This window comes from Ovis canadensis, chromosome 6 (genome assembly GCF_042477335.2).
Source record: "Ovis canadensis isolate MfBH-ARS-UI-01 breed Bighorn chromosome 6, ARS-UI_OviCan_v2, whole genome shotgun sequence".
NCBI classification, from domain to species: Eukaryota; Metazoa; Chordata; class Mammalia; order Artiodactyla; family Bovidae; genus Ovis; species Ovis canadensis.
This window is the reverse complement of record NC_091250.1, coordinates 24,764,826-24,909,004: the sequence shown is the minus strand read 5'-3', so window position 1 is coordinate 24,909,004 and position 144,179 is coordinate 24,764,826. Positions and strand designations below refer to the sequence as shown.

General features: G+C 39.0%; 1 protein-coding gene across 1 annotated transcript; it reads left to right on the top strand.

Annotated features, from left to right (window-relative positions):
* Window positions 1-50,688: 50,688 nt before the first annotated feature.
* Window positions 50,689-140,527, top strand: LOC138442816 (GAS2-like protein 1). Its single transcript, XM_069594990.1, has 4 exons — window positions 50,689-50,766; window positions 50,997-51,612; window positions 53,632-53,733; window positions 140,453-140,527. The coding sequence occupies exons 1-3, from the start codon at window positions 50,689-50,691 to the stop codon at window positions 53,694-53,696; spliced, it is 759 nt and encodes a 252-aa protein (XP_069451091.1). The 3' UTR covers window positions 53,697-53,733; window positions 140,453-140,527.
* Window positions 140,528-144,179: the final 3,652 nt, after the last annotated feature.

Here is a 144,179-nt window from a genome sequence, read left to right as displayed (position 1 = left end):
TTTCTGGAACTCTCTTGCTTTTTCCATGATCCAGCAGATGTTGGCAATTTGATCTCTGGTTCCTCTGCCTTTTCTAAAACCAGCTTGAACATTTGGAAGTTCACGGTTCATGCATTGCTGAAGCCTGGCTTGGAGAATTTTGAACAATACTAGCATGTGAGATGAGTGCAATTGTGCGGTACTTTGAGTATTCTTTGGCACTGCCTTTCTTTGGGATTGGAATGAAAACTGACTTTTTCCCGTCCTGTGGCCACTGCTGAGTTTTCCAAATTTGCTGGCATATTAACTGCAGCACTTTCACAGAATCATCTTTCAGGATTTGAAATAGCTCAACTGGAATGCCATCACCTCCACTAGCTTTGTTCGTAGTGATGCTTTCTAAGGCCCACTTGACTTCACATTCCAGGATATCTGGCTCTAGGTGAGTGATCACACCACCATGATTATCTTGGTCGTGAAGATCTTTTTTGTACAGTTGTTCTGTGTATTCTTGCCACCTCTTCTTAATATCTTCTGCTTCTGTTAGGTCCATACCATTTCTGTCCTTTATTGAGCCCATCTTTGCATGAAATGTTCCCTTGGTATCTCTAATTTTCTTGAAGAGATCTCTAATCTTTCCCATTCTGTTGTCTTCCTCTATTTCTTTGCATGTGACTGTTAATAGAAGCAAGGTCTGATGCTGTAAAGAGCAATATTGTATAGGAACCTGGAATGTTAGGTCCATGAATCAAGGCAAATTGGAAGTGGTTAAACAGGAGATGACAAGAGTGAATGTCGACATTCTAGGAATCAGAGAACTAAAATGGACTGGAATGGGTGAATGTAACTCAGATGACCATTATATCTACTACTGTGGGCAGGAATCCTTTAGACGAAATGGAGTAGCCGTCATGGTCGACGAAAGAGTCCGAAATGCAGTACTTGGATGCAGTCTCAAAAACGACAGAATGATCTCTGTTCATTTCCAAGGCAAGCCATTCAATATCACAGTAATCCAAGTCTATGCCCCAACCAGTAACACTGAAGAAGCTGAAGTTGAACAGTTCTATGAAGACCTACAAGATCTTTTAGAACTAACACCCAAAAAAGATGTCCTTTTCATTATAGGGGACTGGAATGAAAAAGTAAGAAGTCAAGAAACACCTGGAGTTACAGGTAAATTTGGCCTTGGAATACGGAATGAAGTAAGGCAAAGGTTAATAGAGTTTTGCCAAGAGAACGCACTGGTCATAGCAAACACCCTCTTCCAACAACCCAAGAGAAGACTACACATGGACATCACCAGATGGTCAACACCAAAATTAGAATGATTATATTCTTTGCAGCCAAAGCTGGAGAAGCTCTATACAGTCAGCAAAAACAAGACTGGGAGCTGACTGTGGCTCAGATCATGAACTCCTTATTGCCAAATTCAAACTTAAATTTAAGAAAGTAAGAAAAACCACTAGTCCATTCAGATATGACCTAAATCAAATCCCTTATGATTATACAGTGGAAGTGAGAAATATATTTAATGGACTAGATCTGATACATAGAGTACCTGATGAACTATGGATGGAGGTTCATGACATTGTATAGGAGACAGGGATCAAGATAATTCCCATGGAAAAGAAATGCAAAAAAGCAAAATGGCTGTCTGGGGAGGCCTTACAAGTAGCTGTGAAAAGCAAAGGAGAAAAGGAAAGATATAAGTATCTGAATGCAGAGTTCCAAAGAATAGCAAGGAGAGATAAGAAAGCCTTTCTCAGTAAACCTCTACACCATAACAAAAAGGACTTTAAGAAATGTTAAAGCCCAGAAAATTGTTACATTATAGTGTTTTCATTTAATATCTTAAATTACAGAAGATTTTTAGTAAATTCAGATCATGTCCCAAAGTATTCTTTGGATGTGGGTAACTTTGGAACTTGAGATAATAGTAATAATAAAATAATAATAAACAATCAAACAATATTATTATCTAACATTTATTAAACACTTTCAATATGCCAAGTATTTGTTAAACATTTTATGTAAAGCATTCATAGTTAATAAATTCTGAGTAGTTAGAGGTAAATGCTGTTAATATTCATTTTCTGTACATGAGGCAACAGATTTAAGCATGTTCATTGTCTCATCTAAAGTTTCAAAGAGGACTTCCCTGGTGGCTCAGACTGTAAAGAGTCTGCCTACAATGGGAGACCTGGATTTGACCCCTGGGTCAAGAAGATCCCCTGGAGAAGGAAATGGCAACCCATTCCAGTACTCTTGCTTGGAAAATCCCCTGGATGTAGGCTCCTGATCGGCTATAGTCTGTGGGATTGCAAAAATTCGGACATGACTGAGCGACTTCACTTTCACTTTTCACTTTCAAAGTCTCAAAGCTAGTAAGTGCTGGTGTTTTATGACAACAGAAATACCAAGCACTACTGCCTGACTGTAGTGGTCATAACTCTTGTAGACAAACTGTAGCAGAACTGGACAGGTGTGTTTTTTAGACTGATGTATTGTTTAGCCAATTAATTCCTCGTAGTGGAAGAATTTATGATCTTTCTGTGTCAGTTTCTTTGGGAAAAGGAAAGACAGGGGGAAGGTTCAGTTAGCTATAAAATAATAGACATCCTGTAACCGATGAGAGTGAAAGAGGCCCCCTAGATTTAAAGATAATCAGGTAAACAGAATTTAGCAAAAGCTCCTAGAGAAGAAAATGGCAACCCACTCCAATAGTCTTGCATGGAAAAGTCCATGGACAGAGGAGCCCAGCAGGCTACAGTCAATGGAGTCACAAAGAGTCAGACACAACTGAGAAACTAAGCACAGCAAAGGCACCACTCTAGGCATAGGTAGTGTTAGTTTCTCAGTTGAGTTTGCTAGCTTTATTTCCCAATAGAAACAGCCACACATATTTAGTTTGGAAGAAAGGGAAATAAACTCAAAGCCTTAGATGACTTTTTTAAAAATATGCCTAGATTGTTCAAGTTAATTTTAGAGCCAGCGATTCCTTGCAATTTGATTTCAAAACAATTCTCCTAAACTAAGATAATTGAGATCAGTCAGGTTGTTTCCTAGACAATAAACTTTTCCAGAGATGTTTTCTAAAATATGAAAAAGACAGTCTGCATTCTTATTTTAGGTTACTTTTGAGCATGCAAACATCTAAATGGAAAAAAAAAAATTAGTGTTCCTGAAATTAAAATGTATTAAAAGAAATGACAAAACCAAAATCTCCCACTATAAGGAATTCTTCCTGCACTCATACATTAAAAAAACAAGGACATTTTGAGAATAGTAGAAGGTGGCCAATGACAACCATCCCATTGCTGCAAATATTGGTTGATATTTTATATTTGGTGGAGTCACAGCATTCTGCTATGAAATTAGAAGCAAAACTTCTCTTGGGAAAATATTTGAGTAATGAGTTTTGATTTCAAAATCACATTTGAGTGAGAAGGTGGACTTTTAATGAAACTTTGATAATGTACATGCATGTATTGTGTTTATCTGTATTTTGTGCAAAGATTTAATCAGAGATGCTTGACTCAAAGAACAGATGGAAACTTTATTTAAATTTAGAGAAAATGAATATGACATGCTGGGCTCAATAAAGCAATTTAAATGTTTTCCATCCTACATGCATTTTATTTAATGATATAGTCAACTTAGGAATTCTAAAATAGTAACAACACTAACTATAAAACTACTGACTCTATCTGTGTCTCGTGTATGCATAAGCCTAAAAATGTGTGCCAAGAAGATGGAAATTGTCATGATGTTGTCCAAAGGATTTTAAGTTTCATTATTGATTGATTAGGTTACTTTTTGTTGTTGTTGTTAAGTCTAACCTGTCCCACAATAGATGAATAAATCACTAATGAGTTCAGATAGAGGAAAGCGAAGGTGCAGGTTCAATGCAAAGATGAGAATGTATTTTCAACAAATCCCCAATGGAGTTTTCATGGGTTCTAGCAGCCTCAAGATGCCAAATTTCTCTTCCATTATTCACATTCTTTGCATTATTTGTTATTGCTATGTATTCCACTCCCTGGTTTAGTATCCAAAGTTAAACAGAAGTTATTTTTGCTTTGCCTCACTTTTAATACCATAAAGAGATGAAATATAAAAACATTTTTTCTTTCAGATACTTTATTTATTTATTTATTTATTTATTATGTCATAGCTCCATATGACATAATAGATGTGAAAGAATCTAAAATACTTATATAACTATAGAAAAATTAAAAATAAAGTATTATTATTTATTACTATTATTATTATTATTATTATTATTATTAATGGGCTTCTCAGATGGCCGTAATGGTGAAGAATCTACCTACCAATGCAGAAGACTCAAGAGATATAGATTCTATCCCTGGGTTGGGAAGATCTCTTGGAGCAGGAAATGGCAACCCACTCCAGTATTCTTGCTTAGGAAATCCCATGGACAGAGGAGTAGATGAAGTTGCAGAGTTGGACATAACCAAGCATACATACATACATAATGTTTATCCAAGTTAAAAACAGTATGTAAGGATCTTTGATAATAGTAGAGGGTTAGTATTAGACCAGCCTTTGCAGAAGAAACAATTATATACTCTGAACAATACTTGAAAAGCAATATTTAAAGGTACTCAGTTCAGTTCAGTTCAGTTCAGTCACTCAGTCATGTCCGACTCTTTGCAACCCCATGAATTGCAGCACGCCAGGACTCCCTGTCCATCAACAACTCCCAGAGTTCACTCAGACTCACGTCCATCGAGTCCATGATGCCATCCAGCAATCTCATCCTCTGCCATCCCCTTTCCCTCCTGCCCCCAATCCCTCCCAGCATCACAATCTTTTCTAATGAGTCAACTCTTTGCATGAGGTGGCCAAAGTACTGGAGTTTCAGCTTTAGCATCATTCCTTCCAAAAAAATCAAAGGGATAATCTCCTTCAGAATGAACTGGTTGGATCTCCTTGCAGTCCAAGGGACTCTCAAGAGTCTTCTCCAACACCACAGTTCAAAAGCATTAATTCTTTGGCGCTCAGCTTTCTTCACAGTCCAACTCTCACATCCATACATGTTCACTGGAAAAACCATAGCCTTGACTAGACGGACCTTTGTTGGCAAAGTAATGTCTCTGCTTTTGAATATGCTACCTAGGTTGGTCATAACTTTTCTTCCAAGGAGTAAGCGTCTTTTAATTTCATGGCTGCAATCACTATCTGGAGTGATTTTGGAGCCCCCCAAAAATAAAGTCTAACACTGTTTCCACTGTTTCTCCATCTATTTACCATGAAGTGATGGGACTTTATGCCATTATCTTTGTTTTCTGAATGTTGAGCTTTAAGCCAATTTTTTTCACTCTCCACTTTCACTTTCATCAAGAGGCTTTTTTATTTTTTTAATATTTATTTTATTTTTTATTTAATTTAATTTTAATTTTTACTTTATTTTACTTTATAATACTGTATTGGTTTAGCCATACATTGACATGAATCCACCACGGGTGTACATGAGTTCCGAATCCTGAACCCCCCTGCCACCTCCCTCCCCATAACATCTCTCTTGGTCATCCACGTGCACCAGCCCCAAGCATGATGTATCCTACATCGGACATAGACTGGCGGTTCGTTTCTTACATGATAGTATACATGTTTCAATGCCATTCTCACAAATCATCCCACCCTCTCCCTCTCCCTCTGAGTGCAAAAGTCCGCTCTACACACCTGTGTCTCTTTTGCTGTCTCACATACAGGGTCATCATTGCCATCTTTCTAAATTCCGTATATATGTGTTAGTATACTGTATTGGTGTTTTTCTTTCTGGCTTACTTCACTCTGTATAATTGGCTCCAGTTTCATCCACCTCATTAGAACTGATTCAAATGAATCCTTTTTAATGGCTGAGTAATACTCCATTGTGTATATGTACCACAGCTTTCTTATCCATTCATCTGCTGATGGACATCTAGGTTGTTTCCATGTCCTGGCTATTATAAACAGTGCTGTGATGAACACTGGGGTACACGTATCTCTTTCAATTCTGGTTTCCTCGGTGTGCATGCCCAGCAGTGGGATTGCTGGGTCATAAGGCAGTTCTATTTGCAATTTTTAAAGGAATCTCCACACTGTTCTCCATAGTGGCTGTACTAGTTTGCATTCCCACCAACAGTGTAGGAGGGTTCCCTTTTCTTCACACCCTCTCCAGCATTTATTGCTTGCAGACTTTTGGATCACAGCCATTCTGACTGGTGTGAAGTGGTACCTCATTGTGGTTTTGATTTGCATTTCTATAATAATGAGTGATGTCGAGCATCTTTTCATGTGTTTGTTAGCCATCCATATGTCTTCATTGGAAAAATGTCTATTTAGATTTTTAGTTCCTCTTCACTTTCTGCCATAAGGGTGGTGTCATTTGCATATCTGAGGTTATTGATATTTCTCCTGGCAATCTTGATTCCAGCTTGTGCTTCTTCCAGCCCAGCTTTTCTTATGATGTACTCTGCGTATAAGTTAAATAAGCAGGGTGACAGTATACAGCCTTGACGTTCTCCTTTTCCTATTTGGAACCAGTCTGTTCCATGTCCAATTCTAACTGTTGCTTCCTGACCTGCATATAGGTTTCTCAAGAGGCAGGTCAGGTGGTCTGATATTCCCAACTCTTCCAGAATTTTCCATAGTTTATTGTGATCCACACAGTCAAAGGCTTTGGCATAGTCAATAAAGCAGAAATAGATGTTTTTCTGGAACTCTCTTGCTTTTTCAATGATTCAGGAAATGTTGGCAGTTTGATCTCTTGTTCCTCTGCCTTTTCTAAAACTAGCTTGAACATCTGGAAGTTCACAGTTCACGTATTGCTGAAGCACGGCTTGGAGAACTTTAAGCATTACTTTACTAGCGTGTGGAATGAGTGCAATTGTGCAGTAGTTTGAGCATTCTAGAAAGTGACAAACAGAGAGAGATTTAAAGGTGTTTGACCAAAGGTAACTACACTGAGTGAGATCTACTATATGAAATCTTCTGAGGGCACTCTCACAGTCCATGTTGCTCAATGCACATAGAATTGAAGCAGAAAACATCAAACTTTGGTTTGAGATATCAGAAGATGATAGACTTAGAAGGCAACCAGAGTGGCAGTAAGTTGAGAAGAGAAATCCCATAAAGGAAGGAGGTGTAGCAGAAGGAGTCCCCAAATATACATTCAAGCCCTGCCCAAATCCTTAGACTACACCTAAACTGTGCATACAGAAGGGACGTTTCAAGATTCTCAGTAAAAATCACAGCAGAAGGCTAAAAGAAGAGAGAGCTACAATACAATGACAGTTTTAATTTTTGAGTTCAAGTAAGTTTTTAAATTACTAAACAAAGTTCAATACAATTAAGAGGAGCATAGAGTATTTTATATAGTGCTTAGTCACTTAGTCCTGTCCAACTCTTCCTGACCCAAGGAACAGGGAAAAGTCACCAATATTTAAAAGTAGTTGAGAGACTACAAACTTGAAGTTGACTTTATATATAAATATGATAATAAAATTGATTTAATGAGGAATCTATAAAACATAGAAATCATATATATGGAACTCTAAAACCAAAATTTACAATAATTAAAGTCAGAGTTTACCAGATAGGCTTATCACAGATCACAGAGGGAAGAAAAAAAGCTAAAATTCGAGGCAAACCTATGAAAATGATCCAGTCTGAAGAACATAAAGGGAAGAACCTGTGTGGTGACATGGCTTGAGATGTGGGAGCATGGGCCAGCTGAGGAAGGATCAACACAGGAGAGAGGACCAGTTAAAGTAGTCAAGCCTGAGCAGGGTAATGACGGTGCAGATGTATTTAGAAAGGAGTAACAGAAGTAGTCAATCGTGTATGTATTGTAGAAAGTGTTTGTATGGGAAAGCTGTCCAACAGGAGATATTAAGGCCCAAGTGAAGCATGATGGGCCTCATCTTTATGAAAAATGGCTGAAACAAGGTGTTGGAACCTGAGTGGGTGCTTCCACCTGGGAAGCAATCCAACATGAGTTGGTGGAGCCCTTGCAGATGTGGGAAACGCCCTTCCTCTGTTGAACGCATTTGCCTAGGACAGTGAAAAACAATTTTTAAATTTTGTTTTGGCCATACTCTGTGGATCATCTGCATATCTGACTGCATATCCTGAAGGAAATCAGTCCTGGATGTTCATTGGAAGGACTGATGCTGAAGCTCCAATACTTTAACCACCTGCTGTGAAGGACTGATTCATTGGAAAAGACCCTGATGCTGGGAAAGATTGAAGACAGGAGGAGAAGGGGACAATAGAGGATGAGATGGTTCAGTGGCATCACCAACTCGATGGACATGAGTTTGAGCAAGCTCCAGGAGTTGGTGATGAACAAGGAAGCCTGGCATGCTGCAGTCCATGGGGTCACAAAAAGCTGGACATAACTGAGTGACTGAACTGAACTGAACTGTGAATTATGCTTGTTTAGTGTCTTGGTTACATATATCCAGTTTACCAAATCTTTACATCACTATTTAAAGAAGTGAGAAAGATGTGTTTCAGAGATAACTTACCCTTGATAACACAGTAAGAAAGATAGGACTAGAACTTACTTCTTTTGAATTGTAGTGCAATGCCCTTCTCACTACTACCAAATTGTGCTTTAACATTAGCCCTCTAGTTACTAATTATAAAGTAACTGTGTTAATAAATAGTAAAATATGATTTTCTAAGTTTATCTGGATTATGTCAATTCATATTTTCAGCTCAAGGACTTCTCAGTTGCCCAGTGAAGATCAGAACAAAAATGTTCTTTTCTATGACGCTTTACAAATTCAAGACTTTTCATGCATTGCCAACTTTAATGAAAATTAACATAGACTAATTACATTTGTATTGCATTTTTATAAGAGAAATAGGTTATAATTAAAGTAGAAAAGAATTTATAAGATACATACTTCATGACATGTATACAAGAATATTCAGCTAGTTGAGAGGAACTTTTCAACAATTTAATAGATTAGGCTGTTCAAAATACGAGTAATACAGAGTGAAAAATATGGATCTATTTCTCCAAAGCTTTTGGACAATTTGGGAATACTAATTTACTAGCAATTAAAAGATGCTTACTCCTTGCAAGGAAAGTTATGACCAACTGAGACAGCATATTAAAAAGCAGAGACATTACTTTGTCAACAAAGGTCCATCTAGTCAAGGCTATGGTTTTTCTAGTGGTCATGTATGGATGTGAGAGTCGGACTATAAAAAATGCTGAGTGCAGAAGAATTGACGCTTTTGAACTGTGGAGTTGGAAGACTCTTGAGTGTCCCTTGGACTGCAAGGAGATCCAACCAGTCCATCCTAAAGGAGATCAGTCCTGGGTTTTCATTGGAAGACCTGATATTGAAGCTGAAACTCCAATACTTTAGCCACCTGATGCAAAGAGCTGACTCATTTAAAAAGACCCTGATGTTGGGAAAGATTGAAGGCATGAGGAGAAGGGGATGACAAAGGATAAGATGGTTGGATGGCATCACCGACTCAATGGACATGGGTTTGGTTGGACTCCGGGAGTTGGTGATGGACAGGGAGGCCTGGCATGCTGCAGTTCATAGGGTTGCAACAAGTTGGACATGACTGAACAACTAAACTGAAGTCACTGAATTTACTAGCTAAAATGAAGTTTGGGTTGTAAGTTGAATTACTGACTACTCCTCAGTCAGTTCCTCAAAAGAATTAAAAACAGTGTTCTAAATATTTTGACAGTTTCTTGAGAGGGATATTTAGGGGTAGGAACTTCTGCAACCTAAAAAGTGTCAGCAATTCTAAATATCTTCTCCCTAGAGATTCACTTTAACAGTGCTCCCTATCCACTTTTATAATATCCTTCTGTCTTAATCTTTATACACATTTCACAAATTTCCTGTTTTACTGTCTTATTCCCACCAAGTACTTTTTTTCTCAAGATTATTTTATGGCTTTATGATAAATTTTCAGGTATGTTCATATATCCATGTACTGGACAACCGACTCAGACCAATAAAAGTGGACTATTTTACTGTTCATCTTTATCATGCATCTGCCATGTACTCAGGACTCTTTTCCTGCTTTTGGACTATTCTGAAACTCTCAAATGGTAAATTTCATATATACTGTCCAATGGCACCCAACTCCAGTACTCTTGCCTGGAAAATCCCATGGATGGAGGAGCCTCATGGGCTGCAGTCCCTGGGATCGCTAAGAGTCGGACATGACTGAGCGACTTCACTTTCACTTTTCACTTTCACGCATTGGAGAAGGAACTGGCAACCCACTCCAGTGTTCCTGTCTGGAGAATCCCAGGGACGGGGGAGCCTGGTGGGCTGCCGTCGATGGGTTCGCATGGAGTCGAACACGACTGAAGCAACTTAGCAGCAGCAGCAGCAGTCCATATATACCAAGCTCAACTAAAACATTCTAAATGTATGACTAAAACACATTTCTCTCGTTTGAATTTATCTAACTCTTTAAGGAAATAACCATCTGTTTTGGTATTCAGTCACTCAGCTATGTCCAACTCTTTGCAACTGCATGAACTGCAGCATGCCAGGTTTCCCTGTCCTTCACTATTTTCCCAGATTTGCTCAAACTCATATCTGTTGAGCCGATGATGCCATCCAACTATCTCATCCTCTGCGGCCTCCTTCTCCTCTTGCCCTCTGTCTTGCCCAGCATCAGGGTCTTTTCCAATGAGTTGGCTCTTCACATCAGGTGACCAACGTATTGGAGCTTCAGCATCAGCCCTTCCAGTGAAGGGCTTCCAAAGCCCTTCAGGGTTAATTTCCTTTAGGATTGACTGGTTTGCTCTCCTTGCTGTCCAAGGGACTCTCAAGAGTCTTCTCCAGCACCACAGTTTGAAAGCATCAATTATCCGATGCCTCCTTTATTGTCCAGCTCTCACATCTGTACATGACTACTGGAAAAATCATAGCTTTGACTATACAGACTTAGTTGGCAAAGTGAAATCTCTGCTTTTAAAGTCATTGTCTAGGTTTGTCATAACTTTTCTTCCAATGAACAAACATCTTTTAATTTCATGGCAGCAGTCACCATCTGCAGTGATTTGGGAGCCAAAGAAAATAATATCTGTCACTGTTTCCACTTTTGTCCCCATCTACATGCTATGAAGTCATGCGACCAAATGCCATTATCTTCATTTTTTGAATGTTAGGTTTTAAGCCAGCTTCTTCACTCTCCTCTTTCACCTTCCTCAAGAGGCTCTTTACTTCCTCTTTGCTCTCTGCCATTAGGGTGGTATCATCTGCATATCTGAGGTTATTGATATTTCTCCCACAGTCTTGATTCCAGCTTGTGATTCATCCAAGCTGGAATTCATCAATAGTTCATATGATGTATTCTACATGTAAGTTAAATAAGCAGGGTGACAATATACAGCCTTGACATACTCCTTTCCAATTTTCAACCACTTTGTTGTTTCTTGTCCAGTTCTAACCGTTGCTTCCTGACCTGTATACAAATTTTTCAGGAAGCAGATAAGGTATTCTCATATTCCCATTTCTTGAAGGATTTTCCACATTTTGTCTTGATCCACAGAGTCAAAATCTTTAGTGCAGTCAATGAAGCAGAAGTACATTTTTTTCTAGAATTCTCTTGGCTTTTCTGCGATTCAATGTGCGTTGGCAATTTGATATCTTGTTCCTCTGTCTTTTCTAAATCCAGCTTGAGCATCTACAAGTTCTTGGTTCATGTACTATTGAACCCTAAGTTGAAGGATTTTGAGCATCACCTTTCTAGTATGTGAAATGAGTCCAATTTTGTGGCAGTTTGAACATTGTTTGGCATTGCCCTTCTTTGAGATTGAAACAAAAACTGACCTTTACAAATCCTGTGGTCACCACTGAGTTTTCCAAATTTGCCAACATATTGAGTGCAGCACTTTAACAGCATTATTTTTAGGGTTTGAAATATGATCAGTGCTAAATTGTGAGAAAATGAATTGTAACCTACCCCCAGCATATCATAATTATAAATGATGAGTATATTTGCTCACAATAAGTAGTTTGAAATGCCAAGATTTCATATAAGGTATTTGAAAAGGTGTCATCCTTCCTGGTTAAATTTTCAATTAGTAGCCACAATTATTCTAGGATTGGTTCTGATGGGGATAAGTATAGTTGTGAGCACATGTTAATTTTTTTTTAACAGACTCTAGTTGGAAGGACTAGCTTCTTTTTCCAGAGTAACTCAACATTGTTTCCATCAAATAAGTACTTCACTTGAGAAAAAGCATACATCCACTTCAGTGGAAATAAGGCCCATGAGGGAACAGAGTGAAAACAAATGAAGGTGGGAGAAGCATGTATATGACCTAGTGCTTCTCTTTATTTTTATATTAATGTACCCAGTTCTGATTATTTGCACTTGTTTGTCTATAATCATGATGCCTCAGGCTTGGAATACCTTCCTCCTTGAACTAACATACACAAGTATTATGGAGTCTTTACTTCTTTCCTGACAAACCATATTCATCCAAAAAACCTATGCTAATTACCTATTTATCCATCTGAATGCACCCCTTTATTTTTTCATGACCATGCTGCATAAATGAGACTGTAAACTTAAGAAATTCTACACCCTTTTATTTAGACTGCACAATCCATAGTGAACGGATGCTAAGATGCTATTAGAAATAAATTAATTGTTAGAAAATAGTGAAAACAGAGTAGTGCAATTTCATGTTTTAAAAAAATACACAGGAGTATATGTTTAGATTACAAGACATGTGCAATAGTTAATGTTTTCAGAAATACATTTTCTGCTTTTTTGGTCATGAATACGTAAATCAGCATTTTTAATCCATAAAAGAAAGGAATCTGAAAGCAAGCATGTGAACCCTTCCTTGCGATACCAGAGCCGAATCTGCAGAGAAGAAAGGAGGCTTGTAATGAGACATTAGTTGTGAGAAAAGACACGACGGGCAGTTTCCTGACAGAAGCCTGAGATTTAATCACCCGAAGCAGCTTCTGCAGCCACTGCCAAGGTGCGCTGGCTTCGCCATGAGGGAGCAGGATGCCTGTCAAGCCCGCAGTGAAGCAAACGAATTGGTGCCAAAGCGCTGCCTGCAGACAACGGATGACGCTCACGCACCATTTATATCCCTTACACACATTTTGATCGTGTGTTGTGTTATCTGCAGAAAATACCGAGCCTGTATATCACTACAAAGGGACATCTAGTGAAGGGAAAATTACTATTAAATCTATAGAAAGGAGGAAAATGCTTCAGGGTTTAAGCTGCAGGTCAGACCCGTGCCCCTAAGTAAAGCAAAGATCTATGTTGAGCATACATCAAGAACTTCTAAGCTTCAAAGGAATACAATTAAAACATTTTTATTTGATAATGGAGCAGCAATAGTAAGAAGTATATCATCTGTGTAATATTGTAATACCTTCAAATATTAGCAAGCCCTTAAGTCACACTGCTTGTGTGACCTTGAACAAGTAACAACCTCTTAGCTGGTTTCCTAGTTGGGAAAGCGGATAAAAGAACCTCTCTCACTGCCTATTAGAGAAATAAATTAGATCATCTATGTAAAGGCCCAGCATATGAATGGTGCTTAAGACAAATGAGCTCTCCTTTCATTTCATAGAATTAGAGTAAAATCCCAGATTATCCATTCTTATTCAGGGTCTCAACATCTATTTATTGTAATCTTCAGAGCTATTCAGTAAATACTTGCATGATTAATGTCATATAAGAACAAGTGTGTGTTCCAGTTCTCACCCTCTGCTGGGAAAATGTGGCTTTAGAATGGATGACAGAAGAGGGCAGAAGCAGGAGAGTATTTAGAGCATTGGAAATAAAACTGGTTAAACTTAGGGTTTTCACTAATATTTCAAATGATCTTGATAAATACAGAATTATGTGAACTTCTGAGTATCTAGAATTACCAGAATGTTATATTTTTTACTTTATAAGTTTATAAAATAAATAATATTCAAAATATTAGCTATCAGACATGAGAATTACAATGTGCTCTGTGTAATAGATACTTTAATATGCTTTAATATATTAGCTGACCTAATTTTCATAACCAAATGATATATCTTTCTCTATATGACATATATGCGTGTGTATATGTATGTGTGTATACAGTCTTATCACTTAAGACTATAAGAGATGTTTTATTAAGCCAGAGATTAAACTAGAGTATGTTTATCTTAAGAGGTGATGCCATTTCTTTATAATGTTCCTGTACTGCAGACACATTAAAGTTGGAACGAGGCTGGTGATTGAAAGCAGAATAGTGCATTAAGTGACTGCACTGAATTTGATACACTTACAGAATTAATTGAGACCCTCTCTTAGTTTAGTGTGAAAAATTGTCACTATATACTCATTTATCTTATCGTATACATAAGCACAAGAAAAATTCATATATGCATTACTAACCATGTATTAGGAACTTCCCAGGTGGCTGTAGTTGTAAAGAACCCACCTGCAAATGCAGGAGACACAAGAGATGTGAGTTCAATCCCTGGGTCAGGAAGATCCCCTGGAGGAGGAAATGATAACCCACTCCAGTATTCGTGCCTGGAGAATCCCATGGCCAGAGTATCCAAGGGGGCTACAGCCCATAACATTGCAAACAGTCAGACATGACTAAAGTGACTTAGCATGCACAATTATGTACTGCCCTAAAAATGACTTTTATTTACATTTATTACTTTTAAATTTAAATTTATTTATTTTATTGGAGGCTAATTACTTTACAATATTGTATTGGTTTTGCCATACATCAACATGAATCCACCACAGGTGTACATGTGTTTCTAATCCTGAACCCTCCTCCTACCTCCCTCCCCATACCATCCCTCTGGGTCATCCCAGTGCACCAGCCCCAAGCATCCTGTATCCTGCATTGAACTTAGATTGGCAATTCGGTTCTTATATGATATTATACATGTTTCAGTGCCATTCTCCCAAATCATCCCACCCTTTCCCTCTCCCTCTGAGTTCAAAAGACTGTTCTATACATCTGTGTCTCTTTTGCTATCTCGCATACAGGGTTATAGTTACCATTTTTCTAAATTCCATATATATACGTTAGTATACTGTATCGGTGTTTTTCTTTCTGGCTTACTTCACTCTGTATAATAGGCTCCAGTTCCATCCACCTCATTGAAACTGATTCAAATGTATTTTTGTAATGGCTTAGTAATACTCGATTGTGTATTTGTACCACAGCTTTCTTATGCATTCATCTGCTGATGGACATCTAGGTTGCTTCCATATCCTGGCTATTATAAACAGTGCTGCGATGAACATCAGGGAACACATGTCTCTTTAAATTCTGGTTTCCTCGGTGTGCATGCCCAGCAGTGGGATTGCTGGGTCATAAGGCAGTTCTATTTCCAGTTTTTTAAGGAGTCTCCACACTGTTCTCCAAGGTGGCTGTACTAGTTTGCATTCCCACCAACAGTGTAAGAGAGTTCCCTTTTCCCCACACCTTCTCTAGCATTTATTGCTTGTAGACCTTTGGATCACAGCCATTCTGACTGGTGTGAAATGGTACCTCATTGTGGTCTTGGTTTGCATTTCTCTGATAATGAGTGATGTTGAGCATCTTTTCATGTGTTTGTTAGCCATCTGTATGTCTTCTTTGGAGAAATGTCTATTTAGTTCTGTGGTCCATTTTTGATTGGGTCATTTATTTTTCTGGAATTGAGCTTCAGGAGTTGCTTGTATATTTTTAAGATTAGTTGTTTGTCAGTTGCTTCATTTGCTATTATTTTCTCCCTTTCTGAAGGCTGTCTTTTCACCTTGCTTATAGTTTATTTTGTTGTGCATAAATTTTTAATTTTAATTAGGTGCTATTTGTTTATTTTTGCTTTTATTTCCAATATTCTGGGAGGTGGATCATAGAGGATCCTGCTGTGATTTATGTTGGAGAGTGTTTTGCCTATATTCTCCTCTAAGAGTTTCATAGTTTCTGGTCTTACATTTAGATCTTTAATCCATTTTGAATTTATTTTTGTGTATGGAATTAGAAAGTGTTCTAGTTTCATTCTTTTACAAGTGGTTGACCAGTTTTCTCAGCACCACTTGTTAAAGAGTTTGTCTTTTCTCCATTGTATATTCTTGCCTCTTTTGTCAAAGATAAGTTGCCATAGGTGTGTGGGTTTATCTCTGGGCTTTCTATTTTGTTCCATTGATCTATATTTCTGTCGTTGTGCTGGTACAATACTGTCTTGATGACTGTAGCTTTGTTTTAGAGCCTGAAGTCGGGCAGGTTGATTCCTCCAGTTCCATTCTTCTTTCTCAAGGTTTTTTGTATTTCCATACAAATGGTGAATTTATTTGTTCTAGCTCTGTGAAAAATATCATTGGTAGCTTGATAGAGATTGTATTGAATCTACAGATTGCTTTGGGTAGTATAGTCATTTTCACTATATTGATTCTTCCAATCCATGAACATGGTATATTTCTCCATCTATTATTGTTCTCTTTGATTTCTTTCACCAGTGTTTTATAGTTTTCTATCTATAGGTCATAAGTTTCTTTAGGTAGACATATTCCTAAGTTTTTTATTCTTTTTGTTGCAATAGTGAATGGAATTGTTTCCTTAATTTCTCTTTTTTCTCATTATTAGTGTATAGGAATGCAAGCGATTTCTGTGTGTTGATTTCATATCCTGCAGCTTTACTATGTTCATTAATTATTTCTAGTAATTTTCTGGTGGAGTCTTTAGGGTTTTCTATATAGAGGATCATGTCATCTGCAAACAGTGAGAGTTTTACTTCTTCTTTTACAATTTGGATTCCCTTTATTTATTTTTCTCCTCTGACTGCTGTGGCCAAAACTTCCAAAACTATGTTGAATAGTAGCAGTGAAAGTGGGAACCCTTGTCTTGTTCCTGACTTTACGGGAAATGCTTTCAATATTTCACCATTGAGGATAATGTTTGCTGTGGGTTTGTCATATATAGCTTTTATTATGTTGAGGTATGTTCCTTCTATTCCTGCTTTCTGGAGAGTTTTTATCATAAATGAATGTTGAATTTTGTCAAAGGCTTTCTCTGCATCTAGAGAGAGTGCCTGAAGAACCATGGATGGAGGTTCATGACACTGTACAGGAGGCAATGATCAAGGCCATCCCCAAGAGAAAGAAATGCAAACAGGCAAAGTGGTTGTCTGAGGAGGCCTTACAAATAGCTGAGAAAAGAAGAGAAGCAAATGGCAAAAGAGAAAAGAAAGATATACCCATTTGAACGCAGAGTTCCTAAGAAGAGCTAGGAGAGATAAGAAAGCCTTCCTCAGTGATCAATGAAAAGAAATAGATGAAGACAATAGAATGGGAAAAACTAGAGATATCTTCAAGAAAATTAGAGATACCAAAGGAACATTTCATGCAAAGATGGTCTCAATAAAGGACAGAAATGGAATGGACCTAACAGAAGCAGAAGATATTAAGAAGAGGTGGCAAGAATACACAGAAGAACTACACAAAAAAGATCTTCACGACCCAGATAATCATGAAAATGTGATCACTCACACTCACCTAGACAGACATCCTAGCATGCAAAGTCAAATGGGCCTTAGGAAGCATCACTACTAACAAAGCCAGTGGAGGTGATGGAATTCCAGTTGAGCTATTTCAAATCCTAAAAGATGATGCTGTGAAAGTGCTGCACTTAATATGGCAGCAAATTTGGAAAACTCAGCAGTGGCCATAGGACTGGAAAAGATCAATTTTCATTCCAATCCCAAATAAAGGCAATGCCAAAGAATGCTCAAACTACAGCACAATTGCACTCATTTCACTTGCTAACAAAGTAATGTTCAAAATTCTCCAAGCCAGGCTTCAACAATACGTGAACTGTGGACTTCCAGATGTTCCAGGTGGTTTTAGAAAAGGCAGAGGAACCAGAGATTAAATTGCCAACAGCCGCTGGATCATGGAAAAAGCAAGAGAGTTCCAGAAAAACAACTATTTCTGCCTTATTGACTATGCCAAAGCCTTTGACTGTGTGGATCACAATAAACTGTGGAAATTCTAAAGTGATGGGAATACCAGACCACCTGACCTGCCTCTTTAGAAATCTGTATGCAGGTCAAGAAGCAGCAGTTAAAACTTGGCATCTAACAACAGACTGGTTCCAAATTGGGAAAGGGGTACATCAAGGCTGTATATTGTCACCATGATTACTTAACTTATATGCAAAGTACATCATGAAAAATGCTGGACAGGATGAACCACAGGCTGGAATCAAGATTGTTAGGAGAAATATCGATAACCTCAGATGATATGCAGATGACACTACCCTTATGGTAGAAAGCATATGGTAGAGCCTCTTGATGAAAATGAAAGAGGAGAGTGAAAAAGTTGGTTTAAAACTCAAAATTCAGTAAACTAAGATCATGGGATCTGGTCCCATCATTTCATGGCAAATAAATGGGGAAACAATGGAAACAGTGACAAACTTTATTTTTTTGCGTGTTCTAAAATCCCTGCAGATGGTGACTGCAGCCATGAAATTAAAAGATGATTACTTTTTGGAAGAGAAGTTATGACTATCCTAGACAGCATATTAAAAAGCAGAGACATTACTTTGCCAAAAATGTTCCGTCTAGTCAAAGCTACGGTTTTTCCAGTAGTCATGCTTGGATGTGAGAGATGGACTATAAAGAAAGCTGAGTGCCATAGTATTTGTGTTTTTGAGCTGCGGTGTTGGAGAAGACTCTTGAGAGTCCCTTGGACTGCAAAAAGATCCAACCAGTCCATCCTAAAGGAAATCAGTCCTGCATATTCATTGGAAAGACTGATGCTGAAGATGAAACTCCAATATTTTGGCCACCTGATGTGAAGAACTGACACATTGGAAAAGACCCTGATTCTGGGAAAGATTGAAGGTGGGAAGAGAAGTGATGACAGAGGATGCGATAGTTGGATGGCATCACAACTCAATGGACATGAGTTTTAGTAAGCTCCTGGTGTTGGTGATTGACTGGGAAGCCTAGATTGCTGCAGTCCATTGGGTCACAAAGAGTCAGACATGACTGAGTGACTGACTGACTGAAATATATCAAATAGGGCTATGAAAAACACCATGTTAAGATAGGTAGAAGTGGTGCCTATGGCAATAGTCTGCAACTTGCCCAAGAAAGTAAAACAATAATGATAATGCAGAAAGAAAACTTTTTGTATCCATAGCTGACTGACTTAGTCACATTTTATGTGGCCTGAGATTAAAGAAACAAACTAGAGTGAGAAATAAATTGTTTTTCTGCTAAACACATCATGAACAGGAACTGTAAAAGTTTGTTATCTGCCAAAATTATCCCTTTCCCTGAAGTATAATCCCAGATTTACAAGTCATTATGTAGTAACCTGCTCGCTCAAAACTGTCATAAATCTACAAAAGTGCATTCAGAGGCACAATGGTACATATGATAAAACTTAAGTCTTGCAGTAGCTCTGTGGTTGTCAAAAGCCACCCACAGGCAAGAGCAGTGCTAAATTAAGTACAGACTGAAAACTTCTGCAACTCCCCCTTGTACTGCTTCCTGTGACAGAATCAAAATCCCATCTTCAAGTAGAGGGTCTGTGAAAATGAAAAATGGTATTTATTTATAAGTCTTGCATGCATGCTCAGCCATGTCCGATTCTTTGTGACATCCCCTGAACTGTAGCCACCAGGCTCCTTTGTCCGTGGGATTTTACAGGCAAGAATACTGGAATGGGTTGCCACCCCCTTCTCCAAGGGATCTTCCTGACCCAGGGATCAAACCCACGTCTCCTGTGTCTTCTGAAATGGCAGGTAGATTCTTTACCACTGAGCCACCAGGGAAGCCCAGGCAAATGGGTAAAGTGTATTAACTATAGGGTGATGGATGGAAACTAGGTTTTTGGTGGTGAGTACACTGCAAGATATTCAGAAGTAGAAATGTAATGTACATGTGAAATTAACATAGTGTTATAAACCAACATTATCAATAAAACTGGATAAAATTGGTAAAGTAAATGAAGAATACCTCCTCACTCATCAAGGGGAGACAAGGAAGTCCTGGTGCAGAGATTCCTAACCTGGAACCTTGTTGGACAGGACTTGAGTCAATGAACATAAGAGAGGCCTTCAGACCTTAAAGTTCATCATTTTCATTTACAACAAACATGCTTTCCAACCCAACAAAAGTAAGTAGAGTCCTTTTTCCTCCACTCTCAGATTTTTGCAATAATACCATCTGCCCTTCAAACGGCCATTTCCCATAATCAACAGTGATTCATCCCACACTTCATTTTATTTAACTAAAAAACTAAGATGCTCGATAAATGATATGTAAAGTTATTCAATCTTATGACCCAGCTGCGTAGGTAACATAGCAGTTCACCAAATGGGAGAAGACCAGGCCTGAGGACACTGGGACCTTCCCCTCTCCCGAGGAAGCAGCAATGCTTAGGATGCTGACTCAGCCTCTTAGGGATAGCACATTATCCAAAGATGATTGTCTTTGGTGGGGGCCTAAATAAATCTTTAGGGCACATTGCACATGATAATTCTTGAGCTATTATATTGGGCTTCTGAACTGATTCCATATCTGGCCAACTGTCTCTTTCATGCTTCAACCTTAAAGTGTTTGCTTTGAATTATCTTTCAAAGGGGCTTCCCTTGTGGCTCAACTGGTAAAGAATCTGCCTGCAATGTTTGAGACCTAGGTTCAATCCCTGGGTTGGGAAGATCCCCTTGAGAAGGGAAAGGCTACCCACTCCAGTAGTCTGGCCTGGAAAATTCCATGGACTGTATAGTCCATGGGGTCACAAAGAGTCACAACTGAATGACTCTCACTCTTAGTTTCAAAGGAGTTTCCCCAGGTGCACTAGTAGTAAAGAACCCAACTGTCAATGCAGGAGACATAAGAGATACAAGTTCTATCCCTTGATTGGGAAGATTCCTTGGAGGAGGGCATGGTAACCCACTCCAGTATTCTTGCCTGGATAATCTCATGGACAGAGCAACCTGGCAGACTAAGATCATAAGGTTGCAAACAGCCAGCCACAGTGAAGTGACTTAGCACACACACACACACACACACACACACACACACACATTTCCAAAGATACCATAAATGACTGGGCTCTAAATACCAGACAGAAAGTAGTATAATATGATGAGTCCTAAATTTACAGAAAGATTCCTGTGTTTTCATGCCAGGGTGGCGATTTCACATGCCATAATGACAGTAGTGAAGACCCATCTTCCAGGGGGGGGGGAAAAAAAAAAAACAATCCAGAGGAGAACTTCATGGAGAATCACACTGGTCATGTTATCTTGTTTCTGACAGATGTTGGGCCCTTTCATATGATCTAGTCTTTTCACCTGTTGTGTTAAAGATGGCTGTACAGGGCTCATGCAGTCTCTGGTCAAGTGACAGAAGCTTTATGTGGAAACCAGGAGAACACTGGTGCCCAGAATGCCAGCACCCCCAGAAGGTTACCATTACTTCAACTCTACTGTGCCCACCCATGACATCTGTACCTGGGAATAGCTCTTGCTGCCTTTGTTCTGCTCTCATCCTCAGTCACCTTCACTTTTACTTGTTACCTTTCTTTAGTTTTCCTTTCTCTTGTCTCTTCTCTAAGTTTAGCTGGACCATAGGCTTAACTTTGTGACTGAAAATAAGAGGTATGAGTTTTAAAAAAGTTGTTGTGAAGGAAATATGCAAGAAGCAGGGGGGCAGTAGGTAGGTGGCCTGATATCCATGTGTTCAGAAGGCAGAGGTCTGGGGAGAAGGGAAGTCCAGGGAGCATGAGTGGAGCTCAATGGTCAATGTTTGACATTACAGAAAATGAAAAAAAAAAAGCTAAACTAAACTAAAGGGCTAGGCAAATTATGAAGACAGAAAGCACTCATTGTAATCACGGCATTCAAAGACAGCTATTCTTAGAAACAAGACAAAAGCTTTATTCCCTGTTGTGGGACACAGTAAGACTGGCAGAAAAAAAACACCTGAGTACTGAAGTAAGTCCCTGATTTATTGCAGAGCCTGGGGAAATGGCCAACCTAATCATAGAGATCTGAAGGACCCATCTATATAGGGTGAGCATCCAGAAGGAGAGATTAAAGGAAGTCTGTAAATCACAATCAACTGAACATGTAGCAATTGATTTATGTTTGTAATTGGATTCTACATTAGGATATGGAAAAAAACACTCACTTGTTTGTAAGAGTAAACATACAATATGACAAGGATATATAAGCGTCCTTATTTTTATTATTGACTCATAAAGTTCTGTTTTCAAAGTTCTACTTTGTCAAAATAGTTAGAAAAGAATTATTTAATTGCAGATCTTTACTTTCACTGATTTAAACAGGAAATATCCATCTCAAGTCAAAGGCCATACAAGATCTGAAATCTGATAGTTTTCCCAAAGAATAAGTCTTCAGAGAATTTGTGGGAGTTGTTCTATGCTCTTCTGATCAAAGGATGCAGTAAACTGAAGAAAAGTTTCATTAACATTGGGAGTTTCATTTTTGCTTAAGTCGGTCAATATTTCAACTCAGACAAGAAACAGCATGCTCCTTGGTCCCCACATGGAAAACTAATTGAGTTTTCTTTGAAAACTGACAGCAAAATTTATGTTATCTAATTTTTCCTAAGCCTGTATTTATTTTCAGTTCCAATAAAATAATAATTTTGAACACCAAGGGGACTCTATCATGTGGAACAGAATCTGCCTGTGAGAACATCTTCTGAGTCTCAGGGGATTTGTGTGTCTGTCAGATGGTAACACATCCCATCCTGACTCAGAGTTCACTCCTGATAGAACAGACTAAATTGTAGAGGTCAGAAACTACCAAAGTTAGCTTAGCAACACTGCTAAACACAGGGAAGCAATTTGGTGCACCTGAGAACTGAGGAACTGGAAAACAAACCCTACTCTTTTCATTTGTCATTTATCTCAAGAGGACACTGAAATATTATTTGTTTTTTTAAAGTCATAATTACTATTTGAAGGCTGAACACTGTCTTATAAAACATAAAACTCAAGTAATTAGATTGCATTGGAAAGGCACTAGACAAAACTTTTCTGAAATATGCATATATGTTTTAAAAATTAAAGAAGAGATGGGGAAATGTACAGTCATCAAGGTGAAAAACTTAAACAGGAATAACTAAAACTGAATCAATATTAATTGTATTCTCTAGATGCAAGGAACAGCAACAAGAATTTTGAAGGCTACTAGGACTATAAATGGGACATCCTGGGTAGCTCAGCTGGTAAAGAAGCTGCCTGCAATGCAGGTGACTCTGGTTTGATTCCTGGGTCTAGAAGTTCCCCTGGAGGAGGGATAGGCTGCTCACTCTAGTATTCTTGGGTTTCCCTGGTGGCTCAAGCGGTAAAGAATCTGCCTGCAATGCGGGAGACCTGGGTTTAATCCCTGGGTTGGGAAGATCCCCTGGAGGAGGGCATGGCAACCCACTCCAGTATTCTTGCCTGGAGAATCCCCATAGACAGAGGAGTTTGGTGAGCTTTAGTACACGGGGTCACAAAATGTCAGACATGACTGAGCAACTAAGCACAGGACTAAAAATCATAGTACGTGCTTTAGAAGCAGTTTATATTTTTCCTAGTAGAGACAGGATATAAACACATCAAACTAAAAATAACTATACATGCTAGAAATTATAAGTAATTTGTATATAAAATAAAAGAGAGAAAATGGGCAGATGATAATAAATTATGAACAAAAGGAACAGTCAATTCAGAAGTAAAGAAATTATTTGAATTGTGGTTATTTCAGGAAAAAAATGTGACAATGTAGAATTTGAATTAAGTCTCAGAAGATGGATGGTTGTAGATGGTATCTTACTTTACACACTACATGTCCAAAAAAAAGTGTATGATTGTTTTATTCAAATGAAATGTAGCCCATTAACTGCAGCCCATTATTGCTTCTACGTCAACTTTGCACCCAAAGATCTTTGCTTCTGGTCGAATTAGTACATAAGTTATCTCCTCTTTGAGGTTTCCAGAAATCAATTTATTACTGTCTGCTGTGTGACCACCTGTCGTGGGCACCACTAGGCCATAGTGTGTGTGCACTAAGTCACTTTAGTCATGTCCGACTCTTTGTGACCCCATGAACTGTAGCCCTCCAGGTTCCTCTGTCCATGGGATTCTCCAGGCAACAATATTTGAGTGGGTTGCCATGTCCTCCTCCAGGGGATCTTCCTGACCTAGGGATCGAAGCCTCATCTCATGTCTCCTGGATTGGCAGGTGGGGGTTCTTTATCTCTAGCGCTATCAGATTCTTTACCATCTGTGCCACATCTAGAAAGTTAGGCAGTGAGTAGTGCTCACCTATATTCTTGTTACCTGCTTATCTCCTTTCCCTCTAGACATAGACTTCCTTTCTCTCTTTTTCTTTCTACCCACTTTATTTTCCCTTCACTTCCTTTAGTAAGTAGAAAATCTTCAAGGTGTTTGGACTTCTGGAAAAACAAAGATACAAAACCTGTTCTATGACAATTTTCTCCTTTACCTCTGGAAAAATAAATTTTCCCTTAATCAAGGTTCCATATTCTTAAGAACCAACTTGGAATATTGAGGGGAAAATAGCAAAATGTAAACAATGTCTCAACAAATTATCCTGCCACTTGTGAGAAAAGGATGTGCTGGGAAGTCTATGTTGGGGAAACTAATACCCAAACCAGTGGCTTGGACAATACGGTTTGAGAGACAGGGAACAAACTAGTCTAAACACTACAAGGGTAAAGGATTTATGTATAGCACTTTAACTAATTAAAATCATCAGAATATTTTTTTAGTAGAAGAATGAGTTGATCAAAGCAATGCTTTGATTATTGAAAATAAGAAAGCAGACTAGATTGAGGAAGGGAAAGGCTGAAAGAAAGATGAGTAAATAGACAGGATACACAGGGTGATATATTTACTGTTGTAGCATACTTCATTTATGATAGTTGTGTGTCAAATGTGAAATCTTATTGTAAATTAAAGTGCCATTGATTTGGTTGGCAAAGTTAGTGGCAGTGGGTTAATGAGAAAAGGGAGTGAGAAATTAAAAGAGAAAACAACACTGTGAAGGAATTTAGAATGCAAGTGGTGTCTTGGGATTAGTATGAAGAATGTGACCAATTATTCATAAGAAAATTTAAAATATAAATGATATTTCAAATCATTTATTATTCTGAGAACTTCAAGAGACACGGAAGTCAACATATTGAAATCCCACTGCTTGGAGGAGACATTTGAAAAATGAGCAAGTCAGCACAAAAAGCTCTCTTTAAATAAATTATGCCTCTAATGCCAATGCTATTGGAATACTGAATGATGGCAAGGTTTCCACATTTCCATGCAAAATACGAATCAATTGAGCAAAATTAAATTCCATTTTGATTATAATTTTAATTTAAAAAACCCATTTGCTTTAATATTGGCAGAACAAATCACACTTTTTCTGTTGTTGGATCTTTCAGAAGAAAGTGGGCTTTAGAAGATTGTGTTTAAAAGGTAGTTTTAGAAGCCCAGTAGTAGAATTAGTATTTATTCAAAGAAAAAACAGTAATTTTTTTTTCTATATACCTAAATGTTAAGGGATATTAAAGGGTTTCTTATTAAAATATTATCTTAAAAATTATAACTTCACTTGGCCTTTAAACTTGGCTTAAAAAAGAATTCTTAATTAATAGACAATTATATGTATAGAAGTGAAATCCAGAAGCTTTAAGTACCATTGCATTTCTGTGGCTACTCTGCTTGTGATCTTAGCTTCTTAGAACTTACCCTCACTTCACAAACCTTATTTCTTAATTTCCAATATTCCAAATAAAAACATTTAATCTAGAGCCAAAGATCAAAAGCCAGATATGATGTATTTTAGAGTATGTTTGGTCTTTTATAACAAAATACCCAGACTGTGTATGTAGTTTATAAACAACAGAAATTTATTTCTTAGTTTTATGGAAGCTGAAAGTCCTAGATCAGGGTTAGTTCCAGCATGGTTGAGTGAGGAATTTCTTTCAGGTTATAGACTTCTTGTATCCTTCCACGGTTGAAAGGATGAGGAATCTCATTGAAGTCTTTTTCATAAGAACACTAATCCCATTCATTGCCCTCATAATCTAGTCACCTCCCAAGGGTCCCACCTCCTAATACTACTGCCCTTGGGGATTAGGGTGTAACATATGAATTAGGAGGGGTGATGCATTCAGATTATAAAACATGAAAAAGTGATTTGTAGTATTTTTTAAGAAATATTCCAATATCAAAAGACTGATCCTGAAGCTAAAGCTCCAATATTTTGGCCATCTGATATGAAGAGCCAACTCATTGGAAGGGACCCTGATGCTGGGAAAGACTAAAGGCAAAAGGAGAAGAAGCAACAGAAGACACGATGGTTGGATGGCATCACCAACTTAATTGACATGAATTTAAGCCAACTGGGGGAGATGGTGATGGACAGGGGGTACCCCATGCTGCAGCCCATGGGGTAGCAGAGTCAGACATGACTGAGCGACTGAACAACAGCAATATCAAATTTGACAAGAATAAAAGGAAATAGACACTCCAATATACTGTTAGAAAGGACATAAATTCAAGACAGTTTGACTACATCTCTCAAACTTTTGAACATATCTACTAAGTGAACTTGAAATTCAACTTGAACCTATCATACAGAACTTTTCATATGTTTTCATAAGTTCCAAAAAATATGTAGATGCTGTAACATTGTTATAGAAAAAAGTAGAAACAAATTTAAATGTCTACCAATAGAGGAAATATTTTAAAATCCTGCCATAATCTCTTCTGTAGAATATTAAAGAATGTTAAAGAAAACAATGTAGTGCTAATGAGACTAGCTCTATGATAATGTTGTGAATTGAAAAAGCAAGTCACAGAACAATAGAGAAAAGATGTTACTTATAAAAAGAAAATAACTGTCTATGTACTTATATATATGTAGCTACAAAGAAATAAAACTGGAATTGTGCTCACCGAAAAAAAAGAAAAGAAAGATTCCAATATCAAAGAAAAGTTTACTTTAAAATCTAGAGGCATAGCTCCTTGTTTTTACTGAAGTATAGTTGATTTACAATATTGTGTTAGTTTTAGGTGTACAGCACAGTGATTCAGTTATATAACTAAATGTGTGCGTATGTTAGTTAGTCGCTCAGTTGCTTCTGACTCTTTGCGATCCCATCTACTGAGGCTCCTCTGTCCATGGAATTCTCCAGACAAAAATACTGGAGTCAGTAGCCATTCCTTTCTCCAGGGGATCTTCCCAACGAAGGGACTGAACCTGGGTCTCCCATATTGCAGGCAGATTCTTTACAATCTGAGCCCCCAGGGAAGCCCATATCATTGAATATATTTATTTATGCTCTTTCAGATTCTTTTCTGCTATCAGTTCAGTTGCTCAGTTGTGTCCTACTCTCTGTGACCCCATAAATTGCAGCACGCCAGGGCTCCCTGTCCATCAACAACTCCCAGAGTTCACTCAGACTCATGTCCATTGAGTCAGTGATGCCATCCAGCCATCTCATCCTCTGTCGTCCCCTTCTCCTCCTGCCCTCAATCCCTCCAGCATCAGAGTCCTTTCCAATGAGCCAACTCTTCACATAAGGTGGCCAAACTACTGGAGTTTCAGCTTTAGCATCATTCCTTCCAAAGAAATCCCAGGGTTGATCTTCAGAACGGACTGGTTGGATCTCCTTACAGTCCAAGGGACTCTCAAGAGTCTTCTCCAACACGAGAGTTCAAAAGCATTAATTCTTCGGTGCTCAGCTTTCTTCACAGTCCAACTCTCACATCCATACATGACCACAGGAAAAACAATAGCCTTGACTAGACGGACCTTTGTTGGCAAAGTAATGTCTCTGCTTTTGAATATGCTATCTATGTTGGTCATAACTTTTCTTCCAAGGAGTAAGCTTCTTTTAATTTCATGGCTGCAATCACCATCTGCAGTGATTCTGAAGCCCCAAAAAATAAAGTCTGACACTGTTTCCACTGTTTCCCCATCTATTCCCCATGAAGTGATGATACTGGATGCCAGATCTTCAGTTTCTGAATGTTGAGCTTTAAGCCAACTCTTTCAATCTCTACTTTCACTTTCATCAAGAGGCTTTTTAGTTCCTCTTCACTTTCTGCCATAAGGGTGGTGTCATCTGTATATCTGAGGTTATCAATATTTCTCCAGGCAATCTTGATTCTAGCTTGTGTTTATTCCAGCCCAGCATTTCTCATGATGTACTCTGCATATAAGTTAAATAAGCAGGGTGACAATATACAGCCTTGACGTACTCCTTTTCCTATTTGGAACCAGTCTGTTGTTCCATGTCCAGTTCTAACTGTTGCTTCCTCACCTGCATACAGGTTTCTCAAGAGGTAGGTCAGATGGCCTGGTATTCCCATCTCTTCCAGAATTTTCCACAGTTTATTGTGATCCACACAGTCAAAGGCTTTGGCATAGTCAATAAAACAGAAATAGATGTTTTTCTGGAACTGTCTTGCTTTTTACATGATCCAGAAGATGTTGGCAGCTAAAACCAGCTTGAACATCTGGAAGTTCACAGTTCATGTATTGCTGAAGCCTGGCTTGGAGAATTTTGAGCATTACTTTACTAGCGTGTGAGATGAGTGCAATTGTGTGGTAGTTTGAGCATTCTTTGGCATTGCCTTTCTTTGGGATTGGAATGAAAACTGACCTTTTTCAGTCCTGTGGCCACTGCTGAGTTTTCCAGATTTGCTGGCATATTAAGTGCAGCACTTTCACAGCATCATCTTTCAGGATTTGAAATAGCTCAACTGGAATTCCATCACCTCCACTAGCTTTGTTCACAGTGATGCTTTCTAAGGCCCACTTTACTTCACATTCCAGGATATCTGGCTCTAGGTGAGTGATCACACCATTGTGATTATCTGCATTGTGAAGATCTTTTTTTTTTTTTTTTGTACACTTCTTCTGTGTATTCTTGCCACCTCTTCTTAATATCTTCTGCTTCTGTTAGGTCCATACCATTTCTGTCCTTTATCGAGCCCATCTTAGCATGAAATGTTCCCTTGGTATCTTTAATTTTCTTGAAAAGATGTCTAGTCTTTCCCATTCTACTATAGATAATTATAAATTACTGAGTATAAAATACTGTGCTATACGTAGGTCCCTGTTGCTAATCTATTTTATATATAGTAGTGTATATCGGAGAAGGCAATGGCACCCCACTCCAGTACTCTTGCCTGGAAAATCCCATGGATGGAGGAGCCTGGTAGGCTGCAGTCCATGAGGTCGCTAAGAGTTGGACATGACTGAGTGACTTCCCTTTGACTTTACACTTTCATGCATTGGAGAAGGAAATGGCAACCCACTCCAGTGTTCTTGCCTGGTGAATCCCAGGGAAGGGGGAGCCTGGTGGGCTGGCGTCTATGGGGTCACACAGAGTTGCACACGACTGAAGCGACATAGCAGCAATAGCAGCAGCAGCGGTGTGCATATTGTGTCAATCCCAAACTCCTAGTTTATCCCTCCTCTCACCTTTTCCCCTTTGGTAAAATGTTTGGTTCCTGTGTCTGCCATTCTCCTTCTGTTTTGTAAATAATTTGTATTTGTTTAGACTCCACTTATAACTGATATCATGTTATTTGGCTTAGTGTGACTTACTTCACTTAGTAAGATAACCTGTAAGTTTATCCATGTTTCTACAAAAGACATCATTTCATTCTTTTTACGGCTGAGGAATATCCCGTGGTATAAATATACCACATTCTCTTACTTTATTCATCAGTCAATGGACATTTAGGTTTCTTCCATGTCTTGGCTATTGTAGTTCTGCAATGAATATTGCAGTGCATGTATCTTTGCAAATTAGGTTTTCTCTGGATATATGCCCAAGAGTGGAATTTCAGGATCATATGTTAGCTCTATTTTTAGTTTTTTTAAGGAAACTCCATACTGTTCCATAGTGGCTGTACCAATTTACATTTCCAACAACAGTGTAGAAGGGTTCCTTTCTCTCCACACCAACTCCAGGATTTATTATTTTTAGATTTTTTGATGATAGCCATTCTGACCTGAGTGAGGCATTTAGTTTTGTTTTGCATTTTTCTAACAATTAGTGATGTTGAGCATCTTTTCATGTGTCTTTGCCCATTTGTATGTATTCTTGGAGAAATGTCTATTTAAATCTTCTGCTACTTTTTGATTGGGTTGTTTTGTTTTGTTTTTTTTTTTGGTACTGAGCTATATGAGTGGTTTGTATATTTTAGAAATAAATACCTTGTCAGTCACATCATTTGCAAATACTATTTCCCATTCTGTAGATTGTCTTTTTGTTCTCTTTATGGTTTCCTTTGCTGTGCAAAAGCTTTTCAATTTAATTAGGTCCCATTTGTTTATTTTTGTTTTAGTTTCCATTACTCTGGAAAAAGATCCAAAAAGTTACTGCTGTGATTTACTTCAAAGTGTGTTCTGAGTATGTTTTCCTCTAGGAGTTTTAGACTGTCTGGTTCTATATCTAGGCATTTAAGTTCTTGCCTGGAGAATCCCAGGGACGGGGGAGCCTGATGGGCTGCCGTCTCTGGGGTCGCACAGAGTCGGACACGACAGAAGCGACTTAGCAGCAGCAGCAGCAGCAAATCACTTTGAGTTTACTTTTGTTTATGGTATTAGAGAACGTTCTAATTTCATTCTTTTACATGGAGCTATCCAGTTTTCCCAGTGCCAATTATTGACAAGACTGTCTTCTCCATTGTATATTCTTGCCTCCTTTGTCATAGATTAATTGGCGATCAGTGCATGGGTTTATTTTGGGGCATTCTGTTCCATTGATCTCTATGACTGCTTTTTGCGTCTGTACCATACTGTTTTACCTTTGTGGTATAATCTGAAGTCAGGGAGGCTTATGCCTCAGGTTTCGTTTTTCTTTCTAAAAATTGTTTTGGATAGTAAGAGTTTTTGTATTTCTATGAAATTTTTTATATTTTTGTCTAGTTCTATGAAAAACACCATTGGTAATTTGATAAACACTGCATTGAATCTGTAGATTGCTTGGATAGTATAGTCATTTTGACATTATTGATTCACCCAGTCTAAGACATGGTATATCTCTCCATCTACTTCTGTCACCTTCAATTTCTTTCATCAGCATTTAAGAGTTTTCAGAGTACAGGTCTTTTGCCTCTTTGCATGTGTGCATGCTAAGTTGCTTCAGTCATGTCCAACTCTTTGTGACCCCATGGATTGTAGCCTGCCAGTCTCCTCTGTCCATGGGATTCTCCAGACAAGAATACTGGAGCGGGTTGCCATGCCCTCTTTCAGGGGACCTTCCCCACCCAGGGATTGAACCTGCGTCTCCTGCAACTCCTGCATTGAAGGTGTATTCTTTATCACTGAGCCACCTTCAATGCAGTCTAAATTTCATTGTTACTGTATAGAAATGTAACAGATTTCTGTGTATTCATTTTGTATCCTGCAACTTTACTGAATTCATTAATGAGCTCTAGTAGTTTTCTGGTAGCCTCTTTAGAATTTTCTATTTATAGTATCACAGCATCTATATACAATGAAAATTTTACATCTTTTCCAACATGGTTTCCTTTGTTTGTTTGTTTGTTTCTGTGATTGCTATGGCTAGGACTTCTAAAACTATGTAGTATAAAAGTGGCAACAATGGATATCTTGTTTTGTTTCTCATCTTGGAGGAAATGCTTTCAGCTTTTCACCATTGATTATGATATTAGCTGTGGTTTTATCATATATGGTCCTATTATGTTGAGTAGGTTCCCTCTATGTCCTTTTATGGAGAGTTTTTATCATAAATGGATATTGAATGTTGTTAAACACTTTCTGAATCTGTTGGGATGACCATATGGTTTTTTATTCTTCAATTTGTTAATATGGTGTGTCTTACTGATTGATTTGTGGATAATGAAAAATCTTTGTATACCTGGGGTAAATCCCACTTGATCATTATGTATAATCCTTTTAATATATTTTTGATTCAATTTTCTAGTATTTTGTTAAAGATTTTTCCATTTATGTTCAACCAGTTATATTGACCTGTAATTTTCTTTTCTGTGGTATTTTTGCTTGGTTTTAGCATCAGGGTAATGGTGGCCTCATAGAATCAATTTGGAAATGGTTCTACCTCTGCAATTTTTGGGATAGTTTCAGGAGGATAGGTTTAACTTTTCTCTAAATGTTTGATAAAGTTTGCATGTGAAACCATCTGGTCTTGGACTTTTGTTTTTCAGTCCTAGTTCCAATTTCAGTATTGCTAATTGGTTGGCTCATATTTCCTATTTCTTCCTGATTCAGGGTTTTGTTTCTTTCTCTCTCTGTCTCTTTCTCTCTCTTTTTTTTTTTTTTTTTTGATAGGTAAGAAGTGGATTTTCTTTTAGAGAGAAGCACGCTCCTCAGACAGAGTGTGGGTCATCTCTGAAGGGGAGAGTGGCCCTTCTTGGTATAGTTTTGTGAGATTATACCTTTCTAAGTATTTGTCCATTTCTTCTAGGTTGTCTGTTTTATTGTCATGCGGCTGTCTGGTGTATTCTCTTTTGATCCTTTTCTGTATAGATGATCTGTCCACTGATGTAAATTTGGTGCTGGTCTGCCACTATTAATATTATCGAGTTACTGTCAATGTCTCTTTCTATGCTTGTTATCATTTGCCTTTCATATTGAGGTACTCCAATGTTGCATGTATATAAATTTAAAATATCTAAATAATATGTAGATGTAATTGAACATTAATAGAAATTACACTGGTCATTTTAGAGCTTGAATAGTTATGAAATATTTGAACATTCCTGAGGAAAAATAATAGGCAAAGTAAATTAAATTTGTTTTGAAAAAAATGAAACAGGAAAGTTTTTTTTTACTGCATGTAAAACATGGTAAATGAAACAATGCTGTAGCGATACAAGAAAAGACAGGCAAAAAAAAAAAAAAAGACAGGCATATCAGACAAATCAGAAGCAGACCCTAATATGAGTAATTATTTCACATATAATAAAGGAAATATAACAAGCCATTAGGAAGGAGTGGCATTTTCAATAAATTATATGTGCTCATTGGCATTTGGAGGTCAGATATAAAAATAGAAAAGTATCTCATCTCCAATCACCTATCAAAATTACTTCAAAATAGATAAAAACAACATGAAAAAAAGATAAGGAGTACTAGTGTATATTTTGGGCTTCCAAAATGTAAGGGCTTCCAAAATTTGGGCTTCCAGTGGCTCATCAGTAAAGAATCCGCCTGCTCTGCAGGAACCACAGAAGATGCAGTGTAATCCCTGGGTTAGGAAGACTCCCTGGAGGAGGGCATGGCAACTCACTCTTGCCTGGAGAATCGCATGGACAGAGGAGCCTGGCAGGCTATAGTCCAAAGTCTCACCAAGAGTCAAATATGACTGAACTGACTTAGCTCATGTGCACAGTATACATTTTAGGACAACATTTGGATTGATTACAAATAATAACCTTAAACGAATTACATAAAAGTTTTAAAAAGGGAAAACTGTCACTTTATTAAAATGCACATAAGAAAACTCATAGTCACAGTATTAAAATAAAATCAGGAGTAAAATATAATAAAATATTGGTTGATAATTAAAATATGTAGAATACTTGTGAAATTTGTAAGAAAAATTTCAAAAAGAATAAAAGAAACTAATGTACAAGCAAAATCCATAGAAAACAAAGCACAAACTAATTATTTTTAATCATTAATAAAAAATACATAACATATTCTAAGATTAAAAGCCATCACATTCCTAGATGATATGAACAAGTAAAATGAACATTCGCTGAATATTAATTGATTGAACTAACTTCAAAAACAAGTTTTAATTTGTTGAGTAAACATTTAAAATATCCATACCATTTAATGCCACTGTTCTAGGCCTAGGAAATTATTCAAAGGAAGTAATTAGAAATATGAAAAACACTATATACACAGGTATGACGTTTTGCTTATTAGTTTATGATGGAAAAATATTGGAAATGATAAAAATATCCTAGTATAGCACAATTCAATTATATAAAAAATAAATATATTCAAATAGGAAAATATATGAATGAATTGCATCAAAATGTTTATATAACTTTTATAATGGAAGGGGCACTATTTCTAATATAGTTTAAAATATTGCAAATAGAGGTCTATAGCTGTCATGTATTATGGTATTATATAATTCAATATTTCTATTAAGATTATGAATTAGTTTTATCTCATAAAAAACAATAAAAGTTACTTAAACTTGAAATAAAATTTAAACTTAGGTATGTTCTCTTTATTCATTTTAGAAAAGGTGCATAATTAAATACAAAAATTGATCTCCTGTTTGTTCTAAACAATGAGAAAGCCAAATTTACAGAATATAAGAATTGTAGTTAGATTTTTTTTCTATTAAAAAGTATCTTTACATTTTGGATTATTTATAATTGCTTTTCACAATGTCTTCTTTAATTTAGAAAAATTTAAATGTTGTAATTTATATAACTCGTATATTTAGTAAGTTTGTTAATTTAGGTATTCTTTTGTTTCACTGTGTTTTGAATGAGGACAATAATTAACTAAGTGGCCTATGGGTAATTTATCATTTCCTTCCAATACACAGCTGGTAAAAAATAGACTAAATCTATTGACGCAGCAAAAATTCCAAAAGTCTATATTTTGGCCTATACCACTTTTGATCTGTGCATTTATCAAATCGTGTTCAGTTCAGTTCAGTCACTCAGTCGTGTCCGACTCTGCGATCCCATGAATCCAGCACGCCAGGCCTCCCTGTCCATCACCAACTCCCGGAGTTCACTCAGACTCACGTCCATTGAGTCAGTGATGCCATCCAGCCACCTCATACTCTGTCGTCTCTTCTACTCCTGTCCCCAATCCCTTCCAGCATCAGAGTCGTTTCCAATGAGTCAATTCTTCACATGAGTTGGCCAAACTACTGGAGTTTCAGCTTTAGCATCATTTCTTCCAAAGAAATCCCAGGGCTGATCTCCTTCAGAATGGATTCGTTGGATCTCCTTGCAGTCCGAGGGACTCTCAAGAGTCTTCTCCAACACCACAGTTCAAAAGCATCAATTCTTCGGTGCTCAGCGTTCTTCACAGTCCAACTACACATCCATACATGACCACAGGAAAAACCATAGCCTTACCAGATGGACTTTAGTTGGCAAAGTAATGTCTGTTTTTGAATATGCTATCTAGGTTGGTCAAAACTTTTCTTCCAAGGAGTAAATGTCTTTTAATTTCATGGCTGCAATCACAATCTACAGTGATTTTGGAGCCCCAAAAAATAAAGTCTGACACTGTTTCCACTGTTTCCCCATCTATTTCCCATGAAGTGATGGGACCGGATGCCATGATCTTCAGTTTCTGAATGTTGAGCTTTAAGCCAACTTTTTCACTCTTCTCTTTCACTCACTTTCATCAAGAGGCTTATTAGTTCCTCTTCACTTTCTGCCATAAGGGTGGTGTCATCTGCATATCGAAGGTTATTGATATTTCTCCCAGCAATCTTGATTCCAGGTTGTGTTTGTTCCAGTCCAGTATCTCTCATGATGTACTCTGCATAGAAGTTAAATAAGCAGGATGACAATATTCAGCCTTGAAGTACTCCTTTTCCTATTTGAAACCAGTCTGTTCTTCTATGTCCAGTTCTAAATGTTGCTTCCTGACCTGCATACAGATTTCTCAAGAGGCAGATCAGGTGGTCTGGAATTCTCTTTCAGAATTTTCCACAGTTTATTGTGATCCACACAGTCAAAGGCTTTGGCATAGTCAATAAAGCAGAAATAAATGTTTTTCTGGAACTCTCTTGCTTTTTCCATGATTCAGCAGATGTTGGCATTTTGATTTCTGGTTCCTCTGCCTTTTCTAAAACCAGCTTGAACATCTGGAAGTTGACAGTTCATGTATTGCTGAAGCCTGGCTTGGAGAATTTTGAGCATTACTTTACTAGCATGTGAGCTGAGTGCAATTGTGCAGTACTTTGAGCATTCTTTGGCATTGCCTTTCTTTGGGATTGGAATGAAAACTGACCTGTTCCAGTCCTGTGGCCACTGCTGAGTTTTTCAAATGTGCTGTCATATTGAGTGCAGCACTTTCACAGCATCATCTTCCAGGATTTGAGATAGCTCAACTGGAATGCCATCACCTCCACTAGCTTTGTTTGTAGTGATGCTTTCTAAGGCGCACTTGACTTCACATTCCAGGATATTGGGCTCTAGGTGAGTGATCACACCATCATGATTATCTGCGTCATGAAGATCTTTTTTGTACAGTTCTTCTGTGTATTCTTGCCACCTCTTCTTAATATCTTCTGCTTCTGTTAGATCGAGACCATTTCTGTCCTTTATCGAGCCCATTTTTGCATGAAATGTTCCCTTGGTAGCTCTAATTTTCTTGAAGAGATCTCTGGTCTTTCCCATTCTGTTCTTGTACTCTATTTCTTTGCATTGATAGCTAAAGAAGGCTTTCTTATCTCTTCTTGCAGTTCTTTGGAAATCTGCATTCAGATGCTTATATCTTTCCTTTTCTCCTTTGTTTTTTGCCTCTCTTCTTTTCACAGCTATTTGTAAGGCCTCCCCAGACAGCCATTTTGCTTTTCTGCATTTCTTTTCCATGGGGATAGTCTTGATCCCTGTCTCCTGTACAATGTCACAAACCTCATTCCATAGTTCATCAGGCACTCTATCTATCAGATCTAGGCCCTTACATCTATTTCTCACTTCCACTGTATAATCATAAGGGATTTGATTTAGGTCATACCTGAATGGTCTAGTGGTTTTCCCTACTTTCTTCAATTTAAGTCTGATTTGGCAATAAGGAGTTCATGATCTGAGCCATAGTCAGCTCCTGGTCTTGTTTTTGTTGACTGTATAGAGCTTCTACATCTTTGGCTACAAAGAATATAATCAGTCTGATTTCAGTGTTGACCATCTGGTGATGTCCATGTGTAGAGTCTTCTCTCGTGTTGTTGGAAGAGGGTGTTTGATACGACCAGTGCATTTTCTTGGCAAAACTCTATTATTCTTTTCCCTGGTTCATTCCACATTCCCAGGCCAAATTTGCCAGCTACTCCAGGTGTTTCTTGACTTACTACTTTTGCATTCCAGTCCCCCATAATGAAAAGGACATCTTTTTTGGGTGTTAGTTCTAAAAGGTCTTGTAAGTCTTCATAGAACCATTCAACTTCAGCTTCTTCAGCATTACTGGCTTGGGCATAGACTTGGATTACGGTGATATTGAATAGTTTGCCTTAGAAATGAACAGAGATCATTCTGTCGTTTTTCAGATTGCACCCAAGTACTGCATTTCAGACTCTCTTGTTGACCATGATGGCTACTCCATTTCTTCTGAGAGATTCCTGCCCACAGTAGTAGATATAATGGTTATCTGAGTTAAATTCACCCATTCCAGTCCATTTTAGTTTGCTGATTCCTAGAATGTCGATGCTCACTCTTGCCATCTCTTGTTTGACCACTTCTAATTTGCCTTGATTCATGGACCTGACATTCCAGGTTCCTGTGCAATAGTGCTGTTTACAGCATTGGACTTTGCTTCTATCGCCAGTCACATCCACAGCTGGGTATTGTTTTTGCTCTGGCTCCATCCCTTCATTCTTTCTGGAGTTATTTCTCCACTGATCTCCAGTAGCGTGTTGGGCACCTACTGACCTGGGGAGTTCCTCTTTCAGTATCCTATCATTTTGCCTTTTCATACAGTTCATGGGGTTCTCAAGACAAGAATACTGAAGTGGTTTGCCATTCCCTTCTCCAGTGGACCACATTCTGTCAGACCTCTCCACCATGACCCGCCCGTCTTGGGTTGCCCATGGGCATGTTTGAGTTAGACATGGCTGTGGTCCTAGTGTGATTAGATTGACTAGTATTCTGTGAGTATGGTTTCAGTGTGTCTGCCCTCTGATGCCCTCTTGCAACACCTACCGTCTTACTTGGGGTTCTCTTATCTTGGGCATGGGGTATCTCCTCACGGCTGCTCCAGCAAAGTGCAGCCACTGCTCCTTATCTTGGATGAAGGGTATCTCCTCACCACCGTCCTTCCTGACCTTCAATGTGGGATAGCTCCTCTACCCTCCTGCGCCCTCGCGGCCACCGCTACTTGGACGTGGGGTTGCTCCTCCCGGCCACCACCCTTGGCTTCAGACGTAGGGTAGCTCCTCCTGGCCACTGCCCCAACCTCGGACTTGGGTAGCTCCTCTTGGCCGTTCCTGCACCGTCACAGCCTGGCACTCTCGGTTTCTGCCTTTGACCTTGGTGTGGGGTAGCTCCTCTCGGCCGTGCTTAGTGCACCGGTTGCAGGCACCCATGCTTAGTGCCAAAATCGTGTTAATGGTATATAAAATTATTTAAATAAAATAAATTAATCATTCATTATCAAGGGCTTTCCTTGTGGCTCAGTGGTAAAGAATCCATCAGCCAATCCTGAGACACGGATTTGGTCCATGTATTAGGAAGATTCCCTGGAGAAGGAAATGGCAACACATTGCAGTATTCTTGTCTGGAAAAATCCCATGGACAGAGTAACCTGGCGGGGCTACAGTCCATGGGGTTGCAAAAGAGTCGGACATGATTTAGTGACTAAAACAGCAAACAACAGCATACACTATTACAGTCTTCTGTATTTATAATACAGTTTTATGTTTTCTTGTCCAAAGATAATTTTTGATGTAAATACTTTTCTACAAATGGAATAACTATTATTTAAATTTTGGAATAAGTAAGTCTTTAAGCATTCACATTATGAAACATTCATTACATATGACCTTCAACATGAAGAGAGGAGAAATTCAAAGGACATTCATAACCTTAAACTTCAAAGCATCAGGAAACAGATTTTACCCTCAAGTTTTCTTGGAGACTAAAGGGTGATATTCAATCTTTCTTTTGCTTCTTAGAAATGTTTAATTTTTCTTTATCATTTTTTTGATAAAATAGTAAGCTATGATTCTTACTTCAACTGCAAGAGAATAAGTCTTTTTGAAGTTATATGACAAGTATTCTGTTTATTTTTTATTCTGTTCTATTGATTATTATTATTGTGTATGTTAGTTCCTCACTCGTGTCTGACTCTTTAAGACTCTATGGACTGTTTCCATAAAGCTGCTCTGTCCATGGAATTCTCCAGGTAAGAATACTGGAATGGGTTGCCATTCTCTTCTCCAGGGAATCTTCCCAACTGAGGGATCAAACCCAGGTCTCCTGCACCACTGATTCTATAAAGCTATTCTCATTTCTAAAGTGCTTAACACAAAGTTCATTAATACATTCATTATCTGCCATATAGAATTTTATATTCAAGGAGAAATATACACTTGGCTAAGTTCAGGCACATATAGCATGAACTTGAAAATGAGATATGCTATTGGAAGTTGTATATAGATTCAACATATGAATAAGTAATATAAACCAGAGATCAAATTGCCAACATTTGCTGGATCATCAAAAAAGCAAGAGAGTTCCAGAAAAAAACATCTACTTCTGTTTTATTGACTATGACAAAGCCCTTGACTGTGTGGATCACAATAAACTGTGGAAAATTATGAAAGAGATAGGAATACCAGACTACCTAAACCTGCCTCTTGAGAAATCTGTATGCAAGTCAGGAAGTAAAGTTAGAAATGGACATGGAACAACAGACTGTTTCCAAATAGGAAAAGGAGTAAGTCAAGGCTATATATTGTCACCCTGCTTATTTAACTTCTCTGCAGATTACATCATGAGAAATACTGGGCTGGATGAAGCACAAGCTGAAATCAAGATTGCCAGGAGAAATCTCAATAACCTCAGATATGCAGATGACACCACCCTTATGGCAGAAAGCAAACAAGAACTAAAGAGCCTCTTGATAAAAATGAAAGAGGAGAGTGAAAAAGTTGGCTTAAAGATCAACATTCAGAAAACTAAGATCATGGCATCTGGTCCCATCACTTTATGGCAAATAGATGGGAAAACAGTGGAAACAGTGGTAGACTTTATTTTTTTAGGCTCCACATCACTGCATATGGTGACTGCAGCCATGAAATTAAAGGATGCTTACTCCTTGGAAGGAAAGTTATGACCAACCTAGACAGCATATTAAAAAGCAGAGATATTACTTTGCCAACAAAGGTCCATCTACTCAAGGCTATGGTTTTTCCAGTAGTCATCACGGATGTGAGAGTTGGAGTATAAAGAAAGCTGAGTACTGAAGAACTGATGCTTTTGAACTGTGGTGTTGGAGAAGACTCTTGAGAGTCCCTTGGACTGCAAGGAGATCCAACCAGTCCATCCCAAAGGAGATCAGTCCTGAGTGTTCATTGGAAGGAGTGATGTTGAAGTTGAAAGTCCAATACTTTGGCCACCTGATGCGAAGAGCTGACTCATTGGAAAAGACTGATGCTGGGAAATACTTAAGGCAGGGGAAGAAGGGAACATCAGAGGATGAGATGGTTGGATGGCATCAATGACTCAATGGACATGACTTTGAGTAAACTCCGGGAGCTAGTGATGGACAGGGAGGCTGGGCGTGCTGCAGTCCATGGTGTCACAGAGTTGGACACAACTGAGTGAATGAACTGAATTGAACTGATGAATAAGTAATATAAACAGAAGGTTAAAACCAAGAGTTACTGAATTCTATTGACAATCAAATCCTCCTGAAGTTTCCCCAGGGCTACTAAGATCATGAATTATAATTCAGATATCAGTCCATTGAAAAAAAGTGACAACATGTTAAAACAGATTTTCAGTGGTGATCCCTAGGGATCAACAAAGACTGATTTTAGGGTGATGAATGTGTCACTGTCAGAACACTGTAATCCTTCTTCAGCTAATAAGGTAAGGGGCATACTCAAGAGTGCATAAATCTCTTTTCGTCTGTTTCATTTTTATTATATCTCCTAGGATAGAAGTAACTTGGACAGTGTTTATGTCAACCAAAGTAAGTATTACAGTAATTAAATTATGAAAGGGAATATTTATTTGACAAAGGCAGGGTATTGACTTATAATAAACTATTAACAAATGCAAACTCCAAATGGTTATTGGAATTAGAAAAATCAATAAGATAGAAAATAACATTAAAATTTACTCATAATAAATGCCTAATATTGCTTACAATGTGGCTGAGTAAATATAGTAAAAGAAAATTGTTTCATATTCTAGCTGTTCTAAATGTTCCAAGAGTAATATTCTCATCAGATAATGTAATAGCATTGAGAAATTCATTTATTTTTTCTGGGGGAAAAGTTTAAATTATATTCTCTGAATTATATATGCAATCAAAGATTAAAAATTAATAGATTCCATGATAATTTATTTGGAACTATAAATTAGGTTTGCTTTCCTCTTTTATTTTTCTTTAATTATACTTCTTTCTTTTGGTTAACATACTCACTGGAGATTTGTTTTAAAACTGTTATGATAACTATTGAACAGAAACAGATTCACTGTAAAAAGTATCCTATGTCTGATAAAGAAGTCATGTAGATTGATTAGCACTTTAAAAAGGGCTTTTGGAAAATTTACTTTAAGTATGTTGATTATTTAATCTGTCCTGCATATTTACAAATACTTGGCATTATTTGTATAAATAATTCCATGATTCTTCAAAAAATAATTATTCCCCCTATCTGTTTACTTTTGACTATTGGTACTATACTCATTCTAGAATTATTTATATTCTTAAATATGTTTGATAAGTGTTTAATAAGCCAATATTTAATTAGTGAAAATTATACTTGGAAATATTGTAAGGAATCTTCTGTATTCAGATTTTAAAACTTTCTTATTTTAAAAAGAATTTTATCAGTTGATGGAAATAATTTTTACCTATATTCAAAATCAGGAAATAAAGTGCTTTTCTTTTGTACCAAAATTTTGTTAAAGAAAACCTGATTCTATACTTATTATAGTATTTTTTGCAATCTGTAAGTTAATTTGTGAGAACATATCCTTTATCTTCATTATACATCTTTTTCCAAGGCTAGATAGTAAGTGCAACATACTTTTATGGGAAGCTATTGTTGACATCATGTTTAAAAGCCAGGAGCAAGAAAAGTCACACAGCTCTAAATTATTCTGAAATGTTGTGTCAACAATGGTGCAATTAAATATACGTATAATATATGGTGGCTACATATCTTTTCCATAAACAGACTATTACTGTACATAAGTCCAGTTTCATTTCGGTTCAGCCACTCAGTGGTGTCTGACTCTATGACCCCATGGACTGCAGCATGCCAGGCTTCCCTGTCCATCACCAACCCCCCAGAGATTGCTCAAACTCATGTCCATCAAGTTAGTGATGTCATCCAACCATCTCATCCTCTGTCGTCCCCTTCTCCTCCTATCTTCCATCTTTCCTAACATCAGGGTCTTTTCCAATGAGTCACTCTTTGCATCAGGTGGCCAAAGTATTGGAGTTTCAGCTTCGACATCACTCCTTCCAACGAACACCCAGGACTGGTCTCCTTTAGGATGGACTGGTTGGATCTCCTTGCAGTCCAAGGGACTCTCAAGAGTCTTCTCCAACACCACAGTTCAAAAGCATCAATTCTTCTGCACTCAGCTTTCTTTATAGTCCTGGCCTATTTTTCTGTGGAGACCAGTGGGATTTGATTACAGGACTTCCACAGGACTGGGGAAACAGACTTTTGCAGGGCACAAACAAAACCTTGTGTGCACCAGGAGCTAGAAGAAAGGAGCAGTGACCCCACAAGAGACAGAGCCAGACTTGCCTGTGTGTCCAGGAGTGTCAGGTGGTATATATACCAGTATATGTGTGTATACTAATAAATGTATACACACATATTTAAATGTATCTATATCTCTGTATCTGTTAAAAATAAACATACATTTGTATTGACATGTCTGATTCTAACGCAGAACATTCATGTATATTCTAGCATTTTATGGTACTTTATTGTAAAAAAAGAAATCTGGCTGTCATCTGAAATATTGTTTTTAATATTATTTGAACCATAATATACATATAAAGTAGAATCAGAATTGACAAATGGTAGCCCTGTCATGAATAACTTTTCCAACTAGAGTACAAATTTTGTTCATAGTACTTTATGTTTTTAGCCTTATAATATCTGAGAAAACTTTCCCAGAGTTGTGTAGTTTAGCTTATTTATTCTCCATCCACTTCCGTAAGGTTATGTTGTATATTTGCAATAGGGTTAAATTTATTTGTAACAATCTGCATTCCATCCTGCCTTCCCTGCATCCTGATTTTTTTTCATTTTATATACTGTAAACGTCACTCTTTAAGGTTTCCCTGATGGCTCAACAGGTAAAGAATCCACCTGCAGTGCAAGAGAAACGCAAGAAACACAGGTTCGGTCTCTGGGTTGGGAAGATCCCCTGCAAAAGGAAATGGCAACCCACTCTAGCATTCTTGCCTGTAAAATCCCATGGACAGAGGAGCCTGGTGGGCTATGGTCAATGGGGTCACAAAGATTTGGACATGAATGAGCACCTAAGCATGCAGGGCTTCCCTGGTAGCTCAGTGGTAAAGAATTTGCCTGCCAATGCCGGAGACAGGATTTCAATCCCTGATTCAGGAAGATCCCACATGCCCTGGAACGACTAGGCCCATGTGCCATAACTACTAAGCCTGTGTTCCAGAACCTAGGAACCACAACTACTGAGCCCACATGCCCCAAGTGCCACACCTCCTGAAGCCCATGCCCTAGACCCTGTGCTCTGTGATGAGAGAAGCCACCACAATGAGAAGCCCACACATCACTAGAGTAGCTCCTGCTCTCTGTAACTGGAGAAAAGCCTGCACACCAAGGAAGACCCAATACAGCGGAAAAAAAAAAAAGTCACTGTTTGTAGTGTACAGTTCTATGGGTTTTGACTGAACAACCATCATACATCCATAGAGTAATATAATGGATACTCCCCAAACCCTACAAATTTCATTTCAAGCCCACCTTACATAGATATAATCGCTTTCCCCAACCCCTTGGAAACCCCTTATATATTTCTTTTTCCTGCAATTCTGCCTTTTCCAAAATGCCACATGAATGAAACAATATAATATGTAGTATTTGGGGTGTTTATAATTCTTATCTAAACTTGCAAAACTTAGGGAAGTTAGACAAAAAGTATGGAAAAGGCAACGGCACCCCACTTCAGTACTCTTGCCTGGAAAATCCCATGGACAGAGGAGCCTGGTGGGCTGCAGTCCATGGAGTCGCCAAGAGTCGGATATGACTGAGCGACTTCACTTTCACTTTTCACTTTCATGCATTGGAGAAGGAAATGGCAACCCACTCCAGCGTTCTTGTCTGGAGAATCCCAGGGACGGGGGAGCCTGGTGGGCTGCCTTCTGTGGGGTCGAACAGAGTCAGACACGACTAAAACGACTTAGCAGCAGACAAAATGCAAACTGAACTTCTAGGATGCTGTACATTCAGGACATCATCTTGCCTACACCATCTGTTTTTGAACAGATTTTTCTTTCTACTCTCATTCTACTATCTCTTCCTTTATCAAAAAACTTGCAATAGTCAGCATATCACAGGAAGATAAGTTTCTGTTTGACATGTATGCTGTTGAGATGAGGTTAGAGGCAATGAAAAATGGCACAAATTAATTTTTTCCAAGGAATTTTGTGCATCTTCTCAGAAATTTCAAAACCAGAAAGCATTTTTTTTGTAAAACTTTAACAAAATTGGAATTTGTTTCCACTTTTGAAATTTTGATCATCATGGATGATCTTCTACTAGTAGCAGAGGTCACATTTTCTTATCTCGTATTTTCAATCAACCAAAGTTTAAGAGTTTGTAAGATAAGTCTGACCAAGGGATGGTGATATTCTAATTAATGAGCTAACTGAACAAATGAGCAAAGCAAGGGGGTGCTGCTCAATTAATGGAGCTTCTCTATTTCCAATTGAACTAGAGGCTATGCTGGCTACAGTGGTTTAGAAGAATGCCGTGTTCCTGCACACCCTTCTATTATGTACCCCTCCCACCAAGTTCAGGCCTCCTCGTCTGTGGGGAGTCCAGACACATGGCTCTGAGCATCAGAGGAAAACTTGTGATAGTATTCCTGAGCTGTTAGCTTCCAGGGGAAATAGATTTGGGATCATGCCCTTTTATCTAAGTGACTTCTTTCAATTTCCTGTTTTTTCATTATTATGTTTTTCTTTTGGTTGTAGATGTTATGTAGTACCATATTGGCTGTTGATCTTTTCTGTTCTTAAGAACCATGTTCTGTTCACAGTTTTAACTCCCTGTGTGTCACCCTCTGTTGACTGCTCCTCTGATTTTGTGGGTCTTTATAGTAACTGTAGCTTCCTGCCTTCTGGTGATTAAGTACCACCTCCTGACCTCCTGGCTAGGCCACCATCCTCAGATATCAATAAGCCCAGCTCTGTGTTCACCTCATCTGCTACTAACCCATGTCTGTAGAGGATCCAATAAACATCTCAGTGATGCTAGTGTCCCTCTCATTCCTGATGGCCTTCATTGACTAGAGCTTTGTCTGGCCCTTGGATGGAACACAATACACTGGTGGGTGTTCTGGCCTCAGATTCACCCCAGCACAGCAATCCCATCTCTGCAGCCTCTTTAATCCCTTCTCTGAATATTCCAGAGCAACCAAGGTATTCCCACTTGACTGAGCTTTCAGTCTAGTTCAATTCAGTCGTTCCATCATGTCTGACTCTTTGTGACCCCATGGACAGCAGTATGCCAGGCTTCCCTGTTCATCACCAACTCCTGGAGTTTGCGCAAACTCATGTCCATCAAGTCAGTGATGCCATCCAACCATCTCATCCTCTGTCATCCCCTTCTCCTCCCACCTTCAATCTTTCCCAGTATCAGGGTCTCTTCCACTGAGTCAGTTCTTCGAATCAGGTGGCCAAAGTATTGGAGTTTCAGCTTTAGCATCAGTCCTTCCAATGAATATTCAGGACTGATTTCCTTGAGGATTGACTGATTTGATCTCCTTGCAGTCCAAGTGACTCTCAAGAGTCTTCTCCAACACCATAGTTTTAAAGCATCAGTTCTTTGGTGCTCAGCTTTAGTCATCACTTTTTAAGAGCCATGCTAGCAATGAGTTCACCTCTCCCCTGTGTTCTTCCCAGGATGGTAAATCATATGTCCCAAGAAAGTTCCTCCAAGTCAATGAATTCTTATTTGGTCTTAGATGTTTTGGCCAGCCTGATCAAGCACCTGGGTGAACTCACTTGGCTTCTGCCTGTTGATGCTGATTCTTTCAATTCCTCTAGTCTTTCAAATCAGGTGCAACATGCCCCTTTCAGATTATGGTGGGATTTATTCCGAGATAAGGGCTTCCATGTAGCTCAGTTGGTAAAGAATCTGCCTGCAACACAGGAGACCCGGGTTCGATCCCTGGGTCAAGAAGATCCCCTGGAGAAGGAAATGGCAACCCACTCCAGTATTCTTGCCCAGAGAATCCCATGGACAGAGGAGCCTGGCAGGTTGCAGTCCATGGGGTCACAAGAGTCGGACACGACTTAGTGACTAAAACCACCAAATCAAGCGCCTTTACAGCCAAAACAGTAGGTGAGTGAAACTTCTAAAGGAATACACATTCACTTGTGGAGGAGAAACTCTGCAACATTTTCTAGTAGAGGTGAAGTACTATCTCTTATTTGGAAAAGGAGGACTTTCCTCATAGCTCAGTTGGTAAAGAATTCACCTGCAATGCAAGAAATCATGGTTGGATTCCTGGGTCAGGATGATATGTCAGAGAACCAATAGGCTACACACTCCAGTATTCTTGGGTTTCCCTTGTGGCTCAGCTGGTAAAGAATCGACCTGCAATTCAGGAGATTTGGGTTCAATCTCTGAATTGGGAAGATACCCTGGAGAAGGGAAAGACTACCCACTTCAGTATTCTGGCCTAGAGATTTCCATGGACTGTATAGTCCATGGAGTCACAAAGAGTCAGACAGGTTTGAGCAACTTTCACTTTTCACACATAGTGGTGAGCAACTTTGTAAGATCTGAGGGTCCAGGTGGTTTACAAAGCCAATGTCCTCAGGAGCAACCATCTAAAATTCATCATCTATATTTGAGGGTCCCCAATTTTTTTTTCCACTCCTGGTGCCTTAATATTAGCATAACAGACCTGCAGTGGCTGAGAGTTAAATATCTCTGTGTCCCTTCAGTATTGTTGCCTTGAGAACCCCATGAAGAGTATGAAAAGGCAAAATGATAGGATACTGAAAGAGGCACTTCCCAGATCGGTAAGTGCCCAATATGCTACTGGAGATCAGTGGAGAAATAACTCCAGAAAGAATGAAGGGATGGAGCCAGAGCCAAAACAATACCCAGCTGTGGATGTGACTGGTGATAGAAGCAAGGTTCAATGCTGTAAAAAGCAATAGGAACCTGGAATGATAGGTCCATGAATCAAGGCAAATTGGAAGTGATCAAACAGGAGATGGCAAGAGTGAACAATGACATTATAGGAATCAGAGAACTAAAATGTACTGGAATGGTTGAATTTAACTCAGATGACCATTATATCTACTATTGTGGGCAGGAATCCCTTAGAAGAAATGGCATAGCCATCATGGTCAACAAAAGAGTCTGAAATGCAGTACTTGGATGCAATCTCAACCACGACAGAATAATCTATGTTCGTTTACAAGGCAAACCATTCAATATCACGATAACCCAAGCCTATGCCCCAACCAGTAATGGTGAAGAAGCTGACGTTGAATGGTTCTATGAAGATCTACATGACTTTTTAGAAACAATATCCACAAAAGATGTCCTTTCCATTATAGGGGACTGGAATGCAAAAGTAGGAAGTCAAGAAACACCTGGAGTAACAGGTAAATTTGGCCTTGGAATACGGAATGAAGCAGGGCAAAGGCTAATAGAGTTCTGCCAAGAGAATGCACAGGTCATAGCAAACACCCTCTTCCAACAACACAAGAAAAGACTCTACACATGGAAATCATCAGATGGTCAACACAGAAATCAGATTGTGTATGTGTTTTGCAGCCAAAGATGGAGATGCTCTATACAGTCAGCAAAAATAAGACGGGGAGCTGACTGTGGCTCAGATCATGAACTCCTTATTGCCAAATCCAGACTTAAATTGAAGAAAGTAGGGAAAACCACTAGACCATTCAGGTATGACATAAATCAAATCCCTTATGATTATACAGTGGAAGTGAGAAATAGATTTAAGGGACTAGATCTGATAGATAGCCTGATGAACTATGGATGGAGGTTGGTGACATTGTACAGGAGACAGGAATCAAGACCATCCCCATGGAAAAGTAATGCAAAAAAGCAAAATGGGTGTCTGAGGAGGCCTTACAAATAGCTGTGAAAAGAAGAGAAGTGAAAAGTAAAGGAGAAAGGGAAAGATATAAGCATGTGAATGCAGAGTTCCAAAGAATAGCAAGAAGAGATGAGAAAGCCTTCCTCAGAGGTCAATGCAAAGGAATAGATGAAAACAACAGAATAAGAAAGACTAGAGATCTCTTCAAGAAAACTAGAGATACCAAGGGAACATTTCATGCAACGATGAGGTTGATAAAGGACAGAAATGGTATGGACCTAACAGAAGCAGAAGATACTAAGAAGAGGTGGCAAAAATACACAGAATTGTACAAAAAAGATCTTCACGACGCAGATAATCATGATGGTATAATCAGTCACCTAGAGCCAGACATCCTGGAATGTGAAGTCAAATGGGCCTTAGCATCACTACGAACAAAGCTAGTGGAGGTGATGGAATTCCAGTTGAGCTATTTCAAATCCTGAAAGATGATGCTGTGAAAGTGCTGCACTCAATGGCCACAGAAGTGGAAAAGGTCAGTTTTCATTCCAATACCAAAGAAAGGCAATGCCAAAGAATCCTCAAACTACTGCACAATTGCACTCATCTCAGAAGCTAGTAAAGTAATGCTCAAAATTCTCCAAGCCAGGCTTCAGCAATACATGAACTGTGAACTTCCAGATGTTCAAGCTGGTTTTAGAAAAGGCAGAGGAACCAGAGATCAAATTGCTAACATCTGCTGGATCATCCAAAAGTAAGAAAGTTCAAGAAAAACAACTACTTCTGCTTTATTGACTACACCAAAGCCTTTGACTGTGTGGATCACAATCAACTGTGGAAAATTCTGAAAGAGATGGGCAGACCAGATCACCTGACCTGCCTCTTGAGAAACCTATATGCAGGTGAGGAAGCAACAGTTAGAACTGGACATGGAACAACAGACTGGTTCCAAATAGGAAAAGGAGTACGTCAAGGCTGTATATTGTCACCCTGCTTATTTAACTTATATGCAGAGTACATCATGAGAAATGCTGGGCTGGAAGAAGCACAAGCTAGAATCAAGATTGCCGGGAGAAATATCAATAACCTCAGATATACAGAGGACACTACCCTTATGGCAAAAAGTGAAGAGGAACTAAAAAGCCTCTTGATGAAAGTGAAAGAGGAGAGAGAAAATGTTGGCTTAAAGCTCCACGTTCAGAAAGCTAAGATCATGGCCTCCGGTCCCATCATTTTGTGGGAAATAGATGAGAAAGAGTGGAAATAGTGTCAGACTTTATTTTTGGGCCTCCCAAATCACTGCAGATGGTGATTGCAGCCATGAAATTAAAAGCTTACTCCTTGGAAGGAAAGTTATGACCAACCTAGATTACATATTGAAAAGCAGAGACAGTACTTTGCCGACAAAGGTCCATCTAGTCAAGGCTATGGTTTTTCCAGTGGTCATGCATGGATGTGAGAGTTGGACTGTGAAGAAAGCTGAGCACCAAAGAATTGATGCTTTTGAACTGTTTTGCTGTAGAAGACTCTTACAAGTCCCTTGGACTGCAAGGGAATCCCACCGGTCCATCCTAAAGGAGATCAGTCCTGGGTGTTCATTGGAAGGACTGGTGCTGAAGCTGAAAGTCCAATACTTTGACCACCACATGGAAGAGCTGACTCATTTGAAAAGACCCTGATGGTGGGAGGGATTGATGGCGGGAGGAGAAGTGGACAACAGAGGATGAGATGGCATCACTGACTGGATGGACATGAGTTTGGGTAAACTCTGAGAGTTGGTGATGGACAGGAAGGCCTGGCGTGCTGCGATTCATGGGGTTGCAAAGAGTTGGACACGACTAAGTGACTGAACTGAACTGGTGTGACTTTAATTTGTAGGTTTACAGAGTTCCAGAACTCAATGTTTGTATTTAACTGCCTCGGCTTGGGATATAAATATCTCTGAAATAATCCCCATTACCAGGAAAACTAGGTACTTCCACTGAACTTGTTCCATGACCCCATTTGCACTGGAGTCAGAGCAAGAGTTAGCATCACTTGAAGCGCATATGCAGAGAGACGGGGATGAATCCTTATTTCCAAGGAAAATCCAGTTATTGTTTGCATAAAAGGTTAGTGCTAAGCAGCAAACCTACAAATATCAAAAGAAAACCTTACTGTAGGTTGATTACTATTTATTAAATATTTATACCTTTGGAGCTATTTGGAATCAAAATGAGAATTAAAAAAAAAAAAGATGCTTAATGAAGCACAAATCTGGGGCAGCAAACCTCATGTTTTAGATCCAAAGATGTTCTTTCAGTTGCAGTCCTTCCACTTCTCTTCTAGAGCCTGGAACACCTTCAGGAGACTGTAGAATAGAGGGAAGAGCTCACCAGTGGTTCATTAATTCAAGGAAACCATCAGCTCTGAGCCTACTACGGGATGGCGGTGCAGAGCTCAACTGGTACATCTAAACTCACCTCAGTCCCAATCCTGGTGGAGCTTTCAGCCTGTCCAGAAGTTGGGCACTAGGAAAGGAAAGGTCCAGAAAGGAAGTGAAAGCAGACAGGTGGCAGTAATTCAGGATAAATTATGCCGAGGCCAAGTCACAGAATCTCTATACTGTGTTGATAATTGTTACATGAAGCATAGGAGTAATTGTGACTATTCCCACCCACTGTGCTGAGGAGCTGGGTGGGGGTAGATATCCTTGTATGTGACTATAACCAACTTTGGAGCGCTCCGAAAAGCCGCCCTCGGTCGTCTCAGACTCTCACCCACTTTCCAGGAGGCGAGACCTGGCTTTTACTTCGCGGCCACCACCAACATGCCTGCGATCTGCTCGGATCCCGCAGGCCAGAGTGGGATGCCCGCGACCTCACACCCAGGCTGTTGACAGGCGGACCGGTGGGGCCAACCCGGGTGGGAGGCTTGGGAGGATGGAGCCGCCTCCAGCCTCCCGCCTCTTCCCCTTCCCCCGGCGGGCGGGCGGGCGCGCGCGGGCCGGGAGCGGGGAGGCGGCGAGAGGGCAGCGGCGGCGCCGCTGTCCGGGTCCTGGGGCCGCGGAGCGCGCCCGCCGCGCTCGCCCCGCGGCCGCTCTCGCCCGGCACAGCCCGCGCTCCCGGACCCGCGAGGCGCCCGCCGCTCGCGGCCGCGGGGACCGGACGCGCGAGGGGAAGGGCCGCCCGCGCGTCGCCCCAGCCGGGATACCGGCCCCCTGTGGCCCCCAAGCGCAGCCCATACGGACCCGGGAAGCAGGATCCCGCGGACGCCCGCAGCCCGAGGGAATCGCCAGGGACCGGCGGTCCTCGCTCAGACACCCGCCCCCGGAGACTTGGAACGCGGACTCCAGAGGCGGCGCGCACGGTCAGGACAAGTTTCTCGTGGTTTAAAGGGGTCCTGAGACTGACTCTCATTAAATTAGCTTTTCTTCTCTTGTTTAAGTAACTCTGTTTAGACCAAGAGGAAATGGTTCCTTGAAGTATTTTGGGTTGAAAACATTGTCCTGAAAGTTTTTGTTTGTTGAGGTTGTGTATGTATATTTGTTAACTTTCTATGTAATTAGAAACCCTTAAGATATTAAAGGCACATTACAGGATCATTGTGGAGCTTGGGCATCTTGTTAGCAAGTTAGGCCTTCTCTTTCCAGGCGTGGGATCAAAGCCAATCCCTCACGGAACTGTTTTGCTTGTTAGGTTTCTGCGCCCTGAGTCTCACCAGGTGCTAAGACCTCGTGTGGCTGATTTTAGTAACGTGTTATCTCGAGGTTCTGGGGTCCCGTGGAGCTGCTTGTGAATTTTGTTTCCAAAGGGCCTAGGCCGGTGGGGGCGGATAGTGCAGCTGTCTGCTCTGTTTTGCATGGCTTACAATTTACTAAAGTGCCAATATCAGCCGCGTGAAGTTTAGCTTCAGTTGCGTGCTAAGTCGCTACAGTCCTATCCGAATCTTTGCGATCTCATGGACTGTAGCCTGCCAGACGCCTCTGTCCATAGGATTCTCCAGGCAAAAATTATGGAGTGGGTTGCTATTCCCTTCTCTAGGGCATCTTACTGACCCAGGAATCGCATCCGAATCTCGTAGGTCGTAAGTGTGCCCATTTATTTGGTCTTTCCAATAGTAATGACTAGTAAGCATGTTAACTTTTGAAAGAAGTGGAGTACCTTTGTTTCTCTTGTTTAGTTACTGAGACAATTTCCAAGTTGACCAAATAGCTAATCCTGTTCTCTTAGTTAAAATAGTTTAAATTACATAAAACAAAATAAAACAAACACCTCTTATCATAGTTATCTGTAAGCTTCTCTTTTTGCACCATTCCAGCGTTGTGAAGAGGGAGCACCCCCTTTTAATTAAGAGCTTTGTCAAAAACTTGTAATTATCCCTTAATAGGTTTGTTAAACTGAGTCCTCTGCCACTTGAGGGTCTCGAGCTGTGTAACAGATACCAAGGATTCCTGCTTGACACTGCGTTTTAATATCTTTTTCAATTAGTTCCTCTTACAGGGAACTCATTTGAATCTCAAATTTAGTTAGGACTGAACTTTTACTTCTCTTTTAATAAGCAATTGTAATATAGCAACATATGCAGTCTGGAAGGATTTTGAGGAAAGTACTTTTAAAAATTGGTAATACCTATGTTAAAATGCTAATACTTAAATATTGAGACAAATGAAACTGATCACAAACATTTTTTCTTTGCCCTAAGCAAGACATACTATAACAGAATACTTTTTAAGAGGATTTCCCAAAAGTCTACATAAAACATGTATGTTCACTTTTCCTGGACTTCAAATATGAAATAGATATCCTTAAAAATGAGATTATACCAAGAGGCTTCTCTACCAGAAGTCTTTTTTATTCCCATATTCCCACAGTACCTACCTTCCCCATGAAATGCTTATTATTTGTCTTGAAAACATTTAACAACAACAAAAAAGAATAGTCTATCTTCTCAAGTATGTAAAATCTTGACTCAGAACTCAAAAAGTATTTAAAACTTTTATTTGGTATCTTTAAGAAGAAGGACTCTTAAAATAATAAAATATCTTAGGAGAGCACTTGTTTTTTTGTGAAGAGATTTGTTATTATTTAATTTTGCTGATTTACAATATTGCATTTTCTTTTAGATATTTCCTGGGAGTGGGAAGTAGTATTTCTGAGAACTATAGCAAATACCTGAGTAATTTTGATAAAATAAAAAGTGATTTTTAATGATAGTTGGGAAAGTGTTTTATTTTTTTTCCTGGACCACATGCCATACAGATGAAGTTTATGATGAATTAGAATTGAAATATCTAATGGTTGATGTCATTTTGGGGAAATTGTAACTTTAGTTTTTTTTTTTTTTTTTTTAATTAGGGGATTGTTTGATTTTATAACTTTCTTGCAGTTGCACTGTACCTTAGCAGACCTTTGGTGCTGAAGACCAATAACTTACAGCTGCAATTCTTCTGACACCCACTCCACAAACAAACTTCAGGTCTTTCTCAAGGTAAATTGCTGTTTTTGTTGCAGTATTTGTGTGTGTCAGTTGATTAATGTGTTTAATTATTTAATGTGATGCTATATTTGGTTCCTAGCTTTACTTTTTAGGTGTCACTAACAAAGTTTCTGAGTGATGTTTGCCAAACTCCATGTTTCCCTTAGGCCTTGTAGTGTATATTGCAAGATTTTGTGGTTTGGTGATTTTTTTTTTTTTTTTTTTAGCATTGCATATGTCAGATTCTGGCAGAACTGACTGTATGTGTTTACACAGGTACTTTATATGATCTGAAATATATAATTTGTGGAATAAATAATTTAATTATACCGACTATAATGCTGAAATGTAATACCTGTTTTAGTTAGCATTGTATATCAAACAATCCTAGAACTTGGTAGCGCAAATTAAATTAAAAGTAAATTAAAACCTTAGTAGCTTTCAGTATCTCCTGGTTCAGTGGCTTGGCTGGGCTCAGCTCAGCAGTTCTACTGCTGCCCTCCCTTGGGGTCTCATATGGTTATAATCAGATGGCAGCTGGGGCTGGAGGCATCTGAGGGCAGCCGGCAGGTTATAATGACAGTGTGTCCCTTTTTCTCTCTAAGTAGCCCATGGGCCTTGTCTCTCTGTCCTGTGTTTCCCTGTGTTACCCCTGACAGAGTAGCCACGTTTCTTACTCAGGGTAATCAAGAAGCTACAGAAATGGGAACTGGCAGGCATTCTTAAGCCTTAGACCTGGATCTGCACAGCATAACTTTCCCCACCTCAATCAGCTAAGCAATTACAGGGCCAGCCCCAACTCCAGAGAGGAGAAATCATCACCATCTTTTGATGGGGAAGATAGCAAAGTATCTGTGACTGTCTTTAATCCACCACAATATTCTTCACTAATAGTTTTTTAGAGGAATATTATAAGATTTTAGAACCAGAAAACTCTTAGGAATTATTTCATCTAACATCAATTTACATGAAAGGGTACTGGAGCAAAATATCACAATAAAAGACCTGGAGCTGTAACCCTTTCTTATTGTTTTTAATTTCTCAGAACCCATGAGAATCTGCTGGGATATGGTTTCTGACTAGCTTGTTAGAAATGTGCCTGCATTTTCCAAAACCCACTGAGACTTGAGAAATATGTTACATCATGACAGAACAAGATATTTCTGGATATCAAGGAAGATTATTTTCGAATAATTATTTTGCCTTGTTTAAAAACACACATATCAATACAGAGAGAAAGAATTTTATAAGAGAGTGAATCTGAAATAAATCTTTCATTCCTAAGGGATATGTGACACCTTCATGGTCCGATACCAAGGTCATTCATGATGCCTTAGGTAATGTTTGGCCCTTCACTTCATCTCACATCTCATAATAATGTGTAAATATACTCTTACTGTGTACATATATACTTCTTAAACAATAAATCAGGATGAAGAACCTGTTTTTATTATCAAAAGTTACTTTTCTAACGAAAGCAATCAGGATGATACTTTTTTGTGTGCCTGAAATTAAAAATACATGTACTGAAACAGTTCACTGTATCTACAAATTAACAGGAAAAAATTCTGTTGGTTTAAGTGAGGCACATAATGAAATGTTTTCTGACCTTCCTGAACTTCGGTATATCTATCCATCTCAATTTGGCTCTCTCTGCCCATCCATCTTTTTTAAACTGATGTAATCATCTTGAAACTTTTACATCAATGACACCAATTTTAAAACACCAGTGGAATTCTACTCTTTCTCTGTGTTTTCTCTTTAGCTCCCTTCTTTCACTCCTAGGTGTTTTAATTCTGATAGCAGTTCTTCCCTTTCTGCTTAGACTCCTCTTCCTTATTTATAAATGTTTAATGTATTCCATTTGTTTCTCAAAAAACCAAAACATATTTGTTACCTTTTTATTTTTTGAACTCTTAATTGCCCATTTTTCTATTTGGGTTTTCCCTTTTTTTATTAGTTTGTTAATCTATTCATGAGGAAAAAAATACATTAATTGAAATAATAGTAGTTGCTTACTTTTCCTAGTATTTTTCTTCATTCTTACAAGTAAATAATTCTTATGAGTTCAGGTCTCTGCTGTTAATAATTAGTGTTATACCATATACCATATACCACAGTTTATGTGTTATACCATAAATAGAATGGTATGATTTTCAGCTAATAAATGAAGCTCTAATGCCTGTGCCTTTAGAGAACTATGTAAATCTGCATATTTTCTAAAACAAAATAGATGTAAGGACATCTCACTGATGTTGTATAGAAAGGCTTAGGCAACCTGACTCTGTGACCCCATGGACTGTAGCTTCTCTGTCCAAGAATTCTCCAGGCAAGAGTACTCTAGTGGGTTGCCATTTCCTTCTCCAGAGGATCTTCTAACCCTGGGATTGAACACAGATCCCCTGCATTGCAGGTAGATTCTTTACCATCTGACCAGCAGGGAAGCCCCCATGTAAAACTGCACATTATGCAAAACAAGCTAGATGCAAAGAAATCTCACTGATGTTACAGAGAAAGGCTTAGGCAACCTATTTTAGAAATGTAAGGTCTCAGATCTTATGTTCCTTTTCCACATGAGTGAGTTCCTGTTTGCAGCACCTCTGTGATAGCAGTTTAATGGCTCTGTGACTTTTCAGACAGTTATAGTGCTGAGTCTGATCCCTTTGTGAAAATGGAAATGTAAAGTCTTACCTCCTCCAATCTGCCTTTTTTATCCATGGTACCCCATCTGAAGCATATGGAAAATATTTGAAAAAAATTCCAGCAAATTTCCAAAAGGCAAAACAAATTTATCACACACAGGTAACTATTTATTTTGTATTTGCAACTATTTACACAGCATGCGTATTGTATTAGATATTATAATCTAGAGAGATTTAAATATATGGGAGGATATGTGTAGGTTATATGCAAACATTGCACCATTTGAGACTTGAGCATGTGTGGGGTTTTCTACCCTTGGAGGCTTTTGAAACGAATCCTTCATGATTACTTAGGAACTACCGTACTTCACCTAGCTCATAAGAATGTAATGAGCCCATGGTTGGGAAAGCACTTTATAAATTAAAGGCCATCATTCATGTCATTTTCAATTCCTTTGTTTACAAGATGTGAACAATTCTATTTAATAATTTCTAAAGTTTTTACCAGTTTACACTATGTGAAATTCTCTAAAATGTTACTAAGGCAACCCAGCACACATTCATTTGAACTCAGTAATTGGATGGTAAATTTGAGTGAGCCAGAACACCTTCTCTGAGAGTTAGAATCCCCATTATCTACGTGGTAATATAATTATCTACCCCAAATCTCCGTGGTAAGCTTTGCCTAAACAAAGGACATTTTGTGACAATAATGGTTGGCCTTCTCAATTTCAGCCTTTTCATTATGCAGTGGCCATAATAGTAAGATTCTGTTTTCTCCGAATAACTTATTATCTGTCAGTATTAAGACCTTTGGGCTCACCAGGTGGCCCTGGTGGTAAAGAACTGCCTGCCAGTGCAGGAGACATAGTAGACAAGGGTTGGATCCCTGGGTCTGAAAGATCCCCTGAAGGAGGCCGTGTCAAACCACTCCAGTATTCTTACCTGGAGAATCCTATCGACAGAGAAGGCTGTTAGGGTGTACTTCATAGGAATGCAAAGAGTCGGACACGGCTGGAACAACTTAGAACATAACAAACAATCAGTTCAGTTCAGTTGCTCATTCTTGTCCGACTCTTTGCGACCCCGTGGACAGCAGCATGCCAGGATTCCCTGTTCATCACCAACTCCTGGAGCTTGCTCAAAGTCATGTCCATTGAGTCAGTGATGCCATCCAACCATCTCATCCTCTGTCATCCCCTTCTCCTCCTTCCTTCGGTCTTTCCCAGCATCAGGGTCTTTTCAAATGAGTCAGTTCTTTGCATCAGGTGGCCAAAGTATTGGAGTTTCAGCTTTAGCATCAGTCCTTCCGATGAATATTCAGGACTGATTTCCTTGAGGATTGATTGGTTGGATCTCCTTGCAGCCCAAGGGACTCTCAAGAGTCTCCTCCAACACCACAGTTCAAAAGTATCAATTCTTTGGCTCTCAGGTTTTTTATAGTTCAACTCTCACATCCATATGTGACTACTGGAAAAACCATACTGTTGACTAGGTAGACCTTTGTTGACAAAACAATGTCTCTGCTTTTTAATATGCTATCTAGGTTGGTCATAACTTTTCTTTCAATGAGCAAGCATCTTTTTATTTTATGGCTGCAGTCACCATCTGCAGTGATTTTGGAGTCCAAGAAAATAAAGTCTCTTACTGTCTCCATTGTTTCTCCGTCTATTGTCCATGGAGTAATGGGACCAAATGCCATGATCTTAATTTTCTGAATATTGAGTTTTAAGTCAGCTTTTTCACTCTTCTCTTTCACTTTCATTAAGACACTCTTTAGTTCCTCTTCACTTTCTGCTATAAGGGTGGTGTCATCTGCCTATCTGAGGTTATTGATATTTTTCCTGGCAATCTTGATTCCAGCTTGTTTGCGCTTCATCTACCCTGGCGTTTTGCATGATGTACACTGCATATAAGTTAAATAATCAGGGTGACAATATACAGTCTTGATGTACTCTTTTTCCTATTTGGAACCAGTCTATTGTTCTAGGTCTTGTAATAACTGTGGCTTCTTGACCTGCATACAGGTTTTTTAGGAGGCAGATAAGGTGGTTTGGTATTCTCATCTCTTCAAGAATTTTCCACAGTTTGTTGTGATCTCACAGTCAAAGGCTGTGGTGTAATCAATAAAGCAATAGTAGATGTTTTTCTGGAACTCTCTTGCTTTTTCTGTGATCTAGTGGATGTTGGCAATTTGATCTCTGGTTCCTCTCCCTTTTCTAAATCCAGCTTGAACATCTGCAAGTTCATCATTCACGTATTGTTGAATCCTGGCTTGGAGAATTTTGAGCATTACTTTACTAGCGTGTGAGATGAGTGCAATCGTGCAGTACTTTGAACATTCTTTGGGATTCCCTGGTGGCTCAGATAGTAAAGAGTCTGCCTGAAATGCTGGAGGCCTGGGTTCAATCCCTGGGTCAGTATGATCCCCTGGAGAAGGACATGGCAACCCACTCTGGTATTCTCACCTGGAAAATTCCATGGATGGAGCAGCCTGGCAGGCTGCAGTCCATGGGGTTGCAAAGAGTTGGAAACGACTGAGCAACTCACTTACTTATTTGACCATTCTTTGGCATTGCCCCTCTTTGGGATTGGAATGAAAACTGACCTTTTCCAGTCCTGTGGCCACTGCTGAGTTTTCCAAATTTCCTGGCATATTGAGTGCAGCACATTCACAGCATCATCTTTCAGGACTTGAAATAGCTCAACTGGAATTCCATCACCTCCATTAACTTTGTTTGTAATGATGCTTCCTAAGGCCCACTTGACTTCTCATCCCAGGATGTCTGGCTTGAGGTAAGTGATAACACCATTGTGGTTATCTGTGTCATGAAGATCTTTTTTGTTTAGTAGTTCTGTGTATTCTTGCCATCTCTCCTCACTATCTTCTGCTTCTGTTAGGTCCAAACCATTTTTGTCCTTTATTGAACCTATCTTTGCATGAAATGTTCCCTTGGTATCTCTAATTTTCTTGAAGAGATCTCTAGTCTTTCCCATTCTTTGTTTTCCTCTATTCCTTTGCAGTGATCACTGAGAAAGTCTTTCTTATTCCCGTTGTTATTCATTGGAATGCTGCCTTCACATGGGTATATCTTTCCTTTTCTCCTCTGCCTTTTGCATCTTTTCTTTTCTCAGCTGTTTGTAAAACCTCCTCAGACAACCCCTTTGCCTTTTTGCATTTATTTTTCTTATGGATTGTCTTGATCATTGCCTCCTGTACAATGTCATGAACCTCCATCCATAGTTCTCAGACATTGTCTATCAGATCTAATCCCTTGAATCTATTTGTCACTTGCACTGTATAATTGTAAGGGATTTGATTTAGGTCATACCTGAATGGTTTAGTGGTTTTCCCTACTTTCTTCAATTTAAGTCTGAATTTGGCAATACGGAGTTCATGATCTGAGCCAGTCAGCTCCCGATCTTGCTTTTGCTGACTGTATAGAACTTCGCCATCTTTGGCTGCATAGAATCTATGCAAACCATAGAATCTGCAAACCATATTCTATGCAAACCATTGCATATTCTATGCAAACCCTAGAATCTGGTTTGGGTTTGGGTATTGACTGTCTGTTGATGTTCAGATGTACAGTCTTCTTTCGTGTTGTTGGAAGAGGGTGTGTTTGCTATAACCAGTGCAGTCTCTTGGCAAAACTCTGTTAACCTTTACCCTGCTTAATTTTGTACTCCAAGGCCAAATTTCCTGTTACTCGAGGTATCTCTTGACTTTCTACTTTTGCATTCCTGTCCCCTATGATGAAAAGGACATCTTTTTTTGAGTATCAGTTCTAGAAGGTCTTGCAGGTCTTTATAGAACCATTCAGTTTCGGCTTCTTCAGCATTGCTGGTTGGGACATAGACGTGGATTACTGAATCGTTTGCCTTGGAAACGACAGAGATCATTCTGTCATTTTTAAGATTGCATCCAAGTATTGCATTTTGGACTCTTCTGTTGACTATGATGGCTGCTCCATTTCTTCTAAGGGATTCTTGCCCACAGTAGTAGACATAATGGTCATCTGAGTTAAATTCACCCATTCCAGTCCATTTTAGTTCATTGATTCCTAAAACGTTGATGTTCACTCTTGCCATCTCCTGTGACCACTTCTAATTTACCTTGATTCATGGACCTATCATTCCAGGTTCCTATGCAATATTGCTTTTTACAGCATCAGACTTTACTTCCATCACCAGTCACATCCACAACTGGGCGTTGTTTTCACTGTGGCTCCGTCTTTCATTCTTTATGGCACACTATTTGAACTTTAAAATATTTGAAGATATTTATATAATTACTCTCTGTCATCTGTTGTAAGAAATTCCAAAAGCTTCTGGTAAACATAATCTTACCCACCTCTCACCCTTAACAAAATAGGATACATTTCTGCTTGTATCCTTGTAGACTACAGCTATTTTTCTTCTTTCATTGTCATACTGAAAAACTTTTCTTAACCCTTTAAAAAAAATGTTTACCTTGTCAGATTCATAACTGGAAATGCTTGAAAGGACTTGAGATTTTGAGTGAGAGAAACTCTTACTGTTCTGAACTCAGATCCATTTACCCAACCCACAGCAAAGCCTATCTTCTGACTTTGGGTTGTGGTAAAAGAAAGTACAGCACTTACTGCAGGAAGTGCTTACAGCACGAAGCAAGGAGAATGAAAATGCTGAGAAGACTCGACCTCCCCAATGGCTTTCAGACCATAGTTTTTAAAGCCAACAGTATAGGTGACGGTTGTAGGTTTTCTGATTAGCTCATGGACATTCTTATTTGTTAGTCATGAGGTAACAGTCATGAGGTTTGGGGAATCTTAATCATCAATCTTCTGTTGCAAACCAGTCTAAGATCTATGTGTTTGTGGTCATTGAGTATTCAACATCCTCCAGCAGTGGGAGTCTTCGTTTCTGAAGAACCGCTCCAAGATACGTATTAGATTGTTAGCTATATCCCTTTCAGGAGGAGGTAGGAGTCCTGAGACTGTTGTTAAAGCTGTTATTACCTGATTTCCTTTGTTCCTGAGTTTTCTGCTTCTCTAATCATTACCTGTTTGAGTCTGCTCTTTGGAACTCTGGGGGAGCCTCAGAGACTAAAGTTCTTTGCACAAACAAGAATTGGGGAGACAGTGGATTGTAGTCACTTGACTGCAAGAGATTAATAGCTGTGAAGATGGGGAGAAGTAGCCAGGTTTGAGATATATGGGAGAGATAGTGCTGAGGGGATCTGCTTAATGATTGTATGTTGGGAAGAATTAAGTAGTAAAATTGGGTAATCAGTGATAAATCCCAGGGATTTTTGCTGCCAGGGGCTAGAAACGCATTCATTTGGCAGAAAAACCCAAGGAAGAGTTATGTCCTGCAATGGATGTGAGACAGAAAGTGTTTGTTTCCATCTTCATGACTTCATCACATGGGCAAGTTTCTTAAATTCTGTGCCTTAGTTTCCTCATGAATGACATGAGAATTATAATACCTAACTCATCACTTGCCCTAAAGACTGAAGGAGGTGCTGCATTAAAATTATTTAGAACAGTGTTTGACACATGGTGAATGCTATCAGAGAAAAGAGAGCCAAAAAAACCCCAAAAGTTCTGACATGTATAGTTTGAGATACCTGTTGGACCTCTGAGCGTATGGTTGTGTATATTACAGGATGGTTGCAGTGAAGATGCAAAGTGATTAAGTGTGAGATATATGTTGGAGGTAGGTCTGAACAGATGTAGCAATAGAGGGTCATGGTTGATTGTGTGGACTCCAAAGACAGACTGTATCCACTTGCTAGCTATGAGCATGTACTATAACCTAAGTGCCTCAGTTTCCTCATGTTTGAAAAAAGAACTTTAATGGAAACTATCTCCTAGTTTTGTTCTAAGGATTAAAAATCTAATATATCAAATATATGTATGTGCCAGGTATTAAGGGTGAAGGATTGAGTCATATTTCACATGTTGAAATGGATTTTCAACATACAGGTGAAGATATGTTGAGTAAATGAGCTCAGAGATCTGGAAGACCCAGTGGTCATGATATCAACTGATGATTTGTCAGCATACTTGAAGGAAAGTTAAAACTCCCCTCCAGGTCCTCTCCACCATTCTATGCAAAACAAAGAACTCTCACCTGAAGAAAAAAATGGACATTAACGTTGATCACACGCAGCTCTCAGCTGGTCTCAGCCTCTGGCAAATCTCCAGAATTCCTTGTCCCAGCTGTTTAAGAGATAACTACTCCGAACAACATTGGAGAAGAACAGGCCCCCTTAAGACAATAGATTTCCACATACATGCCTATATATACTTACTCTTTTCTTGGGTTAGTGCAGCAGCTCACTAATCTGACTGCTGCCCCTTCTCGCCTCGTTAAAGGTAATCTGTTCCTGTAAAGTGCCGGTCTCGTTCTTTTTCCGAACCTCGCCTTCTCTTAACTCCCTTACCCTACAGTACTGATGGCACTTAAAGCTCTAGGGTGGGATGAAATCTCACACGTTTACTCTACGGATCGAAGAACGAACATGTGGTGTTTGTGTGTGTGTACTCAGTCATGTCCAACTCTTCGCCATCCCATGGCCTGTAGCCTGCCTGGCTCCTCTGTCCATGGCATTTCCCAGGCAAGAATACTGTAGTGGGTTGCCGTTTTCCTCCTCCAGGGGATCTTCCCAATCCAGGGATTGAACCTGTGTTTTCTGCATTGGCAGGCACATTCTATACCACAGAGCCATCTGGGAAGCAATGGTGTGAACTGATTATTATTAAAGGGAAAATGATACAGCAAAGTAGAAGAAGAATGAGGTCAGAAGCACTTCACGATTAAGGTCATTGCTCAGGTATTCTCAGATGACACAGAAGTAGCAGGGAGTCAGAAATAATTGTATACCTCACTAATTTTTAGGGAAAACCTCTAATTCTTAAATTAACTCATGGAACAATCTCATTTGAAGTTCAATACCACAAACTGTCCTTCTTTTAATATTTCATTTAATGCCTTCAAATTAGATTGTAGGTTTCTGTGGCTCATATAAAGTGGTGTATTTTTCTTTTTTTTTTTGGTATGTTGCTGCCCCTGTCATGGTATAATACAATCAAAAGTGATCATTTTAAATACCCTGTCGAATTAATCATTTAATGTGGTGACTAGCGTATCATTTCCTTAGCACCACATGGTAGACTAGCCACTGGGGCCCTGAATCGTTTTGTTCTAAGGAAGACATTTAAGTGGAGAGCTAGCTTTGCTGCCTGCCCCACTTCCCACCTCCAGGTACTGACTTTGAAAAACTGATCAAAGGTCGATGGTCAGGGGGCAAGATACACCTTGATTATGCATGTAGAATTCAGAAATTGTCTGTTTGCTCCTACAAAAACCTAGATGGAAAGAATGGATTTGGGATTTGAGCAGATCAATGCCGAAATTTTGGATACTCTCTAGAGCAAAACCTTTGCCAGTTTAATAACCTTCTGAGCCATAGTTTTGTCATATATAAAATGGACATGATGACATCTACCTCATAATACCCAAAGGTGCTGAATGAGTCATGTTGTCACGTGATTGTTTTATTATCTGTCCTGCAACATGTGCTGCATCTCAGGTGTTTGGGGTGTTTACAAATTCCTGTTTAACTGTGTGCACCAACTACAGATATACTCTTCATCAATTAATTGTGTGCTCAAAAAATTTAACCTATTTTGAAAAGGAGGTTTATAGCTTAAGTAGTGAGTGTATATATATTTTTGGCTATATGATCACAGAGTTATAAAAATGTACTGTTGACTTTTACTGACATAAATTACTTTCCTTATTATTTCTAAATGGTTCTGCAAGTGTAATAGGTGGGGATTTTTTTTTTTTTTTTTTGGAAAAACAAACAAACAGATTTAGCATGTTCTTAGTCAGGGGCTGTCACAGTCTCATTATTTCCTGGCCCCCAGAGGAGAGCTGTGCTAATTAAGTACATTTAATGAGGAAAATTAATGCTTCTTTGCCTATGTTCTCCTTAAGCTATAACTGTTTCTTTACTTATTAGTGCTTTTTGTAATTATTAACCATGAACTATACATTCCAGGAAGGGAAACCTTTCTTCTCTGCCCCTGCCCCGCCCCAAGACTGAAATTACCAGGTAGAAATTTGCATAAAATTACAAGCAGTCAATTAGCTCTTGAGAATAAAGTTACCACTGAGCAGTTTCCTGTAGTGCTGGAGGTCAGAAAAGTTCAGCAGCTTTTGTGGAGCCAGTGCTGATTTCTGTTTTCAAGCCAGGAGCTAAGCGTATAAATCATGTGCAGCACAGTGTACCTGTCTTTAGAAAGCTGTCAACAGTCATGTATATTTATTAGTTTTCCCCGATTGAGAGTTTCATGTTTTCTTTGTCCTTCTGCTCTGTATCTTTGTATCTAGCAAACAACGTGTGTGCACACACACACATACACACATTCACTCACACTCCCTGTTACAAATATGGTGGTGCATTTTCATGACCTTTTATGGCATGATTATTTTTTCACCCTTAGCTCCATACCATTGCTTCATTAGTACTTTATTTTTTTATTTTTTAATTTTTTTTACATTTTAAAATCTTTAATTCTTACATGCATTCCCAAACATGAACCCCCCTCCCACCTCCCTCCCCATAACATCTGTCTGGGTCATCCCCATGCACCAGCCCCAAGCATGCTGCATCCTGCGTCAGACATAGACTGGCGATTCAATTCACATGATAGTATACATGTTAGAATGTCATTCTCCCAAATCATTAGTACTTTAAATAAACTGGATTTTTTGCTGTACGTGGCTGTTTACAAGTTATCATTTTGTCTCTGGAGGGTTTTTTTTTTTTTCCTCTCAATACATTGTATAATAGATTAATGCTGCTGTTAATACATGTAAATTGATTTATCCTTTATTTGTGGATTTGTCAGAGCATGTATTTCTCTTCTGAAAGTATACCCCTGATTCCCTGGTTTTTGTTTTTTTCAGTTTAGAAGTCTCATCCAATTTATTTGATCTCTGTGCCTTCATTTTTGATCTATAAAATGGACTTTATGAATGAATTGAAGGCAGTGATTTGTGCATGGTACTTAGCCCAGATCTTGGTTCGTCTCTTGGCACTGGCTGTGAAGGTACCTCATGAAGAGATGGGGTCCTGATATATCTTCTTGAGTCTTGATGGGCTTTGTTATGGCTTTTGCTAACAGGAATGATTCTTTACCCAGCACAGGTAGTTTCATCCAGTCTCTCATTGTGCTGTGACTCTGAACTCTGAGTTGACATGTAAATCTTCTGACTACCCTTGAGTCTGTGATGCTGGAAAGGTGAAGTGTAGCTTTCATGGTTCACTGTCTCAGCTGAACTGGGGATTTTATTCATTTCCATCAAGACAATCCTGTTAGCATGACTCTTGAATCTTCCAGATGTTCCCTTCTACCAGCAGAACATCACAGAAAACCCTACTCGTGTTTCACACCACAGAAGAATTTCTTATCCAAGCTTTACATGAGTCCCTAACCCACAGAACGTTGAATTTAAGAAAATGGTTGTTGTTGTATAAGCCACTATGTTTTAGGACAGTAGTAGATAACTGGAAAACTAATATATATATACACATAGAAAGCATCACTATGAACAAACTAGTGTAGGTGATGGAATTCCAGTTGAGCTGTTTCAAATCCTGAAAGATGATGCTGTGAAAGTGCTGCACTCAATATGCCAGCAAATTTGGAAAACTCAGCAGTGGCCACAGGACTGGAAAAGGTCAGTTTTCATTCCAATTCCAAAGAACGGCAATGCAAAAGAATGCTCAAACTACCGCACAATTGCACTCATCTCACATGCTAGTAAAGTAATGCTCAAAATTCTCCAAGCCAGGCTTCAGCAATACGTGAACTCTGAACTCCCTGATGTTCAAGCTGGTTTTAGAAAAGGCAGAGGAACCAGAGATCAAATTGCCAACATCCACTGGATCATGGAAAAAGCAAGAGAGGTCCAGAAAAACATCTATTTCTGCTTTATTGACTATGCCAAAGCCTTTGACTGTGTGGATCACAATAAACTGTTGAAAATTCTCAGAGAGATGGGAATACCAGACCACCTAACCTGCCTCTTGAGAAATCAGTATGCAGGTCAGGAAGCAACAGTTAGAACTGGACATGGAACAATAGACTGGTTCCAAATAGGAAAAGGAGTACATCAAGGCTGTATATTGTCACCCTGCTTATTTAACTTATATGCAGAGTACATCATGAGAAATGCTGGACTGAAAGAAACACAAGCTGGAATCAAGATTGCCGGGAGAAATATCAATAGCCTTAGATATGTAGATGACACCACTGGTATGGCAGAAAGTGAAGAGGAGCTAATAAAGCCTCTTGATGAAAGTGAAAGAGGAGAGCGAAAAAGTTGGCTTAAAGCTCAACATTCAGAAAAGGAAGATCATGGCATCCGGTCCCATCACTTCATGGAAAATAGATGGGGAAACAGTAGAAACAGTGTCAGACTTTATTTTTTTGGGCTCCAAAATCACTGTAGATGGTGATTGCAGCCATAAAATTAAAAGACACTTACTCCTTGGAAGTTAGGTTATGACCAACATAGATAGCATATTCAAAAGCAGAGACATTACTTTGCCGACTAAGGTGCGTCTAGTCAAGGCTATGGTTTTTCCTGTGGTTATGTATGGATGTGTTGTTGGACTGTGAAGAAGGCTGAGTGCCAAAGAATTGATGCTTTTGAACTGTGGTGTTGGAGAAGACTCTTGAGAGTCCTTTGGACTGCAAGGAGATCCAACCAGTCCATTCTGAAGGAGATCAACCCTGGGATTTCTTTGGAAGGAATGATGCTAAAGCTGAAGCTTCAGTGCTTTGGCCACCTCATGCGAAGAGTTGACTCATTGGAAAAGACTCTGATGCTGGGAGGGATCGGGGGCAGGAGGAGAAGGGGACGACCGAGGATGAGATGGCTGGATGGCATCACGGACTCAATGGACGTGAGTCTTAGTGAACTCCAGGAGATGGTGATGGACAGGGAGGCCTGGCGTGCTGCGATTCATGGGGTCGCAAAGAGCCAGACATGACTGAGTGACTGAACTTAACACACACACACACACACACACACAAAAGCCACTTATTCATATATAAATAAGTGTCTTTTGTATGTGCGCCATTACTAAAATCAGCTTCCGAATACCTGTGGCACTCACGTGAGTCTCTACTACCTGTGACAAGTCCCCATAGATACTTCCCCTTTTGGAGTCAGTGTTGTGGCTGGACCAGCCCTTGTGGTTCTTAGAATGATTGCAAGATGCACGTCAGCAATAGCCTTCAGAGAGCTTTGAGAAAACATCTGTTACTTACCTGTCCCAGAGGGTATACCCAGCTGATGAAGAGCTACGTAGTTAAGGTTCGAGTAGATAGAAGGGGAACATGGACCTGGGGTTCTGCCTTGACTGGGGTCAAAGGTGGGGTGCCTAGGGTTTTGTGAGTTCACTCTTTATTGGCAAATGTTAAATAAATATAAAATATAAGAGCAGAAATTAGGGCACAGGAGTGGGAAAGGGGATTCCCAAGCAATTGTCTAAGTTACTCAGGGCTTTCTAAAATGGGAACTTCATGGGCTGGCTGGCCTGGCTTTGTATCTAGTTGTTTATTAGTAGCCATTTCATACACTGGCAATATGCTCATTCAAGATCAAGGTGCTAGAGATGGACTACTCAGGGTTATCAGACATGATGCAAAAAAAAAAAAAAAAACTTTCTGTCAGTCACTTTCACTATCCTCTTATCTGTGGTTTACTTTTAGGTTTATGCTTTATCCTAAGCCACTGAGAACCAATAGTACTTGTAAATTCTAAGTAGAGTTGTGAAGTAATTGAAATTTAAATAAAATTATAATTTAAAATGCAGATATTTCTAAAGTCTGTGTCGTATTAAGTACACAAGTTTAGAGTTAGAATCCGCCTGCAATGCAGAAGACCCCGGGTCATTTCCTGGGTTGGGAAGATCCACTGGAGAAGGGATAAGCTACCCACTCCAATAGTCTTGGGCTTCCCTTGTGGCTCAGCTGGCAAAGAATCTGCCTGCAATGCGGGAGACCTGGGTTCAATCCCTGGGTTGGGAAGATCCTCTGGAGAAGCAAAAGGCTATCCACTCCAGTATTTTGGTCTGGAGAATTCCATGGATTTTACAGTCCATGGGGTTGCAAAGAGTTTGACACGAGCGACTTTCACTCTCACTTTTCACTTAGAGTTATGCAAACTAGATTTGAATTTCAGTTCTTCCCCATAAGCTCTGTTGACTTGTGGAACTTCTGCTCTCTTTGACTCATCTGTAAAATGGGGCTAATAGTGACTTACTACCTGGGATTATAAGGAAGTGAAGTGAAGTTGCTCAGTCGTGTCCAACTCTTTGCGACCCCATAGATTGTAGCATACCAGGCTCCTCTGTCCATTTTCCAGGATGGATTCTCCTCTGGATTTTCCAGGCAACAGTACTGGAGTGGATTGCCATTTCCTTCTCCAGGGGATCTTCCCAACCCAGGGCTTGAACCCAGGTCTCCCACATTGTAGACAGACGCTTTACCATCTGAGCCACCATTAAATAAGATGATCTTACAGTGTTAGCATAATGCTTGACACAAATCAGTGGTAATTTTTATATCATGTCAGAGTAGCAAATACTGATGAGATATGTCATAAAAATAGCTGTGTAATATTGGTGAGTGATAATTTATAATTATATCAAAAACATAGTCTTTTAATAACTCAGATGAGATCACTTAAAATTGAAGAATTTGAGTTCTATCCCTTATCTTTTCCTCTACTTCTGACAAGTTTGGGGAAAATGGGGAAATGAAGGAACCAAAAGATAACTAGGATAATTCAGCCATGAATAGTCAAATTCCAACTTCATTTTATCATCCATTTATAAATTAATAAGTGATAGGTGCTTATAAAGATTATAGTCAATTCTGATGAAATAAAAACAGTGCCAAAATCAGATAAAAGGAAATCAAATAAGAGCTATGGAGAATAAAGCAGGGCAGACATAATTTAATTCCTGCATGATGCAAATGCATGGATTTTTCACCTCAAATTTAACTGTGATATTCTGGAAAGGGAAAAAGATGTCCCAATCACTTCTTCCCATAAAAACAGACAAACATACAAGATCTCTGTCTTGATAAATAAAGTTTAGGCTAGGCTAGGACAACTGGAAAAATGAATGAAGGAGAGGTTGGAGGAAAGATGCAGGGGAAGATTAAAGTTTAGTTAACCAGGCATAGAACATCAAGGAGGGTTCCTGTTCGTAAATCAGCCGACATTAATCATACTCAATGCAGGGAAGGGCAAAAGCAGATACGTGATTATGGTACCTGGTTACTATGGGACCTCCATGCTGAAACTTCTGCCTATTTACAGTTTCAGATCAGTTCAGTTCAGTCGTGTCCAACTCTTTACTGCTACTGCTACTTCTAGGTCACTTCAGTCGTGTCCGACTCTGCAACCCCGTGAATCGCAGCACGCCAGGCCTCCCTGTCCGTCACCAACTCCCAGAGCCTGCCCAGACTCATGTCCATTGAGTTGGTGATGCTGTCCAACCATCTCATCCTCTGTCATCCCCTTCTCCTCCTGACCTCAATCTTTCCCAGCATCAGGGTCTTTTCAAATGAGTCAACTCTTTGCATCAGGTGGCCAAAGTATTGGAGTTTCAGCTTCAGCATCAGACCTTCCAATGAATATCCAGGACTGATCTCTTTAGGATGGACCGGTTGGGTCTCCTTGCAGTCCAAGGGACTCTAAAGAGTCTTCTCCAACATCACAGTTTGAAAGCATCAATTCTTCTGCACTCAGCTTTCATTATAGTCCAACTCTCACATCCATACATAACTACTGGAGAAACCATAACCTTGACTAGATGGACCTTTGTTGGCAAAGTAATATCTCTGCTTTTTAATATCCTGTCTAGATTGGTCATAACTTTCCTTCCAAGGAATAAGCATCTCTTAATTTCATGGCTGCAGTCACCATCTGAAGTGATTTTGGAGCCCAGAAAAATAAAGTCAACCACTGTTTCCACTATTTCCCCATCTACTTGCCATGAAGTGATGGGACCAGATGCCATGATCTTAGTTTTCTTAATGTTGAGCTTTAAGCCAACTTTTTCAAACTCCTCATTCACTTTCATCAAGAGGCTCTTTAGGTATTCTTCACTTTCTGCCATAAGGGTGGTGTCATCTGCTTACGTGAGGTTATTGTTATTTCTCCAGGCAATCTTGATTCCAGCTTGTGCTTCCTCCAGCTCAGCGTTTCTCATGATATATTCTGTGTATAACTTAAATAAGCAAGGTGACAATATACAGCCTTGATGTACTCCTTTTCCTATTTGGAACCAGTCTGTTGTTCCATGTCCAGTTCTAACTGTTGCTTCCTAACCTGCATACAGGTTTCTCAAGAGGCAGGTCAAGTGGTCTGGTATTCCCATTTCTTTCAGAATTTTCCAGTTTATTGTGATCCACACAGTCAAAGGCTTTGGCATAGTCAATAAAACAGAAATGTTTTTCTGGAACTCTCTTGCTTTTTCGATGATCCAATGGATATTGGCAATTTTATCTTTGGTTCCTCTGCCTTTTCTAAAACCAGCTTGAACATCTGGAATTTCATGGTTCATGTATTCCTGAAGCCTGGCTTGGAGAATTTTGAGCATTACTTTCCTAGCGTGTGAGATGAGTGCAATTGTGTGGTAGTTAGAGTGTTCTTTGGCATTGCCTTTCTTTGGGATTGGAATGAAAACTGACCTTTTCCAGTCTTGTGCCCACTGCTGAGTTTTCCAAATTTGCTGACATATTGAGTACAGCTCTTTCACAGCATCATCTTTTAGGACTTGACATAGCTCAACATCACCTCCACCAGCTTTGTTTGTAGTGATGCTTCCTAAGGCCCCCTTGACTTCACATTCCAGGATGTCTGGCTCTAGATGAGTGATCACACCATCATAATTAACTGGGTTGTGAAGATCTTTTTTGTACAGTTTCTGTGTATTCATGCCACTTCTTCTTAATATATTCTGTTTCTATTAGGTCCCTTCCATTTCTGTCCTTTATTGAGTCCATCTTTGCATGAAATGTTCCCTTGGTAGCTCTAATTTTCTTGAAGAGATCTCTAGTCTTTCACATTCTATTGTTTTCGTCTATTTCTTTGCACTGATTGCTGAGAAAGGCTTTCTTATCTCTCCTTGCTATTCTTTGAACCCTGCATTCAAATGGGTATATCTTTCCTTTTCTCCTTTGCTTTTCACTTCTTTTCACAGCTATTTGTAAGAAAAATAGGGAGGTAACTCATTTTCATGCTATCTGTTGGTGTTCTGAAGAAACTAAAAAAAAAAAAAGTCTAGCAACAGGAAGATAGCATGGATCAATAAAGAGATATTCATTTAGGAGGAAACTGAACACTACCCTCCTGTTACCATGTCTTTAAACATGATCAAGTACATCTGCAAAACACGTACTTACTAGACCCTTCTTCCTTTACCCCTCAAAGGCAGCAAAAACTAAAGCCCTTCCTGGACTGCGCTTTGCGAAGATACTGTAGACACTCTTGCATTTTCCTTGGACTTGCCATTTCATAATGGGTGGCTTTTCTGAGCTGTCAAATAAACACAGGTAAGTCCCAGGAATGTGAGAGTGGGTTTCATTGATTATAGCATTGGGGTGCTTATAATGGTTTGGTCAATCAGTAAATTCATTGTCCCCTCTACCAAATAATACCCTCTCACCCTGAGGGACAGAGGTAGTGACAAAAACACAAGGAGATTTGAAAGAGACCTGAAGAAACAAGAGTTGTGGAATCTACTAATGAGCTACCATTTTTCAATTTCACAGGCTATATTTTTTCACTGCACTGTGGTACCTATAGCATCTGATGTAGAAGGAAAAGCAGAGTGGAAAACACATTGTTTTGAAGGTTGTTGTTTATTTGCTAAGTCATGTCCAACTCTTTTGTGATCCCGTGGACTCTAGCCTGCCAGGCTTCTCTGTCCATGGGATTTCCCAGGCAAGGAGTGGGTTGCCATTTCCTTTTCCAGGGATCAAACTCACCTCTCCTACATCGGCAGGCAGATTCGTCACTGCCAAGCCACCAGAGAAGCCATGTTAAAGATACCCTTTATAATATTCCTTTTTAAAATAATTTATTTTTGTTGGAATATAACTGACACGTAACATTATATTAGCTTCAGGTGTCCAAATGTAATGATTTCTTATATAATATATTGTGAAATTATCACCAGAAAAAGTTGACATCCATCACCACACATAGTTAGAATTTTCTTTCTTTGCAGTGAGAATTTTTGTTTTAAGAGCTACTCGTTTAGTGATTTAAAAATATAATTCAGTATTATTAATTACTCTTACTATGCTGTAGCATGGTTTCTTTATTTTATATAGTATTTTTTTGAGGAATTTTAGTAAGTCCAAAATGGACAAGTTACATTTTCCAGGCAAATATTTAGTCCAGGGCTAAATAAATTAAAATATCTTCTGCTGATTGATTTGGACCTGACTTAGGAAAACTAAATATGAAAATTTCCTTGGTAGACAGAAAATGATTTATTTCAGATTTATGGTCTCACAGTAATCCTGTTTCTGTTTCTTATATAAATGACTGATTTGATGTCTGCTCAGCTCAGCTTGGTTCTTTGTAAAGAATATTAATTGGCGATATCTCCATGATACATATGCTCTTCCCTAAATTAATTACTCAAATTCCAAAATGAACTGTTTCTTTACATACCTGCATTTAATACATTTTACATTTGAAAAAATAGAGTTTTAGCCCTGTTCCGTGGAAATAGCTGCAGTGCTTCATTTTCCTATGTCTGATCGCCTGGCTGTACAGCTGATGTTCAGGGTTTTATTATTTGTTGATTCTGGCTGATCGGAATATTCTAAAAGGCACTGACACCCACTTAACTGTGCTGACGTTCTGTGTGAAATTGATAGAATTGGGGTGCTGGGGCCGTTGACCCTCAATGTACCCTTTTCCCTTTTCCTCTTCCAATTTTATCTTTTTGTTGTCTCCAGTTTTTCTTGTTTATATTGTGAGTTTATTAACAAATTGAGGTGGCTATAGTTATTTTTCTGCTTTATTTGTCCCTTTAACCTTTATGGTATAATAACATGTTTGAAAAGCTCTTCTTATAAACAGTTACAGTTTTTTGGTTCTGTTTATCACCTTACTCAAAGTTTTGTGTACTTTTTTCGTTTCTGATAGAAGAATTATTTTCAACATTTCTTGTAAGGGAAGTCTAGTATTGATAAATCTTCTCAGCTTTTGTTTGTCTGGCAAAGTCTTTGTTTCTCCTTCGTATCTGAATGACAACTTTCCTGGATAGAGTAGTCTCTGGTAACAGTTTTTATCTTTTATAATTTCTAGAATGTCATTCCATTCTCTCCTGGTCTGTAGGCTTTCTGATAAGAAATCTGTTGAGAGCCTAATGGGGGTTCCTTTGTAGGTTACTGTCCTTCTTTTCCCTGGAGGGCTTTATACTTTTTTGTTTGTTATTGACTTTCGACAGTATTAATATAAAGTTTTTTTGGAGAAGGTATTTTTGCATTGAGGTAATTCAGTTCAGTTCAGTTGCTCAGCCGTGTCTGACTCTTTGTGACCCCATGAATCGCAGCACACCAGGCCTCCCTGTCCATCGCCAACTTCCAGAGTTCACCCAAAATCTTGTCCATCTAGTCAGTAGTGCCATCCAACCATCTCATCCTCTGTTGTCCCCTTCTCCTGACCTCTATCTTTCCCAGCATCAGGGTCTTTTCAAATGAGTCAGTTCTTTGCATCAGATGGCCAAGGTATTGGAGTTTCAGCTTCAACATCAGTCCTTCCAATGAACACCCAGGACTGATCTCCTTTAGGATGGACTGGTTGGATCTCCTTGCAGTCCAAGGGACTCTCAAGAGTCTTCTCCAACACCACAGTTCAAAAGCATCAATTCTTCAGCATTCAGCTTTCTTTATAGTCCAACTCTCATATCCATACATGACCACTGGAAAAACCATAGCCTTGACTAGACGGACCTTTGTTGACAAAGTGATGATTAGGTGTTCACTCATCTTCATGGATTTGTACATCCAGTTCCTTCCCCATTTCTCAGCTTTCATTTATTTAAACTCTCTGCTTCCTTCTTTTTCTCTTCTTTTGGAATATCCATTACCCTAATATATCTCTTCCTGAGAGTCAGATAGCTCTCATAGAATTTTGTTTTCTACGTCTTATTTCTCTTTCCTCTTCTAGCTTGTATCATTTCTAGACTTCTGTCTTGTGAAAGTGTTAGTTGCTCAGTCGTTCCCAACTCTTTGCAGTTCCATGGACTGTAGCCTGCCAGGCTCATCTGTCCATGGGATTCTCCAGGCAAGAATACAGGAGAGGGTTGCCATGCCCTCCTCCAGGGGCTCTTCCTAACCCAGGGACTGAACCCAGGTCTCCTGCATTGCAAGCCAATTCAGATTTGCCATCTGAGCAACCAGGGAGATTTTTTGTCTTAGAGCTTGCTGATTCTCTCTTCAGTGGGGTCTTCTTAATTTCCACTGCTTTCTAAAATATTTTTCATCTTATTTCTTGAGTTCTTCAGCTCCTAAAGAACTTTTTGGTTTTGAATTTCTGTTTGGTTATTTTTTAGAGTTTCAGTCTCTTTGGTAAAGTGTTGCTCTGTTTATTATTTTTATTCCCAACCTCTTTAAACTGCCTTTCTGAGTTTTTCTTGTTGCTCAGTGAGTTTCTTCCTGACAGCTATTTTGAATTCTCTGTCAGCTTTGTTGGTTTCTGGAGAATTGTCATTTATTTTCTGTGGTACAGTGTGACTGCTTCCTCATGATAGTTAATGAATTGTCTTGTCTCTGCATTTGAAATGAAATGTTAGATGTTACAGTTCTTTCTTTTGCTTTTTTGGTAGGTGGCACTATAACACAGATTTTTGGTTTCTCTTTCTGAGTGCCTCTGGTATTGTATTTGAGAGCTCTCATGTTCCAGCCTCCGCAGTCTCTATAAGAGCTATGGCTCTGGGCCTTCCTTGCAGCTTCTTTTGCATCTGGGGTCATTGCTGCCTTGCTTCTGCCATAGCTGCTGTTGTCACTGGGATGGTGGGCTCTTGCCTCATGTCCAGGATCCCGTAAGTCACAGGTTTGTCTACTGTAACAGGAGGAGGGTGGCCAGAGGGAATCCTGATTGTACAGCTGCCTCCTCTCTGTGTCTGGTGTGATGGCACAGGGTCTGCCATCACAAGTGGAGGGGCAGGGGCTGGAGTCATGGGCATCTCGGCATGGGAGGGACTGGATCCAGGCCCCGCTGCCCCATTGCCTGTGGCCAGGGTGTGGCTGTGGAATGGATGCTGGAGCTGTGTGTGCCACCTGCCCTACTGCTCCTGGTTCTCTGAGGCTGTGGACTCAGCTGCCATGATCATAGGGCTGGGACTCCAAGACACTGACTCTGCTGTTCCCTTGGTTCCAGCTCGTCTGTGCGTTTCAGTCCTCCCACCTTTGGATGTGTAGGGATGAATGCATTGTGAAGTTCTCTGGCCTCTTGTTGTGTTGGGTAGAGGCACCTTTTAGATTCAGGGATGTTTTTCTGGCTATAGATTGAAGGGGATATTGAAAGGTAGTGTTTTACTCTGGCATGTTGCTGACCTCCCTGGATAGAGTATTCTTGGTTGTAAGTTTTTGTTTTTCCTTTCATTGCTTTAAATATATGAATGACCCTGCGAAGCTCCTGCTGAAGAGTCAACTGACAGTCTTGTGGGAGTTCCCTTTTCCCTTGCTTCATTTAAGATTCTTTCTTTAATTTTTGTCATTTTTATTGTGATATGTCTTGGTGTAGATCTGTTTGGGTTGATCTTGTTGTGACTCTTTGTGCTCCCTGGTCCTGAATGTCTGTTTTTTCACCCCCAGGTTTGGGAAGTTTTCAGCTCTATTGCTTCAAGTAATTTCTCTGACCCTTCTCTCTCTCTCTCTCCTCCTTCTGGGACGTCTATGATGTGAATGTTCATATGCTTGATGTTGTGCCAGAAGTCTCTTATAATTATCCTTTTTAAATGTTGTCTTCTTTTTAAAATTCTTTCTTTTTTTTCTGTTCAGGTTGGGTGATTTCCACTATTTTGTCTTCCAGTTGCCAGATCTATTTCTTGGTATCTTTTTTACCTGCTGTTGATGCCTTCTAATGTATTTTTGTTTCAGCTGTTATATTCGTCAGCTCTGTTTGGTTCTTTCTATTTTCTCTTTGTTAAACTTTTCACTGTGTTCGGCCACTCTTCTCCTGTGTTCATTGAGCATCTTTATGATTGTTACCTTGAACTCCATATTAAGTAAATCATCTATCTCCACTTACCTTAGTTCTTCTAGAGTTTTATATTGTTCCTTCACGTGGAACATATTCCTCTGTTGCCTTAGTTTGCCTGAGTCTCTGTCTTTATTTCTGTCTGTTAGGTATGTTGGTTACATTTCTTGACCTTGGAGATACAGCCTTAAGTAGCAGATGTCCTGTGGTGTCCAGTGGCATAGTCCCCTCCAGTCAGCAGAGCTATATAATCTAGGGATGCTCCTATGTGGGATGCTGCTGCCTTCTGATGTGTAGGGCTGGGTCCTGGCATGGCTGATTGTGGTGCCCCTGATCTGATCTGATCCTGATACTCTGGTGGGCATGGCCAGGTCCTGGCAGCTGCTGTCATATCTGGGGGGTCTTGATTCTGGCCTGCTGGTGGGATGGGGGCCAGGTCCTGGGCAGCTGCTAGCTCTGGGACCTGGGGCTGTGCCAGTCAACTGGCACATGGAGTCTTTCCAGGACCATAGGCTATGATACCAGGGGTGTCTGGGCCTGTCCTTGCCAATCGGTGGGCAGTGCTAGGTCACAAACCTGCTTGCTGGGGAATCTGGGGGACCCCAAGTTTAGAGTCCCCCTGGTGGTAGGTGGGACTGGGTTCCCACTTAGCTGGTTGCTGGGCTGAGGGTGTCAAGGACTTGAACTGACTGGTGGGCAGTTAAGCTCCTTTCCAATAGGCTAGAAGAAACACTCCAAAATGGTACTTGCCAGCACCAGTGTCTTCTTGGTAGAATGTTCTCCCCCAGAAGACTGCCACCAGCATCTATGTCCTTCTGGGGACTCCCAGTTACCTCTTGGTTCTCTGGAGGTCCCCCAACATCAGCAAGTGTGTTTAATGCAGGTTCCTTTCAAATTATTTCCTCTGCACCTGGTTTCACATGTATAAGAAACCATGTGTGCCTTTTAAGAGCTGAGTGTGTGTTTCCTATAGCCCCCAGGCTCTGCTGTTTGTACGCCCTGCTGGACTTCAAAGCCAGATATTCTCAGAGCTCATCTTCCTGGTCTAGCTCCCCAGGCTGGAAAGCCTGATGTGGTCTTGGACCCCTTAGTCCTTGTTGAGAACCTCTGTAGTTATGATTGTACTCCCACTTATGGGTCACCTTTCCTGGAGGTGTGGCTCTTGACTATACTATACCTCTGCACTGCTACCCAACTCATTGTGGCTCTCCTTTGATATCTGTTGGTGTGGGAAACGTTTTCTGTGAGTTTTCATATTGTTCACCTTGATGGTTGTTCTGTAAATAGTCGTAATTTTTGTGGGAGAGTGGGAGGAGGGGAGCTCAAGGTCCTCCCAGTCCACTCAGTTGGCCACTCCCCGTTAGTTCTCAGAAATCTGAAACCAAGTGTTGGTTGGAAGTGCCTCCTGGAAGCTCTGGGGAAATAGTCCTTGATTTTCAGTGTCTTGATGCTGCCTGCATTCCTTGGTTCATGGCCCTTTCTTCACATCACTTCACCCTCTTGCTCCCAGAATCCTATCTCCTACTGTCTTTTGTAACTTTAAATAAGAGGGAATATCAGTGGGGAAATAAAATAAGATTAGCTTTAAACAACAATTTATATCACCTGGAAAGTGTATTCTCAATTGAAAAACTGCCTAAACTTTGGCAAATAGTTTTTTAAAATCATAAAACAACTTTGCAGGTCTCAACTGATAAACTTTAACAATAACACTATTATTGGTAGAAATAAAGCCGTGTATCTAAAAAAAAAAAATCTTACTAAAGGTCCTGCTCTTTGATGACTTTATCATCATTCTTTCAAATAATGTTCTTTCTTGCTTGTTTCCAAGTTCAGCAAAATGTGATAATATATAGTAGCTGGAATATCTATTTTCAGTTTGCATTTTTTTAAGATTACTGGGCACATTTACTCTTCTGACATAGAACGAAAAGTTCACAGCATCAGTGTGCCATTTGAAATATGTTGAACGACTTGCTGACATAAGGAATGTACGATAATATTTTAATCAGTTTGCTTGCCAACTGGAGACTTTTAGGTAAATGAATCCTATCAGTTTCAATTTAGTAGAGCTCTTTTATAAAGGCATGTTAAATTTACTTGAAAGTAATGACCAAATTTTTAAGGAGGATCTAGTGAAAGTTGCATATATTTCTTCCCCAAACAAGTTTTCCTTCAGTTCAGTTCAGTTCAGTCTCTCAGTCATGTCCGACTCTTTGTGACCCCATGAATCGCAGCACACCAGGCGTCCCTGTCCATCACCAACTCCCAGAGTTCACTCAGATTCAGGTCCATTGAGTCAGTGATGCCATCCAGCCATCTCATCCTCTGTCGTCCCCTTCTCCTCCTGCCCCCAATCCCTCCCAGCATCAGAGTCTTTTCCAACGAGTCAACTGTTCGCATGAGGTGGCCCAAGTATTGGAGTTTCAGCTTTAGCATCATTCCTTCCAAAGAAATCCCAGGGCTGATCTAGAAAGTTACAATTAAAATAAAAGCTAAAGGACAGTAGTTCCTGAATATCTCTAATAGTTTATAGATGTTTTATAATATTTTCAAATATTATAATGTTCCAGGTAAGGTAAATGAATGTTCCAGGAAATATATTACTGTATATATAACATACAAAATAATATACTATATTGTATTATAATAGTCAAATGAATAGAAATATGGCTAGCATAGTACTCTTGCCTGGCAAATCCCATGGGCGGAGGGGCCTGGTGGGCTGCAGTCCATGGGGTTGCTAGGAGTCGGATACGACTGAGCGACTTCTTTCACTTTTCACTTTCATGCATTGGAGAGAGAAATGGCACCCCACTCCAGTGTTCTTGCCTGGAGAATCCCAGGGACGGGGGAGCCTGGTGGGCTGCTGTCTCTGGGCTGCTGTCTCTGACTGAAGCGACTTAGCAGCAGCAGCAGCAGCAGCAGTGACTTTAAAATTTTATAGCTGTTTACTGTTTTAAATTTTATGTGCATTAGATTCAACTGTTTAATCAAAGATAATGAAGAAAATAATTCTGCTTTTCATGGCCACACCAAGATCTCTAGTCACTTTTTCTGTCTTGCCCAGTCTTGTGTTTGCTTTGGGTTCCTTCCACAGTCAGCTATTCAGTGTTTTATTTGTCCCTAGCCTAGATTCCCAAGCTCTTTGCTGTTCCAGTATATTCATGCCAATCTCCAGCTCTGCATGTTTCCAAAGAGTATGGTATCCTGCGATAACTGGAGGGGCAGGCAGAGATCTCGTCTCTTTAAGGCACTTGTATGGGCAGCTGAGGCAACTGGGCTCCATCTGTAGTTTCTGCCTCGTCTCAGTCCTGAGGCAGGCTGCACTAAAGGAGCTTTAATTCTCTATAGTAATGTGGCATTCCTGGGTTGGGACCAGTTAGATCTCATGCCCTGGGTCTAGTCTTTCAATTCTGATCTTACCCATTTTTCTCAAATCACTTTGGTACCCTGTTAGAAACCTCTGCTCTCTTCTTTATGTTTTGCCCAGATTTGTGTCCTATGCCATATTCCAGTCTGCACTGATGTCCTGCTCTCTGCTGAGAGAATTATATGACATTTTCTCTATTTGTACATCCTCTCACATCTACTTCAATATCAGTGCTAGATTTTTAATGAACCTTGTATTCTTTTGGGGGGTTTCTGAATAATTTGCCCAATAGGATCTCTATCATTTGAATAACTCACCAGTTATCTTCTAAATTAATAATTTTATGATTGCATTTACATGTTATAAGCCAACCATTTTGTTATCAAATTTATATTACATTTTTAGATTATAAACATATTTTTGTTTTGTTCTGGATGAAGTTCAGCCTCTTCTGTGTGACACCCTGTGCATTTGGTCCCCTTACTGAGTGGTCACTGCCAGACTTCACCTTCCCTGATCACAGCTGTTGCTTCAGGGAGCCTCCGTCAGCAGGTGTCCGAGTTACCGCATTCTCTCGTAAGGTGACACAAGTATAACCACTCACTGTTTCAACCTCAGTTCAGTTCATTCACTCAGTCGTGTCTGACTCTTTGCGACCCTGTGAATTACAGCACGCCAGGCCTCCCTGTCCATCACCAACTCCCAGAGTTCACTCAAACTCACATCCATCGAGTTGGTGATGCCATCAAGCCATCTCATCCTTGGTCGTCCCCTTCTCCTCCTGCCCCCGATCCCTCCCAGCATCAGAGTCTTTTCCAATGAGTCAACCCTTCGCATGAGTTGGCTCAAGTACTGGAGTTTCAGCTTTAGCATCATTCCTTCCAAAGAAATTCCAGGACCAATCTCCTTCAGAATTGATTGGTTGGATCTCCTTACAGTCCAAGGGACTCTCAAGAGTCTTTTCCAACACCACAGTTCAAAAGCATCAATTCTTCAGCGCTCAGCTTTCTTCACAGTCCAACTCTCACATCCATGCATGACCACTGGAAAAACCATAGCCTTGACTAGACGGATCTTTGTTGGCAAAGTAATGTCTCTGCTTTTGAATATGCTGTCTAGGTTGGTCATATCTTTCCTTCCAAGGAGTAAGCGTTTTTTTAATTTCATGACTGTAATCACCATCTGCAGTGATTTTGGAGCCCCCAAAAATAAAGTCTGACATTGTTTCCACTGTTTCCCCATCTATTTCCCATGAAGTGATGGGACCAGATGCCATGATCTTCGTTTTCTGAATGTTGCATTTAAGCCAATTTTTTCACTCTCCACTTTCACTTTCATCAAGAGGCTTTTTAGTTCCTCTTCACTTTCTGCCATAAGGGTGGTGTCATCTGCATATCTGAGGTTATTGATATTTCTCGTGGCAATCTTGATTCCAGCTTGTGCTTCTTCCAGCCCAGCATTTCTCATGGTGTACTCTGCATATAACTTAAATAAGCAGGGTGACAATATACAGCCTTGAAGTACTCCTTTTCCTATTTGTCCTCTGGGGAGGCCTTAAAAATGGCTGTGAGAAGAAGAGAAGCAAAAAGCAAAGGAGAAAAGGAAAGATATAAGCATCTGAATGCAGAGTTTCAAAGAATAGCAAGAAGAGATAAGGAAGCCTTCCTCAGCGATCAATGCAAGGAAATAGAGGAAAACAACAGAATGGGAAAGACTAGAGATCTCTTCAAGAAAATTAGAGATAGCAAGAGAACATTTCATGCAAAGATGGGCTCGATAAAGGACAGAAATGGTCTGGACCTAACAGAAGTAGAAGATATTAAGAAGAGGTGGCAAAAATACACAGAAGAACTGTACAAAAAAGATCTTCATGACCAGATAATCACGATGGTATGATTACTCACCTATAGCCAGGCATCCTGGAATGTGAAGTCAAGTGGGCCTTAGAAAACATCACTATGAACAAAGCTAGTGGAGGTGATGGAATTCCAGTTGAGTTGTTTCAAATCCTGAAAGATGATATTGTGAAAGTGCTGCACTCAATATGGCAGCACATTTGAAAAACTCAACAGTGGGCACAAGACTGGAAAAGGTCAGTTTTCATTCCAATCCCAAAGAAAGGCAATGCCAAAGAATGCTCAAACTACCGCACAATTGCAGTCATCTCACATGCTAGTAAAGTAATACTCAAAATTCTCCAAGCCAGTCTTCAGCAGTACGTGAACCGTGAAGTTCCAGATGTTCAAGCTGGTTTTAGAAAAGGCAGAAGAACCAGAGATCAAATTGCCAGCATCCGCTGGATCATCAGAAAAGCAGGAGAGTTCTGGAAAAACATCTATTTCTGCTTTATTGACTATGCCGAATCCTTTGACTGTGTGGATCACAATAAACTGTGGAAAATTCTGAAAGAGATGGGAATACCAGACCATCTAACCTGCCTCTTGAGAAATCTGTATGCAGGTCAGGAAGCAACAGTTAGAACTGGACATGGAACAACAGACTGGTTCCAAATAGGAAAAGGAGTACGTCAAAGCACCACCTTAGCCTAACCTAATAGATTCTTTCCTATGTTTTTAGCTTCCAAACTGGTATCTATATATGAGAGTAAATGTACCGAAGAGGAAGGGCAAAGCATTCCACTCCAGTATTTTTGCCTGGAGAATCCCTTGGACAGAGGAGCCTGGTGAGCTAAAGTCCATAGGGTGGCCAAGAGTCGGACGGGACTGTAACTACTGAGCATGCATGCAAAAGTACTGAAAACTTAACAAACAAAAAAACTAGGACAAAACAAAACCTCCTTTTTATACTGGGCTTTTTCTATTTTTCAGTTTAGTTCAGTCACTCAGTTGTGTCCAACTCTTTGCAACCCCATGGACTACAGCACACCAGGCTTTTCTGTCCATCACCAACTCCCAGAGCTTGCTTAAACTCATGTCCATGGAGTCATTGATGCCATCCAACCATCTCATTTAGGTAAGTCCAAAACACTTTAGGTAATTACTTTAGGTAAAGGCAGTGTATTGAATTACATGTATTGCCAGGAAGCTTAGAAGGAAAAGAATCTGCCTGTAATGCAGGAGACCCTGGTTTGATCTCTGGGTTGGGAAGATCCCTTGGAGAAGGGAATGGCAACCCACTCCAGTAGTCTTGCCTGGAGAATACTATGAACAGAGGAGCCTGGCCAGCTACAGTCCATGGGGTCCCAAAGAATAAGACATGACTGATTGACTAACACTTTTTTCACTTTTCATCTTTGGAAAAAGCAGTGTATTGAATTAAACATATCAGCAATAATGTTAAGCAAACATGGCAATTTTGCATGTTATTTTTCTTAAAGTAAATTTTGACCATTGATGGTCTCATAATTGCAAGAAATGTATGGTATGCTCCAGTATAATTCTCTTTGGGAATTGTGTTAGCCAAATAAAATGATCAGAACTGTAATAATGTAGAGAGGTTGGTAATGTCATAAAATTACTTAGAATTAATTTTCATGGAAAAATAGCACTGCAGAGATTGGTGAGCACTATCTAGTTTATCTATAATTTCTTTCTTCGGGGACTTTCTATAGTGCTTTCATATTTTCTTAAAGGTGTCTTCATAGATAAGCTCTGATGTACAGATAGTATACATACCATTATGTCACAACTGTGATGTTATATTAGACATTGGTCACTGGGAATTTATTTGGTGGTTTCTATTGCCTACATTTATTATGATCCACATCTTTTTAAAATGCTACCTAATTTTTTCCAAATGTAACTGTGATCCCTAAATAGATATGACAGAACTTCTCACAACACTATTACTTACAAGTTTGTTCAATACTGTCATTTTCATATCAATACTGAAATTTTCATATAAAGCTGAAATTTCTTGAACGTAAATGTTTATTTCTAAAGTATGGACATTTTTTCCTTCTCTAGTCTTAGAAATACCTGCCTATTTCTAGTAGAGACTTGGTTTAGTATATGCGTGTGTGCATGCTCAGTTGCTTAGTCTTGTCTGATTCTTTGTGACCACATGGACTATAGCTCCTCAGGCTCCTCTGTCCATGGAATTACCAAGGCAAGAATCCTGGATTTGGTAGCCATTCCCTGCTCCAGGGGATCTTCCAACCCAGGGATGAAACCCATGTCTCCTGTGTCTTCTTCACTGGAAGGCAGATTCTTTGCCCCGAACCACCTGGGAAGCTCAGTTTAATATATAGGAAGGTTTTTAAATTAATTTTCAACTGTGGATGTTGGAGAAGACTCTTGAGAGTCCCTTGGGCTGCAAGGAGATCCAACCAGTCAATCCTAAAGGAAATCAATCTTGAATATTCATTGGAAGGACTGATGCTGAAGCTCCAATATTTTGGTCGCCTGATGCAAAGAACTCACTCATTGGAAAAGACCCTGAAGCTGGGAAAGATTGAAGTCAGGTGGAGCTGGGGATGACAGAGGATGAGATGGTTGGTTGGCATCACCAACTCGGTGGACATGAGTTTGAGCAAGCTCCAGGAGTTGGTGATGGACAGAGAGGCCTGGCGTGCTGCAGTCCATGGGGTCGTGAAGAGTAGGAACATGGCTGAACGACTGAACTGAACTGAACAGCAAAGGATGAAGAAACAAGAACAAGTACATGAAGAATTTCCTCCTTCTCACTGGTGAATGATAAACTCTTACCCGTAGTTGTAGCGAGACCACATATAACTTCTCTCATGCTGTTCTTACAAAGTGATTGACACTCTTCTACCCAGGATGGGATATGTGTCCCCTCCTCTGGAATCTGGTTATTGAGATGGGATCCGTGTTGTATAGAAAATGGTGGAAGCTAATTCTGTGTGATTTTAATGCTAGGTCTTAAAAACATTACAACTTTTGTCTGACTTTCTGTCTGTCACATTACCCGGCCATGGCACCCAATCACTGTGCTGGGGGAAGCCTGGACCAGCCTGTCAGGAGAGACCGCATGGATAGGCACTGTGAATAAAAACTGAGGCCCTTATATGACAGGCAGTATCTATCACCACATTTGTCAGTAAACTATTCTTCCAAAAATTCTAGGCCGCAGTCTCTGGGGTTTCACACTCGAGGCCACTAAGTGTGGAACAGAGGCAAGCTGTCACTTCTGTGCCCTGTCTGAAATACTGACCTCAGAATCAATGGCTGTTTTGTGCCAGTGATTTATATAATAATATGCTATAGAGCATTGGATGACTGGAGTAATATTTAATATTTTTAAAGAAGTTGGTGTATCTTAGAATAAGATACATAATAGATCAGAATTTTTTTTTTTTTTCTGTTCATGAGATTTGGCCATAAAATTAACTTATATCTATATAGTTGACTTTGCTTCCTGGTGACTCAGTGGTAAAGAATCTGCCTGCCAGTAAGGAGATGTATGTTTGATACCTGGATTCTGATGATCCCTTGGAGAAGGAAATGGTAAACTATTCCAGTATTCTTGCCTAGAGAATCCCATGGACAGAGGAGCCTGGCAGGCTACAGTCCATGGGGTGGCAGAGTCAGACATGACTTAGTGACTGAATAACAATAATTAGTCTTTATTCACTAAATAGAATAAACCATTTAATTCAGTTTTATTGTTAGCATTTCTAAATTGGTCTTAGTAGTTGAGTTACCAGTGAGAAACCAGGTAGTAGAGTTTGCCCATTCCTGATCACATGAGCTGATAAGAGGGACCACAGTTAAGGGTTTTAGCCTTGTTTGGTTATCTTTGTTGGGGTTGGCAGTTTCTTCCTATTTCAGTGTTTTACCGAGATCACCAATCCCCTCTGATTATGATTAGTTGGAATCATGGTAGTAAAGTCACAGTCTAGGACCCTGAAATCCTCACTTCCGGGAAGAGGGTGGCTGCTTTGTGAAAGCAAATTCGCTGTAATTGGAAAGAGGGAAGACAGAAATGGGAAGTTGAGCCTGCTTTGTTCTTTAGACTTATTTTGGTTTTAATGTCCCTCCAGTGGGAAAGTGAAAATATGCACAAACTAGTTCAAATACTTGAAGCCTCAGAGAAAGCATCTTTCTTTTCCTGTTAATAGTTTTGTGATTCAAAGCCATTTATTTCACATATCTGAACATGCATATTTATTTCATGTGGTTAGTAAATCAATTGTACAGAGATGTTATTGATTAATAAATGAGATTGTAAATGTAAAGTATCTAAGTACAAAACTCAAATATATACACATGTGTGTACACACACATGTCTACGTGTGTGTATATGTATATATACGTGTGTGTGATTGAATGAACTAGCTGCAAATAATAACCCAAGGTGCACTCGTTCCCTCTTCTCTGCATCTTTGCCTTTCTTTGGGAGATCTCATCTAGTCCTTCAGGTCTCATCTGTATGGTAAATTTATACCTGTATCCCAGAATTATTAGACAAAGGCAAGAGAGTGTGCTAGAAACAGTGATGATATATCTTAGCTGAATACAGTAAAGAGTGAAGAGAAAGAGAAGCTTGGACATAAAAATGATAGAGGATTCCATTGTCTTGCAAATAGGGCTTTGGAAAAACAAAATTCTGGGCATGAAAAGTGTTGCAAGTTACTTAGGAGCAGCAGTTTTAAAGGGCAAGTCAGTGGATTTGTATTAGAAAAGAAAAGCATTATGGTAGGATAGGAAGGGAAAACAAAGCACCATAAACAGAAGAATGCAATGGGGAAAATTCTTGCCAAGGGAAAATGGTGCTGAAGTAAATAGAGATGTGAAGCCTGGTGAATTTGGTGCTGTCATCACCTGGAGCCTGGTGAGTGTTCATGACTCAAGAGTGCGCAGACAAGGCCTGTGGTCTGGGGACAATTCTCTAGTATGGGTTGGTGTTCCTTGTCACTCTGGTTACAGTGGTGGGTACTCCTAGCCGCAGGTGGCAGCCAGTGTCGGGCCATGAGAATTTTGCGGCTTGGCACAGGGAGTTCAGGTGCTACAAGGCAGCAGCTGTGTTGTGTGCCATGTGTGGATGAGTGACAGAGTACCATGGTCGTGCTTGAGAAGATTCATTTTTAGAACCATTTAGGAAGATAGCTTGCATGTATAGTTTGTTTTGCAGATGGAATAACACCTACCCTTTAGGGTCTGATTTCTGGTAGAACTGCAGCATGGTCATGGAAGATGGCAGGGTTTAACCTCACACTCGTGAACATAAGTGGCTCCATCTTCCTATCATAGAGAGTGTGGAAAAAGAGAACAAATGACATTGTAGTTTGAAAATTGGGTAGCTTACATCTGGTGATACCTAGAAACAGTGGTTGGTGAGATGGGAGAAAAAGAGGTGGAGAAACTCAGAGGAAGACATTGAAGTGGAGCTTCAGATCTAACAGGAGAGGGTGAGTCAAGACCTTTAAAATATTGTCACTTTTTAAAAAATCTTAGGCTAGTTTGGAGCAGAAATATGGGTAAGTAACATCAACAACTATTTGTTTCCCATTTATTCTTAAGATTCGCAACCCATCCTGCAGTTTCTGTTTATGTGTTTTTTATGCTTTCTTCTTTTTCTCTAATCATCTTTTTCTCATTAATCTGTGTCTACAGTAGAAAATAAAACAATTTCCTTTTGCAATGAATGTTAGTTTTCTATTTATTAAAAGCTTTCTTGAGATTTCTCCCATTCTAGTTATGTAGCCAATTTGCATGTTAATCTTCTTCCTTTTAATTATTCATAGCTAATATCTGAGGTTGTTTTAAATTATTCTCAAAAATTTCCTACATTGTTTCTGTGTGTATGTTTCCTATAGAGTGGTAATTTCTCAACTCTGGCTATAGGTTGTGGGAATATCTGTGAGTAGTATTTAACCCCATCCTCAGAAATATGATTTATTTAGGAGATCTAATTTCTGACAGTCTTGAAAGCTCCACTAAGTGGTTTTAATATCATTTTAATGTACAGTGATGAGAATCATGGAATTAGATTCTTCTTATTTCTGAGAAGTTTTACAGGCCCCCTAAGTGATTTAAATACGGCTTTAATGTTCAGATAGGGATAAGAATCGTTCAATTAGAATATTTGATTGAAAATTAGACATTATCGTAGACACTGCACTTTTTATACAGATGAAAATTTCTGCAGTGGAATTTAGCCAGCACTCTTGCAAGTTTCACTGAAGGAGGTGTCATGAGGATGCCAACATCTGACCATGCTTGTCACATGGTCACAGCATTTCATGTATAAGCCACTTAGCAACAGCGTGTCAGAGCTTTGTATGGCCTCTAACATCCTAAAAATTCTGTTCTGCATTAGTCAATCCATCTATGTATTTTGAGTGATGAGTCATAGGCAGCTTCTTCTTGAGCTATTTCATCACTAAATGCAGGTTCTTGTCTCAGTAAGAATTCCTGGGATTAAAATGAATCTCGTGCACTTAGGCACCTGGTAGGGCTGATGAAAATCTTGGCTGTTTTGTTTATATGTAGTTATCAAAATGATCTTTGTATATAAATAGTCACATGTGGCCACGTTTATTGTGTGTAAACATCTGGAGCAGTTGCTAGGAAAATCTTATTTATAATTTGATTTATTTCTGCATTTATTTAACACACCATCTGCTGATGGATAACATTAATAGATTTTTCCTTATAATGTGGTTTGAGAATAATTAAATCTGTTTACTATTCCCAGCAAAAGCCATCCTGAACATTCGAATATTGTTGCTTTCAATTGATATATTTTAGAAAGTTACAATATCTTTTCACTCTTTCAGGGTTATAATTCCTGTTTGTTTTGTTACTGCTTCATTTCTCCCTTTAACAATTGCTTGCTTAAATTACTTGTTCTCTCAATACTCACTATACAGATAGAGCCATGCAAGGTGCTACAAAGCGTTTCTCTGATAGCTCGAAGACGTCAGATCTCTTCTGCCCGTACAATGTTTGCAAACTCCACGCTGACTCTCCCAGACTGGTAAAGTGCCAGGTGCAGATTTATTCACTATAGAAAGGAGGCATTTGTGTTCATGACAGCCTGTGTGCCTTGAGTTGATGTCCAGATACGAAAGTTGCAGCTAGTTAACTGAGATATAGCTGATACACAAGGGAAGTTGTATGAAGGAAAGAGTACCTATTTTCACTGTTTTGTAGTCAAATAAATATAAAGACGAATTCTGTTGCTAGCTTTAATATGGAGAAGGCAATGGCAACCCACTCCAGTACTCTTGCCTGGAAAATCCCATGGGCAGAGGAGCCTGGTAGGCTGCAGCCCATGGGGTTGTGAAGAGTCGGACACGACTGAGCGACTTCACTTTGACTTTTCACTTTCATGCATTGGAGAAGGAAATGGCACTCCACTCCAGTGTTCTTGCCTGGAGAATCCCAGGGACGGGGGAGCCTGGTGGGCTGCCATCTATGGGGTCACACAGAGTTGGACAAGACTGAAGCGACTTAGCAGCAGTAGCAGCAGCAGCAGCTTTAATATGCTGACTGGCAGTAGATGTGGCATTAATTCTTTCTAAACCTAAATGGTAGAGTTGTTTTGAGGATTAGATCTAGCAGTTTATTGAAATTTTCCAGTACAGTGCTCAGTAATAACAACTGATGTTAGAAATATCTCTTGGTGGTGTTATTGGTATTAAAGGATAATCTATGTATGTTTTTCCATTGGATGTTTTTGCTCAAGTAAATATCCTGTCTTCGGACTTGGTAAACTGAACTGAATTTTTATTAATATTTTGTTTTTTCTTTTACCGTAGACAAAGGAGTGTAATCTCACACTCCAATCCCTTTCTTCCTCTCTGTAGGCTCAACATTGATCAGATCTCTTTGATTTCAGATTTTGACTTTAGATTTGAGAGAAGGAAAAGTCACTTCATATCTATTATTAATTGCACATTTTTTCATTTCAACTATATTTAGACCTTCCATTTAAACTGTGTTCCTCTGTGATTCCGAAATCTATACTTCAGTTTGCTCTTGACTCGCAAAAGAGAAAGATGACTTACGCTCCACCTCCCCTGAGTAAAGAAGTGCTGAGGAGTTCTTCACTTCTGTAGTTGGTAGGACTTCTGCAAACCACAAGCTCTGGAAAAAAGCATAGGAACAGAAGTGGGATTGCTGGGTCATAAGGTAGTTCTATTTGCAATTTTTTAAGGAATCTCCACACCGTTCTCCATAGTGGCTGTACTAGTTTGCATTCCCACCAACAGTGTAGGAGGGTTCCCTTTTCTCCACACCCTCTCCAGCATTTATTGCTTGCAGATTTTTGGATCGCAGACATTCTGACTGGTGTGAAGTGGTACCTCATTGTGGTTTTGATTTGCATTTCTCTAATAATGAGTGATGTTGAGCATCTTTTCATGAGTTTGTTAGCCATCCGTGTGTCTTCTTTGGAGAAATGTCTATTTAGTTCTTTGGCCCATTTTTTGATTGGGTCGTGTATTTTTATGGAATTGAGCTGCATAAGTTGCTTGTATATTTTTGAGATTAGTTGTTTGTCAGTTGCTTCATTTGCTATTATTTTCTCCCATTCAGAAGGCTGTCTTTTCACCTTGCTTATAGTTTCCTTTGTTGTGCAGAAGCTTTTTTTTGGAGCCGATTATACAGAGTGAAGTAAGCCAGAAAGAAAAACACCAATACAGTATACTAACACATATATATGGAGTTTAGGAAGATGGCAATGACGACCCTGTATGCAAGACAGGGAAAGAGACACAGATGTGTATAACGGACTTTTGGACTCAGAGGGAGAGGGAGAGGGTGGGATGATTTGGGAGAATGACATTCTAACATGTTACTATCATGTGAATTGAATCGCCAGTCTATGTCTGACGCAGGATGCAGCATGCTTGGGGCTGGTGCAAGGGGATGACCCAGAAAGTTGTTATGGGGAGGGAGGTGGGAGGGGGGTTCATGTTTGGGAATGCATGTAAGAATTAAAGATTTTAAAATTTAAAAAATAAAAAACTAAAATTAAAAAAAAAAAAAAAAAAGCATAGGAACCACAAAGAGGACTGGTCCTGAAAAGCACTGTGAAATAAGCAGGAGAATTAAGTAAACGGAAGACCAGTTCTCAGTTTAAGATTTTGGTCTCATCTCTACTCACAGAGGTGAGAAGTGTTGTTTGACAGAAAAAAATGTAAGTTAAATCCTTTTTGGTGAAATAAAACTATTTGGGGAGAAAAACTAGAACAGGATAAAACTATTTACAGGATAAATAAAACTATTTGGGGAGAAAAACTATATGAGGTTAATTCATAATTTACTTAATACCAGACTTTTTTTTTACAGTTTTCTATGATGACTCCTTCATAGTCAAGATTTAGAAGCTGTAGGACCTTACTGTAACCTGTCTTAAAGCTCTCTACCTTCAGTGTAGTAGTCTGGAAGAAGGTTCCCCAGTATAAGGTCTTACTTTTAACGTGAAAAGCCTCTGCAATAAATAGACAATTTGGAAAGAGAAACCAGGGCATTTTTTCTTTAGGTTTGAGGGTTTTTAAAATTTTTTTACAAAACCTTTTTTATTTTTTATTGAGATATAACTGATTAACAATGTTGTGATAGTTTCAAGTGAACAGCAAAGGAACTCAGCCATTCACATACATGTATCCATTCTCCCCAACTCCCCTCTCATCTAGGCTGCCAGGTAACATTGAGCGGAGTTCCCTGTGCTGTACAGTAGGTCCTTGTTGGTTAGCCATTTTAAATATAGCAGTGTGTACATGTCCGTCCCAAACTCCCTAACTATCCCCTCCTCCATCCTTACCCCCAGCAACCATACGTTCATTCTCTAAGTCTATAATCTTTCTGTTTTGTAAGTTCATTTGTATCATTTCTTTTTATATTCCACATATAAGGGATGTTTCTATTTCCCAGGTGGCATAATGGTAAAGAATCCACGCTCCAATGTAGGAGATACAAGAGACGTGGGTTCGATCCCTGGTTGGGAAGATCCCCTGAGTAGGAATGGCAACCCACTCCAGTGTTCTTGCCTGGAAAATTTCATGGACAGAGAAGCCTGGCAGGCTACAGTTCAGAGAGTGGCAAAGAGTCTCACATGACTGAACACACACGCACCCTTCTTGGGAGGAATAGCAAGGGATGTGTGCACATGTTGATTTCTCACAAACCCTAGTGGTTTTTCTGACATGTCTTCAGTGCTGATTCTGCTAAGTTTATCTTTTGAGAGCTCAACAGGAGCGCTTGAAAGGAAGACTTTACAATTCTCATTTATGTTATATATTATTAATAGTTCATTTACATTAGATAAGTATAAGTGGACTATTTTCATTATAGTCAGCATGGAATGTTCTTCTATGCAGAAGTAATATTTGTTGTATTTTGTTCCAGAATTCAGAGGAGCTAACACATGAATTCCAAAGAAGCAGACTTCATTTAGGTAAGAAGAAATAAGCACTGGATAGTATATCAACATAAAAACATTCATTTATAAGTGCTCTATTTTACAAAATTACTTAAGTATTTAGTCAATCAAATTCTGGACTTGCTTCCAAGAAATCTACATCATTACCCCTGCTTTCTAAAATCCTGATTCACTAGTGGAAGGAGGAATAGAATAGAAAGTTGTATTTTGCATAAACATCTCTGAGACTAGTTTATGTTTATGGAAACCCACTTCTTATCATTTCTTTAAGACTAAAAAAGATAACCAGCCATATAAAAAATGTTTTTTCAAAATATTTCATTTTTTCATTATTTGGAAAAGGATCCTTGGTGGGTTTGTTTGATAATATCTAACCTATTCATTTGAGACTTCCCTGGTAGCACAGTGATAGGGTCACAGAAGAGTCAGACAAGACTTAGCAACTAAACAACAACAGTGAATTCATTTTGATGACTTTATCATTAATAAGTTCCTTTAGAATGATAGTTACAAAACCTAGAACTCCTAGCTTTTAACTAGCAATACATTGTTACCAACATGTTCCTTTGGCCATCTGAATTTTTAGTAAATTGGCCACTTATTTTTTTAAACTCATCAGTATTTACAAACAACATGTGCATGTGCTTGTTAAGTGTTAAGTCAGTTTAGTCATGTCCAACTCTTTGCGACCGTATAGTCTATGGCCTGCCAAGCTCCTCTGACTATGGAATTTTCCAGGCAAGAATACTGGACTGGTTGCTGTGCTTTCCTTCAGGAGATCTTCCTGATCTAGGGATCAAACCAGCATCTCTTCCGTATCCTGTATTGGCAGGCAAGTTCTTTTTTTTTTTTTTTTAATATTAATTGTATGGCAACAAAGGTCTGTTTAGTCAAGGCTATCGTTTTCCCAGTGGTCAAGTATGCATGTGAGAGTTGGACTGTGAAAAAAGCTGAGCCCCAAAGAATTGATGCTTTGAACTGTGGTGTTGGAGAAGACTCTTGAGAGTCCCTTGGACTGCAAGGAGATCCAACCAGTCCATGCTGAAGGAGATCAGCCCTGGGATTTCTTTGGAAGGAATGATGCTAAAGCTGAAACTCCAATAGTTTGGCCACCTCATGTGAAGAATTGACTCATTGGAAAAGACTCTGATTCTGGGAGGGATTGAGGGCAGGAGGAAAAGGGGACGACAGAGAATGAGATGGCTGGATGGCATCACTGACTCGATGGACGTGAGTCTGAATGAACTCCGGGAGTTGGTGATGGACAGGGAGGCCTGGCATGCTACAATTCATGGGGTCGCAAAGAGTCAGAAACGACTGAGTAACTAAACTGAACTGAATTACTTCAAAATATTGTGGTAGTTTTTGCCATACATTGACATGAATCAGCCATGGGTGTACATGTGTTCCCCATCCTGAAGCCCTCTCCCACGTTCCTCCCCATCCCATCCTTCTGAGTCATCCCACTGTACCAGCCCTGAGCACCATGTCTCATGCATCGAACCTGGACTGGAGATCTGTTTCACATATGATAATATACATGTTTCAATTCTATTCTCTCAAATCATCCATCCTTTCCTTCTCCCACAGAGTCCAAAAGTCTGTTCTTTACATCTGTGTCTCTTTTGCTATCTCACATATGGGGTCATCGTTACCATCTTTCTAAATTCCATATATATGCATTAATATACCATATTGGTGTTTTTCTTTCTGACTTATTTGCTCTTTATAACAGGCTCCAGTTTCATCCACCTCATTCATTAGAACTGATTCAAATGCATTATTTTTAATAGCTGAGTAATATTCCACTGTGTAGTTCTTTAAGCACTAACACCTTAGGTATGACACCACCTAGGCAATATTTATAAAATGTAATCCCATTTACCTCCTCAGTTCAGTTCAGTCGCTCAGTCATGTCCGACTCTTTGCAACCCCATGAATTGCAGCACGCCAGGCCTCCCTGTCCATCACCATCTCCCAGAGTTCACTCAAACTCACGTCCATCGAGTCTCTGATGCCATCCAGCCATCTCATCCTCTGTCGTCCCCTTCTCCTCCTGCCCCCAAACCCTCCCAGCATCTGAGTCTTTTCCAATTAGTCAACTCTTCACATGAGGTGGCCAAAGTACTGGAGTTTGAGCTTTAGCATCATTCCTTCCAAAGAACACCCAGGGCTGATCTCCTTTAGAATGGACTGGTTGGATCTCCTTGCAGTCCAAGGGACTCTCAAGAGTCTTTTCCAACACCACAGTTCAAAAGCATCAATTCTTCGGCACTCAGCTCTCTTCACAGTCCAAATCCAGCATGCATACATGACCACAGGAAAAACCATAACCTTGACTAGACAGACCTTTGTTGGCAAAGTAATGTCTCTGCTTTTCAATATTCTATCTAGGTTGGTCATAACTTTTCTTCCAAGGAGTAAGCATCTTTTAATTTCATTGCTGCAATCACCATCTGCAGTGACTTTGAAGCCCCCCGCCCGCACAAAAAAAAAAGTCTGACACTGTTTCCACTGTTTCCCCATCTATTCCCCATGAAGTGATGGGACCACATGCCATGATCTTCGTTTTCTGAATGTTGAGCTTTAAGCCAACTTTTTCACTCTCCTCTTTCACTTTCATCAAGAGGCTTTTCAGTTCCTCTTCACTTTCTGCCATAAGGGTGGTATCATCTGTGTATCTGAGGTTATTGATATTTCTCGTGGCAATCTTGATTCCAGCTTATGCTTCTTCCAGCCCAGCGTTGCTCATGATGTACTCTGCATAGAAGGTAAATAAGCAGGGTGACAATATACAGCCTTGACGTACTCCTTTTCCTATTTGGAACCAGTCTTTTGTTCCATGTCCAGTTCTAACTGTTGCTTCCTGACCTGCATATAGGTTTCTCAAGAGGCAGGTCAGGTGGTCTGGTATGCCCATCTCTTTCAGAATTTTCCACAGTTTCTTGTGATCCACATAGTCAAAGGCTTTGGCATAGTCAAGAAAGCAGAAGTAGATGTTTTTCTGAAACTCTCTTGATTTTGATGATCCAGCAGATGTTGGCAATTTGATCTCTGGTTCCTCTGCCTTTTCTAAAACCAGCTTGAACATCTGGAATTTCACAGTTCACTTATTGCTGAAACCTGGCTTGGAGAATTTTGAGCATTATTTTACTAGTGTGTGAGATGAGTGCAATTGTGTGGTAGTTTGAGCATTCTTTGGCATTGCCTTTCTTTGGGACTGGAATGAAAACTGACCTTTTCCAGTCCTGTGGCCACTGCTGAGTTTTCCTAATTTGCTGGCATATTGAGTGTAGCATTTTCACAGCATCATCTTTCAGGATTTGAAATAGCTCAACTGGAATTCCATCACCTCCGCTAGCTTTGTTTGTAGTGATGCTTTCTAAGGCCCCCTTGACTTCACACTCCAGGATGTCTGGCTCTAGGTGAGTGATCATACTATCGTGGTTATCTTAATCATGAACGTGTATTTTGTACAGATCCTCTGTGTCTTCTTGCCACCTCTTCTTAATATCTTCTGCTTCTGTTAGGTCCATACTATTTCTGTCCTTTATCAAGCACATCTTAGCATGACATGTTCCCTTGGTATCTCTAATTTTCCTGAAGAAATCTCTATTCTTTCCCATTCTTTTGTTTTCCTCTATTTCTTTGCATTTGTGGGCGGCTGGATAGCACACAAGCAAGGGCGGCTGCGACGGCACACAAGCGTGGCCGAGAGGAGCTACCCCACATCTGAGGTCAGGGGCAGAAGCTGGGAGGACCCCATGCCCAAGGGGCGGCAGCCAAGAGGAGCTACCCCATGTTCGAGATCAGGGGCAGTGGCCAAGAGTGCCAGGCTTCGACGGTGCAAGAACGTCTGAGAGGAGCTACCCTCATTCGAGTTTAGGGGCGGCCGCCAGGAGGAGCTAACCCATGTCTGAAGTCAGGGGCGGTGGCCAAGTGGAGCTACCCCTTGTCTGATGTCAGGGGTGGCACCCGAGAGGAGCTACTCCTTTCCCGAGGCCAGGGGCTGCAGCTGAGAGGAACAACCCCATGTCCAAGGAGTGGTGGCTGCATGGGCGCAGGAGCGCCTAGAGGAACTATTCCACTTTTAAGGTCAGGAGCAGTGGCAGTGAGGAGCTACCCCTCATCCAAGGTAAGGAGCAGTGGCTGTGCTTTGCTGGAGCAGCCGTGAAGAGATACCCCACGTCCAAGGTAAGAGAAACCCAAGTAAGACAGTAGGTGTTGCAAGAGGGCATCAGAGGGCAGACACACTGAAACCATAATCACAGAAAACTAGTCAATCTAATCACACTAGGACCACAGCCTTGTCTAACTCAATGAAACTAAGCCATGCCTGTGGTGCCACCCAAACCGGGTGGGCATGGTGGAGAGGTCTGACAGAATGTGTTCCACTGGAGAAGGGAATGGCAAACCACTTCAGTATTCTTGCCTTGAGAACCCCATGAACAGTATGAAAAGGCAAAATGATAGGATACTAAAAGAGGAACTCCCCAACTTGGTAGGTGCGCAGTATGCTACCGGAGGCCAGTGGAGAAATAACTCCAGTAAGAATGAAGGGATGGAGCCAAAGCAAAAACAATACCCAGTTGTGGATGTGACTTGTGATAGAAGCAAAGTCTGATGCTGTAAAGAGGAATATTGCATAGGAACCTGGAATGATAGGTCCATGAATCAAGGCAAATTGGAAGTGGTCAAACAGGAGGTGGCAAGAGTGAACATTGACATGCTGGGAATCAGCGAACTAAAATGGACTGGAATGGATGAATTTAACTACTGTGGTCAGGAATCCCCTAGAAGAAATGGAGTATCCATCATGGTTAACAAGAGAGTCTGAAATGCAGTACTTGGATGCAGTCTTGGGAATGCATGTAAGAATTAAAGATTTAAAAAATAAAATAAATAAATAAATAAATAAAACATAGTTAAAAAAAAAATAAAAAAATGGCAGAATGATCTCTGTTTGCTTCCAAGGTAAACCATTCAATATCACAGTAATCCAAGTCTATGCCCCAACCAGTAGCACTGAAGAAGCTGAAGTTGAATGGTTCTATGAAGACCTACAAGACCTTTTAGAACTAACACCCAAAACAGTTGTCCTTTTCATTATCAGTTCAATTCAGTTTAGTTGCTCAGTTGTTCCGACTCTTTGCGACCTCATGAGTCACAGCAGGCCAGGCCTACCTGTCCATCACCAACTCCTGGAGTTCACTCAGACTCAGTGATGCTATCCAGCCATCTCATCCTTTGTAGTCCCCTTTTCCTTCTGCCCCCAATCCCTCCCAGCATCAGAGTCTTTTCCAATGAGTCAACTGTTCACATGAGGTGGCCCAGGTACTGGAGTTTCAGCTTTAGCATCATTCCTTCCAAAGAACACCCAGGACTGATCTCCTTTAGGATGGACTGGTTGGATCTCCTTACACTCCAAGGGACTCTCAAGAGTCTTCTCCAACACCACAGTTCAAAGGCATCAATTCTTCAGTGCTAAACTTTCTTCACAGTCCAACTCTCACATCCATACATGACCACTGGAAAAACCATAGCCTTGGCTAGATGGACTTTTGTTGGCAAGGTAATGTCTCTGCTTTTCAATATGCTGTCTAGGTTGGTGATAACTTTTCTTCCAAGGAGTAAGTGTCTTTTAATTTCATGGCTGCAGTCACCATCTGCAGTGATTTTGGAGCCCCCCAAAATAAAGTGTGACAGTGTTTTCCACTGTTTCCCCATCTATTTCCCATTAAGTGATAGCACCAGATGCCATGATGTTAGTTTTCTGAAATTTGATCCATTATAGGGGACTGGAATGCAAAAGTAGGAAGTCAAGGAACACCTGGAGTAACAGGCAAATTTGGCCCTGGAATACGGAATGAAGCAGGGCAAAGGCTAATAAAATTTTGCCAAGAGAATGCACTGGTCATAGCAAACACCTTCTTCCAACAACACAAGAGAAGATTCTACACATGGACATCACCAGATGGTCAACACCAAAATCAGGTTGATTATATTATTTGCAGTAAAAGATGGAGAAGCTCTATAGAGTCAGCCAAAACAAAACCAGGAGCTGACTGTGGCTCAGCTCATGAACTCGTATTGCCAAATTCAGACTTAAATTGAAGAAAGTGGGGAAAACCACTAGACCATTCAGATATGACCTAAATCAAATCCCTTATGATTATAGAGTGGAAGTGAGAAATAGATTTAAGGGCCTAGATCTGATAGATAGAGTGCCTGATGAACTATGGAATGAGGTTTGTAACATTGTACAGGAGACAGGGATCAAGACCATCCTCATGAAAAACAAATGCAAAAAAGCAAAATGGCTGTCTGGACAGGACTTAGAAATTGCTGTGAAACGAAAAGAGGCAAAAAGCAAAGCAGAAAAGGAAAGATATTAAGCATTTACCTCCTACTATTATAGAATGAGCTTCCCTGATGTTTCAGACAGTAAAGAATCTGCCTTCTGCAGGAGACCCAGGTTTAGTCTCTGGACTGGGATGATCCCCTGGTGAAGGGAATGGCTACCCACTCCAGTATTCTTGCCTGGAGAATCCCATGGACACAGGAGCTTGGCAGACTAAAGCCCATGGGGTCACAATCAGTTGGACATGACTGAGTGACTAAAACACACACTTTCACACTATAGGAAATCTATGCTGCTAAGTCACTTCAGTCGTGTCCGACTCTGTGTGATGCCATAGACGGCAGCCCATCAGGCTCTGCCATCCCTGGGATTCTCCAGGCAAGAGTACTGGAGTGGGGTGCCATGTACATAATCCAAAACAAACTTATCTAACAAACAACTAATGGGTAGTATGGAATTACAAAATTACAGCATATAAAATGGAAGAATTTGTTAACACAATTTTTCACAAAAAATTTTCTGAATATCTGCTATAGAGCTCTGTACCCATAAAGAATATGCATTTTACAACATTAACAAATGGTACATGTCAGTTGTACTCTATATTAAAAGCTGAAAAATCATCATATATTAATCATAATTGAGTTAACCAATAAAATATTCTAGAGTTATGTAACCTAATAGCAAATAAATAAAGTCATTCCCAGCCTTCACAGAACACTTAAAATTCTACAGTTCATTGGCCCTAAAAAGATATGTAATAAAGAGCAATTTGTAAATTTATCAACCAGGGTCAGACACAATGTTGATTAGCATAAACTGGAGATGAAGAACATACAAGACGTGATGCAAATTAGTATTATAATAAACATGACAGAATATTAATATAACTATTTATAAAAAGTAACTTTTCAGGTTTCTGTGGTGGCTCAGTGGTGAACAATCTGCCTGCCAATGCAGGAGATGTGGGTTTCACCCCTGATCCAGGAAGACTCCACATTCCTCAGAGCAACTAGTCCGTGTGCCACAACTATTGAACCTGTGCTCTAGAGCCTGGAAGCTGCAACTGCCAAAGCTTGCACACCCTAGAGCCCTGCTCCACAACAAGAGAAGCCACAACATGAGAGGGCCACACACAGCAGCTAGAGAGTGGCCCCCGCCCTTCACAACTAGAGAACAAGCGCAGGAAGCAATGAACAGTCAGCACAGCCAGAAATAAATACATAATTTTTTAAAAGCAATTTTCAATCATGATTATAAAACATGCAAGAGTCTAAGCCATCAAAGAACACTGATTTGTTTCAAAAGGCTTGTTTTTAAAGTTTTAAAAGGCATGAGGTAAATCAACACAAGTTTTCAAATCACAGGTTTGACTCACAGATGTCTATGCAAGACCACAATTGATACAGAAAGTACTGAGAGACACAGGATTTGAACCAGAACTTTCAAATAATAACAACATATTCTAAAGGATGACTGCTCACCCCAGCAGTACAGATTACAAAATATTAAAACAAATACCAGGAGTTGAAAAAGAGTATTCCAAGGGAGACACAAAAGAAGTCAGCCATGTAACTAATAATGTTATTTAGCCACCCTTCCTGAAAATGGTTTTTCTAAGTCTTCGAAGCTACACATAGTGATTTTGGTCATGTCATGAGAACGTCGTACAACAGAAAAAGAGGGACCGTTTTTACACTGAGTGATGTGGAAAGTGCAGTGATGAGTGAAAGAATGCTGAGGAAACTGGGATGAAAATAATGATTTGAATATGCGAGCAAATGACAGTCTTCTCATCCACATAAAAGCACCATGTGGAGAAAGGTCTAGAATGAGAAATGGCATGGGTGGAGCAAAAGGTATATGCATTTGTGGGAGCACAGCTAGTGATTGCATATCTAGATGAACATAACTGTACCAGAGAGCAGCCAAGATGGCGGAGCAGATGTATCCTATGCTCACTTCCTCTCATGAGCACAATCATCTCACTTTCCTGAGCACCAAAATCACAATAATCTGCATTATGACCATCACTGACAAAGACTAAAATCTACCAGAAAATATCTGCTACAACTACAGTCATAAAGAAAGAACCACAACAACACAGGAGGAATGGGGCAGACCCATGATACAATCAAATCTCATACTTTGTGTGGGTGACAGACAAACTTGAGAATGATTACATATGCAGTTTCTCCCTCAGAAGCCCCACATCAGACCCTCCAAACCAGGGGTCTGACATCAGGAAGAGGAGAATGTGAATAAAGTTTTCCTGAAGTAAACTCCTACATTATTTCCTCTGGCTTATAGAGGATGGTCATTAGTATCTGGAAACAAGATTGACACCATGTCCTTGAGATGGGCTTTCATGACAGTCCTCAAAGCCAAGAAAAGGAAAAACAAACAAACAAAAACAAACAAAAAAAAATGGGAAAGAAAGACTCATCAGTGAGGCTCTCATGATACTTTCTATCTCATATCCTACAACATGCTGACCAATCTACTAAGTAGCTTCAAGTGGTCACTTAGTACACAGTAGGAAAATATTAAAACACTTAAGGAAAAGCATTCTCCATCAAAAACTTTCTGTTAGTAAATTCACCCCACAGAGAGTCCATCTGGAGCTGTCTATGACAAGTGGATTGTCACAGTAACAAAACTGGATAAATTATAGACTCCAGGAATATCTATCTCAAAAGCAAGTTTCACACTCAAGATTATAAACTTTTCTACTTGAAGGCAAGAATGTGCTAGTTTTTATATTTTTCCCAGAGCCTAGTGAAAGCCAATAAAATAATTAATCTATTTATTTATTGTTTATTTAATCACCCACACAAAATCCCTCAGTTTCAAAACGTAAAATTCATGCAAAGGTAGAAGAATATGGAATCAGGAAAATATACTGATTAGGTACAGCCATAGAAGAGCCATAAAAGAGTGGAAAAAATACAAAATTTGGTGAAAAGATGAAACCATGCACTCAACCCAAGATGCCAAACCAATAGCTTGAAAGATACACATATTTCCCTCATGAGGAACTAGGAAGTGAAAGAAGAGGATCTCTGTCCACTGTCCTTGTAGTTTTGCCATGTAAGAATTAAGCGAGACCCGATCTACCTTCCTGTTTCACACATCCCTGAAGTGTGTGGCAAAAATCAGAACAGAAGAAATGGCTGTGAAATCTAAGCAAGGGGAGGGGGCTTGAGACAACAGCTCTCTAAAGGTGCCACATGGAATCAAAAAGCATGTGCTTTTGATTTTGATCAAAAGGCATTTTGATCAATGCCTTCTCATCTTCTCATTAGATCTTTTAAGAACACAAATGGGGATGAAAGAGAGAAAAGCCCAGGGAGTGAGTCTGGAAGCATCAACTCTTATTTACATAGACTGAGAACTGAGCATCCAATGAAATTGAGTCCAGAGAGAGAAGTGAAAGGGGGTAAAAGACCCTTTTAAAGCAGCCCTCTTCATGGTACTCAAAGTCAACCAACAACTAGTTCACAGGGACTTGGGTAGATATCTGTATTTTAATACAATCTAAGCACTCTACCAAACTTATTCTTCAGAAATTAAAGAAAAGAATTAACAAATGTTTAAATCAAGAATAATCAGATTAAAAGTTATTTTATTGCCAAGAAATTGACTAACAAAGAACCCAGCATTGATATTTTAAGGTCCTAAGGTAAAAATGGCATTATCTGTTTATAATTAGCATAAGAAACTCATCCGTATACTGATGTTCTTTATAAGCAATTTCAAGGGGATTACTATCAAAATTCAATTTTGAAATGTTTTTGTTAACTTATTAATGAAAGGATTTCAATTTATTTCCCCTGAGGAGGTCAGAAACACTGGTAGGATGTTAGATCCAAGAGTTGTAATGTTTTACGATGGTTTTATTTTCAAAGCACTGTGTTCCAAATTAAACCTTGGAAGGAAGTTCATGTACCATTTGATTCTATAATTACTGACTTGGCCATGGACAAGCTGCTTACTCTAGATAGTTACAACTGAAAGTAGATTGCCCAGCTGTTTCTGACGCTTTAAGAGACTGTATAACAGAACAGTATTTTCAACCTTCATCTCAGGTTCTCTATTCTAAACAAATATGATAGCTTAATGACTTTTTTTTTTACTTTTTTTCAACAGTCTATGAGGAAATTCTTAAATATATGTTTAATAATGCATTTATATCGAAAATTCAGTTCAGTTCAGTCACTCAGTCATGTCTGACTCTTTGCAACCCCATGAATTGCAGCACTTCAGGCCTCCCTGTCCATCACCAACTCCCAGAGTTCACTCAAACTCACATCCATCGATTCAGTAATGCCATCCAGCCATCTCATCCTCTCTCATCCCCTTCTCCTCCTGCCCCCAATCCCTCCCAGCATGAGAGGCTTTTCCAGTGAGTCAGCTCTTTGCATGAGGTGGCCAAAGTACTGGAATTTCAGCTTTAGCATCATTCCTTCCAAAGAACACCCAGGGCTGATCTCCTTCAGAATGGACTGGTTGGATCTCCTTGCAGTCCAAGGGACTCTCAAGAGTCTTCTCCAACACCACAGTTCAAAAGCATCAACTCTTCAGCGCTCAGCTTTCTTCACAGTCCAACTCTCACATCCATACATGACTACTGGAAAAACCATAGCCTTGACTAGATGGACCTTTGTTGACAAAGTAATGTCTCTGCTTTTCAATATGCTCTCTAGGTTGGTCATAACCCTCCTTCTAAGGAGTAAGCATCTTTTAATTTCATGGCTGCAATCACCATCTGCAGTGATTTTGGAGCCCCCAAAGATAAAGTCTGACAGTGTTTCCACTGTTTCCCCATCTATTTCCCATGAAGTGATGGAACCAGATGCCATGATCTTCGTTTTCTGAATGTTGAGCTTTAAGCCAACTTTTCCACTCTCCTCTTACACTTTCATCAAGAGGCTTTTTAGTTCCTCTTCACTTTCTGCCATAAGGGTGGTATCATCTGCATATCTGAGGTTATTCATATTTCTCGTGGCAATCTTGATTCCAGCTTGTGCTTCTTCCAGCCCAGCGTTTCTCATGATGTACTCTGCATATAAGTTAAATATTCAAAATTAGGCACTGCTAATTAAAATAATAAAATAGAGTATGAAAGTGAAAGTGAAGTCGCTCAGTCATGTCCAACTCTTTGTGATCCCATGAACTATAGCCTACCAGGCTCTTCGGTCCATGGAATTTTCCAGGCAAGAATGCTGGAGTGGGTTGCCATTTCCTTCTCTAGGGGAATCTTCCCAACCCAGGGATCGAACCCGGGTCTCCTGCATTGCAGGCAGACGCTTTACCATCTGAACCACCAGGGAAGGCGGTTAAAATAGAATATACTACTTCAAAATAAGAAATTAAGGTTATTTCAGACTTCTTATTGTAATAGCATATATTTAAAGTATCAAGTTATCAAAAATGATTGATTTATGTGTGCAGGAACTAAAAAGCAATCATGGTAAAATTAACTGAAGTAAATATTCCTTAAGTTTAGTTTTTATGATTCATTTATATGAGTGTGATAAATTTCTCACGCTGCTCTTCTCAAGTGGAAGCTGAACTGTAATGAAGTAGTTAAAAGAAATTAAATTTGAAGTATTATTGTATCTAATGACATAGCAGCTTGAGGATTGTATCACACTAGAGAATTTAAAAGTCCATCTTATGTTATTTTGTGGCCTAATATCAATGATTCATTTAGAGTATCCTTTACATTTGGTTGTTTCAGTTAGGTCTTGCTGTGTAATAAACTACCTAATGGTTTTAAACAATGCATTTGGCTTCAAATTTTGTGACTGTAATTTGGGTTGACATAGGTGGGTACTTCTATTCGCCTCTGTTGATTCACCTGTGTATGGATTTACTGTCAACTACCAATCAGCTGTGAAAGTTAACACTGTCCAGGGAATTTTGAAATCTGGCTAGGCATGTGTTACAAGGTCTGCTTCTCTGGTGACAAAGAATTATCTTCATTAGGCCTAGATTTTGCTCCCTGGAAGTGTCAGCTGTTACTTGTAACAACTTGCTTTGGTGAAGCAAGAGAATAATATGATACTTTCTCACAGGCTTTACAGAGCTCAGAAGAATATGCCTCACTAACATATGATTTAGACATTCGAATATTTTGGAATTGAAATTACAATTTTTTATGATGTTAAGACCATTTGGAATTGAATATATCTTTAAATGTCATTTTCTTAGTAAGGATTGACATTTTCAATTTGGCTTTCATTTAATTTTGTCTTTACAACAAGAGAGCTCCTAAATTCTTGACAGAAGTCTCTGAAGACAGAGGCAGCTTCGATTCCCGTCTGTTTATGAAACTTTTTGAGAAATGTATTCATGAGTTGGCAGAGACAGAGCCCTTAAAGCCAGGCATATCTGATTATCATGTCATAGCACAGGAAGAGAACCCTAATGCATTAAGAACTCTCAGACATTAGTAGTGGTTTTCCCTAAAGGTAGTTAAGTAAACTGACAGTTGAGTAAAGTAGCACATCTTCTTGATTATCCTTTCACTGACTGACTCTGAAATCTCATCACAAATGCAAAATATTCTCACTTCCTCACTGTTAGATTTAAAGTTCCAGGTTTCTGTTTTATATAGAAAAAAGTACAGAGTGTGGGCGAATGATAACATGCTTTTTATTGTACCTCAAATAATAAAATTCAGTTCAGTTCAGTCGCTCAGTCATGTCCGACTCTGCAACCCCATGAATCGCAGCACGCCAGACCTCCCTGTCCATCACCAACTCTCGGAGTTCACTCAGACTCACTTCCATCGAGTCAGTGATGCCGTCCAGCCATCTCATCCTTGGTCGTCCCTTCTCCTCCTGCCCCCAATCCCTCCCAGCATCAGAATCATTTCCAATGAGTCAACTCTTCACATGAGGTGGCCAAAGTACTGGAGTTTCAGCTTTAGCATCATTCCTTCCAAAGAAATCCCAGGGTTGATCTCCTCCAGAATGGACTGGTTGGATCTCCTTGCAGTCCAAGGGACTCTCAAGAGCCTTCTCCAACACCACAGTTCAAAAGCATCAATTCTTCGGTGCTCAGCCTTCTTCACAGTCCAACTCTCACATCCATCATGACCACAGGAAAAACCATAGCCTTGACTAGACGGACCTTAGTCGGCAAACTAATGTCTTTGCTTTTGAATATACTGTCTAGGTTGGTCATAACTTTTCTTCCAAGGAGTAAGCGTCTTCTAATTTCATAAAATAGAGTATGAAAGTGATCATCTGCAGTGATTCTGGAGCCCAAAAAAATAAAGTCTGACACTGTTTCCACTGTTTCCCCATCTAATTCCCATGAAGTGATGGGACCGGATGCCATGATCTTCTTTTTATGAATGTTGAGTTTTAAGCCAACATTTTCACTCTCCTCTTTCACTTTCATCAAGAGGCTTTTTAGCTTTTCTTCACTTTCTGCCATAAGGGTGGTGTCATCTGCATATCTGAGGTTATTGATATTTCTCATGGCAATCTTGATTCCAGCTTGTGTTTCTTCCAGTCCAGCATTTCTCATGATGTACTCTGCATAGAAGTTAAATAAGCAGGGTGACAATATACAGCCTTGACCTACTCCTTTTCCTACTTGGAACCAGTCTGTTGTTCCATGTCCAGTTCTAACTGTTGCTTCCTGGCCTGCATACAGATTTCTCAAGAAGCACGTCAGGTGGTCTGGTATTCCCATCTCTCTGAGAATTTTCAACAGTTTATTGTGATCCACATAGTCAAAGGCTTTGGCATAGTCAATAAAACAGAAATAGATGTTTTTCTGGAACTCTCTTGCTTTTTCCATGATCCACTGGATGTTGGCAATTTGATCTCTGGTTCCTCTGCCTTTCTAAAACCAGCTTGAACAGCAGAAAGTTCACGGTTCACGCATTGCTGAAACCTGGCTTGGAGAATTTTGAGCATTACTTTACTAGCATGTGAGATGAGTGCAATTGTGTGGTAGTTTGAGCATTCTTTGGCATTTCCTTTCTTTGGAATTGGAATGAAAATTGACCTTTTCCAGTCCTGTGGCCACTGTTGAGTTTTCCAAATTTGCTGGCATATTGAGTGCAGCACTTTCACAGCATCATCTTTTAGGATTTGAAACAGCTCAACTGGAATTCCATCACTTCCACTAGCTTTGTTTGTAGTGATGTTTTCTAAGGTCCACTTGACTTCACATTCCAAGATATCTGGCTCTAGATTAGTGATCACATCATCATGATTATCTGGGTCGTGAAGATCTTTTTTGTACAGTTCTTCTGTGTATTTTTGCCACCTCTTGTTAATATCTTCTGCTTCTGTTAGATCCATACCGTTTCTATCCTTGTTTATAGTTGTGAAAATATTGTGAAATGGGTGGTTTTATTTCTTCAAACTATCAGCTATTCAAATACCTATAATCTTGCTTGTAAGCATATAACTTTATTAGTTTTGAAAGTGTGAAAGTGAAAGTGAAGCTTGCTAAGTTGTGCCCAACTCTTGGTGACCCCATGGACTATACAGTTCATGAAATTCTCCAGGCCAGAATACTGCAGTGGGTAGCCCTTCCCTTCTTTAGGGGATCTTCCTCACCCAAGGATCAAACTCACGTCTCCCACCTTGCAGGAAGATTCTTTACTAGCTGAGCCACAAGGGAAGCCCAAGAGTACTGTAGTGGGTAGCCTATACCTTCTCCAGAGGATCTTCCCAGCCCAGGGATTGAACTGGGGTCTCCTGCATTGCAAGCAGATTCTTTACCAACTGAGCTATGAGGGAAACCCAAAGTTATTAGTTATTAGTTAATGGTACCCCACTCCAGTACTCTCGCCTGGAAAACCCCATGGACGGAGGAGGCTGGTGCATTTGCAGTCCATGGGGTCACGAAGAGTTGGACACAACTGAGCGACTTCACTTTGACTTTTCACTTTCATGCATTGGAGAAGGAAATGGCAACCCACTCCAGTGTTCTTTCCTGGAGAATCTCAGGGACCGGGGAGCCTGGTGGGCTGCTGTCTATGGGGTCGCACAGAGTTGGACACGACCAAAGCAACTTAGCAGCAGGCTTAGCAGCATCCTCTTTCAATAATTTGACTCATAAGCATTTTAGACAGACTTAATATTCTTATGAGTTGCCTCAGACATGAACATATTCCAACACATTGATCCATAATGTTTTTATAAGTTCAAACTTTTTTGCAATGGCTTTGGCATACAAACCACAGACATACTGATCAAATTATCCCCAGAGTATGTTGGGTAGGTTGGATAACAGAGTCAAGTTTCAGATCAGTGTCTTTTGCTTAGCATAAATACCTGTATTAAAAGTAACATACCTGTGTACAAGATAGGAAGAGTATCACATATGATAGCATGTATAAAATAGGTACATTTTGGTATACTGAAATACTCTTATTAACTTAAATGTAGATTAAAACAATGAGGTAGAAACAGGAAAACAATCTTTGCTTCTACTTTCCATTTAAATTATTTCTTTAAACCCTTTATTTTCTTAATCCTAGAGAAAAACATAAGAAATTTCCTTAGGATTCTGTTCAGGTAATATGGTGTCCACATATGCCCCCCCTGACTTCCCAATGATAAGATCTGGTCAGAATGCATGGGGAATGTATTTGATGGTTGAAAATAAATAGGAACTGCTTGACCAGATTCTAAGTAACCTATGTGATCTGAATTTTTTATTTTCCTCCCTGTTCCCTCTAGCCCCGACACATGAACTTAGCTTAGTGGTAAACCTGGATAGAGCATGATGGTGCAGACAGAGGGCTCCAGGAGAAGCTTTCTGCTTCTGACTTAAAGAGCAGGAACCTCAACTTCTAAAGCTAACAGTAAGTTTAAAAAACCCTATAATTTGTTTTTTCTTTTGTGTTTTTCTGTTCTCTCTATGCCCTGGACCATAGATAGTTCACTGGCATTGGTAACTGCAGTGGTAGCAGAGAGAGAAACAATGCATTACCTTTAGGGTAACAATGATTCAGATGTTAGAGATTAATAATTAATCTTTAATTAATAATTAGAAATTTCTCACCAGAAACCATGGAAGAAGGAACTTGCACAATGTATTTAAAGTACTGAGAAAAAAGAGCTGTCAAGTGGTAAATTTTATAGCCAGTGAAAATATCTTTCTGAAATGAAGATGAAGTAAAGACATTTTCAGATGAAGAAAAACTAAGAAAATTCATAACCAACAAATAAGCTCTAAAATTATTGCTAAAATTTCTTCAGGTATAAAGGAGATGATACTAGAAGGAAACCTAGAACACTGAAATATCAGGAAGGATGAACAACAGAAATGATATATATTTAAGTCAATATTTGCAATTGTTTGGCAATTGATTACACACCCACACACACATACACACACATATTGTATACATACATGCACATACCTGCTAAACATGCTTTAAGAACTTTAGAGGATAGTTTATACTATATGTGTATAGTTTATATGTGTGTGTGTGTATGTATATAATTTCACTTGAAGTAGAAAGATGTTGATTTTAAGTAGCCTGTGAAAAGTATGCATTTTAAATCCTAGGGTTTTTTTTTCTTTTTTTTGCAAAGAGATATAGTTAAAATTACAATTGATACATTAAGCTGGAACATAATATTCAAATAACCCAACATAAAAGAGAGAAAGGGAAATGAAAAACAGAAAAGACAATGAAAATGAATAATCCAAATCAGTCAATAACTACATTTCTGGAAGTTTATTTTAAAGCATCTATTAAAAAATATAGCTTGTCAAAAGGTATTAAGAAAACAACACAACTACATGCTGTCCATAAGAAACTCACTTCAAAATTAACGATATAGATTGGTTATAATCTAAACGATGGAAAAAGTTATGCTCTGCAAAAGCTAATCAAAGAAGGTTTGAGTGACTGTTACTCTCTGAAGTAGATCTCAAAGCAAATTACCAGGGATGAAAGAAGATATTATATATTGATAAAGGGTCAGTTCACCAAGGAGAAATAACAATCTTAAATGTTTGTATACTTAAAAATAGAACCTTGAAGTACACAAAGCAGAAACTCAAAGAAATGAAAGTACCCTGGAAGCTCATCCATCCTTAATTGCATCTGCCACCTCTGTCTCTTGCAGTCACATCGTTTCTTTTTTTTTTTTTAATTTCACTTGTGCTTTCCCATTGTTATCCACATATGCTGTCTTAGCCCCACCTCAATTAAAACAATATTTTCTTGACCTCCCATCACTGTAGAAACTATCATTTTTTTTCCTTTTACAGTAAAACTTGGAAGTTGTCTGTGTTCCCCCTGTCTTCACCTGCACTCCTCTCACTGCATGTTGAACACACTTTATATGCCCATAATTCCATAAAAATCGCAGTTCTCAAGGTCATGAATGCCTCTACAGTGCCTAATCCAATAGTCATTCTTCCTTTCTCACCTTCCTGAACTTTTGGCAGCATTTGACAGCGCTGATCATTCCCTCTGTGGAGTGTTTTCAAACTCCATCCTTTGACCGCACTGGCTGTTTTTCTCCACTGTTTTACATCCACTTCAGGTAACTGACCTGTGAACAAGGAAAGACTACCCACCTCCCTAGTAGCAGCTTTTTCTAAAATTGGTCAATTTACTGTATCTTCTAGTTGCTCAAGCCAAAACAAACAAACAGAAAAGCACAATTTTATCCTGAATGTCTGTTCATCTTTCACATGAAATTCATTAGCAGATCTAGTTTGAAATACTTTCTGAATCTTATAACTTTTGAATAACTCCACTGTTTAGCTGTGTTCATAGCACTGTCATCTTCACTTAGATTTTTGCATTAACCTCCAAGAAGTCTCCCTTTTTTATCCTTGTTTCCATATGCACCCACTGTATTTTCCACACTAATGTGAGATTGATCTTTCTGAATGTGAAGTTAGATCATGTCATATCTCTGTGGTTCCACTCTCTCAAGAAAATCCAAAGAATTTTTATGTGCAACAGGGCTCTGCATAGTCTTCCCCTCCTGATAAGCCATCCTCAGTTCCTTCTCCTAGCTCACTCACTCAACACCATCCAGCCACTTTGATCTCATTCTTTTTTCAGTGCACAGAAAATGTTTTGTAGGTCATCTGTAACTGCTTCTCTACAATCTTACTGAGCTGTTCCTCAGTTATATCTATGGCTTTTACTAGCAATTCTATTATAAGTACTGTATCTCTTATCACTTTATGACCCTTAACCTGTTTTTTTCCCCCTCATTCTTAGTTCTTTCTACCACTTGCCATAATGTGTATTTATTTGTATCTGTTTTATCTCCTGTTTTCCACTTAAAATGAGTGATACAAAAACAGGCCTTTTCTCTTTTAAAAATTTTAATTGACCTATAATTGATATCACATTAATTTCAGGTATAACATGATTCCTTATTTGTATATATTATGAAATAATCACTACAGTGTCTAGCTACATTCTTTACTATACCTAGTTTAAAAAAAATTTTTTTATTGTCGTAATAAGAACCTTTAAGATCTGCTCTGGAAGCAAGGTTCAAATACACAATGCACTATTGTTAGCTTTAATCCTCATGCTGTACTTTACATCCTATGACTTACTTATTTTATAACTAGCAGTTTGTATCTTTTGACCACCTCACATTTTTTATTGGCAGTGTTTCTATCAGTGAAAGTATAGACTGGCACATAATAGCTGCTCAGTAAACATTTGACAGATGACTGGTGGAATGTAAAGGTGACCGTTGTACCTGAGAGAATGATGATCAGGAGGAAGACTGGATAACCTATGAAAGAAAACCAAGGACACCGAGGAGCCACTCTGTGGCTTGAATAAGAAAATTGATTGTACTTGCATTGGAATAGTGAGTGATCACTGTGTCTGCTGTGGCAAGAATGGATTTTAGGGAAACAGGATTTAGGAAGGTAGGTGCCTAGTGAACAGTCTGAGAGAGAATTGTGGCCTAGGCATGTACAGTAGGGTATTCCAGCATTAGCCACAGAGTGGGTGGTGGTGATGTGACCACTGTAACTGGGATGTTTTCAAGCATCCAGAAGGCCGTTTACCATGGGCATCTAAAGATGGGTGCTGACGGTATGTAAGTGGGAGGCCTCATCACAGTAGGTGAAAAGAGGGACTAGATGAGATTATTTAGATAAGAATGGATGCATGCACAATGTAGTCCAACAAATGCATGTAGGTATTTGAACAGGGCTCAGAGAACAACAACAAAAAATAAAAAAGAGAAGCCAATATCATGAGGTTAAGCCCATATTATAATGGTATAAACTAGGAGAGAGTGGTGAGCCTGAAGAAGCCAATAGTAGTATAAAATGTTTCAAAATGAAAACGATAGTTAACGGTGCCAAGTGTTCCAGACAGAGAGTATGTAGGTTGAAAATATATAGGCCTAATATTCAAAAGGAGAGACATTACTTTGCCTACTAAGGTCCGTCTAGTCAAGGCCATGATTTTTCCTGTGGTCATGTATGGATGTGAGAGTTGGACTGTGAAGAAGGCTGAGCGCTGAAGAATTGATGCTTTCAAACTGTGGTGTTGGAGAAGACTCTTGAGAGTCCCTTGGACTGCAAAGATCCAACCAGTCCATTCTGAAGGAGATCAGTCCTGGGTGTTCTTTGGAAGGAATGATGCTAAAGCTGAAACTCCAGTACTTTGGCCACCTCATGAGAAGAGTTGACTCACTGGAAAAGACTCTGATGCTGGGAGGGATTGGGGACAGGAGGAGAAGGGGACGACAGAGGATGAGATGGCTGGATGGCATCAATGACTCGATGGAAGTGAGTCTGAGTGAACTCCGAGAGTTGGTGATGGACAGGGAGGCCTGGCATGCTGCAATTCATGGGGTCACAAAGAGTTGGACACGACTGAGTGACTGAACTGAACTGAACTGAATATTGTCTAATATAGGCTATTAGATAAGCAATGTGAAATTCCATAAGGTTCATAGAATTCATTCATTCAACAGCAACAACGACATGTAGCAGAACAGTGTTTTTGGAATGGCATTAAATTTTATCAAAGAAGACAGAATTACAGTGTTAATATTCTAGTAGTTTACACTGGCATTAAGTAATTGATAGCAAATAAATCACTTTTTAATTTTATTTTTAAACATGCCATTATATAATCATTTTCCCTAGTAATTTTCATTCATGGAGTTGATTCCAGGTTTATTTGTACATACAAAAAGTAATATATGCAGGGTTATTTATTACATTATTGCTGATTGTACCGCTATTTCTCATGGCAAAATAATGTTGAAATAAGGTACTCATTCATTTACTGATAGATAAATAAGAAGTGATATAGCAGTAAGGCTTCCGTGTAGCTGAACTGTGAATGAAGAATGGGTTTATGCACTGATATGAATTGACCACTGAGAGATACAGTTGTAAATATATGATGTATATAAGCATAAGAAATTGTTGAACATTGTTAATACTATAATGCTATTAGTTTAAAAAATCAGAAAAAAAAAACTAATACATGTGTTATCTTGAATAAGCATGCAGTATTTTCAGAATTTTCTTCAAGATGCTATTTTTTATCCCTCATTTAGGTACAGAACTACTTATTTGAGGTACAGGGATGGGAACTAGACTTGTATAGTGTACTGTTTTGTGAATTTTAGGTTTAGAAACAAATGTTATGCTATATAAAGTAAACATTTAAAAGGAAGACTTCTGAAAAGGCGTTTGTACCTTTAAAAAAAGTGATTAGTGTTCATTTCTTTTCATTGTTGATTTTATTTTTATTTGTTTTATCAGTGATCTAAAACATATACATAGAAGGACACCCCAGTGGGAAATGAAAGAGGACACTTTGTCATGTTCCAGATGATTTATAGTTAATCTCTGGTGAGTGACGTTGATGTAGGAGAAAAAACAGTTGCAATAGTTAGGCTCAGAAACATCTTTGAAATAAAATACAAATCACTTCCTAAAGAAAAGTCAGTGTCAGTAATTGTTACGTCAGTTCGTTTAAGTCTCTGAGTCATGCCTGACTCTTTGCAACCACATGGACCACAGCACGACAGGACTCCCTGTCCATCACAAACTCCCGGAGTTTACCCAGACTCATGTCAGTTGAGTCAGTGGTGCCATCCAACCATGTCATCTTCTCTTGTCCCCTTCTCCTCCTGCCTTCATCTTTCCCAGCACCAGGGTCTTTTCAAATGAGTCAGCTCTTCACATTAGGTGGCCAAACTGTAGAAGTTACAGCTTCAGCATCAGTCCTTCCAATGAATATTCAGGACTGATCTCCTTTAGGATGGACTGATTAGATTTCCTTGCACTTCAAGGGACTCTCAAGAGTCTTCTCAAACACCACAGTTCAAAAACATCAATTCTTTGGTGCTCACCTTTTTTCATAGTCCAACACTCACATCCATACATGACTACTGGAAAAACCATAGCCTTGACTAGATGGACCTTTGTTGGCAAAGGAATGTCTCTGCTTTTTAATATGCTGTCTAGTTCAGTCATAAATTTCCTTCCAAGGAGTAAGCATCTTTTAATTTCATGGCAGCAGTCTCAATCTGCAGTGATTTTGGAGCACCAAAAAATAAAGCCTGCCGCTGTTTTCATTGTTTCCCAATCTTTTTGGCATGAAGTGATGGGATCAGATGCCATGATCTTGGTTTTCTGAATGTTGAGCTTTAAGTCAACTTTTTGACTCTCCTCTTTCACTTTCATCAAGAGGGTCTTTAGTTCTTCTTCCCTTTCTGTCATAAGGATTGTGTCATCTGCATATCTGAGGTTATTGATATTTTTCCTGGCAATCTTGATTCCAGCTTGTGCTTTCTCCATCCCAGTGTTTCTCATGGTGTACTCTGCATATAAGATAAATAAGCAGGGTGACAATATACAGCCTTGATGTATTAATTTTCCTAGTTGGAACAAATCTGCTATTCCATGTCCAGTTCTAACTATTGCTTCCTGACTTGCATACAGATTTCTCAAGAGGCAGGTCAGGTGGTCTAGTATCCCCATCTCTTTCAGAACTTTCCACAGTTTATTGAGATCCACACAGTCAAAGGCTTTGGCATAGTCAATGAAGCAGAAATAGATGTTTTTTGGAACTCTTTTTTTCCATGATCCAGCAGATGCTGGCAGTTTGATCTCTGGTTCCTCTGGCTTTTCAAAACCAGCTTGAACATCTGGAAGTTCAGGTTCACATATTGTTGAACCTGGCTTGGATAATTTTGAGCATTACTTCTTTACTAGCGTGTGAGATGAGTGCAAATGTGCAGTAGTTTGAGCATTCTTAGGCATTGCCTTTCTTAGGGATTGGAATGAAAACTGACCTTTTCCAGTCCTGTGGCCACTGCTGAGTTTTCCAAATTTGCTGGCATATTGAGTGCAGCAGTTTCATAGCATCATCTTTTAGGATTTGAAATAGCTCAACTGGAATTCCATCACCTCCATTAGTTATGTTCATAGTGATGCTTTCTAAGGCCCACTTGATTTCACATTCCAGGATGTCTTGGCTCTAGGTGAGTGATCACACCATTGTGATTATCTGGGTCATGAATATCTGTTTTATACAGTTCTTCTGTGTATTCTTGCCACCTCTTCTTAATATCTTCTGATCCTGTTAGGTCCATACCATTTCTGTTCTTTATTGAGCCCACCTTTGCATGAAATATTCCCTTGGTATTTCTAATTTTCTTGAAAAGATCTCCAGACTTTCCCATTATATTGTTTTCCTCTATTTCTTTACACCAATCAATGAGGAAGGCTTTCTTAACTCTCCTTGCTATTCTTTGGACCTGTGCATTCAAATGAGTATATCTTTCCTTTTCTCCTTTGCTTTTTGCTTCTCTTCTATTCACAGCTATTTGTAAGGCCTCCTTAGACAGTCATTTTGCATTTTTGTATTTCTTTTTCTTGGTGATGGTCTTGATCCCCGTCTCCTATACAGTGTCATGAACCTCATTCCATAATTTATCAGGCACTCTGTCTATCAGATCGAGTCCCTTAAATCTATTTCTCACTTCCACTGTATAATCATAAGGGACTTGATTTAGATCATACCTGAATGTCTAGTGGTTTTCCCTACCTTCTTCAATTTAAGTCTGGATTTGGCAATAAGGAGTCCATGATATGAGCCATAGTCAGCTCCTGGTCTTGTTTTTGCTGACTGTATAGAGCTTAACCATCTTTGGCTGCAAAGAATATACTCAATCTGATTTCGGTGTTTACCATCTGGTGATGTCCATGTGTGGAGTCTTCTCTTGTGTTGTTGGAAGAGGTTGTTTGCTATGACCAGTGCATTCTCTTGGCAAAACTCTATTAGCCTTTGCCCTGCTTCATTCCATATTCCAAGGCCAAATTTGCCTATTACTCCAGTTGTTTCTTGACTTCCTACTTTTGCATTCCAGCCCCTATGATGAAAAGGACATCTTTTTTGAGTGTTAGTTCTAGACGGTCTTGCAGGTCTTCATAGAACCATATAACTTCAGCTTCTTGGGCATTACTGGTTGGGACATAAACTTGGATTACCGTGATTTTGAATGGTTTGCCTTGGAAACAAACAGAGATCATTCTCTTGTTTTTGAGATAGTATTGAAGTACTTCATTTCAGATTCTTTTGTTGACTCTGATGGCTACTCCATTTCTTTTAAGGGATTCTTGCCCATAGTAGTAAACATAAGGGTCCTCTGAGTTAAATTCACCCATTCTAGTCCATTTTAGTTCGCTGATTCTTAAAATGTCAGTGTTCACTCTTTCCATCTCATGTTGACCATTTCCACGTTACTCTCATTCATGGACCTAACATTCAGTGAGTCGGCACTTCACATCAGGTGGCCAAAATATTGGAGCTGAGCTTCAGCATCAGTCCTTGAAATGAATATTTAGGATTGATTTCCTTCAGGATTTACTGGTTTGATCTACTTACAGTCCAAGGGACTCTCAAGAGTCTTCTCTTACAACGTAGTTCAAAAGCATCAATTCTTCTGCATCAGCCATCTTCATGGCCCAACACTCATATACATACATGACTGCTGGAAAAACCATAGCTTTGAATATGCAGACCTTTGTTGGCCGAGTAATGTCTCTGCTTTTCAATACACTGTCTAGGTTTGTCATGGTTTTCTTCCTAGGAGCAAGCATCTTTTAATCTCATGGCTACAGTCATATCTGCAGTGAATTTGGAGCCCAAGAAAATAGTCTGTTATTAGTTTCAATTTTTTTCCCCATTTATTTGCCATGAAGTGTTGGGACTAGGTGCTGTAGTCTTAGTTTATTATTGTTTTTTTTTTTTTTTTAGTTTTTTTTTTTTTTTTAGTTTTTTATTTTTTAAATTTTAAAATCTTTAATTCTTACGTGCATTCCCAAACATGAACCCCCCTCCCACCTCCCTCCCCATAACATCTTTCTGGGTCATCCCCATGCACCAGCCCCAAGCATGCTGCATCCTGCGTCAGACATAGACTGGCGATTCAATTCACATGATAGTATACATGTTAGAATGTCATTCTCCCAAATCATCCCACCCTCTCCCTCTCCCTCTGAGTCCAAAAGTCCGTTATACACATCTGTGTCTCTTTCCCTGTCTTGCATACAGGGTCGTCATTGCCATCTTCCTAAATTCCATATATATGTGTTAGTATACTGTATTGGTGTTTTTCTTTCTGGCTTACTTCACTCTGTATAATCGGCTCCAGTTTCATCCATCTCATCAGAACTGATTCCAATGAATTCTTTTTAACGGCTGAGTAATACTCCATTGTGTATATGTTCCACAGCTTTCTTATCCATTCATCTGCTGATGGACATCTAGGTTGTTTCCATGTCCTGGCTATTATAAACAGTGCTGCGATGAACATTGGGGTACATGTGTCTCTTTCAATTCTGGTTTCCTCGGTGTGTATGCCCAGAAGTGGGATTGCTGGGTCATAAGGTAGTTCTATTTGCAATTTTTTAAGGAATCTCCACACTGTTCTCCATAGTGGCTGTACTAGTTTGCATTCCCACCAACAGTGTAGGAGGGTTCCCTTTTCTCCACACCCTCTGCAGCATTTATTGCTTGCAGATTTTTGGATCGCAGCCATTCTGACTGGTGTGAAGTGGTACCTCATTGTGGTTTTGATTTGCATTTCTCTAATAATGAGTGATGTTGAGCATCTTTTCATGTGTTTGTTAGCCATCCGTATGTCTTCTTTGGAGAAATGTCTATTTAGTTCTTTGGCCCATTTTTTGATTGGGTCGTTTATTTTTCTGGAGTTGAGCTGCAGAAGTTGCTTGTATATTTTTGAGATTAGTTGTTTGTCAGTTGCTTCATTTGCTATTATTTTCTCCCATTCAGAAGGCTGTCTTTTCACCTTGCTTATATTTTCCTTTGTTGTGCAGAAGCTTTTAATTTTAATTAGATCCCATTTGTTTATTTTTGCTTTTATTTCCAGAATTCTGGGAGGTGGATCATAGAGGATCCTGCTGTGATTTATGTCTGAGAGTGTTTTGCCTATGTTCTCCTCTAGGAGTTTTATAGTTTCTGATCTTACATTTAGATCTTTAATCCATTTTGAGTTTATTTTTGTGTGCGGTGTTAGAAAGTGATCTAGTTTCATTCTTTTACAAGTGGTTGACCAGTTTTCCCAGCACCACTTGTTAAAGAGATTGTCTTTACTCCATTGTATATTCTTGCCTCCTTTGTCAAAGATAAGGTGTCCGTATGTGTGTGGACTTATCTCTGGGCTTTCTATTTTGTTCCATTGATCTATATGTCTGTCTTTGTGCCAGTACCATACTGTCTTGATGACTGTGGCTTTGTAGTAGAGCCTGAAGTCAGGCAAGTTGATTCCTCCAGTTCCATTCTTCTTTCTCAAGATTGCTTTGGCTATTCGAGGTTTTTTGTATTTCCATACAAATCTTGAAATTATTTGTTCTAGTTCTGTGAAAAATGTGGCTGGTAGCTTGATAGGGATTGCATTGAATTTGTAAATTGCTTTGGGTAGTATACTCATTTTCACTATATTGATTCTTCCAATCCATGAACATGGTATATTTCTCCATCTATTAGTGTCCTCTTTGATTTCTTTCATCAGTGTTTTATAGTTTTCTATATATAGGTCTTTAGTTTCTTTAGGTAGATATATTCCGAAGTATTTTATTCTTTTCGTTGCAATGGTGAATGGAATTGTTTCCTTAATTTCTTTTTCTACTTTCTCATTATTCGTGTATAGGAATGCAAGGGATTTCTGTGTGTTGATTTTATATCCTGCAACTTTACTATATTAATTGATGAGCTCTAGTAAGTTTCTGGTAAAAAGCTGGTTCTTTGAAAGGATAAATAAAATTGACAAACCATTAGCCAGACTCATCAAGAAGCAAAGAGAGAAAAATCAAATCAATAAAATTATAAATGAAAATGGAGAGATCACAACAGACAACACAGAAATACAAAGGATCATAAGAGACTACTATCAGCAGTTGTATGCCAATAAAATGGACAACGTGGAAGAAATGGACAAATTCTTAGAAAAGTACAATTTTCCAAAACTGAACCAGGAAGAAATCGAAAATCTTAACAGACCCATCACAAGCACGGAAATTGATACGGTAATCAGAAATCTTCCAGCAAACAAAAGCCCAGGTCCAGATGGCTTCACAGCTGAATTCTACCAAAAATTTCGAGAAGAGCTAACACCTATCCTACTCAAACTCTTCCAGAAAATTGCAGAGGAAGGTAAACTTCCAAACTCATTCTATGAGGCCACCATCACCCTAATACCAAAACCTGACAAAGATGTCACAAAAAAAGAAAACTACAGGCCAATATCTCTGATGAACATAGATGCAAAAATCCTCAACAAAATTCTAGCAATCAGAATCCAACAACACATTAAAAAGATCATACACCATGACCAAGTGGGCTTTATCCCAGGGATGCAAGGATTCTTCAATATCCGCAAATCAATCAATGTAATTCACCACATTAACAAATTGAAAAATAAAAACCATATGATTATCTCAATAGATGCATAGAAGGCCTTTGACAAAATTCAACATCCATTTATGATAAAAACTCTCCAGAAAGCAGGAATAGAAGGAACATATCTCAACATAATCAAAGCTATCTATGACAAACCCACAGCAAACATTATCCTCAATGGTGAAAAATTGAAAGCATTTCCCCTAAAGTCAGGAACAAGACAAGGGTGTCCACTTTCACCGCTACTATTCAGCATAGTTCTGGAAGTTTTGGCCACAGCAATCAGAGCAGAAAAAGAAATAAAAGGAATCCAAATTGGAAAAGAAGAAGTAAAACTCTCACTGTTTGCAGATGACATGATCCTCTACATGGAAAACCCTAAAGACTCCACCAGAAACTTACTAGAGCTCATCAATGAATATTATTGTTTTTAATAATGAGTTTTAAACAAGCTTTTCCACTCTGTTCTTTAACCTTCATCAAGAGGCTCTTTTAGCTCCTCTTTACTTTCTGCCATTAGGGTGTTGTCATCTGCATATCTGAGAAAATCTTGATTCCAAGAAATCTTTATTCCAACCTGTGCTTCATCCAACCTGGAATTTTGAATGATGTATTCTGCATTTCAGTTAAAAAAGAGGGTGACAGTATATAGCCTTGACACACTCCTTTCCCAGTTTAGAACCAGTCTGTTGTGTTGTTTCATGTCTGGTTCCATCTGTTGTTCCATGTTGCTTCTTGACCTGCATACAGATTTCTCAGAAGGCAGGTAAGTTGGTCTGTTAGCCCCATCTCTTGAAGAATTTTCCTTAGTTTGTTGTTATCCACACAGTCAGAGGCTTTAGTGTAGTCGATGATTCAGAAGTAGATATTTCTCTGGAACTCTCTTGCTTTTTCTAGGAGCCAACGGATGTTGGCAATTTGATCTCTGGTTCTTCTGCCTTTTCTAAATATAGCTTGTACATCGGGAAGTTCTTGGTTCACATGCTGTTGAAGCCAAGATTGAAGGATTTTGAGCTAGCATGTGAAGTGAGTGAAGTGAGCACAATTGTACATTAGGTTGAACATTCTTTGGCATTGCCCTCCTTTGGGATTGGAATGAAAATTGACCTTTTCCAGTCCTGTGGCCACTGCTGAGTTTTCCAAGTTTGCTGGTGTATTGAGTGAAGCACTTTGACAGCATCATCCTTTAGGATATGAAATAGCTCACTGGAATTCCATCACCTCCACTAGCCTTGTTTATAATAATGCTTCATAAGGTCCACTTGATTTCACACTCCAGGCTATCTGGCTCTAGGTGAGTGATCATATCATCATGGTTATCAGGGTCATTAAGACTTTTTTTGTACAGTTTCTCTGTGTATTCTGGTAAGCTCTTAATATCTTCTGTTTATATTAGGTTAATATTGTTTCTGTCCTTTATTGTGCCCTTCTTTGCATGAAATATTCCCTTGGTGCCTGTCATTTTCTTGGAGGTCTCTAGTCTTTCTTATTCTATTTGTTTTCCTCTATTTCTTTGCATTGTTCACTGTGATATATGTGACTTAACAGTTGGTCAACTCTTCACAGAGTGGTTGTAAGAAAACCTAAGTTTTGGTTTTGAGCTGCTAGGTGTAGAGGTGGTCAATTAGGAGAAGGAACCAAAGTGAAAATAAGAACCAAGACCTCATTCATTTACTACAACCTTGTAGGCAGGAAGGCAAAATAGGAGGCAGGAATGTTGCATTTTCCCCTGGATTAGTATCAGGAAGTGTCAGTCTGATGACACAGCACAAGTGGCGTAATCCTCTCATAGCCAAGGAGCCTTGAATGAAAGTCTCCCGACGTTTTAGGTACCCAGGGAGCTTGGTGGTTAGAGCGAGGGAAGGGGTAGGAGTAGAAAAGTACTGAGTGGAGAATTATGTTAGTCAAACTCTGCACCCCTGAAAGGAGTTGTCAACAGGAACTCCTGAAAAGTGCTTCACCCTAAACTTGCATCCCCTTCACTGGGAGGCCTCTGACTGAAGGCACTTGGGCCGGGAATAGAGGCAGGCCTGGAGCATGGCTGGAGGGGAGGGAGGAACTCTGAAGGGACCAGTGGGCCTGTGTTTACATCTCTCTTCAGAAAACTGACACACTGGCTGTGCACTCAGTGTGGTGCACGGAGGGCCACTGTCTCCTGTTAGACTTGGCAGGTAAAGCCGTGTGCTCACCTGTGGTCAGGATCAAAAGATCACACACAGAACTTGGGCCTGGAGCCAGACTTTTTAATAAGCTATGTGAATGTGTTTCTAAAGCTATAAAGTATTATTTATATTTAAGACATACATATTATTAATGCTTTTTATTAAGTAGACTTCCCTGGTGGCTCAGACGGTAAAGCGTCTGTCTAAAATGCAGGAGACCCGGGTTCGATCCCTGGGTCGGGATGATCTCCTGGAGAAGGAAATGGCAATCCACTCCAGTACTGTTGCCTGGAAAATCCCATAGACAGAGGAGTCTGGTAGGCTACAGTCCATGGGGTCGCAAAGAGCCGAACACGACTGAGTGATTTCACTTTCACTTTTAATATTAATGCAGTTAAAAGTATGAGGGCACAAGCAGTATTTCCTTATATAGAGAAAATAATTCTATAGAACATTTAAATTTAAGACAAATGTCACGTTACTCTACCCTTGCTCTAACCTCCTGTTGTAGTTGACTACTGGGAAGAAATTGTTAATATGATAATTTAAAATATTTTGAGAAAGAATAATTATACTAATTGAAATGCAAAGAAAACTTTTCCTTGTTGGGAACAATGGATATTGGATTGTGAAAATATGATTAAGATCCAAGTATCCTGAGAAATTTGAAGTGACTCCATGAGCAGGTTGTACATAATGATATTGTATGAATATATTAACATTTTAGATATTGCTGATAGAATTTGGTTTAGATTGATTTTATCTTTACTGTATTATGGATGTCTGAGTCTAGTCGGAAATAGTGTTTGGCCTCCTTATACACAACAGATGCACTATTTGCATAACTAAGATGTTATACGTGGGCTTGCTTTTTGGCTGCCTCTAGATTTATGACACCAAATTATGTTTTATGCATACGGAAGAAAATCTGATGAGGCAATGGATGTCAGTGGAAAGAAGAGTTAATTTAGTTCCTCTTACAAATAGTAGGGGCTTCCCTGGTGACTCAGATGGTAAAGCATATGCCTGCAATGCAGGAGACCTGGGTTCCATCCCTGCATCAGGAAGATCCCCTGGAGAAAGCAATGGCAACCTACTCCAGTACTCTTTCCTGGAAAATCCTATGGATAGAGGAGCCTGGTAGGCTACAGTCCATGGGATCAGAAACAGTGGGACACACTGAGCAACTTCACTTCATAAATAATAAATATTTTAAAAGTCACTCTGATATAATTTTGGGTATGTGAATTAATTGCTTCATTCATGGATGTATATATCTTACATAGAAGGTTTTTAAAGTTAAAAAATGGCTATAATGTTTAGAAATAATCTGTATCTTTATATCTAATTGTATTGCTTGAATAATATATTTGAACTCTTTAGTAACTATATTATTTTTCACTAAGATTTTGGATTTTATCTGCCAACTCTATAGTTATATATCAGTTTAAATAATTTAAGCATAATGACATTTAAATCTTTTTAGAATGTGTAATAATCATATATTTAGATATGAAAATGCTTTCAGAGGATAAAAGTTAAAAAACAACTTCTTGTTTAAAATATGATACTGATCCATTTTTCTTATGACTTCATCTCATTTAATTCTGATACATCAGTTAGAAACATGTAACATTGTGAAATAAGCATTAGCTTATTTAGCTCAAGTATTCTTAGGTTCAAATCTGCTCTCTATTATATAGCTAAACAGAGACAAATTAATGAGCTCGGTTTCCTCAGTGGCATTTATACGGGTAATAAAACTATCACACACTAATGTTGAAACATATTAAAGTATATAATCATGTACATATACATAGGTATTTATGTGCGATTATATACACACACATGTAAAACATTTTTAATATTGTATTTGACTATAGACATATATTTGTGTATTCTTATTTGTATATTCAGTAGCTGAGATATATAAATTATCTACCCTTCAAATAGTTTATAATCTGATGATGGAGATAGAGAAAAGTAAGTATATAGAAATGTAGGGTACCATGGAGCTGAGAGTAGAGGCAGCCTGAGCTGAGAGAAGGATATATTTGAAAAAAAAAAAAAAAACAACCAGGATTGAATATGGTTAGGCTTTCTAGAAACAAGTGAGAAATTAAAAATAAAATGAAAAATAAAATTTAAGGAAAAAAGGAACATGGTCATTCATGTAGGAATCATAAAGAGAGAAACAAAAGAATAAAATAAAGTTGTTTAATTAGAAAACACTTTTTAATTGTTGGATGTTTAAGCAAGAAGGGAATAGGTAAGATGAGAGTGTAAATGAGTGGCAGATTTTGTGTATTATGGAAGAAACTTTGGACTTTATTTGGTGACACAATATATTAATCTAATAGTTAAATAATTCCTTAAAATATCCATCTGACAGACTGGTGGATAATGGATTGGTTGGGTTAAGTTTGAAATAAGAAAATGAGTTAGGTGATTACTGGCTTTTTTTTTTTTTTTTTACCATGGACAGGGTGGAATTCTGAACAAAGTATAAAATATAGATAGAAAAAAAAAAGAAAGCATCAGTAAGCCAGCCAGTTCAGTCGCTCAGTCATGTCCGACTCTTTGCGACCCCACGGACTGTAGAATACCAGACTTCCCTGTCCATCACCAACACCCAGAGCTTGCTCAAACTCATGCCCATTAAGTTGGTGATGCCATCCATCTCATTCTCTGTCAACCCCTTCTCCTTCTGCCTTCAGTCTTTCCCAGCATCAGGGTCTTTTCTAATGAGTCAGTTGTTTGCATCAGGTGGCCAAAGTATTGGAGTTTCAGCTTTAACATCAGTCCTTCCAATGAATATTCAGGACTGATTTCCTTTAGGATGAACTGTTTGGATCTACTTTCAGTCCAAGGGACTCTCAAGAGCCTTGTCCAACACCACAGTTCAAAAGCATCAATTCTTTGGCACTCAGCTTTCTTTATAGTCCAACTCTCACATCCACATGTGACTATTGAAAAAAAACATGGCTTGGACTAGCTGGACAATTTGTCAAAGTAATGTCTCTGCTTTTTAATATACTGTCTATGTTTATCATAGCTTTTCTTCCAAGGAGCAAGCATATTTTAATTTCATGGCTGCAGTCACCATCTGCAGTGATTTTGAAGCCCAAGAAAATAAAATCTGCCACTATTTCCATTGTTTCCCCATCTGCCATGATGTGATGGGACCAGATGTTATGATCTTAGTTTTCTGAATGTTGAGTTTTAAGCCAACTTATAAACTCTCCTCTTTCACTTTCATTAACAAGTTCTTTAGTTCTTTGCTTTCTGCCATAAGGCTGGCATCATCTGTGCATCTGAGGTTATTGATATTTCTTGCGGCTATTTTGATTCCAGCTTGTGCTTCATCCAGCCTGGCATTTTGTGTGATGTACTTTGCATATAAGTTAAATAAGCAGGGTGACAAAATACAACCTTGATGTACTCCTTTCCCGATTTGGAACCAGTCTGTTGTTCCATGTCTGGTTCTAACTATTGCTTCTTGACCTGCATACAGATTTCTCAGAAGGCAGGTCAGGTGGTCTGGTATTCCCATCTCTTGAAAAATTCTCCATAGTTTGTTGTGATCTACACAGTCAATAAATTCTTAAAATATTATAAAATGCATATTTTAATATATTTTAAAATCCCACATTCTTTTAATTTTGTTAGACATTTCAAAGTAGATATGACCAAATAAACTGAAGGAATCTCAGTTTTAGAAGTATAGTGTGCAGGTCGATAGCGAGATGGATCTGGGCACACATGCACATATGCAGTATTCATTTGTATATGTCTGTATCAATTTCAATCTGGAGTAGACTGAACATGCATGCTAGAACACAAGCTCTTGTTCACAGTTGAGCCTGCAGTACAGAAAAATAGTGGAAATAGGGAAATTTACATCAGAGTTATTCAGTCATTTCAGGTCAAAGACACATTTTATTCAAAGTTATTGTTGGAGGATAAATATAGCTTCAAATTTTATGTTTTGAAAAGTTCCAAGGCACTTTTAATTCCAAGTTGCATAAGCTGCTTTCAGGAGAAAATAGAACTTAGTTACATAAGACAGAAAGCACATTAAGGTTTTGATCTTGGTGTAGGGAGCAAAGGTTTAGCTCTAGGTGAAAAACACATCCAGTTAACTGTACCTTCAGAGATATTTAAAAAATAAGTACAGTTTATGAGCCATCACTGTCCCCAAAGTAACCATGTTTCCCTGACTCCTGTGATCATTTAAAAATATTTGTCATTCTGTGATGTCTATATATATTTAAAGCTTTGTGATTATAAGGGGTACAAATTTCTGTATTAAAATATTTTAGTGGAGAAAAGTCTTTGTTGTTTGATTAAATGGCAGAAAAATGCAGCAGAGATGTTTGTGATTTATAGTAGAGTACTAAGCCAGATTTACATTTTTATTCACCTAAAAATTTATTAAAACATTTCAAAGACGTACAAGAAAAAATACTAAGAGAATACCATGGAGGTTTAGTAGTTAGGACTCAGTGCTTCCACTGCAGGGGACACAGTTTGATCCTTGGCCGGAAAACTAAGATCCCACATGCCTTACTGTTGGGCCAAAAAGAAAAAAAGGTAATAAAAAATGAGAGTGAATAAAGAACATTAAAAAAGAAAAAAAATATTTAAAAAGGTATCCATAAACTCATTCCTTAGATATAGCCAGTTTTAAACTATGTCATATTTGTTTTATATGTTTTAATTATTAAAGGAAAAAATAAAGAGCTAGATGAAGGAGATTAAGAGGTACAAACTTCCAGTTACAAAATACATGTGTCCTGGATATTAAGTGTACAATGTGTAATACAAATGTACAATGTGGAATATAATCAACAATACTGTAATAACTTTGTATAATAAAAGATGGTAACTAGACTTACCTTGTTGATCATTTGATGATATACGGAAATATATCATTTTGTTATATACCAAGAAATAACAAAATGTTTTAGGTCAATTATGTATCAGAAACAAATAAACCATTCACAGAGATCAGATTTGTGAGTACCAGAGGAAGAGGGAAGAGAGGATAGAATGCAGTGAAAAGGCACAAACTTACAGTTATAAGAAATTAGTATGAGGGGTATAACAAACAACCTGATAAAGATAATTAACAATGCTCTATGTTTTATATTGGAGGAGGAACTGGCAACCAACTCCAGTATTCTTGCCTGGAGAAACTCAGGGATGGAGGAGCCTGGTGGGCTGCCATCTATGGGGTCGCACAGAGTCGGACATGACTGAAGCGACTTAGCAGCATGTTATATATAGACATAAATGGTGTTATATATATCAGTTCAGTTCAGTCACGTCCAACTCTTTGTGACCCCATGGACCACAGCACGCCAGGCCTCCCTGTCCATTACCAACTCCCTGAGTCTACCCAAACTTGTCTCCATTGAGTCGGTGATGCCATCCAACCATTTCATCCTCTGTCTTCTCCTTCTCCTCCTGCCTTCAATCTTCCCCAGCATCCGGGTCTTTTCCAGTGAGTCAGCTCTACGCATCAGGTGGCCAAAGTATTGGAGTTTCAGCTTCAACATCACTCCTTTCAATGAACACTCAGGACTGATCTTCTTTAGGATGGACTAGTTGGATCTCCTTGCAGTCCAAGGGACTCTCAAGAGTCTTCTTCAATGCCACAGTTCCAAAGCATCAATTCTTTTGTGCTTAGGTTTCTTTATAGTCCAACTCTCACATCCATACATGACTACTGGAAACACCATAGCCTTGACTAGATGGACCTTTGTTAGCAAAGGAATGTCTCTGCTTTTTAATATGCTGTCTAGGTTGGTCATAACTTTCCTTCCAAAGAGTAAGCATCTTTTAATTTCATGGCTGCAATCACCATCTGCAGTGATTTTGGAGCCCAAAAATATAAAGTCAGCCACTGTTTCCATTGTTTCCCCATCTATTTCCCATGAAGTGATGAGAACAGATGCCATGATGTTAGTTTTCTGAATGTTGAGTTTTAAGCCACCTTTTTTACTTTCCTCTTTCATGGTCATCAAGAGGCTCTTTAGTTCTTCTTCACTTTCTGCAATAAGGGTGGTGTCATCTGCATATATATGTGTTTTACACACACACACACACACACACACACACACACATATATATATATATAGTGATTGCAGCCATGAAATTGAAAGATGCTAACTCCTTGGAAGAAATGTTATGACCAACCTAGACAGCATATTAAAAAGCAGAGACACTCCTTTGCCAGGAAAGGTCCATCTAGTCAAGGCTATGATTTTTCCAGTAGTCATGTATGGATGTGAGAGTTGGACTATAAAGGAAGCTGAGTGCTGAAGAATTAATGCTTTTGAACTGTGGTATTGGAGAAGACTCTTGAGAGTCCCTTGTACTACAAGGAGATCCAACCAGTCCATTTCAAAGGAAATCAGTCCTGAGCGTTCATCAGAAGGACTGATGTTGAAGGTAAAACTCCAATACTCTGGCCACCTGATGTGAAGAGCTGACTCATTTGAAAGGACCCTGATGCTGGGAAAGATTGAAGGAAGGAAGGAAGATAAAGGGACAACAGAGGATGAGATGGTTGGATTGCATCACCGACTCAATGGAGACAAGTTTGGGTAAACTCCGGGAGTTGGTGATGGACAGGGAGGCCTAGCGTGCTGCAGCCCATGTAGTCTCAAAGAGTCAGACACAACTGAATGACTGAACTGAACTGATGTTATATGTGAATATTGTTAGGAGTAAATCCTAAGAGGTCTCATCACAAGGGAGACTTTTTTTTTCAATTTTCAGTCTATGTATGAATGTTCACTATAGGGTAATCATCCCATGATTCATGTGAATCAAAGCATAATCATGTACACCTCAAACTTATACAGTTGTATGTGAATCATATCTCAATAAAATGGGAGTAAAAACAAAGTTAAAAAAAATACACAGAGAAAGTGAAAGCACTCTGTTCCTCTTTACTCTTTCCTTGCTATTTCCTATTTTCTTAAGACTTATTTTATAACTTTTTCATTTCTTGATTTGAAAACAGATTGTTTTGCAATATTTTAAAATGTTTTTACTAAACTTCAAGATTTCATATCAGCACTCAGAAAACTTGATACAGCTTTTCCATGATTATTATTACTTTGCATGTTTCACTTAAAGCCCTTTACAGACTATGATCATAGTCATATATTTATAACAGCCAGTAGACATTTATATTATCTTTCAATCATAATTTTATTGTATATAGAATACCAGGAGAAAGTTTTAAGAAACCAAAATTCTGCATCTCTATTTCTACATGTTGAGTAAACCCGTAAAATCAGCACACAGATAAAGAGAACATTAGCACACCCTTGAAGGTCCCTTGTGTTTCTCCTTCCAGCCATTGTTCCCTCTGGTATAACTATTATCCTAATTCCTAATAATTTTCCTCATTGTTTAATTTTTGATAAAAAAGGAATTATATAATCTGTATCCCTTTATGACTGGCTTCCTGCTTTTAATGCTGTGTATTTGATACCTATCCACTTTGTTGTGTTGGATAGATTTTACTCAGTTTCTGTATATTAAGTTGTATGAATATACTTTAGTTATACATGAAGAACCAGAAAATAAGAATGTCCTTTTAGCAAAGTAATGCTGTAGATATACGGGTAGTAAAACTTACTTTTCTCTTGGGTTATTCTAGATTCTTCCTCAGAAGCAATTTTTATTTTAGATATGACTTGTTAAAACCAAGACCATTAGGTATTGAAATTTTGATTGTGTGGTCTGTATAAGTTAAATAGTACAGTAGAAAGAAATAAAAGTAGCTGCTAGAATTAGGTACATTGAGAGTATGAAGTAGTGAAAGTCTGGCCTAATTGAGGAGGGCAGAAAAACTGTATGGGAAAAACAAAGTTCTGGCATTTAATGATATTTCAGTACCTTTCTGAATCTCTCATCCTTTGGTGTTGCTGGACTGGTGAGTTATTTACTGTCTTCTTTAGGCTAGTCAAAATCCATTATGAAGATACATTCATTGAAAGCTTGTTATGAAATCAGTATCATTTTTAATTTTATATAAGAGATGAATAATAAGTTAAAGACACTAAGAATTGGTATTTTCTTGAAGTGTGAGACAGAGAGGAAGAATAGAGCAGGGAAATGAGATTGAGGGAAGAAAAGGGCATTCCTGGCAGGAAAATGGCTAAGCAAAGGCACAGGGGTGAGAATGAGAATGAGTCAGTGAAGTGGAGGGAGATGAAGTGTCAGTCTTTCCACGGAAGAGCTTCAGTGTTAAGTTAAGTAGTTTGCAGACTTTTCATTATGTGCAGTGAGAAGTCTGCATATGTCAGCTGATGTGTGATAAATTGTATTTCAAGAAGATAAATCTTTGCTTTTTTTTTTTCAGACTACTTATTTTTGTCTTCTGGTCCCTCCTCCCATTTTTTGTTAATAACCTATTGTTTACACCAAAAGTTTATGACTGTCTCATCAGATGCAGCCAAACATAATTGTGTCAGTTTCACTGCTTATTTCCATATTTTTAACATCAGTGCTCTAGTTCATGCCCTCCTTATCTCCTTCTAAGACGATTGCAGTAGGTTTCCTGTTTTCCCTGCTTTCATTCTTAATGCCACTCCTCCATTTTATCTGCTCTTCAAAATGTTCTCTATATAATAGAAAATGAAAATCTGAGCATATCTTCCTCTTGTTTAAGTGGCTCTTCATCCTCTGTGGGATAATGCCAAGACCAAATAACGTAGGGTGCCAAATAGGGCTCCTTTATAAGACCTGATTTATAGCTTCCGTTTTTACATTGCCTGCTTACTTTTGGCTTTCATAATGCTAATGTATTATCTCTTGTGCACTCCAAGGACTGTTAACTCTTCTTTAAGCAGTAATACTTACATAAATAAAGAATAAATAAATTTGAGTAGAATACCCTTTCCATCTTTTTGCCTGGATGATACTTAAAACTCAGTGGGAAGTTGAAGCATGTAGTAAAAACTCCAAACTGTACAGGAAAACTCAGGGGAAAAAAAAAATCATGTTTTAATACTATTACCTAGCAATAAGCTGGAGAAGGCAATGGCACCCCACTCCAATACTCTTGCCTGGAAAATCCCATGGCTGGATGAGCCTGGTGGGCTACAGTCCATGGGGTCGCTAAGAGTCAGACACGACTGAGCGACTTCATGACTTCACTTTCACTTTTCACTTTGATGCATTGGAGAAGGAAATGGCAACCCATTCCAATGTTCTTGCCTGGAGAATCCCAGGGACAGGGGAGCCTCGTGGGCTGCCGTCTGTGGGGTCGCACAGAGTCAGAAACGACTGAAATGACTTAGCAGCAGCATACATATCTAAATAATTGTCAGTGGACACATAATTTTTCTTCTGCATAAAGTAGAAGTATGCTTCTATACACACTAGAAAGATGAGTGTCTTTCAGGATTAGTGCTACTAAGAATATCTTCAACATGAATATTGATGCACATGTGAATGTATTTCCCCCTTGAAGCGAAAATACTACACAGTTTTGTTTGCAGCTGTTTTGTTGTCGTTGTTTAGTTGCTCAGTGATGTCCAACTCTTTGCAACCCTGTGGACTGCAGCACTCTGGCTTCCCTGTCCTTCAGTATCTCCCATAGTTTGTTCAAACTCGTGTCCATTGAGTTGATGACACCATCCAGCCATCTCATCCTGTGTCATCCCCTTCTCCTCTTATCCTCATTCTTTCCCAGCATCAGGGTCTTTTCCAATGAGTCAGATCTTTGCGTCAGATGGCCAAAGTATTGAAGCTTCAGCATCAGTCTTCCCAATGAGTATTCAGGGTTGATTTCCTTTAGGATTGACTGGTTTGACCTCCTTGCTGTCTGAGGGACTGTCAAGAGTTTTCTCCAAAACCAGTTTGAAAGCATCATTTCTTCAGTGCTCACCCTTCTTTATGGTTCAACTCTCACATCCGTACATGACTACTGAAAAACCACAGCTTTGAATATAAGGAGCTTTGTTGGCAAGGTGATGTCTCTGCTTTTTAATATGTTATCTAGGTTGGTCATAGCTTTTCTTCCAAGGAACAAGTGTCTTTTAACGTCATGGCTGCAGACATGGTCCATAGTGATTTTGGAGCTCAAGAAAATAAAATCTGTCACTCTTTCCATTTTTTCCCCATCTCTTTGCCATGAAGTGTTGGGAACAGATGGCATGATCTTAGATTTCTGAATGTTGAGTTTTAAGCCAGCTTTTTCACTCTTCTCTTTCACTTGCATATACATTAAACAAGCAGGGTGACAATATAAAGCCTTGATGTACTCCTTTCCCAATTTGGAATCAGTCCATTGTCCCATGTCCAGTTCTAACTGTTGCTTCTTGACCTGCATACAGGTTTCCCAGGAGGCAGGAAAGGTGGTCTGGTATTCTCATCTCTTTAAACATTTTTGACAGTTTGTTGTGAACCACACAGTCACAACTTTAGTGGTTTAGTGGAGTCAATGAAGCAATTGAAGGATTTTGAGCATTACTTTGCTAGCATGTGAAATGAGTGCAATTGTGTGGCAGTTTGAGGATTCTTTGGCATTGCCTTTCTTTGGGATTGGAATAAAAACTGACCTTTTCTAGTCCTGTGGCCACTGCTGAGTTTTCCAAATTTGCTGGCATATTGAGTGCAGCACTTTCACAGCATCATCTTTTAGGATTTTAAATAACTCAGCTGGAATTCCATCACCTCCACTAACTTTGTTCATTATAATGCTGCTAAGGCCCACTTGACTTTGCACTCCGTTGTGTCTGACTCTAGGTGAGTGAGCACACCACTGTGGTTATCTGGGTCATCAACACTTTTTTTATACAGTTCTGTGTATTCTTGCCACCTCTTCTTAATCTCTTCTGCTTCTGTTAGGTCCTTGCTGTTACTGTCTTTTCCTATGTCCATCTTTGCATGAAATGTCCCCTTGGTATCTCTAATTTTCTTGAAGAGATCTCTGCTTTTTCCCATTCTATTGTTTTCTTTACTTTCTTTGCATTGTTCTCATAAGAAGGCTTTTTTTTTTTAATCTCTCCTTGCTATTCTTCAGAACTCTGCATTCAGATAGGTATATATTTCCTTTTCTCCTTTGCTTGCACATCTCTTCTTTTCTCAGCTATTTGTAAGACCTCATAAGACAACCATTTTGCCTTTTTGCATTTCTTTTTCTTGGGGATGGTTTTGGTCACTGCCTCCTGTACAGTGTTATGAATCTCTGTCCATAGTTCTTCAGGCTCTCTGTCTATCATATCTAATCCCTTGAATCTATTTGTCACTTCAACTGTATAATCGTAAGGGATTTGATTGAGGTCATACCTGAATGTCTAGTGGTTTTCCCTGTTTTATACGGTCCTATTGCAAATGTTTGGTCTGAGTTAATTATTGCTAAATGGTTTTCTAAAGGATGTGTGTCAGTTTATCCTTTCATCTTCTCATCAAAATGTAGTGTTGTCTGTATTTTCATTTTAACCCCTCTAATGTGCTATAGTGATGCAGATGTTTAAATTTCTATTTCCATGATATTAGGGAATTTAAAAATAATCTTGACATATTTATCTGCCATTTCATGATACTTCATTTGGAAGTGTCTACTCAATTCTTACTCATGTTTTTCTTTTGTGTGTGTGTGTATAAATATATATATATATATATTTCCTGTATACAATCTTCTTTTTGATATATACATATTTACAATATTGTCTCTCACTGTGTGATTTACCTTTTCGTTGTCTTATGGTTTCTTTTTGAATAACAAGCTTATAATCTTATCAAATTTATCAATATATTTCCTTTATGATTAGCACTTTTGTGTTCTATTTTAAAAAATCTTTGCTAATAACAAGAGAAATAATTTATTAAGTTTAAATAACTTACTTTCCTAGTTTAATATACAATGTGTTAACAATTAATGTTTTTGTGTTAAATTAATATTTAATTTATCCATATGTACAATTAGCTGACCCAAGCAAAAGAGTTGCAAAGACCATCTTCTCACTACACTGAAATGTGTTCAGCTAACTGTGCATGGAGTTCACTTTTGAGATTTTTCTGTTCTATTCTAGTCTGCTACCTTGGCATCTTTACTGCCTTCTTTTAGTTTCTATAGGTTTTTTGAGGGTTTTTCTTTTAGTAGCTCTTCATAACTGGTAGAAGAAATCGTGCATCATTATGCTATTTCAAGACTGACTTTGACATTTTTGAACTTTTTCATTTTTATATAAATTTTTACCTTTTTTTTTAATCAGAGAAAGAACATGCACTATTGGTATTTTGGCAGGGAATGCATTAACAGTATTGACATCTTTAAAATGTGAAAAGTTCCCACCAGAAATATTGTGTATCCTTCCACTTACTTGGTTTTCTGTTCACTATTGTCAAAATGTTCCTTTAGGGTGATACATTCACTGATGATGATAATTTTTTTTAAATGCTGTTAGCATGACTTTGATGTGAATGCCAGTGAAAAATTTCATTTGCAGTATAACCCCTATTTCTCCTAGAATTTTAGAGTGTTAATACCTATGATATGACGTTTATCTCTATTCATCTAGTGGTAAATTAAATGGCAAATGAAATAAATTTAATGATATCACCAGATGTTCTCAATAGTGAACTGTTTTGTCTTCCTAGACCTTGACATTCTATATTCAAACCAAATATAATTTAAAAAATTGAAATGATAAATATTATGAAATACTACTAAAACAGTCCCATGATCATAGTGAAAGTAAATGACATACAGACTAAAAAAGCAATAGAAAAGATTGATGAAACTAGGAGCTGTTTCTTTGAAAAGATAGACAAAATAGAAAAACCTTTAGTCATACTCATCAAGAAAAAGAGAGAGAAAACCCAACTAAATAAAATCAAAAATGAATGAGGAAAATTTACAACTGACACTGCAGAAATACAAAGGATCATATAAGATTACTAGAAATTATTATATGCAAACAAATTACATAACCTAAAAGAAAAGAGATAAATTCCTGGAAGCATAATTTTCTAACATGGATTCAGGAAGAGAAAATTGGACAAGACTGATCATTAGTAATGAAACTGAATCAGTAATAAAATTTTCCCAACAAACACAAGTCCAGGGCATGGCAGAATTTTCACAGGGAAATTCTAGAAAATATTTAAAGAAGAATTAAAACCTATTCATTTTAAACTGTTCTAAAATTTTAAAAATTGAAGAAGAAAAAAACACTTCTGCACTCCATTCCAGGAAGCCATCATTACCCTGATAGCAAAACTAGATGCAAACTGTGAAATAATAAAATTACAGGCCAATAACCACAATAAAGATAAATGCAAAAATTCTGAACCCAACTAGAAAACTGAGTTCAACAATGCACTAAAATGATCATAATCAAGAGGGATTTATTCCAGGGATACATGGATGGTGAAGTATCCAAAAATTAAACTGTATGGTACACTAATTTAGAAAATACACAAAAATCACATGATCATTTCAATAGATCATTTCAAAAGCATTTGGCAAAGTTTAATATCCATTTATGATAAAGCTCTCAACAAAAGTGAGTATAGAGGGAACATACTCAACATAGTAAAGACTGTATATAACAAGCCCACAGCTAACATAGTCACAGTGCTGAAAAGCTAAAATCTTTTCTACTAAGATCAGAAGACAAGTATATCCACTGTTGTCTCTATTATTCAACATGGTATTGGAAGTCCTGGTCACAGCAATCAGACAAGAAAAAAGATGGACAGCAGAGGGGAGCTTGTGGGGTTAGGGTAAAATAGGTAAAGGGGATTAAGAGGTGCAAAATACTAGCTATAAGCAAGTCAGGGTTGATGTAATGTATAGCGTACAGAATGTAGTTAATACTTAATAACATTGTATAGTGACAGATCATTTCTAGACTTATGGTGAACAGTGTATAGTAACTATATGAAATCACTATGTTGGACACTGAAACTAAACGATAAGTCAAATATATTTCAATTGATAAAAATCCCCTGTTATGAAGGTCTGAGGAATCTGTGTCAGCTCTTTAGAAATGCTAGACCTGCAGGGATGCACATCAACACATGTGGATGTGGAAGAAAATTCAGTGACAGAGCATTTTTCTTCAGGCCAAAGCAGACCACTAACCATAAACATATGTTATCAGAAGTTAACACCTGTGTTTGTCTCAGACCTAGACTTTCCAGATGATATGATTTCTTGAGGCATTTGTGAAAGATGTAGTGGACTTAAGTAGTGGCGGCTGCACAGCGCTGGAGAGACTGTGAGGAGATACCCCACATCCAAGGACAGAGAAGCCCCAGCAAGACTGTAGGCACTGGAGTGGCAGCTGTGTAGCACTGGAGTGACTTTGAGAAGATACCCAACATCCAACGGTAAAGGAGAAGCCCCAACAAGATGGTAGGAGGGGCAAAATTGCGTTTAAAATCAAACCTCATACCAGCCAGAGATGCTCAGAGGGCTCAAACAAACCTTGTGTGCACCAGAACCTAGAGACACCACAGAGACTGAGACAGAACTATGTTTGAGTGTCTCATGTGGAGGTAAAGGTCAACAGTGGACTGTTGCTGGGGCAGGGGCTCTGGGAGCAGCAGACCTGGGTATGGCATAAGCCCTCTTGGAGGAGGTCACCATTAACCCCACCATAGAACTGCCAGAACTTACACAGGACTGGGGAAACAGACTCTTGGAGGACACACACACACACACAAAAAAACCTTGAGTGCACCAGGACCCAGAAGAAAGGAGCAGTGACCACACAAGAGACTGACCCAGACTTGCCTGTGAGTGTCCAGGAGTCCCTGGTGGAGGAAAAGTTCGGCGGTGGGCTGCTGCAGGGTCGGGGGCACTGAGTATAGCAGTGCCTGCATGGGACCTTTTGAAGGTCCATCTTCATTACCTCCACCATAGTTTGGCACCAGGTAAATAACAGGGAGGGAACACAGCCTGACCTGTCAACAGAAAATTGGAAAAAGATTTACTGAGCATGGCCCCACCCATCAGAACAAGACCCAGTTTCCCCCTCAGTCAGTCTCTCCCATCAGGAAGCTTCCATAAGCCTCTTATCCTTCTCCCTCAGAGGGTAGACAGACTGAAAACCACAATCACAGAGAACTAACCAATCTGATCACATGGACCACAGTCTTCACTAACTCAGTGAAACTAGGAGCCATGCCGTGTAGGGCCACCCAAGACAGATGGGTTGGTGGAGAGTTCTGGCAAAATGTGGTCCACTGGAGAAGGAAATGGCAAACCACTTCAGTTTTCTTGCCTTGAGAACCCTATTAACAATATGAAAAGGCAAAAAGTTAGGACATTGAAAGATGAACTCCCCAGGTCAGTAGGTACCCAATATGCTAATGGAGATCAGTGGAGAAATAACTCCAGAAAGAATGAAGAGACAGAGCCAAAGGAAAAACAACATCCAGTTCTGGATGTGACTGGTAATGGAAATAAACTCCAATGCTGTAAAGAGCAATATTGCATAGGAACTGGAAATATTAGGTCCATGAATCAAGGTAACTTGGAAGTGGTCAAACAGTAGATGGCAATAGTGAACATTGACATTTTAGGAATCAGCAAACTAAAATGGACTGGAATGGGTGAATTTAACTCAGATGACAATCATATCTACTACCGTTGACATGAATACCTTAGAAGAAATGAAGTACCCATCATAGTCAACAAACAAATCCAAAAAGGCAGCACTTGGATGCAGTCTCAAAAACGATAGAATGATCTTTATTCATTTCCAAGGCAAACCGTTCAATATCGTGGTAATCCAAGTCTATGCCCCAACCAATAATGCTAAAAAAGATGAAGTTGAATGGTTCTATGAAGACTTACAAGACCTTTTAGAACTAACACCCAAAAAAAGATGTCCTTTTCATTATAGGGGACTGGAATGCAAACGTAGGAAGTCAAGAAATACCTGGAGTAACAGGCAAATTTGGCCTTGGAGTACAAATGAAGCAGGGAAACGACTAATAGAGTTTTGCCAAGAAAATGCACTGGTCATAGCAAACACCCTCTTCCACCAACACAAGAGAAGACTCTACACATGAACATCACCAGATGGTCAACACTGAAATCAGATTGATTATATTCTTTGCAGCCAAAGATGGAGAAGCTCTATACAGTCAGCAAAAACAAGACTGGGAGATGACTGTGGCTCAGATTGTGAACTCCTTATTGCCAAATTCAGACTTAATTTGAAGAAAGTAGGGAAAACCACTTGACCATTCAGGTATGATCTAAATCAAAACCCTTACAATTATAGAGTGGAAGTGGCAAATAGATTCAAAGGATTAGATCTGATTGACAGAGTGCCTGAAAATCTATGGATGCAGGTTCTTGACATTGTACAAGAGGCTGGGATCCAAATCATCCCCAAGAAAAAGAAATGTAAAAAGGAAAAATGGTTGTCTGATGAGGTATTACAAATAGCTATGAAAAGAAGAGAAGCAAAGGAGAAAAGGAAAGATATACCCATTTGAATGCAGAGTTCCAAAGAATTACAAGGAGAGATAAGAAAGCCTTCCTCAGTGATCAGTGCAAAAAAATAGAGGAAAACAATAGAATGAGAAAGACTAGAGAGCTTTTCAAGAAAATTAGATATACCAAGGGAAATTTTCATGCCAAAATGGGCTCATTAAAGGACAGAAATTGTATGGACCTAACAGAATCAGAAGATATTAAGAAGAGGTGGTAAGAATACACAGAAGAGCTATACAGAAAAGATCTTCTTGACTCAAATAATCACAATGGTGTAATCAGTCACCTAAAGCCAGACATCCTGGAATGCAAAGTGAGGTGGGCCTTAGAAAGCATCACTATGAACAAAGCTAGTGGAGGTGATGGAATTCCAGTTGAGCTATTTCAAATCCTAAAAGATGATGCTGTGAAAGTGCTGCACTCAATATGCCAGCAAAAATGGAAAACTCTGCAGTGGCCACAGGACTGGAAAAGTTCAGTTTTTATTCCAATCCTAAAGAAAGGCTATGCCAGAGAATCCTCAAACTACCGCACAATTGCACTCATCTCACAACCTAGCAAAGTAATGTTCAAAATTCTCCAAGCCAGGCTTCAACAGTATGTGAAATGTGAACTTGTAGATATTCAAGCTGGATTTTGACAAGGTGGAGAAACTAGAAGTCAAATTGCCAACATCCCTTGGATCATGGAAAAAGCAAGAAAATTCCAGATCATCTACTTCTGCTTTATTGACTATGCCAAAGCCTTTGACTGTGAGTATCACAACAAAGTATGATAAATTGTTAAAGAGATGGAAGTACGAGACCACCTGACCTGCCTCTTGAGAAATCTATATGCAAGTCAGGAAGCAACAGTTAGACCTGGACATGGAAAAACAGACTGATTCTAAATAGGGAAAGAAGTACTCCAAGACTGTATATTGTCTCCCTGCTTATTTAACTTATATGCAGAGTACATCATGAGAAACACTGGGCTAGATGAAGCAGAAGCTGGAACCAAGATTGCCAGGAGAGATACCAATAACCTCAGATATGCAAATGACACCATCCTTATGCCAGAAAGTGAAGAACAACTAAGGAGCCTCTTGATGAAAGTGAAAGAGGAGAGTGAAAAAGTTGGCTTAAAACTCAACATTCAGAAAACTTAGATCATGGCATGTGGTTGCATCACTTTATGGCAAATAGATGGGGAAACAATGAAAACAGTGACAGACTTTATATTTCTGGGCTTCAAAGTCATTGCAGATAGTGACTGAAGCCATGAAATTAAAAGATGCTTGCTCCTTGGAAGAAAAGTTATGATCAACCTAGACAGCATATTAAAAAGCAGAGACATAAATTTGCCAACAAATGTCAGCTAGTAAAATCTGTAGTTTTTCCAGTAGTTATGTATTAATGTGAACATTGGATTATATAGAAAACTGAGCACCAAAGAATTGATGCTTTTGAACTATGGTGTTGAAGAAGACTCTTGAGAGTCCCTTGGACTACAAGGAGATCCAGCTAGTCCATCCTAAAGGAAATCAGTCCTGAATGCTCATTGGAAGGACGATGTTGAAGCTGAAACTCTGTACTTTGGCCACCTGATGTGAAGAACTGAATCATTTGTAAAGACCGTGATGCTGGGAAAGATTGAAGGCGGGAGGAGAAGGGGAAGACAAAAGACAAGATGGCTGGATGCCTTCACTGATTCAATGATCATGAGTTTGAGTAATCTCCGGGAGTTCATTATGTTCAGGGAGGCCTGGTGTCCTGCAGTCCATGGAGTCACAAAGAATTTAACATGACTGAGCCACTGAACTGAACTAGCAATGGTAAAGAATAAATATTTCTTGCTAGAATATAAATAATCTGCCTGGGTTTGAATGAAATACAAATGTAGAAGCTGAATCTTACTAGGAAAAAAACTCAAAAACTCTAACCCTAAATTATTAAACTATATGTTGACTATTAGACTGTATCCAAACACAGTATGGCTGAAGGTCTATAACAGTGACCCACAGTGGGCCTGTATGTTACCAGCATTTCCACAGTCACCGTTAACTTGGAGGGATAAGTCACAAAGCGTGTGTTTGATAAACTTTTTCAGCAGCAACTTGGTTTTTTGATGGAAAAAGTACCTCTTCATACATACCATCTTCTTACTCTCAGGAAGAAGATAAATTGCTGTGGATATTGATGATTGAAGGGAAGAAGAAAGCAATGAGGATCACCAAGGATTTTAAGGTAGGTATCTATCACTTCAAAGTTTCAAAAACATTTTTATTTCTCTGTTTCATATAAAATGCAGAGAAGGCAATGGCACCCCACTCCAGTACTCTCGCCTGGAAAATCCCATGGACAGAGGAGCCTGGTAGGCTGCAGTCCATGGGGTTGCGGAGAGTCAGACACGACTGAGCGACTTCACTTTCACTTTTCACTTTCATGCATTGGAGAAGGAAATGGCAACCCACTCCAATGTTCTTGCCTGGAGAATCCCAGGGATGGGGGAGCCTGGTGGGCTGCCGCCTATGGGGTCACACAGAGTCGGACACGACTAAAGTGATACAGCAGCAGCAGCAGCAGCATATAAAATGAGTATGTCATATATTGTACTTCTGTCTGAATTATGAAAAATGAAGGCAGTATCAAAGCATAGAGTTGTTATCATTGACATTTTACTGTATGTGTATTCACAGTTACAAATTGACACCATTTTTTAAAAATATGTTTTAAGAAACTATTAAAAGGTAACATTAAAGCATGTTACTTGTCTAATCGGCTTAACTATGAAGTCAATATGTTTTAAAATTACTTAGTTTTTATAAATTAAAATTCTTATATGTGGCAATCAGATTTTTTTGGATAGCCAATTATGCTATTTATTTTTGTCATATTATTTTAGAACTCTGAACATTAGCTTAAGCAGGGAAAGAGAGGCTACACAAAAACACATTTGTACAGCTATAAACTTGATTTAATTTGACTTTCCAAATTTATGAAACACTCTGTGGGTACACATATGGAAAGCATTGTGCTGTATTTAAATTACGTTATGTTTCTCATCGTGTAAAATTGCTCCATGCAAATACAGAAAGACAAATATTTGGAGATGTTTAATATTTTTAATTGTTTGTATTGCATATTGAATCATAGTTTATTATTAAAATATAAACAAAAGTGGCCTACAGTTATTTTACTTCTAAATCAAACCCCTGGATGGCTTTATGTCTTTTACATTATACGCTGGTTACTCCCAAATGAAAACAGATACTCAGTTCCTAGTCTTAATTGTGTACAGCTTTTTCAGTTTTAGAGAATATCTAGGATCAAACTGGAGAACAATATGATATTTTGCTAAAGATGTATTTTTTACTTTCAAGTATTGAATATCTCCCGAATACTAGTGACATGAATTCCTTTGTTAAATAAGTTAAGAATACACTAAATTCTACTAAGCAAGTGTACAAAATGAAAAAAATTTCATATACCATGCAGTACTTTACTTTCACCCTTTCAAAATAATAGGAAGTAATTCATAATAGTTATCTTCAAGTTTCTGTTTAGTTACTTTTGAAATCTGTTATTATATATGCAGCCAAATTAAAGGTTCAGATTCATCATGTATAGGGGAAAAAACTGGTATACATAATTATTCTGTCCAGTATTTCCATTTCAAAATGTTATTTTGAAAACTTTAAAAAATGTTATTCACATGCTTTTATTCGCCAAAATGTTAGAATATGGTATTTTGGTCAGTAATGAGTTTTGTGCACATGCAGCTGTATTCAAAGTGGACAGTGCCTTTGTGATCTTGATGGGAAGCCCTTTCTTAAGAGTGTACAATGGGAAAAGCCATTAAGCACACTTGGGAGGAATTGACCTAGGGTCACTTACTTGGCACCCCACGCCAATACTCTTGCCTGGAAACTCCCATGGATGGAGGAGCCTGGTAGGCTGCAGCCCATGGGGTCGCAAAGAGTCAGACATGACTGAGCAACTTTACTTTCACTTTTTACTTTCATGCATTGGAGAAGGAAATGGCAACCCACTCCAGTGTTCTTGCCTGGGGAATCCCAAGGACGGAGGAGCCTGATAGGCTGCCATCTATGGGGTCGCACAGAGTTGGACACGACTGAAGCAACTTAGCAGCAGCAGCAGCAGCAGCAGCACTTACTTTATCACCTGCTCATCATTAGCTGGAAATACATCTTTTAAATTACGTAAAGACTGAAGCGATATTTTAAATTATTTGAGCTTTGACCGCATTCTTAATTGAAATAATTCTAATTATTTGATCTAACTCTAAACCTCAGATTGTACTGATCGAGTTAGTCCTTAGGTTGATTAGAAATCCAGGGCATCCAAGGAGGAGCAGAAATGTGTCTGGGGCTCTTGAGGAGGAGAAAAGGGCAAACTTTATTTATTTATTTATTTTTTCTCTCTACATTCCTTCATATTAGTCACATAAGAGGGTGGCATATTGATGGATGGTAGATGAATGGATGGATAGATGGATAGCAGGAAAGTAAATAGATCGATCAGATGGCATGTGCTGCAGTGAAGATGTCCTTTAGTTTTATTTAAGGACAGGGTTTTGGAGGAGGTAATGCTTTGGGGGAAAATGTACAATTCTTGCTGTGTTCTAGAAACTGTATGAAGGATAGAATTTGAATACAAAACTATGGTAATCTGATGAGTCAGAAACCCATTGCATATATCAGACAAAAAGGATCAGTTAAAACTAAAATACAGTAGGAAGAGAAGAAAAAACAACTTGAAGAAGGATTTGTGTTGTATATTGGAGGAACATGTCAGTGATTGTGTGGATGAGGTTTGTAATGAAAAGTTAAACTCTGTTATGACATTTGGTTGCAAATAACTTTTAAGCCTCACATCTGGCTTTTCCTATGCTTCTCACCTGAGCACAATGAGAAAGAAGCCCAGGTGTTGCCCCTTTAGTATGTGTAGGAGATTCAAACCACCCAACCACCTCAGTTCCTATGGGAATCCTCACTCAGGCCCACACCTAACCACAATGAAAGCCTGAACCCCAATGAAAGCCTGAACCCAGACTGCTCTCTTTGTTCTCACATGCCATTTTGGACCTGCTTGAGACAGCACTGCTCATCCTGGAGCTCTCAATTATGTAAGTCGTAGCTCTTTTCCTGCCTTCTTGGTTTATGCTTGTCATCATCTGTCACCACATTCAAACCAAGTTTTGGGTGGAGATTCTTTCTGTTTTGATAAAATGGCCTGGGTACAACAATGTTGAAAAGAATTTAATGGAGTAGAACATGCAGATTTTTACTGTAGGTTACTAGGCATTGATTCTTTTTTTCATTCTCAGAAAAAGAAAAGAAAAAATCAGAGGGGATAGGTCATCATGAACTTCATTAGTGGTCATGATTTTTCACTTTTATGTTTAATGAATTTAAGGTTCCTGTTGATGTTGTTTAGTCCATTTTTGGCTTGGGAAATTAAAAGAGACTGTAGAAATCAGTCATTCTAATATAAGGAACAGTTGAAAGCATGTGAAATGAATAGTTGGAAATGATGTTCAGCATTAGCTTAAAAGAAATTGCAGCAACAGATAAATTTTCTTATAGCACTTTTAATGCCTTTTAAGTTTTAAAAAGACTTCAGAACTAAACCATCAGCTTCTAGTAGTTTCAGAAGCAGACTTCTACCACATGTGTGCTTGTTTGGGGAGTTTGTATTTTCCTCGGTTCTGGGTCGTTGCAACAAAGATTTGAAGTGACGGAACAGTATTGGAGCCCTTGGACGGACCAGTGTTACAGCCCTCGAATGGACCAGTGTTACAGCTCTGTGCTATGGCTCAGTTTTATTTAGAAAGTAAAGGAAAATACATACTCGATGTGTGAGGGCATGCCGACCC

What these genes read in the sequence shown, in the direction of transcription:
- LOC138442816 (XM_069594990.1), top strand. Translation starts at nt 50,689, where the DNA reads ATGGCGGTGCAGAGCTCAACTGGTACATCTAAACTCACCTCAGTCCCA. An exon ending in AGCTTTCAGCCTGTCCAGAA is followed by an intron (nt 50,767 to 50,996) that starts GTTGGGCACTAG and finishes CGCTCCGAAAAG; the next exon opens with CCGCCCTCGGTCGTCTCAGA. An exon ending in CTCCAGAGGCGGCGCGCACG is followed by an intron (nt 51,613 to 53,631) that starts GTCAGGACAAGT and finishes ACTTTCTTGCAG; the next exon opens with TTGCACTGTACCTTAGCAGA.